Genomic DNA, 143,855 nt, shown 5'->3' with positions numbered 1-143,855 from the left:
CGCCTATTACCTAAACAGACTTATTCCACAGTCGCTGCACGCCTCCTCTCGACTACGTCGACTTTATTTTAGTCGCTGCGTCGGCACGGCCGAAGGCTACGAAGACATGAAAAACATCGTTTAACGGGGAATGCTGATGAACACAACGAAGACGCAAACTTATCGAAGTGATGTATTTAGTGACATCCCCTATTGAAAGGTCTTGCATCACTTGAAGCAATTTCCATCATGGTGGCCTAAAGGTGTTCGAATGCTCACCCGAAGGTTGCAGGATCGAATTTCGGTCGCAGCGACCGCATTTTCGACTGCGGCGAAATGCAACAGACTCGTATACTTATATTTAGGTGACCTTTGAAGAAACACCTGGTGGTCAAAATTTCCGAAACCCTGCGGCGTCGCTCATAGTCATGTCCCGGGTTCAGGGAGTGAAACCCTTAGAATGGAACTCGGAGAATTTACTCATCCTTGCACTAATGTCGGGTGCGGGACATTCAATGCATCTTATAATGCGTGATTTTACTTTCTTCGGTTGAATTTAGTGTGCAGGTCTGCGCACTGCGCCAATTCATGCCCCCCCCCCCTCCTCTGCTGATCATTTGACTGTATATGTACTAAATAATAATACACCAATTAACAGACGCGCGAAATAGAAAAAGTGAGCTGGGGTGCTATAGCCTATTCAATAGGCCACTACCACGCAAAAAGTTCAATAATTCCTTCACTGATTTTTTGTGCGAAGACAGATCATGTCGCCTTTCAAGCCCTGACTGTTCTGACAAGGGTCTGTTGTCAAGTCGAGCTAACGCAGCAGCTAGCTGCCGTCTTTGCACTCTGTAACGAGGGCAGTGAGAGAGAACGTGCTCTAATGTTTCATCACTGCCGTTTCATCGCTGTGCAGGGAGCAAGCTGAATGCTCCAATTTCTGGTTAACCTCCCGGCCTTTCCTTCATTTTATTCTCTCACACACACCAATGAATAACAAGTCAGGCTGATCACTGATCAAATTGATCAGAGACTAAAGCACAAACCTTTTTTTTTTTTGGGGGGGGGGGGGGGGCTCCTACAGTACGACAAAGCCGAACATTAAAAAGAATCAATTCCACTCATAATAAGCTCACAGTAGCTTCAACAGAACAGTGCTGATATTCTTTTTCAATGAAAGAAAATTATTTTGTTGGAGCACCAAGTGTTTTTACCAGTTCATATGAACTTTACTCATTCCCATCTGTAGCATGGATCGGCCGCAAGGCACTGCTGAATCAAAGCATGAAAAAGTGATGTAATGCTGTTGGGGTCCCCTGTTCAGCGCTAGCCTGCTCTGCAATTTTACAACACAAGCGGCGAAAATGTCGTTCAGCGGCCCGCACTGTAAAGATCATACAAAAAAATCTTCACAGAGAATTGTTGGGAATATTTCAATATATGTAACATTCCCACGTAATATTGTCATTTTCTCGTAACAATATAACAGGGTGATTATGTGGTCAAGGAAAACTTCTCCTTAGTTGTTGGTGTCCCCAGCATGCAGCCAATAGGGACCACTGTCAAAAGCCCCCCCTACCTCTTCTTAATGGAAGTCTGGGGCCCCCGTCGCGTCCCCTGGCTGATACGTCTATGGTTAGCTGCCATATACGCTGGATTTAGTTTTTGTAGCAGTGTCCAGGGCTACCATGCTCGTGAGCACCAGTGCTTCACATTAGCTTATTGCTACTAGTGTTGCTATAATACTTATGTCCCTGTTGACATCGTTATGAAAGTTCACGAAACTGCGTGTGCAAACATCTGCATCTGTTCAACATATGGCTGCGTGTGCAACATTTATAGGTATATTTAGCGTCATTTAATGACGTCGCTCAATAAAATAATTACAACATCACCATCTCCCGTCCAAATGCTTCACAGAACGTCGATTCCCAAGGTATATGTGTTGGCTAGTTGGTAACAACTTTATTGGTAGTCCACCAGAGCTTTCGCCGACCGGGCGTTAGGTCTCCCGCGTGGGGACGTCAAGACGTTGCCTGACCGCCACCTCGCGGGCCTACTGGACTGCCCGGAATCGGTCGCCGATTCCGGGCAGTCCAGTAGGCCCGCGGGCGCTGCATAAGGCAGCGGCCTACCGCGGCGGAAGGGTTCTGGATTATACACCTTGCGAATTTTCGGTACAATTCTGGAGCATGTGATTTCATTTGGCTACATCAATACGGCATATCTTGCATATCTCCGTCAGTTATATATTGAGGTATAGTTTGTTAAACAGAAAGGGGTTGGGATACATCCGTGCCTGCAGCTGTCGTCGGGCCGCCGCCTGCATCAGTTCACCTTCTCGCTGGGCCGAAGAAAGGTTCGGCGGGACACGTATAGAAGGCCTTGGTAATTTAATTATAGGTCGTCAAACGGTCTTTGGTGTTTCCCCGTAGAGGATGGTCACCGGCGTGGTTCACGAGTTCGTGCGTCTTGGCTGTGCCGTCTCATTTAGGTTACAGCGTGTTTACGATACCTCTCCCATGTGAGCCAGGAACCAGAGGAGTCTGGTTGGAAGCTCTACCTCCTGATGAATTTTTTTAATGTGTAAGACTTTGGCCGCTCTGTTGCGACGCCGTCAGTCGGGTGAACAACTTTATTGCAGTTGGGTTAGTGCTATATAAAGAGATAATAGGATATCGTTGCAAAGTCAAACGCATGCGCTGTAAGCGAAGCGGACATTGATAAAGTGGTTTGCTGAATATCGGCACCAAGGGGCGGTGATCGGTCTCAATGATCACAGTTTCTTGGCCGAAGATGTAATAGTGAAACTTGACGCAACCATGTACAATTGCCAATGTTTTCTTTTCAATTTGAGCGTTAGTGAACGTGACGAGAATGCGACAGGGCGGCCGTCTTGAATAAGCACAGCGGAAACTCCCTTTTGGCTGGCGTCAACCTAGAGGGTAACTGGCTTATTTGCGTTGAAGAAAGCAATAACTGGTGCTTTTGCCAAGCTTTCACGCAACATTTCATAACTTCGCTGCTGAGAGTCAGTCCAAACCCATGCAATGTTTTTGTGCAGCAATGTTCTTAGCGGGGCTGTCACGTCAGACATCTTCGGAATGAAGCGCTGTACATAATTCGTCATGCCTAAAAAGACTTGGAGTTCTTTACAATTCCTTGGCTTTTCCATTTCCAGTATGTCTTTCACTGGACCTGGGTCCAGGTGGAGGCCTTCAGTGCTAAGAATGTGCCCGAGGTAGTGGACTTCAGGCTGCAAAAAGTGCATTTCTTTAGGTTAAGCTTGTTTTCACGACAGCGTAACAACAAAAGTGACAGGTTGTTGTCGTGCTCCTCTTTTGCTCGGTTACCTTTGCGATGACGCCCTGGGCTTCCATGCGCTGCAGCTCAGACTTGACTTTGTCCTGAAGAGCTACGGCAACTCTTCTCACCGGAACGATGACTTCCACTGCGTCTGGCTTGAGCTTCATGTCATACTCGAAGTCTTTTAGCTTCCCGAGGCCTTCAAAGACGTCTGCGAAAAATTGTACTGGCGGGTACAGTTCATGCTGTAGGTCTCGCATACGGTAGAAGAAGCCAAGACTTTCAGCTGCTGCACCACTCAGAGTGGCAGGGATGTCTTGATCGACAATAAAAAATGTTTGTTCTTTGGTTCTGTCATTTGCTGAAAGCATCAACTGAACTTGCGCGTGCGCGGCTGTTGTGTGTCCAAAAAATGCTGCGAGATTAACGTTGCAAGCTTGCTGAGCTTTATATGGCAATTTTGAAACATCGCTTCTTGAAATTACACAACAGTTTGCACCGGTATCTAGCTTGCATGGGATGGGATAGCCCTTGATGTACACAGTTGCGCTCCATTCATCACTGGTGATCGCGCCGACAGTCAACGTTTGTACAAAAAAAATCGTTGTCCTCTGCTCGCAGATCTCGTATTTGTTGGCTGACGTTTTGCGGGTACTTGGATGACCTGCATACTCTAGCGAAATGGTTTCACCTTCCGCACTTTCGGCATGTTTTCCCTCTCGCTGGACACATGTCTCTGCGGTGCATTTGACCCCCACATTTGTAGCAACATTTTTTTCTTATTGCGACTGCATTTACTAGAGTGCCTTCACCTGATCCTGTGGCTCCACTTATTTCTCTGAAGTGCTCTTTGCTTTGTTCTTGCGCTCGGCACATGTCGACGGTCTTTTCGTACGTCGGATTTTCCGCTATCAATCTTTGATGGAGGCTCTTATCCGTTGCGGTCTTCAAGACTCCCGAATTCACAGTTCTTCGCTAACACACGCAGTTCTGTTAGCCACTCGTTAAATGGTTCACCTGTCTTTCGGTTTCTTGAACCGAAAAGAAATTATTGAAATGTCAAGTTGGTCGCGGGCCTGTAGTGCTCCTCGAATTTCTTAATCAGGACTTCCACATCATTTCTGTCTTCCGCTTCCTCGAACTTCAAGGTACTGTATGCCCTTCGAGCTTCTTCGCCTATGGTAACTAGCAAAGTGGCTGCTTGAACATCCTTTGGCTCTGTGTTCAACTTCGTAGCAGTGGAAAACAGCAGAAACTCACTTTTCCAAGTTTTCCAGGCAATCCAAGGGTCCTGTGACGCCTCCATGGGCTTCGGGGGTGGTAATAACGCTGACGCCATTGATGCATCAGGTGGGTTCCGCTGCTACCATGTAGCGACGCCGTCAGTCGGGTGAACAACTTTATTGCAGTTGAGTTAGTGCTATATAAAGAGATGCGTGACGTAACATGTCACGTGATTACGGGTGTTATCTGATGGCTGCACGTCCAGCCGGGTTACACTCATTGCGAGATCTATCTTTTAGCGAAGTTTCTGACCGTTTGTCTCGAGTCGCAGAGGACAGTAGTGCATGTCGGATTCACGAGAGCGAGCGCAAGTGCTACTTCCTCCGCTGCTTCTGCGTGCTCAGATCGAATACTTGTCGATATTCTAGTTTCGCCTTTCCAATCGACGACCGTGATTGTGAATCGCGAGTGGTCTGCGTATTCAGCGGCATCAAGAACTGCGTTCGCATTACGTTGGCGTAAGTGCTCAGGAGAGTTTTTGTCCCGGCCACTTTTCTGGCCCGGTTGTGTTCCGGGTGAACGTTCCGCGGAATCGGGTCAACCCTTTGCGTTTGTCGGGTCGCGTCTGCAGCAGCGACTTTCTGACTTTGTTTGGTGTGGTAACGCATGCCGAGACTTTTGATGATCTGGAGTTCTGCTGTCGTGCCTGATAGTCTTTCCAGTTTTGAAGTGCACTGCGCCTCGGCTGTTTTGATGGGCATGTTGTGAAGTCCAAGCTGAAGCAGCCGGTACTGACGAACTCGGGTAGACCCATTGCCACCTTGTACAATCTGCGGATGAGGACGTTGATCTTGGCTTGTTCTGCCTTGTACCATTTGTGGAATCCCACAACGTACGCAGTGTGACGCATGACGAAAGAGTGCATAAGTCGTATGAGACTATCGTATGAGACTTAGGCCTCGGATGTCGCTGCGTGGGTGATGGGGCTTATCCGACTGTAATGCAGCGTGCAGTCGTGTCACGTAGGGCTGAGTGATAGCAAGGCGGAGGCTGCGTGTAATTGTGCGCAGATTGCGTCACCACATATGTATGTGCAAGGGTGTGTGAGCGCATCCGCTCTCTATCGGTTGTCGGCTTACAAGGCCTCCCCTCCATTGAGTGAAAGCTTTAAGCCCTGTTTGTATAACGGACTTTGACCATGCGATATACCATATCGGTGTCTACCGTGCCATATATGGGATTACACGGGCGCCTTCAATCATTCCGATGGTAACAACACTGCGAACAACGGTACACTTCTATTCTGCCAGTCATTTGCTTCACAAAGAGGTCGTCCAAGTTGTAGCGAATGCGTCACATACTGTGTTTCGTTGGTAACCTTCAATGTTTGTAAAATTTCCAGCTATCGGGGTAAGTTACCGTGACGGCAATGTTTCATCCGTGAAGCAAGAAAACGCCGCCTTATGTGCTTGAATGGCTTTGTCACATGTATATAGGGTGCGAATTTCTTTATATGTCGGTGCGAACTACGGTATAGATTCTATGGCATCTGACTTGGTCGCGAGAGATTCATAGTTAGAAATCCGCCATGGTGTATCAAATGGCCACGGTGCTCGGATGCCGACCTGGACCTTGTGAAATCGATGCTGGATGCTGCGGTGACATGCCGGGGAAGGCTAAATGGCAGCCGGGCACTGTGCAATGTCGGTGTTTGTTAAGGAACACCAGATGGTCGAAATTTCTGGCGCCCTTAACTAGGGCGTCCCTCACAATCATAACGTCGTTCTAAAACGTAAAGCTCTAAGTATTATTAACGCAATAGCGTTAAAGAGCTCGTGTCGCACAAAACCTACCACCGAACTCGGCCCCGTTGGTTGTGAGCGAAAAATCGTCTGTGCGTCTGTGACTGAAAAATCAAGTTACTGAGATAGCCGCGGGAGGTTGCTACTTGTCCACGCGTGCGCACGCGATCACACTGAGAAAGCCGCGCATTCGAAAAAAAAGTGCTCAAGGTCACAAGCCGCGGTAGTTTCTTTGCCCTGCCACCCCTCCCTGCTTAGCTTCCAGCGCTTTCGTCGGGACGAGGGAAGAGATAATGCAATTGCAGCATGCGAGAAACCTTTGTAACTCCACTCGCACTGGTCGGATTCTTAATATTTTTGCGGTGTTGAATTCATGAGGCAATAAAATCTTCTAGTGAATTCATTCCATGGTTACTTTAAAGAGTGACGAAAACGAGTCCATTTGGCAATAATAGCGCACGCTGCTCCAATCTACTGTGTGCGTGTTTGTGTGCGTGCGTGTGTAACAAAACATGAATAAGTATGCACTTAGCAGTTGAAGGGTGCACTGGGGGCTGGATTTCGCTATCGCGTTCAACTCTTAAACGTGAAGCTTAGGAGCCCCCACTATTATTATTATTATTATTATTATTATTATTATTATTATTATTATTATTATTATTATTATTCATACATGGTTCGAACCTCATGCTGAAGCGAAATCAGCCGTTAGCCAGACTTCTATGTTCGCCCATGATACAGCACGCATGAGACAGGAGAAGGGCTGCCTGAAAACAGATTATTTACTGGAATTGAAACATGTCATGACGAAAACTATAGGAACACAATATAACATGAAATCGACGAGCATAATACATTGGTGGAGCCTGTGGTTTTCTAGCAGACTTGTACTCATCTTAGAGCAATTACTGTTTTTACTGCAGTACTGTCCCAAATTAAGATCGCTTTGTAGAAATTTGGCTCAAAGTATACATTTTTTTGTTCGAAGATTTCTCATTGCGTCGAGCGTCAGTCTGTCCTAGAACTTCTTTTTTGAAAAAAAAAATGACGCTCTGAATAGTTACACTGATGTAATGGACAGAAGACAACCACCTGTTTGTAGCACCAAGCCAAAAGGAAATCCATATAGATTTCTAAAAAAACCACTTAGTTGCCGAAAAATTCGTTCTGATCCGGTGTTCAAACCCGGGGTTGCAACCTTCGTGCTACAAATGGGTGGTTGTTTTCTTTCCCTTTCTTAACCCTTCCGAAACTTTCGATTCCGTATAACTCATTGGCAATGCTTGTGTCCATGTGCTTCAAATTGTCGATGAATTCGTCCTCGCGCTGTCAAGTGATACCTTCCTGGTTAGCTCAATTGACAGTGCGACCACCCCAGAAAAATTATTGGTTCCGGGTTCGAACCCCGGACTAGGACGACTTTTTCAGCAATTAAGAGGTTTTTTTTTTCTGAGAAAGCCGCATGGATTTCCTTGTGGCTTCGTGATACGAACGCGAAGTTGTCTTTTTTCCCTTTCTTAACCTTTGCGCCACCTTGCGGGTTTCTACAGAACTCATTTGCAGATATACTATTAATTGCAGAAACATCTTAAGAGTAGCCAAAGAGAACTAGTAAAGCTAGTTTTCTCGGCAACAGCTGCAGCTCTGTCTTTAATGAAGCTGACAGCTGAAGGAACGCAAGTGCAAGTGTTTCAATAAAATATCATTTCATGCGTCATTTCCAATTCGGGACGCTGTGACTGAAACACTACCGTTTTTATGCTTCCGTTGAAATCGTGATTATCTTAAATAACAGGGAGACTCTGAGCCTCGACTCCCCATTCCCCCGTATTTCTTTTTTTTTAAACTAAACTCTTAAACATTGAACGGTTGCAACTGAGGAACAGGATGAGGAGCGAGACAAGGACGGCGGCTGCGTGCACTACAACTACCTCCTGGGCATGCCGCTTTGGCATCTGACTATGGAGAGGAAAGACGACCTGCTCAAGAAGCGCGACGAGACGCGAGAGGAACTCGAAGTGCTGCGTCGCAAGTCACCCGAGAACCTCTGGGAAGAAGACCTGGACGCCTTCTCTGCCAAGCTGGACGAAGTGGAGCAGGTGCAGCGTGATGAAGAGAACTCTACTGGCGTCAAGACGACCAAAGGGTCCAATTTCGAAAAGGTAATTCGAGCGCGAAAACTTGACACGATCACTCACACACGCACACGCCGATGCATCGAACACACACAGCGCCCACTTCTAACTGATTTATTCATAGCTCCTATTATGTTTGACGAAAAGACCTTTCTTCAGCGGCAAGGAATCTACATTGGTTCCTGTGTCGCACCGGTCCTTTGCGATATTTTTTTAGCGGATGCAGATAGGGACTTGGACAATGCTTTAAAGGGGGGGAGGGGCGGTTTTAAAGGTTTTTAGGTACGTTGACGATTTTTTAATTCTTTTTGATGAGCAGGGTGACCTTACATCCCCTGATTTTATTTTAAACGTTTTTATAAGACTAGGACGAGGGCTTTCCTTTACTGTTGAATTGCCTCAAGAAGCTTGTCTGCAGTTTTTAGACTTTAGCCTCACGTGGAACGATAAGCATCTTTGCTGGTCTTATCACCCTCGTGTTGAGAAGCAGCTGGTGCAGTACGATTCTTCCCACTCAAAGATTGTGAAGAGGGGCGTTGCGTCTCTTTGCTTGGAATCAGCGCTAAAGAGGTTGTGCCCACACAGCATGAAACTTAGTTTCCTCAATCAGGTGAGCCCACTAGAGGCTGCTGGGTTCCCTAGATCGGTCATTACGGCCGTTGCTGAATCACTTCTGCAGAAGTTTAAACGTGGAACGCGGGAAGCGATTACTGCTACCCAGCCTTTAAGGATTAGGCAACAAGTTGTGTCATAAATCCTTAAGGTATCGCACAACCTCAAGAAAGTCGCGGCCAGGCACGGCGTACCAATGGTGTTTTCCGCACAAAAAAAAAAAAGAATTGGAAGACTTTCAACGTGTGTGCGATAGGAAGAAGCGCGGCTGCCAGAAGAAACATGAGAGGGCCTTTGTTAAGTGTTCCATGGGGGTTCTGTACTGCATACCCTTATCCCGCGGAAAAGTGAACATTGGCCAAACCGAACGGTGTATTAATGACCGATTAAGGGAACACGCCCGAAAATTAACAAAAAAAGATGACAAGTATGCGCACCTGGTTGCGCATGTCATCTCGTGTGGTTGTGACGCACAATTTTCTGAGACGAAGATTTTCGGCAGAAGCGCAAGTAAAACTGCACGTGAAGTGTTAGAGGCCTTTTTCATTGAAAAAAAAATAAAGATCACTGTGTAAGCGCCCCTTCAATTTCGTTGTTACCAAGCGAACTTCAGTTTATCGCTCTGAGGCTATGACATTGATTAACTATACGTTTGATAATATATGCTGTTGACCTTCTATGGTGTGTGCACGCACAATGTGTCCTATTTATATTCAAGCCTTCGATCTGTGAATAAATCAGTTGGAAGTGGGCGTTGTGTGTGTTTTATGCATGAGTGTGTGCGTGTGTGTGATCGTGTCAAGTTTCGCGTTCGAATTAACTTTTCGAAATGCTCTACCAACTAGCCAAACAACAAGTTCGTTTACAAGGGGTCCAAGGGCGGATGTTCTAAGGTACCTATACCCTTTAAAAGCGAAGCATCTTAAGGGCCAGGCTTGTCCAGTGTCTGTTGTCACGGATACGTTGGATGGGATAACGCTCGGGTAACGTACGGTATGGTCAAAACTCATGTGAGACCCGCAAATAGGTTCAGCAATAGACTAATATGAACGATACTTTCTACAGGAAAATATCACACCCACAAGCGCAAACCTGTAGTCGGTGCCGTCAACGTAGATACTATGGATTTTATGACCTAGCTTTGTCGTCAAGACTGTGTGACCTATGTCTCTTTGGATATCAATTTACATTGTATATTTGGATAGCGCTCGGGTAACGTAAGGTATAGTCCAAACATATTACACACACACTAATTTAACAAAAGACTGTTATAAATCATAATTGTGTTAAAATAATAAAAACACCTATACAAGCACAAACGCAAAACACTTGTCGGTGACTTCAGCGTAGACATTATGACCCTTAAGACCTAGCTTCGCCCACTCGACATCATTCACTTTGTGAAGCTGCGTAAATTTTGTTTCTGTAATAACTGGCCACTTGGTGACAGCTTGTACACAAAAGGTGTGGAAGTGTGCGATGTATGCGGTGACGTGTTTTGTTGTGTTAATGTCAGCAGACCACTAAAGTTCTTACCTTGTTCGGAAAGCGTTGCCGTGCCCCTTTATTACCGCACACGCTGGATCGACACCTGGGACTGCTCTCACGTATGCATTCATCTCGCAGGCCGTAGCGTCTAATAAGGCCGAAAGCGAGACGAAGCCCTCGGCGTTCGCGGAGCGCGTTGTGCCAAAGGTCGAGTGGGAAGCGAAGGCCAAGACCACCGGAGCGTGCCGCTGGGCCGCCAAGAAGGCGACCGGCGATGCTGCTGCCGATGGCCTCGGTGATGACGGGGACGGCAACCCTGCAACGTTGACCAGCACCACCAGTTCCGGCGTCCTTGAACGGGGAACAGATTCCGCACCCGCCATGGCACCACTGCGTAAACGAGGAAGCGCCACTAAGGACACGTCTTCTATGACTAAAACAAAGTCCAAGAAGAGAAAGAACTCTCAGTCGGGCTCCGATTCTTCGGGGAACGACGAGCCGCCCAACAGCGTGGGTTCAGACGACGACCTCGACCCGTGGCGGGCCCTTCGGTAAGCGCGACGCACTGGTTGTAAAGACGAATCACTGGTAACAATTATAACATATAGACACCAGGGAATAGATGGGAAAAAGCACGACGTTTTATTTATGTCGCGGAAGTCTCAACTTTTTCCATTCGCCTGGTTGTCTAAATGTAACAGGGGATGGAAAGAAACGCGAACAGTGCGGTGCACTGTTTTCCTCACACTCTGACCACAGTGGCGCACGCACACACGCCCACGCACGCACGCACGCACGCAAAATCCATAATGGTTCTTGATTGCATACTGGATGACAGTAGTGACATTTTATTAACAACCAGTCTAGAGCCGCTTGGAAAGTATTGCGAAACAGTGGATGATGTAGATCCCACACTGCTCGCGTTTCTTTCCATCCCCATTGTACATGCATCTTAGCTCCTGCTTAAGTAGGTATATCACTAAATTAGAAATGGAATTAGCATGACACCAGGAGGTGGAGAAGGTATGCATCATCGAGATAGTTGGTGAGGATTCAGAGCCTTAATGTCCAACGAGACGGAATGTCCAATGGGTCACGTGGCGGGTGAGCCTGAATGTCCAACGAGCCTGAATGTCCAACCGAGACTGTATGTCCAACGAGCCTGAATGTCCAACTGAGACTGAATGTTCATCGAGACGGAATGTCCAACGAGCCTGAATGTCCAACCGAGACTGAATGTCCATCGTGACGAAATGTCCATCGATACCATCGGCAGTTTCGTCCGTCGGCCCAGACACCATGCACCTGCGAAAAAAGCGCAGGGCAAAGTGTGCCAACTCCCATGCGCCGACCACCTCTTCGCACGTTGAAGAAACCATGAACTTCCATGAAGGAATGCGGCAGTACAAGAATAATCTCCGTCAAAGAAACAGCGTACAGAGCGCAATGGCGTAACACTGCGAGCAGTTTGACTACCATACCAGTCCCGATGGTGCGCTGTCGAGCTCTTTGCGTTGTTTTGCACACTTCCTGCATTCCTTGGGATGCATAAAGAGAGTGAAAACAGGTACGAGAAACATGAATCTCGGAAACGACTATGGCACGAAGCTTTTTGCAGTTTGGACTGCCTGAAGATAATTACAGGTGACGGGCCATTGAAAGTGCTTCGGCACTTCAAAGCTGACTATAAATGGAAAGGCGTCTGAAAAAAAGAAGAAAAAAAATACAAAAACGTGGGCGTTGCTTTGTTGTGTTGGTATGACTGAACTGCAGACGTGTTGGGAAATCAGTGAATATCTTATACCGTGACTCAAGAATTCGGAGAAGTCATTAAAGTTTAAAAACCCTTCTAATTGCCGAGACATAACACATTTTTTTTACCACATTGAAGCTTGATGAAATTCGTTTTTGCGAGTGATAAATCGTCACATACGGCATACCTCCTTCCTTCGTGAAACTTGGCCGCTGCAACTTCCAAGGTACCCTAAATAAAGCAACTGCTCTTTAATATGTAGCAAAGGGCATGACAAATTCTGATGGTCTCTGTCAATGCGACATTTAACAAAACAAAACTTGGCGATATGGTGCATAGCTATCAGAAATTTTCAGCGCACAACAATGCCCTCATAAGACGTTCACAATCGCCCGTTGTTATGCCTGCGAGTCCAGAGCGAACGTCCATGCCTCTGAAAAAGGCAATCTGTGTCAATGCCAGCAGGCGAGCCCGCCTGACGCGAACAACTCAACGGCGTCTTCACGTAGCGGCGCCTTGCTGTCGGGCAACGGACAGCGAGCTCCTCAACCCACGAGTGCGTCAAAGCTATCGGCGCCTTCCTGTCTGGCGAGTCTGACGCAATGCCTGGCCCCGTCACTCGTCCTTGTGTGCAGCCACGTGCAGCGCAGCGGCTCCGCATTCGATGAGAATGACGCGGCCCAGCGGTGACCCCATTGGAGGATTCTGACTTCACGACCAGCGGCGCTTCTGGTTGGACATTTGGTTACTCAAAGAATCCACTCGGTGCATATAAAAAAGCCCTGCGGCGCGTCGCGAGTAGACCTATGTGTTAGAGAGGAGAGCTGGGCTCTTCGTGTCTCTAAGCTGTCGGCCCCAGTGCCGAATTTGCAACGCCTCTGTATATATGCTGTACATTAACCTTGTTTAACTCACCGTCGTCTCGTCCGCTCGTCTATCAGCTCTGCGCAGAAGCAGTCAGGAGCTGAGAAACCTACGCTACCAAACGGCTGGTGACTGTGTCGGTGGTGATTGGAGCAGTGGCGCCTTCGGGACCGTGTTGGCGTCGTCGTCTTTCGCAACAGTGGAGGTCAGCGGTGAGATTTCGTGCGCCCTTCGTAACGTCGTCGGAGGTGCGTTTCGCAACAGTAGTTGGTAGCTGCGGGATCGGCCGGCGTCAGCGACATCGATGCGGTGAGTGCCTGATGTTTTCCTCTCAGTTCACCAGACTACTCTAGCTCAGGTTATAGCAGTTTAGAGAAGGGCTGTGTGAAGCATTAGAGTGAGCTTTGATCGTTTGAAGCCAAGTCGAAGCGCTTTGAAACCAAAGTTAATGCGGAGGGTGTAAACACGGGAGTGTTACAAATTGTTTGCGCGTCTTGCTAGTTGACTTATAGTGGGTGCGGCAATAAATTCTTAACAGGGGCAAACAGCAAGAGGCTAGTGTGAACGATGGAGAACCTTAAAGTGAAGAAACTCATCGAAATTTGTGAGGAACTCGGCATTACTTTGGGCCGTGCGAAACAAAAGCAAGCGATCCTTGATATCATGAGGGATGAAGGAGTGTCGGCTGAGGAAGTCGATGAGGCCTGCGAGGATATCAAAGCACGCCACGAGGAGGCTGAAAGGCGAGAAGTAGAAGCTCGCGAACGTGAAGAAACTGAAAGGCGAGAAGTTCGCGAACGTGAAGAAGCTGAAAGGCGAGAAGTCCGCGAACGTGAAGAAGCTGAAAGGCGAGAATGCCGTGAGGAGGCCGAGAGGCAGGAGCGCCTTGAGTTGAAACGAATAGAATTGGCAATCCTACAGTGTTCGCAGGCGCCTAGCGTAGCTTCTGCGACAGTTCAGGTCAGCGGTCAGAGAATTCACGACCAACTGCCACCGTTCGTAGTAGGCGAGGACATGGCGAAGTATCTCGTCAAGTTTGAACACGTCTGTGAGCGAAATGCTTTGGAGTGGTCGCTTCGGGTGCAGAACCTGTTAGCTCTTCTTCCCGGCGAAGTGCCCGACGCGATAACTTGCTTGTCGAGGGAAGCGTTTGAGAGCTATGACGAGGTTAAGGAAGTGCTCTTGAGACGTTATAAGTTGTCACCCGAGGCTTTCAGGCAAAGGTTCCGGTATGCTAAAAAGGGGTATGAGTCACACGTTGACTTTGTGTTTCGTCTTAAAGCCGATTCAATTGAATGGCTCAAGGGCGAAGGTGTTTATGACGACCGCGATAAAGTGGTACAATGCATTGCATTGGAGCAATTCTACCGTTGCATCGAGGAAGATGTCAAGTTTTGGCTGCAGGACAAACTTGGTGAAGTACAGCTAAACAGGGCAGCAGAGTTAGCTGAGGAGTATTATACTCGCCGAAAGTTGCATATCAGGGCAGTGCGCATAGAAAAGGATGAAAGGAAAGAGGGCTTTTCAAAGAAACCTGATCAACAAAAACCCGCTCCGCACCGTAATTTCAAGAAGGACCCGTCTCTTACGAAGGACACTGTAGGGGAAGGGCAAACGGAAGCGGAGAAATCGAGTGAGGTTCCTAAACAACGCACTGATACCACACGGGCGTTTGAATCACGGAAGCCGCTAATCTGCTATAACTGCAAAAAGGAAGGGCACATCGCGATAAACTGTAAGCAAAAGTTTGCTTTTGCAACAATCCCAGAATCGGAAAAGAACATGCGCTTGTTAGAGCCGTATATCCAAAAAATTAGTGTGAATGGGAAAACGTGTCGAGCACTTCGTGACTCAGCGGCAACCATGGACGTTGTCCATCCTTCATTGGTGTCTCCGGATGACTTTACAGGAGAATGCGCGTGGATCAGGCAAGTCGCCGAGGAGCAGAGTGCTTGCTTACCAATCGCTACGGTTGTCATTGAAGGCCCGTTCAGTAAGCTTCGCACCGAAGCGGCTGTTTCTGCCGCGCTTCTCGATTGTTTTGCTTATCTTTTCTCTAACAATTCAGAGCAGGTTCTCAAAGAGCAGGGTATATCGTTCTTCCCCAATTTAGCGTAAATGGCCCTCACGCGATCGCAAGCGCGGAAGCTTTCGCGGGAGCTTGATCTTGTTCAATGTGGGGAAACAAGTTCAAAAGCAGCAGATCTGTGTGACCTTGGCGGCGAGTCGACGGAACCTCAGACACGAAATTCTCCGTGTGATTCATTTGAGCAGTCACTCGAGCGGCCCGTCGCCGAAGCGGCTGGCGTGGTTTCCGTGGCAGGGGGAGACGACATGGTGCCATTGAGTCAGAGCGAGAGGGGTGCAACGCTCTCGCCTGTAGCGGAAAGTTGAAGTGAGCTGTCGAGGGTTGATCGAGAAACGCTCATTCGAGAGCAGCGTGAGGACCTCTCGATAAAAGCGCTAATGGAAAGCGTAAACTTGGGAAAAAAGAAAAAGAATGTTTCTTTTTTTTTTTTGAGAAAGCAGGGCTTTTGTATCAGAGCTACACAAATTCGCAAGGCCGCAAGTATGAGCAGCTCTTGGTGCCACAAAAGTATCGTCACCAACTATTGGAACTGGCGCATGAAAACGCATGGGCAGGGCATCTCGGCATAAAAAATACCAAGGCTAGAGTTTCCCTTGAGTTTTATTGGCCGAAATGCTGGAAGGATATCGATGACTTTGTACGCTCATGCGACACTTGTCAGAGAGCGGGGAAATCCACGGACAAGTGGAAGGCACCCATGAAGCTTGTGCCAATTATCACAGAACCTTTTCGGCGCCTAGTAATTGATATCGTCGGGCCACTGCCAGAGTCAAGGCAAGGTTGTCGGTACATCCTGACGGCTCTCTGTGTAGCCACGAAATTTCCGGAAGCGATACCACTTAAGGAGCTCAATTCTCCTCATGTCGTGGATGCACTGCTATCTATATTTGCCCGCGTCGGATTTCCTTCTGAAATCCAATGCGACAATGGTAGTGTCTTCACCAGCTGCCTTACCTCTACCTTTATGGATAAATGCGGAATAAAAGCAGTGCACAGCTTGATCCATCACCCGCAATCTAATCCGGCAGAGCGTACGCATTCCGTTCTGAAACGGATACTGAGAGCTCTTTGCTACGAGCACAAATGCGACTGGAAAGCGTGTATTCCTCCCGCTATGTTCGCTTTGAGATCAGCTCCTCATGAGAGCACTGATCTTAGCCCTGCAGAGCTTGTCTATGGCAGGAGTTTGAGAACACCATTGCGGATGCTGCGTGAGTCCTGGGAGGGTTTCGATGAGGACCCTAATGTAGTTGCGTATTTTCTAGACCTCCTTCAGAGACTTGGAAAAACGAAAGATCTAGTGGAAAGCCACATGAAGGCTGCACAAGTGTTGTCGAAGGAGTACTACGACAAATCGGCGAAGAAGCGTGCTTTTGAAGTTGGTAGTCAGGTAATGCTGCTGCGGCCGTCCAAAAAGAACAAGCCTGAGGTTCATTGGGAAGGGCCCGCCAAAGTAATATCGAAGCTTTCTGATACCAATTATGAAGTGAAATTAGGAAGGCAGCCGAACAAAATTTACCACTGTAACTTGATGAAACCATACGTTCAACGTCAAGTGGTCGTAAATCTGCTGTTGAATGCTTCAGAGGAAGAGGGAGCAGAAATTTTGAGTTCTAGTGATGTAATCGAAAGGGGATCGGAGGTAATCTTGAAGCAGTTGAACCTAGAGCCCAGGTTAAGTTAAGTCCAAAAGGAGGACCTGAGAAGGATCGTTTCCGAGTTTGAAGACGTGTTTTCGGACCGTCTCGGAAACACGACGGTGATCGAACACGATATCATCGTCTTAACGCCATAACTCGAGACCAATCTTAACCGATACCAAACCTAGAGAAGAGGGTGGAAACTGTGTCACAGTCCAGCTATATTTCCACGTTAGACTTCGTGCGAGGGTATTGGCATAGCCTCCTATATTTTTTCATGCCCGCCGAGTGGGGAGCGGAGCAAGGCGCCCCGCCCGTACCTGCTATTTCATGCGCTCGCCACCACACGGCGTTGTCACCCCATACCCACTCCCAGAGCAGACGACGCGACTATGCTGTTGCGCGCGTGCTTTTTGAGATAAACTTGCGTTCGTATTAGAGATGAAGCTGTAAAGTAAATGCGCAGGTTGCATTGGTGTTTCTTCATGATGCACAGGGGCTATAGAAAAAAAAAACGCGAACAGTGTGGCGCGATCTTTGCATCCCGCTGTGACCCTGGTGGGAATAAAAATAAAATATGCTAGAATAGTTTTATTCTAGTGGCTTTTAATTATCACGCAGGATACAACAACCCGAAAAGAAATTCGAAACAGCAGAGAATGTAGATGCCGCACTTTTCGCGTTTCTTTCAATCCCCACAGTATATTGAAAGCAAGCAACATGAGACATATTGTGAAAACTGGACCTTTCACTTAGGCCCCCAGCTGTGAGATCAACGTCACAGTTTCATGTTCTTTCGTGAAAGCGGCTTTATTTCGAACAATTTGGCGACGTAATGTTTGTCTGTCGCTTTCAGAGCGAAGTTGGTGAATATTGGGCGGAAGAACTTTGTCAGCAACAGTTTGAGCAAATTCTCCTGGTGTCCTGACAATCCATCAATGATAAATCTTGAGAGTCGACGTCGACGGACGGCATGTCATTGCGAGGAAGTGAAGGAGTCTCCAGTTGGCTCTCAACTGCTCTTCGTTTCCGCGGTGGTGTGTTCACTGGCGCAGCTGCCTTGCGTTTTCTCACAGACGCGTCGCTTCTCACTCTCTTTTTCGGAGGCTGCAGGTACGGAGGATACTCTTCGAAAATGCTGGGAACAGCGTCTTTCTTGAGTTTGCGAATTTTGCAGCCCTCCTTGAAGTCGGAGGAACCGAAGTGTCGGCTGCATACAGTCGAGTAGCACGACGTCGTATTCAGTGTCCAGTCGTCCCAAGAAATGACCTTTAGCCATTTCGCTCGAAGTTCCGGATCGCTTGGTATCTCGTGGAACGATATGCCCGGCGTCCGTTGTGTGCTCGAAGACAGCGTGGTACGCAGCAGTACGGTATCTTATCGGGTACAGAGCACCCTTACTGATTCCACACTGCAGATAGAAAACCGAATTGGTATGTGAAAAGTAATGCAGCATCAATATGCACCGTAAATCACAGTTTTTACAGTAGCAAACAATATAGATTGTGACGGCGCTAGCAACTCACACATAGAGCCGTAGAATAGTAAAGAAACGGGCGTTTCATTCAGTGGCACTGAACCTTAAGGATCAGAACGCTGTTAGAACAGTAAACGTTCATGTAAATAATTCAGTGTAAAATGCTCAAGGAATTAAAAGCGACATTTTAAAGCTATGTATTAAACGTACTTCCACTTGCAGCGTTCCGAATTTGTGCTACGATGGCGTAGGGCTGCCTCTTACACTTACACCAGAGACCGCGTTAACATTAGCGGTCAGATTTGCAGCGATATTGCGTTCTTATCACGTTAAATTGCATATACCATTTGTTGTTTTTCAATCTTTACAGGCCACGTTTTATTCCGCGAGCTCTGTACACATTGTCTGAGGGTTCTGTCATGCTTCCCTGATAGTCCAAACAAAAAAAACATAATTAAAACCGTTGCTTCCGCAAGACACACAAGCTTACCTGCGGCAAACACGACGGAAACAGAACAACTTTTGCTTGTAGAGCCACTTTTGTAGGTACTTCGAGGGCTTCGAGGTGCCTCAACACGTTGCAGCGTAGCGAACTATGCTGCTATGCTGACTATGCTTGGTACGCTCCAGAGCATGTACGGGCATGGATGGATGGATGGATGGATATGGCTGTACCCTTTAGATTGGGCGGTGGCTAGCGCCACCAAGCCGTAATACTTAATGAACCCAAAACTATATTTATTTTTTTCCTTAAAAAGTGAGTTTGAGGATTCGTACTTTGCAGTGGAGAGTTTAATTTTCACTCGTGCCTTTACTTTAGCCACCAATCAGATAACCTCCTTCTAGTTAAGTCTACTTGCTTAAAGTCTATTTTGCCCTCCCGGTATCTAAACCCCAGTGCTTTGAAAAACTCTGCGCCATCATCCTGAACTATAGGGTGAAGCCCTTTACAGAACATTATGAAGTGTTCGGCAGTTTCTTCTTCCTCTCCATACGCACTGCATACTATGTCTACCCCTTCGTATTTGGCCCGATATGTCTTGGTTCGCAGTACTCCCGTCCTTGCCTCAAACAGTAGAGAACTACCCCGAGTATTATCATAGATCCTTTCCTTGGCAATTTCCTGCTTAAAAGTTCGATATATCTCTAGTGCGGACTTCTTAATCATGCCCATTTTCCACATGTTAGTCTCCGTTTCCTTCACTTTCTTCTTAACCGATAGTTCTTTTTGGTTTGGCCACCTGCTGCTTTCTAAGTATTTACCAGTCAACTTCCTGGTTCGCTTCCTCCATTTTGTATCGACATTCTTCATGTACAAGTAGCTGAAAACCTTCCTAGCCCAACGCTCCTCCCCCATTTCTCTCAATCGCTTCTCAAATTTTATCTTGCTGCTAGCTTCCCTGCCCTCAAATGATGTCCATCCCATATCACCTTGTACTCCCTGATTTGGTGTATTCCCTTGAGCTCCTAAAGCAAGCCTACCTATTCCACGTTGCTTAATTTCTAATCTTGCTTGAACTTCTGATCTCATGCACAAGACCGCATTGCCGAACGTCAGCCCAGGAACCATGACCCCTTTCCATATTCCTCTCACAACATCATACCTATTGTAATTCCACAGTGCCCTATTTTGCATCATTGCTGCATTTCTGTTACCTTTAGTCGTCACGTATATTTCGTGTTCCCTCAGGTACTCGGTCCCATTGCTTATCCATACGCCCAGATATTTGTATTTATCTGTTATCTCTAGCGTGACCTCCTGTATCCTAAGCTCACTACCTTCGTTGTCATTGAAAATCATGACTGCTGATTTTTCCTAACTGAATCTAAAATCTAACCTATCTCCCTCATTACCGCAGATGTCCATCAATCCCTGCAAATCTTCCTTGTTGTTGGCCATTAGCACTATATCATCTGCGTACATTATGGGGCAAGTATGGGGTGCGAGCGCCACTTGCGGAGAAGGCAGGCGTAAATCAAGGAGGAAGAGAGAGGGCAGCGGACGGCCTCCGCCGCTTCACTGCGCGGGCATGAAAAAATATAGGAGGCTATGGTATTGGCAAGTCCCCCTTACAGAGCGTGCTAGCCGCTATGCCGAATTTGTTTCTCCATTTCGAACGTATCGTCCACTTAAGCTGAGCTTTGGATTGAAAAATGCGCCCTTTTGTTTTTCAGGCTTAATAGACCGCGTTCTTAAAGTCCTCTCTGAGTTCGCTCTGCCGTATCTTGACGATGTCGCCATCTTCTCGAACAACTGGGAAGAACATGTCGAGCATTTACGCATCGTGCTGAACAGGTTGAAAAAGGCTGGCCTTACCGTGAAACCTACTAAATGTCACCTAGGGTGCGGCGAGGTGTCTTACCTGGGGCACGTTGTGGGGCGTGGCCGACATAGACCTACAGAAATTAAGGTAGCCGCCGTCGTGAACTATCCACGACCAACCACAAAATCTGAGATAAGGGCATTCTTGGGCTTGGCTGGATACTATCAGCATTACGCGCAAAATTACTCTAGCCTGGCCAGCCCTCTAACTGACGCACTTCGAAAATCCGAGCCGGTTAAAGTAGTATGGGACTCAGAATAGGAGAATGCGTTTTGCCAGCTAAAACAGGCCCTAAGCGAAAAGCCCGTTCTCATGGCACCCGATTTCTCTAAGAGATTTGTGATTCAATGCGACGCGAGTGATCGCGGCATGGGAGCTGTATTATGCCAGAAAGACAGTGCTGGTAATGAATGGCCATTTGTATTTAAGTCGAAAACTCAGCGGCAGAAAAGAGGCATACAGTACCTCTGAAAAGGAATGCGCTTGCCTCGTGTGGGCCGTTCAAAAGCTAGCTTGTTATGTCTCCGGTTCGAGGTTTGTGGTTGAAACGGACCACTGTCCTCTAGCCTGGTTAAATAACATGTCGCCTGAAAGTGGCCGGTTACTGAGGTGGAGCATGATACTCCAACAGCACAACTTTGACGTTTGCTACAAAAAAGGAAGGCTAAACGCTAATGCAGACGCATTGAGCCGTGCGTTTAGTTAGTACCTTCTCCACCTTTTGGTTTCTCGCTGGCGATTCGGGGCAAAATTTTGTCCTTATCACGGCCTTAGCTGAGCGCTCTCGTCCAGAATGAGCTCAAGGAGGCAACTTTATGTTCTATTCTATTTCGCTAAGTTATTGTACGTGTAAAAATTTGAATTGTCATTTTAAGAGTCTTGTGTCCCACATGTGCCTTTTGATGTTGAGGGAACGAAATTCCTATAGACACGTAGCTAGGTATAAGTTGTACTATACTTTGTCTGGTGTTCTGTCTAGTGACCGAGGGCACTTGCTTGTGTCGTGTGTTGTCTGTTGTCGAACCTTTCTTGAGAAGTTGCAGAACCATCGACAAGTGCTGAGACCAAAGATGGTCAGAAGAGACGAGCGAAGCTGGCCGACAAGTTGTGGCGACAAGCCAGTGGAGCTGGGGTCCGTCCTCAAGAATGGGATGTATTCCCGGAACGGAGTCTGGAGCTGCATTCTCCCCATGGCCCTGGAGGCGAACCTGGAGGGACTTCGCGAATGAGCGCGCCTGACATCCGAGCCACGTGGAAGCAGCTCGTCTTTCCGGCGCTTTGTCTGGCGGCGGGGGTGCTGTTATGCCTGCGAGTCCACAGAGAACGTTCATGCCTCTGAAAAAGGCAATCTGTGTCAAGGCCAGCAGGCGAGCCCACCTGACGCGAACAACTCAACGGCGTCTTCACGTGGCGGCACCTTTCTGTCGGGCAACGGACAGCGAGCTCCTCAACCCACGAGTGCGTCGAAGCTATCGGCGCCTTCCTGTCTGGCGAGTCTGACGCAATACCTGGCGACGTCACTCGTCCTTGGGCGCAGCCACGTGCAGCGCAGTGGCTCCGCATTCGATGAGAATGACGCGGCCCAGGGCGACCCCATTGGAGGATTCTGACATCACGACCAGCGGCGCTTCTGGTTGGACATTTGGTTACTCAAAGAATCTACCCGGTGCGTATAAAAAAGCCCTGCGGCGCGTCGCGAGGAGTAGACCTATGTGTTAGAGAGGAGAGCTCGGCTCTTCGGGTCTCCAAGCTGTCGGCCCCAGTGCCGAATTTGTAACGCCTCTGTATATATGCTGTACATAAACCTTGTTTAACTCACCATCATCTCGTCCGCTCGTCTATCAGCTCTGCGCAGAAGCAGTCGCGAGCTGAGAAACCTACGCTACCAAACGGCTGGTGACTGTGTCGGCGGAGATCGGAGCAGCGGCGCCTTCGGGACCGTGTTGACGTCGCCGTTTTTCGCAACAGTGGAGGTCAGCGGTGGGATTTCGTGGCGCCCTTCGTAACGTCATCGGAGGCACGTTTCGCAACACCGTCCTCTCCTCTCGTTCTTGTGAATAACTTGTTTAGCGTTTTTCACTTCCCCACTAACCACATTTATTCATGTAAACAGACAGACAGACAGAGAGCATTATTGGGTCCTGAGAAACGCTACTCCTTTAGAGCAACGTCGCGGGCCGTTCCCACGTAGGAACGGGGAGGCCTAACCTCACCGCCGCATCGTGGCCTCTCGAGAGACGCGGGCGCTTCGCGAAGTGATCGGACGCGACGCTCATCGGCTCCGTCGATTTTCGGCTGGAACCGTGCTCTCTTCAATGTGGCTGCTCTAAAACTTGTGTGACTGCATCTGCCAAGTCAGCAAGATTCTGGGGACACCGATCTCACCCAGGTACGCCCAATTTTCGGCCACTTCGAGCAACTTTGCATCACAACGTAGCGAACGAGCTAAGCCTCACGGCGGCGGCTCCGCCGCTGCTGGATGCGGAGACGCCGCTCGGTCAACTCCTCAACATGGCGTTGCCTGAACAACGTGGCTACGACCCTACGACTCTGTCGTGGTCGTATATCCCGACAAATCCATCAGACGACGGCCCATCCACCATTTCGGCGGAGCAAGCCGACACTTTTCAACTCGTCGAGGGTCGGCGTCGCCGCCGAAGAAACGCGGAAGGAGCGTCTGCACTGAAAACTCCTCTCAACAATTCAGCCACTGGAGACGCTCGCGCTCCATCTCCTAAAGCTCCACAAAAGACTTCACCAGTCTCCAAGTGGACGCCGAAACCAACGGTCAGGATGAATCCTGGCGACTACGTGATCGTGCTCAAGCCACGCATCACAGTAGCCCTCAAGGCAGCGTTTCAACAAGGTGAGCTCGGCGCTGCCATTTCCCAACTCATCGGAAGGCAGCACATGAATGACATCAGCATTTCTCCCAATTGGGAGCAAAACAGCATCATCTGTGGCACGCAGAATAACGAGGTGGTTCAGAAACTGCTGTCGGACTTTCAAATCAACACCAGCAAAGGACCGCTGCCGCTTCGCGGTCACCTCAAGCTCACCGGTGATGTGTGTCGCGGCGTGATTTCTGTGCACAACCTCGAAACCAGTGCGTCTCTGAAACATAGTGTGCAGTGGCGTGGCGGTGAACTAGTCTATGCGCGCAAGCTGGGGAACTCCAACGTAGCTGTGCTGACTTTCGCGGGAAGGAAGGTTCCGCGTTTCGTCCACTATAACGCAGAACTGACTCCCGTCAGGGAGTACAAGAAGACAGTGCCAGCGTGCTACCGCTGTGGTGCACTGGGGCACCGGGCGGATATCTGTCCCAACCCGGTCACCGAAAGATGCAGCCTTTGTGGCCAAAACGTGGGCGCTGGTCCTGAGGGGATGGCCCCCCACGAATGCAACCCAACGTGCATAGTTTGCGGGGGTCCGCACCTCACCAGCTCCCGCGAATGCACTGAAAAATTCATCAGGCTTCAGCAACCAGGGTCCAGGACATCGGGGACCCCAACAAAACCAAAGCACCGGTCAACTGGCAAAGTGCCAATTCCTGGCAAAGCAGCAACGGCAATGCTACCACCTGGCGCGGCGGAATCTCCAGCTCTCGGCGCTCCATCTGGCAACGCTGCACGCAACCAACCCAAGGTGGGCAGTTGGGTGGAGGTCGCCTCCTCTCCCTCCTCTCTCTCCTCTCCGCTCCACCTTCTTCTGCCACAAGCACTACCGAAACACAAAAACTCAGGCATGAGCTCGCCCTTTTGCGATCTCAGAATGAAAAACTAGCCAGCGAACTTGACTCGCTCAAAACCAATCTCACTACTAAGCCCTCGTTGAGCGACGAAGAGGAAAATATAACAGACAGGGAGATTCCTACTACTGTAGAGAGTCGCGTCGCGGCCCTGGAGACCCAGGTGAATGCAATAGAAACACAATTGGCCGACCTCCCCAAAATTATCCACGACACCATCGCGCGTCATATGGAGACTGTCATCGCACAGGTGACACAAACAGTAACTCACATTATCCAAAAGTGGATACAAGACAATCCACGCGTCCTCAAGCGCGTAGGGCCAATTAGGGACGTTAATCGCCCCTCAAAATTTAACAGAGTGACTCCAGATGAGTCGGACTTTTCTGAAGACTCCAGTACGTCAGCACAGGGTGCTGGTGAACTGAGTAATCTTAACAACACAACCCCACCCTCTATCTCCGAACATGGCCTCCAACCCTAGGTCGCGAGCCAGAGCAACTCAGCCGTTGTTACTAACACAGTGGAACTGCAGAGGTCTCAAGAACCACAAGAAGCGGGCTCATTTCCGCCTCTATCTTGAGACCTTTGAGTTCCTTGTTGCCGTGGTTGCCCTTCAGGAACCCGGCTCGGACGTCAAACTCACAAATTACACTACATTTCAACACAACCCGGAGACATGTATACTTGTTCACAAGCAATATACCGCCCAGGAAGTCACACTCCCCACAACACCGCCTTTCTCATACACAATGGTGTCGGTGCTGCCTATAAGGCGATCTGACCCACCTGTTCATATTTTAAACATTTACTGTCCCCCAAAGCTTAAGAACGTCACGTTCAGCGAAACTTTCACACAAGCTATGCAGGTGGCAGGACGGGACCCCCTCCTGATCGTCGGCGACTTCAATGCCCCAAGCAGGTTATGGGGTTACCCACGAGAGGACACGCGTGGAAGGAAGCTTGCGGAACTTCTTTCTACACTTGGACTCACCCTCCACACTGATCCCGCCAGCCCAACACGTGTAGGCAACTCTGTTCAACGAGATACTTGCCCGGACCTCACAATTACACGCAACATACGCCATGCCGACTGGCTGAACACACAGGACACTCTCGGTAGTGATCATTGTGTATTAAACACAACTGTGTACATGCGTCCCTTAAAACGCCCACTTACACAAGCTCGTATCCCAGACTGGACAACTTTCCGCACCACTCTACCTATTGTAGACCCTCTCCAGTCGGGATACGACACCTGGTCTAAATCACTGACGTCTACACTGAAACAACACGAACAGCTGATACAGCTCACGGAAACTCAAACGGACGTGGACAACCACCTCCTCCATCTTTGGCAGGCCCGCCGCAGCCTCACCAAACGATGGAAAAAACAGAAACATAACAGACGCCTCAAGAAACGCATCCTAGAACTCACGGAGCAAGCTGCGGAATATGCTGCTCAGCTAGCCGACACTAACTGGGTGGACAGGTGCAACACGGCTGCACGCCAGATGTCTGGTCGCAACACGTGGCGCCTGTTTCGCGCTCTCATCGATCCAACACAAACACGCACGGAAACTCAACGTCACTTACATAAGGTCATGCACAACTTTACAGGAACGACAACACAGCTGGCAAACACGCTCAGGGACCGATACCTGTGCACCACCAAGGACCCCCGGACGGCCGCATACTCCTACGCAGGCAAAAAGAACACGCAGTTGGACACCCCGTTCCAGCTCCACGACCTCCAGGCGGCCTTACGCAAGATGAAGCGTGGCACTGCACCAGGGCGTGACCAGGTTACGGTCAAACTGTTGGCCAATCTTCCCGACGCAGCCTACGCCACGCTCCTCAAATACATCAATAGCATTTGGGACGGAGAAACTCCTCTCCCTCTTGAATGGAAATCAGCTCTCGTGACCTTCATCCCGAAGGCAGGTAAACCTATTGACGTGGAGAGTCTTCGCCCCATCTCCCTCACGTCTTGTGTCGGCAAGCTGATGGAAACGATGGTGCGCGACAGACTCTCCGAGTTTCTAGAAACACAGCACACTTTTGCGGACACCATGTTTGGATTCCGCCCTCAGAAGTCAGCCCAGGATATACTTCTACAGCTCCATCATGACATATTAGATCCTGTTGAATGCCCCCACAATGACAAGGTAGTCCTGGCCTTGGATCTTAAAGGAGCATTCGACAACGTGAAGCATGAGGTAATCCTTGACCACCTCAGTCAGACCAACTGTGGTTATAAAACATTCAATTATGTTAGACAGTTTCTTACAGACCGTCGAGCCTACATACGCATACAAGATGAGGAACATGGGCCTTACGTCATCGGCTAGAGGGGAACTCCTCAAGGCGCGGTCCTCTCTCCCCTCCTATTTAATGTAGCCATGCTTCATCTTCCCCCCAAATTGGCTTCTTTACCAGGGATACATCACGCTCTTTACGCGGATGATATCACGATCTGGGCCACGCAAGGTAACCTGGGTCACATGGAGTCATGCCTGCAAGCAGCAGCGACTGTAGTCGACGACTACGCAACCTACTGCGGACTCCAGTGTGCCCCGGCTAAGTCAGAATTTGTGCACGTACGTCCCTCCCTTCAGGACACAACTCAGCTCCATATCAGTCTTCCCTCGGGACCGATCCGTGAGGCCAAGGAGATCCGCGTCCTTGGCCTCTTCATACACCACCAACGCAAGGCCGACACCACAATAGCCAAACTTCGCACGGTGGGAGACCAGGTGGGCCGTATGGTCCGCCGGGTCTCCAACAAGCGGGGCGGATTACGAAGCAGGGATGCAATGCGGCTTGCCCATGCTTTCGTAACGAGTAGAATACTCTACTCGACTCCCTACTTGCACCTACGCAAACACGAGGATGATCAACTCGAGGTCATCCACCGTAAAGTTATCAAGCGGGCTCTCGACCTCCCTATCACCACGTCCAACCAGAGACTTCTGGCCCTAGGCGTGGTGAATACCTACCGGGAACTTCGAGAAGCCCACCTCGTTAACCAATACACGCGCCTTGCACAGACCCATTCCGGTCGCCGCCTCTTGGACCGAATACACATCAAACACGATTACTATATTGAGGAAAGGGTGAGAGTGCCAGAACCTTGGAGACGCGCCCTCCGGGTCCGACCCCTTCCCCGCAACATGTCCAAAGAAAACCACAGTGGTCGCCGCCAGGCGCGCGCGGAAGCGTTGCAGCGACACTTTGGTCAAGAGGAACACGTGTGCTACGTGGACGTTGCCGGCCCGCACCATGGGGGGTGGTATACTGCCGCAGTCATACACAACGCAAACACCGTAAACGGGCTCACTTTCAAAGCCTACAGCGCAACACACGCGGAGGAGGTTGCCATCGCTCTAGCTCTCACCTATCCCTCTTCTAAACATATCATCACCGACTCACGAGGGGCCTGTCGGAACTATCAGCTAGGGTGGGCTTCACCGCTTGCTCAGCGCATACTGGAACCTAGCTGCCGATACGTTAATCCAACTCCGCGAAATCTGGTTTGGGCACCCGGTCACCAAGGACTCAGGGGTAACGAACAGGCCGATCAGGCCGCCCGCGCACTCTCTTCCCGGGCTATCTCCCTGTCTTCGGAAGCCTACTCGCAATCAGACAATTCGGCCCTTTCATTCAAAGATATTACCAATTACTACAAGGAGGAGCACCGGCGCTATCCAGACCCTTGTAAGGGACTGCATCGCGCTGACGAGCGCCTCCTTTTAAAACTGTTTACCAATACTGTACTGTGCCCGGCGGTGCTAAAACATTTCAATTCATCCTTTGATGGCACGTGCCAGTTCTGTGGTGAGGTGGCTGACACCTTTCACATCGTCTGGGCGTGCCAGTCTAATCCATCTATCCCCCCAACCCCAATCCCACGAGAGAGGACTGGGAGGCGGCCCTGCTCGGCTGTCAAGACCTGAAGGCCCAAGAGGCTCTGGTTCAACGTGCGCGGGCGGCGTTGCTTGCCAATGGAGCCCCGGAATAGGGGTTCCACCTAGTGCTGTGAGGGTAGGAGGCCAATAAGGCCCCAACCCAATCACCTCTCTGTAACCATTTAATGGTTATTAAATGTTTTCACCACCACCACCCGTGGCCTCTCTAGGCAGCCCATAGTTGTGGTAGAAACTCTGAACTTCGTAAGGCCGAGTCCCAATTTGCTTCTGTGAGCCGACTTGGGCCCCGTAACGAGGGGCACTGCCAGAGCATATGTGCTAAGTCACTAATTGATTGATTTATTGATATGTGGGATTTAACTTCCCAAAACCACCATATGATTATGAGAGACACCGTAGTGGAGGGCTCCGGAAATTTCGACCACCTGGGGTTCTTCAACGTGCGCCCAAATCTGAGTACACGGGCCTACAACATTTCCGCCTCCATCGGAAATGCAGCCACCGCAGCCGGGATTCGATCCCGTGACCTGTAGTCAGCAGCTGAGTACCTTAGCCACTAGACCACCGCGGTGGGGCTGCTAAGTCACTAACCCCACCCCAATTAGGACAAGTAGACTCAGAAGCCTCTGAGGAGAATATGCTGAGGAAAAATAGGCTTGAATAGCACCTGATTTGGAGCATTCTAAACTTTGTGGCCTGAGGTCTAGAACTCTTGTTGTGCAGAGGAGCAAATGACTGCCTACTCAACTGGTAGTGTTAAGCCACTTCATTGAATGTAAGTAAAGCGTCCCTGAACATCTCACTGCCAACCCGCGGGCCTACGTCCTCCACAGCGCGGGGGGTTAGTGCGCGCGCCCGGGAGTGAGCAGTGTCATTCAGGTTTACTAGAGCCCAGTAGGGTTTCTAGATGTGCAGGAAACAAGGTAACGGTATGTGGAAAAAGTGTCCTATATTCAAGTAGTTTATATTGTTACGGGGTCAGTGACTTCTGTATAAACGCGATTACAGAGGAACAACCTCAGGCGAGAATCACAATGGCTGATTCTCGCCTGAGGTTGTTCCTCTGTAATTGCGTTTATACAGAAGTCACTGACCCCGTAACAAATTGGTGGAGGTGCGGGGTATCCTTCTTCAGCGAATCTGTGAGTGGCCTGGCAACGTCGGTGAAGTTTAACAAAACGATGATAGTAGGAACATAAGCCGATGAAGCTCCGGACGTCGGATGTAGAACAGGGCACCGGAAAGCTACGGACGGCGCGGATCTTTTCAGGATCTGGTTCGACGCCATCGGCGTTTACAAGATGGCCTAGAATGGTAATCTGACGGCGGCCAAATTGACATTGCTTGGAGTTTAGTTGTAGCCCAGCTGTTCTGAAGACCGCGAGAATTGCAGCGAGACGGGTCAGATGGCTATCAAAAATAGATGAAAAGAATATCACATCTTCTAGGTAACAATATACTTCTGTACAGACGGAACCAGAGGCGAAATCCTTGACCGCTGACCTTGAGTCGGTGAAGATTTGCGATCTCCTGTTATCCAAAAGGGCAAGGCCTACAGCCAACTGTTCGGCTCTTGAGGGAGTTGACTCCCTAACTGACGCAGAATTGATAATAGAACCCATATGATTCACGGAAATAACAGCAAACCTAGCTGATTGACCGTACTGAGCGGCATCGACCAAACACACTGAATGAGGATCGTCCCTGATGTTCTTCAGAAGTGTGATGGCCCTAGCCGGGTGCCTTCCTACGTTGTGCTGAGGATGGACGTTTCGGATGGACGGAGTACGCTGTTCATCCGGCAGTTGAAGACGGTGATCCTCCATGAGCGCCGAGCTGAGGCCTAGGACGGCCAGAATTTTTCTACCAGCCGGCGTAAAAGACAGGTGCATTAGCTGTGCAGTCTCTTGGACTTCGATGATCTCATCTAAGGTGTTATGAACTCCTAGCTGCATAAGCCGTTGATGATTTGTGGGGTTTAACGTCCCAAAACCACAGCTGCATAAGCCGTTCAGTGCTTGTTCGCACGGGGATGCCCAACACCCTCTTTACGCTTTTTCTGATCAGAGTTTCCAGTTTATTCATGGAAAACACGAATCGGCATTTGAGGACAGAAACAGTTAAATGCAACAGATAGAGAAGGGGCTCTGCTCGCGAATCGTGCTGCTCTGTAGTCTTTTAAACTACATCAACGATGAAGCCACGACATTGCACTCATTCTTCATTAATTTGGTACATAACTGTAGACCAAGCTCATTGTGAATCACGAAGTCCCATGATGAAGTTGGCCTGGAGCGGCACATGTGCCAGAACATGCTGCACAGCTTTCTTCTATGCCCTCGTATACAGCCATGTTCGTATATTTGGAACGTTTGAGACACACAATACTGCAATCATCAAGAATTATTCATTTTTTCCACTTGTTAGTATCTTGCTTAGCTACACGTTCTTCTCCCCTATAGAAAAAAATTACGCGAGTTTCGTAGCATGCATGAACATAAGTTGCTGTTTCTACTTCGTCGAAGACTGTCATGCTTTCTAAACACATCACCTACTAACATTAAAGTCCGAGCCAGTGCAATGCATAAAAATCACTCTTACATCACGAAAACTTATGGGTTTCCCGGAAAGAAACTCCTAATGCCTAGATATTAAAACTGAAATTTTGAAATCGTCCCGCCGCGAACGCGATTAGCTCCCGGACCAAATACACTGTGAAATGTGCTACAATTAGCAGTGCACTATAGTTGTATAATAATAATAAAATAATAATTTGAATAATAATAATAATATCAATAATAATAATTATAACTGTGATTATCGTTGTTGTTGTTCTGAAGCAGGTCATCGTGTTTAACCTCGCGTTTATAGTTACTATATAACCTCCCTGAAGGTAGCACATACACCTTTAACCATTCTCTGTCATCCGGTTACCTAAAGTTACCTAAAGACGAAGATTGGCAAGGTAGTCCCTGTATTCCAGGGCGGACGGGCGCTCAACCCGCAATTATCGACCCATTTCACTAACATGCAAATCTGGTGTTCCCCAAGGCAGTGTACTGGGTCCATTACTGGTTTCAATTTTTCCACGCGTGTTTCTTATTTTCACTTTTGTTTCTTTCGGTTGTCGCCCACAAGGCCTGTCATTAATGCTCAGTGCAAACTGTGCCCGATTGTTCGAGAAGGTTCTCAACCATTGTAGATTGTTCTACAATGGTCGCGCGCAAGAAGCGAACACTCGAGATTATTCCAGAGCTTGCGCGACGACCAGTGATAGTGCTATGGTATTTGGCAGCACATTTATAAATGCCGACGCGCGTCATCACTTGTAGTTGATCGACAACCGATGCTCTGTTCGCCGCTATCAGTGCCAGCGTCTTGCTGTAATCTGACATTTCTTTTACGTGGCCACAAGTTCAGCCCAATAAACAGTTTATTTTGACCACTCTGTCTGCTTCTTTCGTCCAGATCACGACACCATGACAATATACATTAAAGACTTACCCGCTAACCCTTAAACCTCAGTTAGGTTGTGCATGGATGACTGCGTCATCCACCTCAAAAATCAATCTGTTGACTATCATTTTGCTCTTTAAAATGACCTTAATCTAACCTTCAGCTGGTGTGAAGATTGAAAAATGTCCCTTACGCCTCTAAATGTAAGTTAATCTCGTTCACTAGAAAGCGTACTAACTCACCCTTTCTCTATACTATTAAGAGTACTGTTGTTTCAGTCACACCATCGTACAAATAACTCGGCGTTCACCTTTCATGAGATTTATCTTGGACTACGCACATAGCAGCTGTCCCTTCAAAAGCCTCCCAGTCTCTCGGCTATCTTCGTAGAAACTTGCGAAGCGCTCATTCTAACGTACGCGCATTATCATTTCTAACTTATGTTCACCCACGATTGCAGTATGCATGCATCATCGACATGTCACCATAACAAGATTATCTTGTGCGTATGTTGGAAGCCGTCCAGAATAGGACAGCGAGATTCATTGCTGGTAACTACGACTACCGTTCAAGCATCACCCAAATGAAACAAGACTTTGCATATATGTCACTGAATCAACGCTGCGTCAATTCCATTTTACGGTCATTTCATAGGTACATAACAAGTAATAAATCCCGCTGTTCGCCCCTTCATCTTCCTCTGCGCACATTTCGACGCATTCACAACGCTCGTTGTTTCATGCACGTTCGTTGTCAAACACAGGAATTCACCTTATCACCATTACCTCGAGCCATAGCACATTAGAACGGCCTTCCAGAATGCATTGTTTTCATCTCTAATCGTGAAACTTTTTGTGATAACCTGACTTCGTTGCATTTTACTATTATATAACTTTGTTGCACCTTGCTGTTTAGTGTTTGTTTTCTTTGTTTTTTGTTCTTTTTTACTTTTTGTCTGTATTTTTTGCAGTGCATTTACTGATGCTCGCCTTACTCAACGCCCTTTAATGGGCATGTAAGGCATTTTGAATAAATAATTAAGCACTACTGGCGTTGAGTATACGCGAACGTAAACTCATCTTGTCTGACCCCATTTCGGCCTCTATTTTCGCATTCAGGTCATTGAAAGCGCCGTGTTCGAGCACCAGCACCTGTGGCTGCAACGTTCGCGTTCACAAATGCTGAGGTCACTCATACTCGGCTGCATTCCTTGCTAGTCGCGTAGGCAATGTTTCACGCAAATCTTACTTTTGCGAGAGCGACATGTGCTGGCACGTGTTGTGGACTACAATAGAGGTGTCACGTGTTGTGGACTACAATAAAATAACAGCCCGGCCCCCTTAAGTGATTTGCAATAAAGAAATACAAATGAAATTTTCATTCCTGATACTGCGGAGCCTCGTTTTCCGAACGAGACCGATTGTCTAACGAGACGGAATGTCCAATGGGTCACGTGACGGGCGAGACTGAATGTGCAATGAGCCTGAATGTCTAACCGAGCCTGAATGTCCAACCGAGACAATATCCAACGAGCCGGAATTTCCAACCGTGACGGAATGTCCAACGAGACGGAATGTCCACTATTGGACATTCCGTCTCGTTGGACATTCAGGCCGCAAGCGGTTGGCGAGCAAGCGTCAGCCTCAAACGATAAAGCCTGTTGAAAAGCAAACAGTGGCGTGGGCTTCAATTAAAGATATGCTGAACGGCACATCTACTTGTGCATGACACTAGAAACACGGGGAAGAGTATATTGTAAGAAATGACTGCCGAATGGGGCTATCTGATTAAAAAAAAAAAAAAATGAGTTAAGAGACTTGCATTAGATGCACTTTTACCTGCGACTAATATTTATTTCTGGTCATAGAAGTACTTTCACAGCGCCAACACAGAACAAGCGCTGGGGCCGCTTGCAGACATGTGTATACGATTGAGCGCCCTGTCCAGCAGCGCCTCTTCTATTTTTAGAGGAGGCGCTGGCAATGTCACACTGAGCAACAAGTTTGTCATAACGGTCCACAAGCAACATTTGATCACAAGAGCAGTGAAATCACGAGCACAGCGTCAGTTTCTTTGAATGTGTATTGCCTCAAGATACGTCTGGGTATGCGCAAATGACGGGATGAACTAGCTGTACAGAGACGCAGAAAATTCGCACTTGCTTTGTACTTCTCTTGTTGTGTGCATTTCATATCTGTTTGCCCAGTGGACATAATCGATGTGAGCCAAGGTTTCAGCTAGACGACACCAAACTGTTTTATTTTCGGACAAGGTCGTTGTTTATGTGCACTGCGGTTGACGTCATAGCATAGACTAAAGAGAGCTCACAGAAAAGACATGAAATGTAGCAGGGAATATATGTTAGTCCTTTCAGGCTTGCGCGTTTCATAGCTTAAACGTGATAAGGTATGTCATACTAGAATCATTGCTGTATAAGCTTATTATCTCGTGGGTTATTTTCAAAGCACCTTTCTACTTACCAGATTCTTTCTTGTCGAATGCACATAGTACACATGCAGTTTCTTAATGTTTTTTAAAAAAGAACTGCTATGACAGTCCACTGCTGTCATTTTCGCACAGGTCCTCTATACTTAGGCGGAAGTATTTTCCTGAAGCTGAATGGCATTGACGCGACTAATTAACAAATTAATAATTACCAGGTCAATTAACGAATTTAGTGTCCTTGCTGTATTGGGACGTTGTCATAACCACCATCATCAGCCTGACTACGTCCACTGCACGTCAAAAGCCTCTCTAACGATCCACCAATGAACCTGGTCTTGTGCTTTCTGCTGCCCCGCTATACCTGCGAACTTTGTAAATGCAAAGCATTTATTTGCAAACATCGGCGACTTTGACTCTATCTATCTATCTATCTATCTGTCTATCTATCGATCTATCTATTGATCGATCTATCTATGTAACTATGTATCTATGTATGTATGTATTTATATATCTATCTATATATATATTATCTATATATGTACTGTCAGTGTGTGTGTCGCTGTGGAATAGTATTTGCGAAAACGACAGGGGCCAAATGCTATTAGATTTTGTCGAGACATCTTTAACGTGTAAAAAAAAGCTGGTATACAGAGTGTTCAAATTTAAGTGGGAGATTCTTGCTGACCAAGTCTTCTTTTTGATTCTTTCCCACAACTGCTTTGATGCAACTCTGCGTAATTTGGACCATCCCACCTTACCAACTTTCAATCTCCCCGCACGCTACGCAGCATCGCCAGCAACGCGAGGCTTTACAACGAGCACACCCTCGGAAGAAGCTCGGAGCCGCGGCTAAGACAAAGCAGCACGACGCCACCGGTGACGTAGGTGACACGGACTTCGTCAAGCCACCCTCCAAGAAACCCGGCGCAGTTCTTCGGGCACACAAGAAGGCTCCGGCAGACGACTCCGAGTCCGACCCATGTCAGCTCCAAAGAAGGCAACCAAGAAAATGAGGGTCCTGGCGTCCTGCTCCTCTTCGGGGCCGTAGGACCAGAGAACACCAGGATGGAATGTATTAATGTGGCTGTACCCTTTAGATCGGGCGTCGGCTAACGCCACCTAGCCGTAATACTTGGTGAATTAACCACTAGATTCCCCCCCCCCCCCCCCTTAAACAGTGAAGTTGAGGACCAGAACAGCATAGAGGTTTGCGTTGTGTTGCTTAGGTACAACCGAGAAAGACTATATTTCGTGCATTTATCCATAGATTTGTAGGCGCTGGCGTGTTGCTGTCTCAAGCTCGCGCCCTGCTGTTCTCTGGCCTTGCTCGAGCGAAGTTTTTCTTACACCGTGCTTTGTCTCCGCGAATCGTACAGCTCTCTAGTAGACAACGTAGCACGCAAATCGCTGCCCCGCAGCCATTTTGTCAACACCGGGGTGACTGTACTACTTGCTCGATCGACATACTTAGCGAGCTGCAGCGCACTGCCTTGCCACAAAAGGTAAACAGTAAATTGTTTAGTTGTCCTCTGCGCAGTTGATCGCTATCCAATACGTAATGGCCAGAAATACCTTTCATATCACACAGCGTGACATAATAAAGAGCTATGCTGCCGGGATTTGATAACTTTCCCAGAGGCTTCCAATGTAGATAAGCATTAAATTGCTGAATTCTTTGGCGCCTGTTATAGCATCCTGAAAAATTGTGTAACTTGCTCCGAGCCATCCTCTAATCACGCTAATATGCGAGAATGGCGAAATCAAACTGTGTTTTGCGTCGGCCATTTAGCATTAGAGAATAACGCTGGTGTAATTGTAATGGCCCCAAATAATTAAATTGAAATATACATATGCATTGCTTTTGTAGAACTGTACTGCGCTTAGTTTCATAGAAAACTAAAATCATTGCTTCAAGCACGCTAAAAGAACAAACACCTTTGTTCTCCGTAGCTCACGTACAAAGGCAGTGAGGCCGAAATTGTGCATTTCAGTTTAGTAAACTTGTATTCGTATTTACTGTGTGCTTCCCCGCAGTGCACGTGCACGACTGTGAAGCCGAACGTGTGAATGCCAGTTAGCTCATTTTGTAATTAACTTTACCTCGTGCTTCTCTGCAGCGCACGTGCATAACAGTGAAACCAAACTTGTTAATGCATTGCATTGTTTGCTTTTCTTGCAGGCATAGAAGTGAGCATTCCTAGTTAAAGACAGCGCGTATTTTCCTTTGCGTTGATGGAACGACTTAAATTTTTTTTGAATTATGTGGAGGCATTTGTCATTGACTTACCACCCAAATCCTAAACTGTCATATTACGGAAGAACACGTCATCTTTTGATGCTCTCTACACACTGCTGTACCAGGAAATCGACATGGAGGCTGCCCCACATGCGAATACATACTGGGCGATAGAAGCGCCATGAGATGAATCTGTAAGATACTATTCAGCCGAGCTGACATCCTCAAAGCCCAGAGATTGGGATCACGCATTGACCCAAATTTACTGACACATTCACTGCTACGCTCCAATGTGTACCTAGACAAGTACCCCTGGAGTGCAGTGGTGCCAACACTTACACATATTATGTACGAGTGTACTTGATGTCCCAGTGAAGTTGAACCTAATATAGACCAACACAATACCACATCGGTCGTTAGAATCGCAACTTTCTGAGAAGGCCTTGAAGAGCCTAGTGGTTGCCTTGGACTAGGCCCCATTAAGCAGGTAGTCTATGAAGCCCCAAGAGCCCTTCGCTCTAAAGAACGCTTCAGCTATATAAATGTTCACTCTATTCTACTCTATTCTTGCTACAGCCCAACATATGCAAGCTTGTTTGGACAACTTGCTTTGCTAACATCTGTACCTTCTGCCTGCGTGGTGCAATGGCTTCTCAACTTTACGGGTGGTGGTGTACCTTATTAAGCAGGCTGTCTGCAACTGAAATGAGGAGTAGCTTGAGATGGCCAGCACCAGTCAGCCTTTCAGCTTGACGCTGTGGGCAAGGTTTGCTCACAGCGTCAATGTTTGCCCAGAGTGTCTGAGGCACGATGTGGCAATAGCTAGTTTAACAAGGCGGACTTCAAAGGCAGTAGTGGTATGTTAGTGCATGGTTCATTGCGCCAGCAGATGCTAACACCTACAAAACAAAACCGGATATCTAAACATCTTATTTGGCCATTTACAGGGAGTTCATGGGTTAGGCTAAATGGGTTCATCACATTAGAAAACACATCAAGTAGCACTTTGCTTTCTAGTTCTGTCACGCAGGTCACGATTTAAAACAATTAGGTACACATGAGATACATATTGCAATATGCTAAGAACATTTTTATCGGTGATCAAGCCATTGAGTTTATAATTGAATTGAGCAAGTGGGTTTCTAAGAACCGAGCAATGCAGGAACTAGTGCATACGCCTTGCTTCTGTAGGTGTGGGATCCCTTCAAACATTTCATACATAGATTGCTAATAAAAGCTTAGAATTTCTAAGAAACCGCTAGCAGAAATCCCTGCAGAGCTTTGGAAAGCAATGAAACCGTGTTTCTCAGTAGAAAGCTCAACACACTCATGGATTGGGTTATGAGGCAGGGTATGAAGAAGATCTTTGATGCCAATCGATAAAGCCTGATAGCACTTGTCAGTGAAAGTGTTAAAGACGTCCAAAACCTGGTTAGATTAAGTCACGATAAAAAGGTCATTTATTACAAAAGCTTGAGATTACGCTGATTCAGATTAATTGACAATGGTTCAAAAAGGTACGTTTACCTTGTGCATTTTTGCACTAAGAAAGAAATTTAAAAATTGTTTTTGCTGTTATCGATTGCCTTAACCAAATTTGTAAGGTTAAGCTTGTCACACAGTCTTTTTGCATTAAAATTATGTTTACTCAATGAAACATTGGAGTGAGAATCGACTGCAGAAATCGCTTCTCTTGACTTTGATTCAAATATTTTTGCTCGGTAAAACCGTAAACCACCTTCCTTATCGGCCAGGAGAATGTGGATAGAGTGGTCGCATAGAAGAGAAGCCGCTCATCAAATGGTTGGGTCGGGCTTAAAGTTCTTGCAGCTGTTAAGAATGTTTACACCATCTGAAAGACAACGTGCACTATCATCGACAGAGGCTTCATGCGAAACCTTACGCAGAAAAGAACACTGTGCTGGCCTTAACTCCCTGAGTGCCGCAGCAAACTTCGGTCCAAGGGAAGAAGCACAGGTTACGACGGCTGACAAAGTTACTTCACCGACGATGTGCGCATTGCATTGTGACTTTTACCTGTGTGGGGTAAAATAGGTCCTCAGTCTTCTCAGAACGGTATCAATATACGTGCTATTTCCCAATAAACACTGTAGAAAATGCAGCACTCATTGTCGCCAATTATGCTCGGTCCATTGTGTTTTTCAACACTGTAGTGCACCAAAACTCTTATTTCACGAGTACATTCAAAGACCAAAACCATCGCCAAAGTCTTTGAGTCTCCCCGTTTATGTTATGAAGGTGCGTAATCATCTCTTTCGAGTGCATGTTTGGTAAAACAAATACCTTTAACTCTCATATGCCCTTGTTAGCTGAAACGTAACAAGGAAAACTTTTATCAGCACCTTTTACTTTTAAATAATTGGTCTGCATTTACTAGTCAGATTTTTTTTCTTGTTTATAAAAAGGGTGTGCTCATTATCACTTCTTCATATGAGTGGTGTAGTTGATGACTCAAGGACATTCACAGTAATACCATGAAAGAACTTGCGTGGTATAGTCTGTGTTTTTTTTCTGAGAGCTTTTTCTGAGAGTTTTTAAGCTATGTTCTCTCTTCTCCAGGTAGCAGTAGTACATTTGATATTTACAAATAAGCACAAGTAATTTGTCTTCTTTTCTCTTTTGTGCCCTTTAATTGAATCCATGACTTAACCATGTTATCAGCTGTAGATAGAACTTTGCTACGTAAAGGTTTTTGTTGTTGAAAATGCAAGAGGGAGTTTTTCCTCCATCATCGCAGTTTTAATTGTGATACAATGAGGGATTACACGCACTTTAATTCCAGATTTACTGTGCTGCACTTCATGTGCTTTTAGGAAGAATGCATATAGTCGAATCTCAAAGGGTGGTATGAAGCCACGGTCTTACTAAGCTTGACGGTAAACATCTCCTTGAAAGACCTGTGTGTCTGACATTTACACCCAATTTATTCCAATACTTCAAGTGTAACATGCGTTGGTGGACCCATATGCACATAGTGCTAGAATCAGCAGCAAGCCTTGTTATGACAACTGGCATCTCTTTTTGATAAAGTCTACTGTGCTTCCACCTCAAAATACATGCCACATTTCAACTATAGACCATTTTTATTTATGGTAAAAGAATCCTTACCAACGCGAGGAAATGGACCGATGAAGGGAGTTTGAAAATCTTATATTTGAAACTTGTCCAATTTCACCATGAGCATGCACACCTTCGGTAAATAAGTTGTCCAACAAAATATTTAGGGCTGAGAAATAAACTTTGAAAATGAACACTATATCTGCACAAAACATAGAACGTAAATGCGGTTAACATGGGGGTTATGGTAGCAATCAGTCACATACAGCCATTACAAGATTGTTATCGTCATTATTCTCTTGGGGTCCTTGTTCATGGGAGACATCATTTAAGGGGGGACGTGGGTTCTAATTTTTTTAAAAAATTTTTTGCTCAAGCTTAACCAAACTTCACTATCTAGGCTAGTTTTTCATGCTGATTTCAAATCTCTAATTTGTTTCTTAATATTTGAAGTGGTTTAGAAAATATGAATGTCTGAATCTTAATTGCGTACTTATTACGAGACTTCTTGGCAATTTATTCTTTTTAAATCCAAAAAGTGAATGCATAATCTAAATGCTGGAGACTTGCTGTAGGGGGTGATGCTATTTTTATCCATTTGAAGGCATTTTATAAGCAAGAAAACGGAGGAACACTTATGGTCCCTATATTACAATAAATTTCTCTCACTAAAATCTTCAATGGTAATTTTTGGAGTGATGCTAGAGAAATAGAAATAGCATCACCTCCAGATCAGGTCAAGACGAATAAAATGATACCAACTTTGTCGCATTCACTCAAGTTTAACAGGAAAAACCCCCGTAAGACCGAGTGCAATGTGCAAAAACATCGAACTGAGAAAAACGCGTTTGAAGTTTCTAGCAACTTTAACTTTTGATAAAGTGAAGCTACAGCGATATTAATGACATCATTCTGAAGCTCTATATTATAGAATAAATGGCCCTGCTAAAGTTCACTGTACCCACCCAGAATACTGCTCACAGCTTGTTCTAGAACTATAAAAAAGTCATTGACTCAGCATGAGAATTATTATTTTTTTACTTTGTGGTCGTTCCAGTGCCTTGCAAGTGAAAGGAACACAAAAAAATCATGTAACAATGTTGTCCTTGGATAGACAATAGATTTACACAATGTTTAGGTCTAAAACCAACAATATTTATTTTTGCAAAAATTCTCACTATTTGCCATCATGACTGTTTACAGCAGACCAGGGCTGTAAGCAGAGTCCCCTGCTGGCTTGTGACGCTTTGAAGGTCTTTCCTTTATTGAACTGCTGTCGATATGCTCTCTTCGCGATTTTTGCAGCCTGCCCTTGTCCTTCTCAAGGCTGCGACGCACCAAGTTATTGCCAGCGCTGTAGCCCAGCTTCTCGGCAATTTCCACATTGCTCTTGGTTGTGCCTTGGTTGAAGCGGCTGATGGCTTCGGCAATTGCCCTTTCAATGCTCCGCAAGGATGCATGCTGAGTTTTGGGGGCCTGCTGCCAAATCATAGCGTGCAGGCTCTCATTTGGGTTCTGGGTGATCCCATCGCTGCACCTTTCCAAGAGGGCATTGTCGCTCAGCCGCCTAAACACAGGCTCCAATGCCTCAGTTACGAAATCAGGCAGGCTGTACTTGTGTGGTGGCGGCTTCTCATTTTTCGCAAGAGCTCTCTGAAATTTGCACCAGGATTTAGGGCCTTCAGGGCAAAGGTCATGCTTTGGTGCCTCGTCAGTTGAAGACATGTGGTTCAAAGTTGCTAGAACAGCCTTCTGCATACCTGGAACATTGTTCCTGTGGCTTCTTAATTGATTTTGTGGGGTTTAACGCCCTAAAACCACTATTTGATTATGAGCGACGCCGTAGTGTAGGGCTCCGGAAATTTTGACCACCTGGGGTTCTTTAACGTGCACCCAAATCTGAGTACACGGGCCTACAACATTTCCGCCTCCATCGGAAATGCAGTCGCCAGAGCCGGGATTTGATCCCGCGACCTGCGGGTCAGCAGCCGAGTACCTTAGCCACTAGACCACCGTGGCGGGGCCTGTGGCTTCTCAATGCGTAACCACAGTACGAGGTGATCTTCATCTTTTGTTGCGTAAGTCTGCCCTTTCCACCAAGTGAGCCACCTTGAGCTTTTTTTTTTTCTATACATGGGTACGTAAGGCAGCTCCCATACGCTTGTGTACATGATTTATGCAGTCCTTTTTGGCCACCTTTATGAAGCCGTACACCTTTTTTTCTGTGAGTGCATGGAATGTCCTGCTGTCGCCATCCGACAGCATTGTCGTATAACGAAGCTTGTGCTTTTTAAGTGACCGCTCAAACAAGCGTAGTGCTGCCTCCACTTTCATCTGGGCAGCATTACAATCAACATTCCTCTAGCACAGAGGGGCATCCTGAATGAGCCAGGCAGAATGTCCTGCTTCTCTTTCCTTGGGTCCTGTGGTGCAAGCCAGGCAAAAGTTCGATAGCACGATATGGTCCATTACAAGGCCACTATACATCTCAACAATGCAGCCAACACATATATGTGAGCTATGTCCACGCGAAAGCCAGGTGCCGTCATAAATGACGTCCACATTTCCGGGCGCGTTGCCGAACTCCGCATAGAGCTCCTTGACGCGAGCATCGCTCGCCGCTTCGCATTCGGCAGCAGTCGCACAGCAGGCTTCTTTCATTGTATTCATGTTGCTTGGGTAACTCTAGTGGTGAAGGCCTCGATGCGAAATATTCATCCCGGCCAAGAAGTCCGATAGAGTCGTTGCCCCCTTGCCGATACTGTTGATGGCCTTCATGGCACGCCTATTAACTTCAAACGGCCTTATTTTGGCGTCGGTCTCGTCGGCTATTCGTGGGGACAAAAAACACTCTTCGCGTAAGTCACAACTGCCGCACGTGACTATGAGCTTCGAAAACAGCCCGTACTCTTTCTTGGCCTTTGGAATAGTGACGCTTCTGTCACCGCATTCTGGGCACGTGACAAGTCCAAATAACGAGAGTATCGCTGCCAGATCAACAATAACAAATTCTGTCCCAATTTCTTTGCCACCATATTCCAGATCAATATCTAGTAACTCGAACTTACGTTCCGTCGCGCACTGCGATGCGAGTGATGCCTTCAAGCCCGCTGCATTTCTCGCACACTCAGCAAACTCGTCTGCCGAATAAAATGTCATATCAATGCGGTCTAGGATGCTGCTGGAAGTGCAAGATGATGACCCGACGACGACAAAATCCAATGAGGTGCTGCTGCAAGGCACAGGAGAGTGCACCGCTTCGGACACAAGCGGCCGCGGCTGCGCGTCGTCGTCGAAATGCGCCACTTCGGCGGTATCGGGCGAAATCGGCTGCACGTTGTCGGCTGCTTTCTTCTGGCGGGCGTTCCACGGGCGCCTCCGTTTCTTGCCGTACGTTTGGCGCGTCTTCTTCTTTAGACGAGCATCTCCAATCATGCCGGCAAAAGACGGAAAGTCAGTGTGTCGGTCGCGTAGCGCAAGAAGGCATGTGAGGGAAGCAGACAAACAACGTGCGCGAACGGAAACCGGCGGCCGACGAACAATATACAAAAAAAAGCGCGGGCAACTTTGGTTGCATGAGCTAATGGGAAGCGAGGAACAGGGGGCTCACCTGGTGCGCGCGCGCTCCGGCCAATCAGCGGCTCGGAAGGGGGCTCCGGAAAAGGGGCGAGGGCAGCTGTTCTGTTTAAGCGACGCCATTTTGAAGGGTGGAAAAATGCGCACAGAGGAATCAGCTTCAAAACAAGCCCAAGATGGCGGCGATCAGCCGACTGCCTCGCCGGCGGCGCGGGCAGGAGGTTTGAACGAATTTGACATGCCGTGGGTTGTTTTGCGGCTCCCGTGGCAACTTCATAATCAATTTTAATCTATTTGCTGATCGAATTCAGCGTTCACAATTTGAGGACACGTGCTTATAGGTCTAAAAATTTCAAATATCGCATTTTCTCAAAATCGACTTTTTGGCCATTTTTCACCAGTCTAAGACCCGCGTCCCCCCTTAAAGGGGTAAATGAATGTAGCAAGTACTGGGAAGACTATTTTGACAAAGTGATTGTATATTTTATTTCTGTAGCACGTATTTACATTTTTCAGATGGCTTTCCGTAGGTAGTCCGGAGGTGCTATTGTGTAGTCATTCAGGCTGAACAGCTGGGAGTTCCTAGCCATGTACCTAGAACATAAACAAACAATGCGTTTCTTTTTTTGCATACATAGAGTAGATGTCGAAAATGAAGGCAGTGCTCCCACGGTGAAATACTACTTCAGTGAACAGTATAAAGTAACTCACGGTTTTTTCTCTGTCAATATAAAGTAACGCACAAAAATACTTTCACACACAACTGTGTCATGCAACCATTACACACAGAGACATTTGATAACCTCCTTAGGACAGTTTTTTACAGCGAGAGGCAATGCTAAGCAAGAGACAATGCCAAGGTAAATGTGAGAAGCCATAATGATTTAAAAAGGAGAGCACACATTTTCAACCTACACCTGCACTATAGATCTCGAAGCAAAGTAACTAGTGAAATTAACCAAACGCATTCATGTAGCGATGTATGCTTCACTATTGCAAGGCATTATATGTTTACAGTGGTGACCCAATAGCACCATTTACATCAATTCTATATTCCTGCGCCTTGCTGCGCACACTCGAGTACTAACTGCGTCAAAGTTCACTAGTTCACCTGTTTACACCACATCAGATCGTTTAATTCCCAAAATTATTCTTGGTCGTCGCAACAAACACCATTACAGCTTTTCATAATGCCGCCAATTCGCTTTGCTTGCTCCTAACCGAAGTATCTGTGCTGCTGTGGGTGTCTCCGTTGTTGAAAGTTTAGCATGCGGTTGACAGCCTCTCATATTTGTTATAAAACTGGCGATAACACGTAGAAAAGTGACTTTTGTTTTTCGTTCGCAAGTTATGTGGGGTACCATAACGTATCCACAATGCCAATAGGCAACAGGTATCGGCACTGTGTGCTATCAACAGCCTATTTACGCAAATTAAGATTCGGCATGAAACATCTTGTTAGATTTTGACAAAGAAAAAACAAATTGAGGCCGCTATTGTCGTGCTGAGCAACGTTCTTCGGTATGCCTCTTGTAAAGTTAAGCCTAAATATCCACGTAGGGTGCGTCTGGCTCGATGTGGTGCAGCTGCCGCTCGCATAAGTCCAAGCGCTTGTTGCACGTCTTAATTGCAAAACCGCCGAAATGCGACGGTTAGCCAGTGCACATTGAAATTAACTGAGCCGCGAAGTTAGCCACCTATAAAAAACAAGTGCTCTCATGCATCCTTAACGCCGTTTGAACAATAAAATGTTTTGTCGTCAGTTGGCAAAAAAAAAAAAGGCAGTTACACTGCAAGGTCTGGCTCGTTTGATATCCTATGCAACCGCGCTCATCGCCCCAGCTTGCGCAGGGGGATCTTCTCAATTTGGACTTTATAAGCTACATGACGGCTGCTGCAAAACCTGTTGAGACTCTCTATATATCGCTGTCACAATAAAAGGTCAAATAAGTCTCCCCAGCTTGTAAATTTTTCCCAGTGATTTCCTCACACTTGACAACTACGCTTGCAAGCGGGCTCAGCTTGGCCGCCGTTAGTACGCGAATCCAACGTTGATTTCCTTCTCCCCGCTCTCTCCCAAATAAAAGAAAAAAAATGGTAGCACTCCTAGCTAACAAGTTTGTTGTCATCTCGCCTGTTCGCAGACACCATAGTTATTCCCCAATCATGTGAGTAGCATGGGCTCACACCCACCCATCGAACCTTGACAGCATATTTAGGTGTAAAATTCGTGAACACGTGGCGTTGCTAAAGCCAACATTTCAACAAACGAATTTGTCTCCTTCATGACTGCCTCGCAGAAATAAACCCTGCCCCCTTCATGTTTAGATGAATCTCTCACTCTGCCCCCTTCGTATCGGCTGTTTACATTGTGCCAGTTTCATTTTTTGAGTACTTTCTTTTTCTTAATCTGGAAAGTGGAAGTGCTAGGGCTGAAGTTCTTTAAGGGGGCACACGGATCTTTCGGGACGAAAAATTGCCCAAAAACGCATTTTTTTAGATGTCATTTTTGAAATCTACAGGTATTTTTCTATTAGTTTGCTCAGTTTTTCCTCCGAAAAGTTGGTACTTGAACAGTAACAGCTACTTATAAAAGCCGTACGGGCCCGATTTGGCGAGATTCTGACGCCAAAATGGCAATTTTTCAATAATTCCCCGCCGCTGCGCCACGGGCAGTGTCGCAGTGATCTAGGTCTCATTTGAAAGCGCGGTCTTCGGTCTTCAATTTCCCGCCACTCTGGCTCCTGTCCACTCATTGGTAGAGTAGAAAACACGCGCCAAAAAAAGCAAAAATACGCGTTCCTAATCGCCGGCGAGCGCACGTGACTAAACAGCGCAACGCGATTGGCCGCAAGCGGCGTGTGTCGTCTGCTTCGCGCCGTCGGCGGCGCAGTCAGGCGCCATATTGCTCGGACTGAGAACGACGGATTAGCCAAGGATCGCGCGCGATGTGGAAAGCCGGAAGGAAATTCCACACAAGGAATCATTACGGCAAAAAAAGAAAGAAGTCGCTCCTCGAGAACTTCAAAGGCCGTTCCGCGTCAGCGAGGAGCGCTGAACGAGCAAGCGACCCACCTTCCGTGGCCAGCGGCGAGGCCCCTGATAACATAGGCCTAGCACCTCCGCCGCCGCCCGCTCAAGATAACGCATCCGGCAGCGGCCGCGTTCGTCTTGACACAGCAGTGCTGCACCCGTTAGAAGTGGCAGAGGTGCGTCGCAACGCCGAAAACAAGCTGCAAGAGCTCGCTTCAACTGGAGCAACACAACGCAAGTGCGGCCTGTTAGCCGATATCGACGATGCCGCAGCCACGCCGCTGGACGAAACACGATTTTTGATCGTGAGTTTGGACCAGGTGAACGAACTGATGCGTGCAGTGAAGTGCAACTTGTGCTCCGGTGATGTAAACATCGGCAAAGAGGACAGGGAGTACGGCCTTGCCGTAAAGCTAGTGCTTATGTGCGCGACCTGCGGCGATGTGTCGGTGGCATGGAGCTCGCCGCGCGTTGACGGCGAGAGCAAGGCAAAGCCGTTTGCCATCAATGTTTTGGGCGCGCGCGCTATGCAGTCTACTGGCAATCGGCAAACGGCATTCAACATCATCGATGAACATTTCTTCGTGCGGCCTGCACAACAAAACGTGGCAGAGCTACGTGAAGACGAAACTGACGCCCGCAGCTGTTCGTGCGTCGGAAAAGCTGACCGCGGAGTGCGCGCGATCGGTTCGGGAACTGTACGCGGAACTGGACCTCGTCAACCCGGGCAACATCGCTGTGTCGTACGACGGTTCCTGGTAGACGAGGGGACACTCGTCGCACATCGGAGTTGGCACAGTATATCGAGTTGTTTACGGGGCTTGCGCTCGATTATGTCGTGCTCTGCAATTTTTGTGCCGGCTGCGAGTGGGCGCCTAAAGAAAGTGACCCGTCCTAAGACGAGTGGAAAGCGAACCACCATTGCCAGAAAAACAGCACAAAAAAAGCTGGAGAGATGGAAGTGGAAGCTGCCTTCAATCTGTTTCAGAGGTCGTGGGAGCGTCATAAGCTGAGATACACTACAGTTCTTTCTGATGGCGACTGCCGCACCTACCCTGCTTTGAAGGAAGCAGATGTGTATGGTTTTATAAAGGTAACCAAAGAGGAATGTGTGAACCACGTCCAGAAGAGGATGGACACGCAACTGCGCAATCTCCCCAAGCAGAGGCCAGCTGGCTCTGAGAGCCTCAGTGGTAGGGGGCGGCTGACTGGTGACCTGGTTAACAAATTGACCTCTTACTATGGCTGGGCCATCAAATCTCATAAAGGGGACGTGCCAGCCATGCACAATGCTGTGATGGCCACATACCACCATGTGACGTCCAACGATGCCGTGTCCAACCACAGCTTGTGCCCTACAGGTCCTGACTCGTGGTGCCGCCAGAAAGCTGCCAAGGCCAGGGGTGAGCCGGCCCCCAAACACCGCTACAACCTGCCGCCGCATGTCTGTGAGGCCTTGCTTCCAGTGTACGAACGCTTGGCGGACAAGAAGCTGCCGGAGCGCTGCCAGCGAGGCAAGACTCAGAACAGTTATGAAGGTCTCCACTCTGTGATTTGGTCGCTGGCCCCGAAGGAGTGCCATGCATCACTGCACAGTGTAGAAGCTGCGGCTGCCGAGGCAGTGATGAGGTTTAATGCCGGAAGTCAAGTAACATCATCCAAGATCCTCAAAGAGCTGTGCTTGAACCCCGGCCTACTGAGTAGCAAACGCATGGCTGAAAAAGACCGCCGCAGAACCAGGGACTCTACCCTCAGGCGTGCGTCTGCAGAAAATGTGCAGCGGACGCTCAAGAAGCGGCACCTGGATGCCAGCAGTCAAGGGGACTATGCTTCTGGGGCCTACTAGTCATTTCGCTACAAAAATGTACAGAATGTTTTACCCTTTACATTAAACATGGCACCGTTGTGTTTTTTGCCATTTTCTCAAAATGCATATTTTTGACGTTTAGGAAATTCTTGAGAGGTACATCTCGGCATGCGGTGCAGCTAGAAAGATAATTTCTTTTGCATTGTCAAGCTGAATGTTTAAACCTTGAAGTAAGGGAAACAGATTTTGCATTTCACGTTTAAATAAATGTTTAATTAGCATTGTTTATAACTGGTTAGCAGGCATACTTAAACCGAGAAATTAGAATTGATGTAAACTTGCATGTGTGATTGCCAGACAAAAAAACTGCTTCCGTCATTTCATTCTCCACAACTTCTAGTATCTATTCATGCCATGCTCGTAATTTTTTGTTGACTAGTTTTTTTTCTATTGTTCTCAAGAACAATCACGAAAGGTTTTTAATTATCTCGGGAACTAATTAGCTTACATCAAAACTAATTGGATATTTGAAATCAGCTAAAAAACTGAACAAGCCCATGGAGTTTCATTAAAATTGGTTGGAAAGCAAAAAAAAAAAAGTTTCTAACACCAGTGTGCCCCCTTAAATTAAAAAGAAAATGTCACTCTGTGCTCACACCTCTAACAATAATTGAGTACGATGGAGCATCATTCAGGAAAAGTAGTGGTGATTATTTGATGCACTGTCTATGCAATCAATTTCGAACAGTATATTCTTACTTGATCGCGTTTACTTCATTTTCATTCTTTGTTAGACCGCTGGTTTTCTGATTACAAACTTCTTTTTTTCGGAATGACCTCCTGACACCTGTCACATTGCAAAAGCAGTATGTGGCATGCTTGCCTTGTCACTAACACATGTAACCGTCCTTGTCGCTTTTGCACGTCACGCACGACTTGTGCAGTGCCCATAATGTGACACTTTGGTGTAAAGAACCTGATTGTGGGGGCAGACTGGTCTTTGGAACCGAAAAGTAACAAAAAAATTCATTTTTTACAATTGGCAAGCATTTTTCTCTCTGCCAATTTTGACACACCAGGAAGTGGCAATGTTTTTGTAATGTCATTCTAACTGTCCAGATTCTCGGTGCTGTTAACATGCAGAACCTGCGAAAAAAATGGGGAACCTACTTTAACGCTTTTTTATGATTTTCCGGGACCTATGTTAGAAGCTCTGCAATGAATTCATGAGCACCCTTATGAGGATTGCAAAACATGCGCCCCATGATAGTTACTTTTTGAAGAAGCTGTGCATTTTCAGTTTTTTCCGTTTCTTTTTTACGACTTTTCAATTTTGAGGCCTCAATGTCTCTGCAGCTAGGAGAGGTACAACAATAATGATTATTGCAATAGAAACTTGTGTGTGGAATGCGAGTATGGGAGCAGAATTTAGAGCACAAGCCTTTTTAATTAATTACTCATCAAAATTGTAACACAATTCCAACTGCTTTTGAAAATGGAAAGTTTATTTTGCTTTGAAAACACCAAGGCCCAAAAACAAAAACAACTCTTGCGTACTTTCAATCTATAGTCATTAGTCTATGTTGGCATATCTTAAATATCACTTATAATTAAGCACTTTTTTATCTATGGCCCTTTAACAATAGGGGGTGAACTTAAGTTATCTCAGGAACAAGATGAATGACAGGAAAACTACTTAAATATTTGAAATCAGCAGAAAAAAGTGCATAATCCTGTGCAGTTTGATCAAGATCACTGAATAAATAAACAAAAAATGTTTTAGACCAGTCTGCCCCCTTAATGGCTGCTCTCTATATGTCGCCTGTCTCGGGGCTTACATTGCGAGAGCATTTCCAGTTTGTACACTAATAAGAATATTCACTGAAGATTATTTTTTTTTACACTGAATGATTATAAATTACACCTTGTTTGCTCCAAACCTGCTCCGACACACATTTCCTCTTACTCCCGTAAACTGGCTGGATCACCACCGTGACCAATATGACAAGACAGAATGAAACTCACTTGAGAAAATCGTGAATATGATGTAGCAGAAGCTGGACACTCGTCTCGTCCAGCGGGGTATAAGCCAACATGCTGCCAAGCCTGACTGAAATATAGGATAAGCTTCCTCCATAAGTTAATATTCCTGCAGCAATAACCACTTGTACAATAAATACAGAACCTGAACTTTTAATTTGTGAGAGTTGCGAGGAATGTCCAAACTTTTAAGCAAGTTTGTGTGAGTGTATACATATATATATGATTCAAAAAAGAAGTTCTGTGGGTCCGCTGCAAATATAGTTAAGAAATAAAGGAGCACACTTACGAAAATTTCATAGTTGTTTACTCTACGTTTTGGCCGCGCCACGGCCGAAACATAGACAATATATATATATTGTTGACAAGAAAATTTTCAATGGCACTGCCAACAACTGCACAAAAGAAAAAAAAAATGCACAAGTTCATCACACTTCCAGAGGAGTCACTTTTATCTGACATCCCCTATGAGCTAGTATTAGGCCTCCTTTGAGAGATGGTTCGACAATGCCTGTAGACGCTTTTGCCTGCATTGCAACATGGCTGCATACATTAGGCAGTGCCCATGGTTTGTCCTACAAAGAGAAACAATGGTGCCCATGCAGAGCAGTGCATAGTGTGGCGTGTCGTAGTGAGATGGGATGCGTCCTTGCGAACATGCAATACTACTATATGCATTTGAAGATGGTTGCTTCTATTATAATTTCCAACCAATACGCTTTATGAGTAGTGATTTTATGATTTGTGTCTATATTGGAGAGCCAGCCACACTTGTGTTACTACCTCAGACAACATGCGACTGTTGATGCACTGTTTGGCTGCTTTGTCCGCAAACAGCTCTATTTGCAACAGTTATTCACATAAAAATGCAACTGCTCAGCTAAAAGCAATAAAGGTAACAATTACTTTCAGGCACAGACAAGCGAAAAGTATTAATTGACTGACTTTATGCAATGGAGCAGTTCCAATTACGTGACATCAAAATAATGAGCACATAGCAGGCTAACCTAAAATAAAAAGTAAATTAGGACAAAATTGCATAAAGTTTCACACTATAATACCCAGAAGAGAATCTGATGCTAGTGTCCATGCAGGCTTTTTGTGTGGCGCTTGCGCCACCATGGGAATGATAAAAAGTACAGGCTTCAGATGGATTTCGTTTGCAATGCAACGCTTGTTAAGATTTTCAAAACAAAAGGTTATTACATTATTTTCACTTAAAACTTACTTAAACTAAAACGTATTGCAGAACATTAAGTATAGCCTGAACAATTTTAACCATCAGGGTATGCATTGCTCTGTAACTGCGCTCCGGATATGGCATCAGCAAATAATGAATTATTTTATTAAATCTCAACACAATTGTTTTTCACTCCGAAGCATCATCTATTTATATAAATAAAAAATACTGCAGTGGGCGAGAAACAGGTAACTTATTATCTGCTGCAATGAGAGATGCATTTGCATTGGTAATCTGCTTCCAACACATAAACAGAGGCTGAGGAGCGTGACGATGAGTCCATGTCAATTTGCAGCCGATTTGAATGACCTTCAACAAGATGCACTTATCAAAAAACATGAACTGTATGCAATTTACTGCACTGGCATGAGACGCTACATCTATGCACAGCAGTGAGTGCAAAAGACTTTAGTACAGCTGTTGAGTACAACCCGTAAAGCTGCAACGTCACAGCAAACCGAGAAACCTAGTGGTCTTCAGCCTGTTTCAACAACAAAAGCACCATTATTGAGTGCCTTGCACTGCACCCCGCTACGAAAAAAACAAAACAAACTGCAGAAAAAAAAGTGTAGACAGTTTGCTAGCTAATTGATTGATATGTGGGGTTTAACATCCCAAAACCACTATATAATTATGAGAGATGACGTAGTGAAGGGCTTCGAAAATTTCGACCACCTCGGGTTCACCCAAATGCACCCAAATCTGAGCACACGGGCCTAAAACATTTCCGCCTCCATCGGAAATGCAGCTGCCGCAGCCGGCATTTGATCCCGCAACGTGCAGGTCAGCAGTCGAGTACCTTAGCCACTAGACCATTGCGGCGGAGCTTGCTAGCTAATTCAATCCAATTTGAAGCCTGTAAGCCTGCACTTCCCATCAATACCATGGTGGCTGAATAAGTGCAGCGCCAGTTTCAGCTCAAGGTTATTGTACGAAACTTTATGTGACCTCGAGTCTACTGCTCAGGCATTGCAGAGTAATGCCTCTCAAAAGGGCAACTCACCGAATAGCCTCAGCAGGTGAATGGCACCATATATTTGTGACATAGGAGTGTCCGGCCTTTCATTTAAAACCTGCGTGTACAATAGAACATTAACTCGGATCACAATCTACAATACCTACTGGGCACATGATTATGGAGCCCAAGCTAGCATCACTAAAGAAGTTTATGACATCCAATGTGACACAGTTAAACTCTTATTAAAAGCAATTAGCAATATAAAAGTCATCATTACTCATTTAGCTGCTTTAGCGGCAGTGGTATATTGCTGCAAAGTACTAAATGGTTGCAGGTTCAATTCCCAACCAGTGTGAACAGGTACTTCCCGAGGGGGCGGAATGCAAAATAAATGCATTTGTGAATCTCAGCGCTACATACAGAGTTTTAGTGCAGCTTTGGGAAGTTTAACAGCCAAATGGAATTAGCTTCCTGCAGTTACTACAGTTTAAACTACTTGTTGTATGATGCAAAAACCATTACAAATATGAATATATGTGAACAAAAGTTACACAATTTGCACAGAAAAAAAATTGGGGCACTTTTTTTTCAAATGTAACATACACAGTGAAATATGAAAGTTGTGGAATAACGGCAATATTTTGTGTGCAAGAGCACATGTTAAATGGCATTTGTGATCCCTGCCTTCCTGTATATGTTAATGTACTTAATCTTTTTTTGCTTGGTAGTGTTTAAGGTATGCACATACAAATGGATACCCACACGTACTGAAAAACGTCTGATATAAGCATTCAGTTTTCTTTAAAAATATGTGCACCGGTGTAGGCCATTTCTAAAAGGATGGAAATCCTGCAGACTCAATGGGGTCATAGCGTGGTTGCCCACCAAATTGTGCTCTTCAGTGAAATACAGAAGTAGAAAATCTATTGTGCCTATATGTGTATGAAAAATGGCCTGTAGAAACATACTTCATTGCAAAATGAGCCATTGAAGTCACTGGCTATAAACCCAGCCCACCATCGGCGACCGCCATTTTGCCATAGCGTGAGTGATGTCAAGTGACACACGGAGGGTAGCTATCGTGTTCTACCCAAGTTTCAGCAGCTGCAAACCGTTCAATTTTTAATGCCAAAATGAAGATAGCTCTAATATTGCCACTGCATGCACAGCTGACCATGAAGCAATATCATTGGCCAAATACAGACGTTTAAAAAAGAAGTGGCTTGTTACGTCATGGCTCGCAAAAACACCACTATTGTCATACTCTTGGGTTACTCGAATGTTTATAAAAATGCTCATTATAAATTAAGTTCTTGACCTACTGCACTGAAATTTTGCCAGCTTGTTTGTGAACACCCAAGTATTGACCTATATGACACAGATTATGAGCGAAAATTCGGTGTCAGGGCCCCTTTAACTAAAGTCAAATCCCCCTACAACGAAATTGATAGGACGTGTGAAAAAATTCATAGTCGCAAAATTTCGTTGTAGCAAAATTCATCCACAAAGCACAAAATTTGGTAAGATCTGACGATGACTTGTCCTTTGGTCCCTTCAAGCGCATGCATTGAACTCTTGCCGACTCAGACGTGCCTGGCCGAGCACTAAGTGAACGTATTTTCTCGCGCATACCATAGTAAAAAAAAAAATATATAAAATTTTGAGCTGAAGTTGGGGTGCGAATTTCACGAGAATTTCGACACGCAAGTGGGCCTCACAGCACGGCTCACAGCAATGTAATGAAGGCAACCTCGCGTCAATACGCGAGTATTTTTTTCTTCCTCCGGTGGTTTGCGGCCGGGGATGCAAGTTATATGCAGGGGAAGGTTGTATAGAAGAAAATATGATATTCAGACGAGGCGTGCTGAGTGCACATCACTGCGAACGAGCGTGCCAAAGCTTTGCTAGAGACCAACTGATAACTGCAATTAACTGTGATGAAGCTCCGCACTACCGTGGCCATAAGTGAATAACAGGAAAGCCACAACGCTTCTTGTTGTCTTATGGCTTTATTGCCTTTAATCTATGGCTGTTTTAACTGCGCACCTTTAGGTCATATTCGTTATCTATCAAGAAGACGATAGCAACCAACCATGCACGGTTTCCTGCGCTGCGGTTCCGGCAAACAATACGAGCTCCGTTTTCAATCTGTGCGCACTGTGCTGGCTGTGCACGTGACTTAAGAACTGCATCATTGCTATCTTTGTTCGCATCGTTACAGAAAGAATATTGGGTTGAGTCGGTGCGTGTTGACTGCCCGCGTACTTTCGTGGACGGCCATGATCGCGTTCGACACCACAGCATTTGTGTTTACAGCCATTGCAGCAGAATGCAGTCACGCTGGACTAAGTGCGCGCTGCTCGCGTGTGCGCCTTCATGCGGTGTGGTTATTATTCACGATCGCAGGGCTGGTGACGAGAAGCAGTAGTTTAGTTTTTAGCACGACGTCAAAATATACGGGTTTCTTGGAGATTGTGATTATGCCGCAGCCCATGTACTTGCATCAGATCTACCGGCAGCATCATGGTGGGTGGGCGAGCTGTCGCAGAGAATCTCAATGACGATAAATTTAGCAGGATGTGCGTGTGGTGGCAAAAAGTGCGTATCTGTTGAAAACACAGTTGTTGCGATACTGCCTTGCACTCTGGGTGTCAGACGTCGAGAAATGGTCGAGTGGAATTTCGTGGCAATCGAGGCAAGCTTCATTTTATTATGGGGTTGTACTCGGAAAACTTCGTTAAAACAGAAATATCCAGGAAAGGCATTCGTTAGATGAGCCATTTTTAACTTTGCTTTCTATGGGTGGCTGATGGGGAATCGACAAATCATTCATTATGGCGGAAATTTCTTAGTAGCGGAATTCATTATAGAGAGATTGGTTCTTAAATGCGCATTCTAGCATCCAGAGTCGTCCCTCACCAAACTCAAACACAGCACAAGAATAAAGATGTCAGTAATAACAATTAGGGTTTCAGCCGTAATTGAACCCAGGAATCCAGCATAGTCAAGCATTCTATCACAGTGTGCTGTTCCAAAGTGCTTTTCATTAGAAAAACCAAACAGAGGCGTCATTTCAGAAGTCTTGCTAGCAGCTTGACAGGTCTATAAATATTTAATGTCCGCAAAACAAATACATCCTGGTAATGAAGATGTCTATATCTAGTGCACACCATTCAGGCACTTCTGATTGTGTGGAAATGTGTTGAACTACTACAGTAACTCAACCCTGCCTTTTTCAGCAGCTTTCTTGCTTCGGTGCCTCAATGATAACAATTTGTTCTATGCCGTAATATCACTGATTGTGCATTTCGCTGACAAAGAAATTCAGATTTTCTACAAAGCGGCAGTTGCTATGGTAATGCACTTTGTTTTGAAGTTGCATCATCCCGCCACCAGCTGACAGGTGCACACAAAGCATTGTCACTTTATCTGATCAATTGCATCCCGCAAGGGTCCCCACTTAAAGTACTATATATCTTACAGCGTGGGCAAACATATTCCACCTAATAAACCTTGATCCTTCAGGGTAAGATAGCCGAGTAGCACTATTTTAAGACAAGCCATCTACAAATTCTATTATTGGTGACCAAACTTACATCAGCATACTGAGGACGTTCAAACTTGTACAAAAGTTGGCTTCCTAGTATCACATTAAAGTATTCCTTGAGTCCATTTGTCACCTCGATGACGGTACTCTCCCTGTGTAAAGAGAAATAAGGGCTTTTTTACCTTTTTTTTTGCAGTTTTCTACAGAAGAAATCTTAAGTAGAGCAATACAGTCTGTAATGGAAGTTTTTCTGTAACGATGCTTCAAGCAACAGTAAACACAAGAAAGTGCCACTAAATGTAACTTTCTTAAAAAAAAAAAAGAGAGAAAGAAAGAAATCCAGGTGCGCTCGCTCTGTCAGGACAAAGGGGGGCTAGCGAAGCTTAGTGTGTGTGTGTGTATCAAAAGTACTACTTTTCTTCACTTCTTTTCATCACATTGCGCAATGGTTCCTCCCAACTGTTTCCTTCCTTCATGCTGGGAATCGGACTTCCATCCACATACTTAGCAGCACAGCACTTTAGTTGTCACAGGCAACAAAAACGATTATGCGCGCGCGCCCACGCAACAATGAAATTTAACAATGTGAAATGACAAGTCATCTCACCAAAGACTTTCAGATTGCTATATGAGAAATGGCTGGTCACTGACAAGCCGGTGTAACTTCAAAGGCCTCATTTCTTTGCCCTCATGGATGCCTGGTTACTTGCATAAAACCCAAAAATCTATGAGTTATCAAAGCTTCACTTTGAATTTTTAAAAAATGTTCCAATAGTGCAGCTATATTTCATTTATTGAAGCCCTCCTCATGCATAGACAAGCTGCATAAATACCAGCACCAGTGTAAAAAGCCCCTAATTATTCAAGCAGCGATGGCCTGAGCTGCCACTAAGCATGAAAAAAAGTTTAAAAACACATAAGGACGCAGTGCTTGTGCGAGTTAAAAGAAGTATGAAGGCGATATAGAGGTTTCATTTCAATGTGAACATTTTGTGTAATCCACGTGGCATGCATGCCAACCAAACCCACGATAATGCTCATGCACAATGGTAACCATTGGTTGCTTCCTGCACATATGTACTGATGGCACTGCAAATGGATTCTTTTTTGCAACTCGTCTATTTCACTGCGGATCTAGAAACGGGCACCTTGAAGTTCACAAGTTTCATTGAACAGAATAGGGACGTGCCTGTAAGCTGGCTAGCTTCTATTTCAAGATTACAGTATGTATGCATAGTAAAACATCAGTGTTACAATCACAGCTTGTACCATTTTCGGTGTGGTACGAATTTTCCTGTGGTCCCGGTTACGGCTTATTAACCTGCAATGTAATGAAGTAGGGTTGTTGTTAACTGATTTTTACCCTGCGAAGTTTGATTCGAACATATGCTAGCATGCAGGTACAAAGGGGTGCTGCCCACGTGGTCGAGAAATATATGCGGCAATCACAGTGTGAGTGTGTGGGAAACGGAAGTGCGGGCTTGTGCAGCACGTTGTAGTCTCCAAGATCACGAGTGCGAATCTTGGAGGAGTACCGTAATTACTCGAATCTAACGCGCACCTTTTTTCCGGTTAAGTGAGTTCATAAATCGCATGCGCGTTAGAATCGAGTACGAACAAAAAAATTACGGCCAATCTATTGCCATCGCCAAATCTAAAATGGCCGCCCCCTACGTGCGTTGGCATGGCGCGTCGTCCATTTCTGCCTATGTGTTTCTCATGTGCGGCACTTCGTACGTGTGCTGAGGAGTTCGTCATCTAGTAGTGCATTAGCATCGACGGCGTGGAATGGCAGACTCCAAAAACTCGAGTGCACCACGATGCCGCTTTTAAAAGAAAAGTCATCGCGTGTGCAGAAACGGACGGAAATCGGGCCGCATCGCGGTCGTTCGGAGTTCCCGAAACGTGCGTGCGGGACCGGCTGAAACAAAAGCAGAAGAATTTCGACAGCAAAGCTTTACGCAAAGGCTTCAGTGGACCACAGCAGGGTCGGTTTCCGCAAATTAAAGAGCTGCTCAGCGAGTATGTGCTTTAGCAGGGAGCAGCACAGCGGCCCGTGACGGCAGAACTGCTCCAAGTGCGGGCTATGCGATTAGTCTTAGAAAAAGGTCTAATGCGAAGCCAGTTTAAAGCGAGCAGGTGCTGGCTAACTAACTTTATGAAGAGGAAAGGCTTTTTCCTCAGAAGGGGAACATGCATATGCAAAAAGTTTTGCGGAGGAGTACGATGAAAAGCTTCACAGTTTTCAGAGGTTCGTCCTAAACTTGCGGCGCAAGAACGACTACCTGCTGGGCAAATCGGGAATGCCGATCAGACGCCTCTTTACTTCGACATGCCTGGCACCACAACCGTCGAGAAGAAGGGGGCGAAGCAAGTTCGCGTGCTGACATCGGTCCACGGTAAAACTACAGTGACGGCAATGCTCTGTTACACGTCAGATGGGCACAAGCTTCGCCCGTACCTCATATTTAAATGGAAGACGCTCCCGAAAGGAGTCGTTTTTTCAAGTGGTGTGATCATGCGGGCCAGCGAGAAAAAATGGGTGCGCGTTGCAATCGATGTCTTACGTTTTTTTTTTCTTTTTCGCGGTGGAAATCGGGTGCGCGTTACAATCGAGGGCGCGGTAGAATCGAGTAAATACGGTAAATGTGCCTTCATGTGCCTTTGCGTTAGATTACAGATTGCACTTGCATTGTTTTTTTTTTCCCTTTTTCTTTTTTTCAATTTGTCAATGAGGGCTGCTGTGCTCGATGCAACGTCATTGTACTACTGCGTTCACACACGCCTGTCGATGCAAGGCATGACCTTAAAATTAGACATCCTACGAAAGGTGAACAAGAACAGAAAGAAAAAGTTGATTTGCTTGGCGAAGTAGTTAGGCCTTGAAACATCAACGTGCTTCATTGTTGGGAACGCGCACACCTGCCAGCTTTCCGATTTGCACGGGACACTCTTGACAAACCTTCCGATTGTGTAGGCACAGCCGCAAATCTCCCGAAAAATATCTTCAATACCACCATAAGAAGTAGGGGTATTTTGTGAAAAATCCTTCCGACATGTGCTCATAAATAACACGGTACGCCATGACTATTCGCATTCATATTGTTGCTTTCAAGGCCCACTGGCATTTCTCAATTTCAACCTGTTGCAGCAATGTAGTTTTCTGTCACTGAATGAACACTTGCGAAACCACTTTAGCACGTAACCAATGATAACACACCCCACGGTAAAATGTAACGCCTTTGCGGGTCAGTATTTTTTTCTTTTTAGTTTCAAACGAATAGTAGTGCTACATACAGGCACGTGTTAACCTTTCATGGCACACACGGGTGGATACAAGTTTTTGCGAAAAGGAATCAGCTTCTGGGAGAACCTGTTATGTACTCTTATTTGAGCGTACACTGAAAGAAAAATTTTAGGACCCTTAAGCGTCGCCTTCAAGAGTTGAACGCAATAGCGTTATCCTGTACCGAGTGCATACTTCAACCACTTGATGTATACTTCTTATTGCATGATGTTACTACAAAAGTTTCAATTGTGGATGAATACAATGTAATTGATAAGGATAAAAGTGGCTTGAGTCAGTGAAGCTTTTGCATATGGCTGCATTCTGTGTAATGGGTGGCACACTTCAAACCACAAGCAATTATGCATGTCAAATGTTTTCGAACTTGCTGTGCACCACAACGTGTACTTAAGAGAAATCGCAGACTAACTTGTGTGCCTTTTGTAATGGGTGGCCGGCTTTAAACCACGAAGCCGTTAAAATAATCACATGTTCTGATGCCCAATGGCAATGTATGCTTGTATCATGCAATATTACTGCAATATTATCTCTTGTATTGTGAAGGCCGTATACAGACCTCCCGTGTTTGTGAACAATTGAAGTTATTTTCATTGCATTATCAAGCAGCGGAAGTTGTTTTCAATGTATTTCCAAGCAGATGCGTATCTGTGATGTAGAACACCTGCTTGCCATACAAACAGCCAGACTTCGATCCTTACTCAGACCCGATAATTTCTTTCTTGATTTTGCAGTCATGGACAAGATTATTATTTTTCACTCACAAGCAATGATACCGGCACGGACACAGGAATTTTCACAAAACGAGCTCTTGAACTCAATCTTGTTAAAAGTAAGGGGAGGGCAGTCCAGGCCGCCCCTATGAACTTGGTAGTTATAGCACATGAATGCTTGAAAAATATGCAGTTATTGATAAGCAACTACCTTGTTAAACTCCACAATAAAAAAATGGACCACGAACAATACGCTTAATCACTCGGTTCACTGAGAATCGATGATGTGCATGAGCTACCTGACAAACATCTATAATTGTTATCACAATATAATAAAACACAGTAATGTTGTCAAAAGCAGTGGAAGCATGTGCAAGTAGCCCTGATGCAGCTTTGAAGCTCGTACACAAAGCCAGTTTGTCAGTGCCTGCAAGCACACAGCCCGAACACCGTCCAGTTTCGGCATGACACAAAAGAGTGTTCTCTTACGAGTGCTAATGCTTTCACATACCACATCTATTACGAACAGCGAACGTAAACACCATGTTAGCCGTAAGCAGTGGCTGGAACAATGGAATAATCTGGCGCTTCTCGTCCCCGCGAAGAAATGACATGGAGGTTATTTGCGAGCAAACCGTATTTCAAGCATCCCAGTATTATCTATCTGAACAAGATGGCACACGAAAATATGTTGGCATTGCAGGTTTTTACAGCCGCCACATGTCGATGCGTATGCTCTGTATGTGTTCGTGCGAAGTGCGAGCACATATGGAGTGGAAATGCGCATGGCAGCTACTAGATGGCAGCAAATTTTGCATAATGTCTTCACAGGGCAGTCAATAGAGAAACGAGCTACAGGCAAATAGAGTTATACACCACAGATAAGCTAAAGTAAGGTTACTCACTCCTTAGATGAAATTTCTTGTACTGACGTCGTCTGTTTCACATAATCCGTGAGAATATGGTGGACAGTGACATTGCAGGGAAGCTGTACAAGCTGCATGCAAACACAGCAATCGCACATTTAACATCAGAACACCAATTACAAAAAAAAATTGCCCGCAGCTTCCCTCGGGGGAACACTGAGGAGGATGCGGAGCATATAATTGGTTAACGGGGTGTTAAAGTGCGACTTACTTGGGTCGATGGCTAAATTGGTTAACGTGGTTGTGAAATGGGGTGTTAAATTGCGACTTACTTGGGTCGATGGCTAAATTGGTTAACGTGGTTGTAGGAGGGGGTGTTAAATGAGTGAACACGTACACACGTATGCGAAAGGGCGGCGCTGGTCGAAGGGACGTCGATCATTGTGTTTGTGGATTCGTTGGAATTCATTTCACCGCGACCTTGGACGTCGACGCGCCGTACAAACCAACCGACGAGCGGCAACTGAGCGAGCGAGCGCCGACCTTGAGTATATATACAGCTCGACGGCGCATGCACTGTCAGCTGTTGAATGTTCTCGAAGCGCGACGCCACATGCGCGTCCACTGGAGAATCAGGAGAATTGTAGATGTCGAACGCGGTGTGTAGAGGAGGAAGGGTGCACAGATGGTGGAGGAGTGAAGCACGCGCGGTGTGTAGAGGAGGAAGGGATGCACAGATGGTGGAAGAGTGGGCGACGGCGCGACGGCGCATGCGAGCGCGTCAGCTGTCGAATGTTCGAGAAGCGGTGCGGACGGCGCACTACAAGGCGCGAGTATAAGATGCTCCGCATCTAAAAAAAAGCATAGTTCATCAATTATTGATATTCATATGTGGGGTTTACTGTCCCAAAACAACCATATGATTATAAGAGACGTCGTAAAGGAGAGCTTCTGAAAATTCCACCACCTGGGGTTCCTTAATGTTCGCCCAAATCTGAGCACACGGGCCTACAGCATTTTTGCCTCTATCGAAAATGGAGCTGCTGCAGCCGGGATTCAATCCCGCGACCTGCAGGTCAGCAGCCGAGTACCTTAGCCACTAGACTACCGTGGCAGGGCACGGCATTATTATTAATCAAGAAAATTTTAAAAGGAACACTAATGACAGAACCTGGTATTCCAGACTAATTCTATTCATGTCACAGGCCTCTATAATATGCAAGCCTATATAGGCTACACAACACCCACATTCCACATTAATTACGGATTCAAATGAGTAATTTTTAGCCATTAGTATGAGCAGTGAAATACTATATCTTTTTATTCTTCTTTATGTGATTGACACTGAGTATCAGGCTTTCAATGGAAGCTGTTTGATGCAGTAAAGTAATAAGCTAATACCTTTTTTTGTTTTGTGATGAGGTCCCAGTCGTCTAGAAGCCATGGCTTCAGTTCCTCTGGTATTTGCACCTTGATCTCTACTCCGGGCAAGAATGCTTTCTCCTTTAAAGGAAAAATTCTTTAGCACAGCTATCATGAAACTAGACATGCATTATAGTAATTATACACTTATGGCTCCATCAAAAATGTAGGCTAATGCTGCAAAAACTTATCACAATGCAAAACACTACACATCCAAAATTAAATTTCACAATTGAGCTTCTTTCGAGATTTAAGGAGCAGTTCTATCCATGACTGCTTGGACTTGAATGGCTAGGTGACGTCGAAGTTTTCCCACACCTCAAAGTTTAAAGAGAGTGTGGTTAGAATATCTCACCGACTCAAGATGGGTGTCCAGACGCCTTCGTTTCTTTCTCCATCTTTTGCCACCAGACTCTGAAGCCTGACTAGAAGTTGGCTGGTGGGAAGCAGCTGCCGCCGTCGCTGCAGCACAAGTTCACATGACAAGTGAAGCACTTTGACGTGGAAACTGAAGCCTCCTCATGCGCAGATTAAGCCAAAATGCTACCATAGCAAACAACTTGTAAAAAATAACAAAAACTGTCATCTACCCATTTGTAGCACAAACATACAAAAAAAATCAACACGGATTTCTCAGCGAATGGGTTAATCAATAATGAAAGATTGACAAAATCAGGAAGTTTGCACTAAGCCGCGCAAAGCCTGGCTGAGCGAAGCATGGGTGCAGCTTGTACTTCCAGTCAGTCGTCTCATCTAGCTTCGAGATGCGAGTCATCTGCCTTGAGAGTACGCAGTATTTTAAGGCATCCCATGGCTGTCTTTGCATAATCGGGCACAGCCAGGCAATGCACTGTAGAGTGGAGCTGTCACACGTCTGCATCAATGGCCGTGGCTGGCTAACGTGCATGTGCGGCTTGGTCAGACGGTGCAGTATCTGGTCTCATTGCTTGCTTCCTCTTTCTATCTAGTTTTCTCTCTTCGTGTCCATGGCTTTAAACTGCTATGGGACGCTATGCAAGTTGGGCTCCATCACAAACACAACTTTGCATGGCGTCACTCGAGCTACGCTCTGCCTCCCATGGCTTCAGATTGCCATAAGACGCCATGCAGCAGTCTCCATCACAGAGCGTGTGCCGTGCTCAGTCGTTGCTAGGCAACAAAGTGACAGTTTTTGTTTTTTTTTTAGCACAACTGCCATCGTTATGGTTCGACAGTCGGTAGGGCACGTGCTAAGCTCGGCAGTTGCTAGCCAACGGCGCAGCAACTTTTTTGGCAACACCACTGCCATCTCTGCGATTTGATTTACAGCTTTGCTGTAACAATTCATCCTGGTTTAGAATTTAGCCCCCTAGGCCAACGCATTACTAAGACGCTTGCCTTACCACCTGAGCCAACAAGGTAAGCATATCACAGCATGATGGCATATTGACAACTTCCAGCACATGAACATGAAACATCAAAAGAACAGCTCTGCAGTGGCCTGCTAGGCCAAGGAACATTTATGAAAAAGTTACTTTTTACCTCCACGAACCTCCTTTCCCCGTCATGCTTTCTCACAACTGATTTTTTCAAACAAGGCATTCTACGAGCAGAATAACCAAGTTACAAATATCCACGGTGTGTGGAGGAAATTTCACGCAATCCAAAAAAAAAGGAAAAAAAGGAGCAAAGTGAATAGCCTACGTATAACGCTCACAATATGACATGTGACATCATAACTAAATGCAACAAGTGGTATGTGGAACCGTTTGAGACAACCATGTTGTATTGCTGCGAACCTAGCCACAAAAAGTGATGTAGACACTGATATAAGTGTATGAGCCAATAGTGTTCCCGACACAAGTAAACACAGGTATAGGCGTGCACCCGACTATAGGTGCTACTTAAACCTAAATTGGTGTTTCTATTCCATGAGAACTGTGCAAAGAAGACAAAAGAGCCTTAACACATACCTTTCCGTTTCTGGGGCTTTTTTCTGCATTTCTTCTCTACCTCTTTTTCTGGTTTAGTAGCTTTTTTATTTTTCCTCTTTCTGGAAAGCAATGCAGAACATTGGTAAACATGAACCTTCACTTTTCTTTTCTTTTTGGCAGTCCTCGTTGTTATTCACTGTCGACGAGATCTGAAAGTTTTATCTGTATTGAAGCCCCCATACCTCCAAGAGTTGTGAAGTGTAGCTGTGTTGAGATTTAGCTTAGCAAAAGTATGCACATTAATAAAAACTACACAATACTGTTTAGCTCGTTGGAGGGTACACCTTACTAACAAAGGTTTTGTCGAAGGGTATAGGTTGCATAAGAACGACACATCATCTTCATTCCATTGTCGTGTGTAACTCAGATAATTGCCACATGTGCTAAATTAAACTCTTGCATCTACTACTTTCAAGTCTTGGAAAATGTTTTGCAGATCGGTGTTAGCAGCAAGGTGTCACTCATCCTCGTCTTGTCATCCTCGCTAATAACACTGATCTGGAAAAAAATTTCCAGGTCCTGAAAGTAGTGGACGTACGAGTTTTAGTTAGCACTCATGCCAATTTTCTGAGTCAGCAGAGCGATGAATTGGGCTAATTGATTTCTTGTTGCACTTCGAATGACAAGACTAGGGTAAAAAAGTGAATGCAAAATAGGTGGTGCGCAAACTCGCAACTGGTTAATTCACATCTTGCAAAGTGTTAAATATAGGTTAACAATCTGATATGATGGATGGGGTCATCACGAAAAGACTAAATAAAGGTAAACAAAGATAATGCATGCATATTGCATATGCCATCATAAGCCCAGACAAACTTTTTGCATATGTCACTTTCTACAAATTTTATTTCTGCTAGTTTTAAGTGTAATAAGGGTGTACTGATACATTGCTGTTTTGCAGCTATGATAAAAAGGGCTTTTCTTTATTTCCCTAACGTTTTCACCACCACCATGGGCTAACTATGTGGTGACCCAGAAATTGTGAAAAAATTTCAAGAATGTGACATACACAATGGCATTTGCCATATGCATGAATTATCTTTGTTTACATTTAGTCTTTTTGTGATGTCCTGCCCTTCACCTCATCCATCCTATCCGACACTTTGCAAGATGTGAATAAACCACTTGTGGGTTCGCGCACCACCTGTCCTGTAGTCCCTTTCTCATCCTCATCTGCAGCGCAACACTAAATCATGAAGTAGCGAGGTGTATGCAAAAATTTTAAATTCTGCTTTTTCTTGTATGCAATATGTTGGCTGCCACAGCTCGTTTCTATAGAGATGAGTGACACAGATGCTACATTTTCGTGATGAAATTAACATGTTCTTATTTCTAATACAGCACTTGTGTCATATTAGGGAGAAAGTGCTCACATATGGAACAAGGGGCCTGAGCAATTAGTTACTGTAGGTACATAACAGTTTAAGTAAACTCAGGGATTGAAATAGAGAGCAACTACCTCCCCCTGATGGTTGATGCTTAGTAAAGCATATGGTTTGTAATTGTTACTGTTGTCTTAACATTCAGCATTGTTCTGCCACTTGACAGAATGCACATACATGGCAAAGCTTATATTGGCTTTTACTGCAAACTTGTGCAAGTTATGCTGAACAAGACATAAATTGGAAAAAGCTGAAGCAAGAAAAAAAATAAAACACTAAGAAAGAGGAGGGCAAGAAAAGTACGGCCTTGGTGGGAATGCACAGTGCTTGGAACATTGTAACGAGAGCACCCTATGGCACAACATGACTCCGCATCACCGAGTGAATCGCAATGCACAGCTGTGGACAGATTAAATGCAAAGCAGAAAAAATTACACAGTAGAATGCCTTTTGTGAGCGATACGCTGAGGGCATAATCATGCACTGCTGCTTGTCCAGCTGCCAATGATAATATACGAGTCAGACTAAGCATACAAGCCGAGCCATACTGAATGCTCCACAGAAATGCGTGCAAGAAAAAGACACCAAAAATCCTCGTCTCTTGTTCCACACTCATCATGAACAAGCACCAATTCGCCTAACTGTCAGTACTCCCAACACAAGCTGGACTCCACACCTATTGGAGTGCGGCCATGACTGCTGGTGTCCAATGTCCACAGCACTGCTCTGTAATGCAATGCCACTGGGGTCGTAACAAACTAGTTCTCACATTTAACATGTCTACAACTGCACATCTGCCCTCTACAATTATGAGAGTGTGAGTTTTTGCAGGCACAACTGAACTTGTCACTTTGGTATCTAATTCTTTTAAAGAAGGGCCCAAGCCGAATTCTGTCAGTATGTCTGTATTACTATGACAAGCAGACGAAAGTTACCATAAAATTTTACAATACCTCAAGACATCGCTTAAGTAATTCATTCTAACATGCACAATCTTTCAGAATGCACTCTTAACTTTAGGAACTTTTTACAAGTGTCTGCCAATACAAGCTCTAAATCAACCGAACTCGATTGCTAAATTATGTGAGCTGGCAACCTAATATTTTCCCTGTGCCCTCCTAGGTTTTCATGTAAGAGAGACAATGAGATACAATTGACAGTTGAAGCCTTTCATGAAAAATTGATTTTCCCAGGTAAAAGGTTGGGGGACGAGAGAGACTAGAATGATTTCGACCACCTGGGGTCTTTTAATGTGCAGCCAATCCAGTGCAATGATACATGCGCATCGCAACACATTCAATGCCGTGGAAATGCAACTGCTGTGGCCACACTATATGAATAATTTGCTAGGAGAGCAAGCACCTGCAGATGCAATTACTTTTAAAAACCATTAAATTACTGGACACCACCTCAGACCTTGTTGCAGACACGTCTAATGGCGTGATGTATCTATGTGGGTGCATCTCATTAGGCCTTCAGATAGCAAAACCTCCAAATGGCCTCAGAAATAAGTGATGTATCTATGTGGGTGCATCTCATTAGGCCTTCAGATAGCAAAACCTCCAAATGGCCTCAGAAATAAGTGGTGTTACTTGCCAGCTTCGAGGAAGTGAAAACTCATAACACCTCCAAGAGACCAACAATAGTGAGAACACAGCAGGTTCGAGAATCAGCGCTGAAGCTAAAGTTTTTATCATGTGCCATGTGACGTTATTTTTCAGCATCAATAAACATTACGCATGTTAAACTCCCCATGCGGCACAAAGGAAACAGAAAAGCCAAATGACATACAAAGAATGCTCAGAGAAGTGCACAATGTTCTTGGTTGTGGAAAACACAACTTGAAAACTGTGTGTTAACTTAATCAATTTGGAAAATCTCTTTATCACCTTGATCTTCACATTCTGTTTTGTTTGCACTACAGAATAAATATTGCTCCCACAGTCAAAACATCTACACCTCCAGGCAAGTAGCTAAAGTTGAAGACTGGGCTTGTTAGTGGAGCATGACAGCATATTGTAGAGCGCAACTGATTATAGGGACACAAGAAAGATGCACATACAACAAAGTGCTTCATTCAGTGCTTTGTTATGCATCTTTATTGTGTCATGTCGATCAGTTGTGCTATGCAATCTACAGGCAAGTGCACAAGACAGCCCCTGCAGCTCTCCTGCTCACACCCATGGCTTTCGGTAAATATTGATGCTAATATCTTCATTGCGGTAGGTGTGCCTGACACTGAAATTTAGAGCTTGTATTGGCGTCTTAGAAGCAGACTATAGCAAGGCAAAGTGGGCAGCCAGCTAGCAAAGGTGACGGCGAATGGAGTGAGGGGGAAGGTGGTACTTACAGAGCAGAGTGCGAATGAGAGGCTGAGGACCTGAGCGACCCGAGAAACAAAAAACACGCACACATACATACAATGATGGGGTGAAAAGCCCTATGAGCAAAAAAAAACAAAAGCAACAAAACACACAACAATGCACATTTAAGCTCAGTGATAACACTAACGCTGAGCCAGAATGGGTGTGCAAGTGTCTGGGCTATTTTAAGTAAGCTGCCACTTGCAACTTTGTCAATTTTCCAAGCTTGTGAAGTGCACTACCAGCCAGTAGTCACAGAAGTGCACAGAAGACAGAGTGAGCAATTTATTGACGTGTTAGTTGCAGACAAATGCTAACCGCAGCCAAACCATAGTTACCCCGCAACCATAGTTGCACAAGAAAACTGAGCACCAGTTTTTAAATTGACACACTTATGAAGTTCCCAATGATCTAGCCCCCACAGCTAAGTCCAGGAACCTAGTCAACTTTTTTTTCCAGTTTCAATAAAGAGGAAACAATGTTGGTTTTACAAATATACAGCAAAGTATTCAACTCTGTGCTGTTTATTTTATTGATAATAATCCTCAGCACAAACTGAGCCTTTTATTGACTAGTAAATGTCGCCATATTCCACTGACTAAATACTGAATTTATTAGCAAGGTGGCAAGTTGGGCTAGTTGGATAACGTTCATGATTGAAAATTTTTGTTGAAGCGCACTGAAGACAGACGGATAATTTTCAATCATAAATTTATCACAATTGCTTAGTGTGCAAGTGCATGAACAAGTAAAATTAGTAAATGCTGAGGAGCCATGTATGCTATAATGTGTTCTCATGTACGGTCTCTTTCACACTTAGGGGAAATCTCGGTGCGCATTGCATTGTGATGCGACCAGCACTACAGACGCGTGCCATCAGCAGCTCGTGCAAGCTCAGACACTTGAGGGGCGTGCCATTGAACCGCATTGTCTGTGACAGCGGTGCGCGCTGGCCACGATGTCGGGCAGCCTGCCAATTTCATCACTGCTGTGGGAACTAGGCCGATATTCTGTACTTAACGCTGTGCGATGCCAACCTCTCAGCCTTCATTGGCAATAATGGGGTTCCAGAAACAGGGCTCCACAGCATATGCTGCATGCTTTTTCAAAACGCCATGGTACCGAGTGCATTCACGAATATTTTTTTCTTTGTGTGTGAACCACAGTATGCTGCAACGGGGAATACCATGATAAGCACATACCACGCGTGGCATTTATTTAATGTCAAAAAAGAAAACGAAGCACTCGACAGTAACTGCCGTGCAGCTATGCACGTTCAACACAATAAAACAAATGAGAACGAGTTTAGGAATGCTGCAGGTTGAAGAAACCAACTGAATGTGCTTCTACTAACATTACTTGAAGCAGCACTCACTCGCCGGCGCCAGAACGTACGCATGAAGCTTCCAACTTCCCTCAATACCCCAACATGACCCCAACGGAAGTGATGTCAGCGCTCATTTTGGACAGCAGTGAGGGGTACTGTGACATGATAAGAAATATCAGCCCAGTACCTGACAATGCAGCCAGCAACGCGGTTCAGATGTTCAACACAATGTCCCCCAAGCGTCTGTGCACGCGTGAGCTGCTTACGGCGCACGACTTCCATCGGGATGCCACGCACAACGAGATTTCCCCTAAGTGTGAAACAGACTATACACTTGATCACATGCACACTAGATCAAACTGAATTTATAGCCTAAATTTAGTGAAGGTGTCAATACAATCCGAATAAAATATTGGTGTACGTATGATTCTTCTACAACTTTTCTACGTACCTGCACACCAGGATGTGCTTCATGTTGTATGAAAGGACATCATAGAAGGCATTTATGCGTTTCCCACAAGTATTTACTGGCTGCTAGCATGGCACATGCAGGCATAAAACTGCACAATTCTAAGTTCCTTTGCTTAATGTTAAACTGAGCTGTGGTCATCAGAAAGCATTTCTGCAGTGTGTCTTCGATTATGTGCCACAATACTGTGAGTTTGCTATGAAAGAGCATTGCTGGGAAAAGCCTACTATTTGCAAATCTACCCCAAAAGTACCACTATTCGCAAAGCCCCACAAAAAAAAGTGCAATATTTATAGAGAAGAATGCAAGAGTCTACACTAGTCATGCTAATACATGCCAATAACAGTCCGACATGTGAGCAAGATTAGCATGGCATGGACTTACAGTGTGACGCCACTAATATGACATAAGATGCAAATAGCCATTAGGACAAAATTCTAACAGATGGTAATTTTACGAGTGCACAAGAGCACCCATGTACTTAAACAAGCCAACACAAAAATTTTGAACCTTGTTCTTCTTTTATTAGTATTATTATCATTTTTTGCAATAGACAGCTTACAGCGCACTTATCACGGTTGGAAACCTCGTTTTGATGAGTGTGAGCATTTATTTAAAGATAGTTTTTAGAGTGCCCAGTCGCAGAGCACCGAGCTAGGCAGTAGCTGTTCCAGCAGCAAGGTAAACACAGCTGGTCATGTGACCCCGCAAGACAGTGACGTGGGCGCAGCACTGACAGCTAGCCCACGCAAAGATGCAGGCACGGAGGAAGAAAATCGTAGGTAGCGCAAGCAACCATCCAATACAAACTCGTGACATAGGTTTGTATACATTGCTGCCGCATTGATGTTGGCATCATGAGGGGATCAGCATTACACTCAGTCATGCAGCATGCAATTTAGGATTGATTTTAAGGGGAGATGCGAGCCGAAAAATCGCGTTTTTAGCGAAATTTCTTGTATTTCTGATTTTTATTGCATTGTAATCTTCAAACCTTCTTCTTTCATTTGTGAAAATTTCAAAACTAAATTCGAACCGCAAAATGCAAAAAAAAATGTGTATGAAGGCATCGCGGTGGCTCAAAATTTTGTGAATTTGCGCCGATATTGGCCATTTTTGACTGCGCGCTGCTCCCCGTCGCAGTGCCGCCCGCCATCGCGAACGGTTGGGAAAGTTGCGTCCGGCCTTCTTCTTACAGCTCCGACGACCGCCAGTGTCATACGTGGGCAAAAAAAAAAATATGAAAAAACGAGACCTTTTTATCACGTGGTTTGAGCGGTTTGAAACGCGCGGCACCCTAAGCCGCATCGCCATTGCCTACCGAGTCATTGTCAGCTGTGCTGGTGGCGGCACTCGGCATTTGGTCCGTTTGCTTTTCTGCGCGTCTACGCATATTTCCGCGATGACAAGCCCGAAAAAGTGCAACGTGAGGCCGCAGAAGTTTCGAACGAAGCACAAGTTCAAGGGAAGGCGGCGTAAAGCGCCCCGAACGACGGCGACGAACGAGAACGCGCCTACGTGTGCTAGGCCTGACGGCGGCATCGACGAGTGCGCGAGCGACAGTGGCTGCGATGAAGGGATTGACGCTGCGCTTTCTTTCGTCAGTGCTTCGGAAAAGAAGCTCGGCTTCTTCGAAAAAGACGAAAGACAGCGCGATGAGGTTTGTGCAACGACAGTTTTGTGCGACACCCTCTTGCTGACGGCACTTGTGGCAGGTGCGGCATGCCCTGCTTGCGGTATTCAAAAACTTGCCGTTCGGGAGCCGGCAGAAAAGCGCAAGGGACTTTCGTCGCTCCTCGAACTTCATTGCGAAAACAGCGAATGCTCAGCGACTGTTCTTTCGTGCTCCTATACGTCACTGCGTGTTACGGCGGACGGCAGCAGCCGAGTGAGCCAACGGTACGACAGTGGGAGCTCCCGAGATAGTTTCGCTGTAAATGTGAAGGCGGTGGTGGCTGCACGCGCTGTCGGCATTGGGCATGAGCAATTGTCAAGATTTTGCTTCATTATTGGACTCCCAAAGCCAATGCACCACCGAGGATTTTTTTTTCGATAGCAAAGAAGGTGCACACCGCTGCCATGGCAGCTGTGAGTGAAAACTTGCGCCGATCCAGAGAGTTGACGAAAGAAGTAGCAGGCGAAACTGATCTGGCTGTTATGTTCGACGGCACTTCGCAGAAGAGGGGCCACAAAAGCCACAACGGGATTGGCGCAGTTATCTCCTTAGATACTGGCCACTGCTTAGACTTCGAGGTCATATCAAATTACTGCCTGACATGCAGTAGGCACAAGGATATGGGCCCAGACGAGGAAGTGTGGCAGGCATTCCATGGCCCAGTCTGTGAAAAAAATGCAGACTGTTCCTCCCATGCCATGGAAACGGAGGCTGCAATGCACATTTGGCAGAGAACATTGACTTATGACACCCCACTGCATTTCATGACATTCTTGAGTGACGGTGACAGCAAAGAATATAGTGCAGTTGCAGTGTCAAAAGTCCATGGTGCTGTCAATATAGGAAAAGAAGACTGCACTAATCATGTGGCCAAGAGACTTGGCACCGCATTACGGAAGCTGCATGTGCCATTACCACGAGGGCAAAAAATGAAAGAGCCAGCCATTCAGAAGCTCCAAACATACTATCAGATTGCCATAACAAGCAACAGGGGGAGTGTATGGGATATGTACACTGCAGTATGGGCTTCGTACTTCCACTCATGCTCTACTGACAATGCTGGCAGCCACAAGTTTTGCCCTGCAGGAACAGAGTCATGGTGCAAACATCAACGCGCAGAAGCACTTGGTGGACCTGCACCACGCCACACACCTCTCCTGACAAAAGCACAGGGATTGGCTGTTTTGCCCATTTATAAGCGGCTAACGGATGAGAAGCTCCTTGCTCGATGCATCAAAGGGAAAACCCAGAACGGATCGGAATCTCTGAACAGCAAAATTTGGCTACTTTGCCCCAAGACTAAGTTCTTCTCCCGAACGGTTGTCGAGACTGCCACAGCTATGGCAATCCTGTGGTTCAACAAGGGTCATGCTACTTTCGAGCACATCCTGGAAGAGCTCAACATACTGCCATCTAGAGATCTAGTTACTTTCAGTGATTCCCGCGATGCGAGGTGCATCAAGAGAATGTCCGAACGTCTGACAGCAGAAGCAAGGGCCCACCGTCGTCGTGGAGTGAAAAGGGCACGGCTAGAAGATAGTGCTCGCAAGGACCGTGAGAGCACAACCTATGCTGCAGGACAGTTCTAGTAACTGGCAGTGCTTTTCAAAGTTCTGTTGAACATTATGGCCAAACATTATGCATTTCTAACAACTCTGTGATAAAAAAAAAACGTTTCAAACTTTCAAATGCGTTTTTCTCCTTTTGCAGTTTTGTGTGATCTGTGCTTCTTATACACGCTAGTTCGTATACTTACAATTGTCATGCCTCTATGAAATTTTGCACATAGCATGATGACGGCCAATAGAGTGCAAGTATTTATTAAGATTGTCAGTGCTGCTTGATTATGTTTCTCAAAAATTACAAAACATTGAAAGCCCTTGGCAACTAGAGCCATAGTAAATTTGTCTATTTTATTATTGTATTTCACCTTTTTACACACAAAATTTATATAGTTTTTTGCACTCTACAGTTTGAAAGGATCATAGTCAGCTATATCTGCATGCTTTATCTCAAATTTTTATAGATCAGAATTGTTGCATAACAATGGCCATAATTTTGCAGTATCTGACCTGCAGAAAGAAAACCAAGCAATCTACATGAAAATAAATGACATATTCGAAAAGAGGATAAAAAACTCTATTAGCATGCCAATTTGTGTTAAATTCAGACTCTTATTAAAGAAAATCGTTTTTCGAGTAGCATCTCCCCTTAAATATGTTCTAAACTGTAGTTGTCCTTGTTATTGCATAGATATTGTGAATGTCTCCCCCAAAATCTATATCACTCATTATCTTGCCTTCAAAATTTTGTGTCTGTGCTCTTTTAAAAGATTGCTGGTTTCACGATAACTGGAAATGAGATACTCAACCGTTTGCGATACAAGTGGTGAAAGCTTACTATAAGCACCATTTCATAAAGCCTTTTAACTCTGAACATAATCACAGAAGTTCTTGGAATGTAGAAACAGAAGAGGAGGACAAGCACTTTGCATTGAATGCACGAAGACCACAGTTCTGTACCACATTTAGCACTTTTGCCGTGGACTGATGTAATGCTTCCACATTTTGTGGTATGCAGTAGTCCTGACAAAATATTTTGCAGCTTCTGCGTACTACAAAGTTCTGCCACTGGCTGTACATACTCGAGCAATGTTTCAAGAACTGTAAATTCACTAATTATGAAAGCATGATTACAAAAGTCCTGATGATGCTAGTCCCTATAAATGCCCCTTAGAGGGATGCTGAATCCATGTATTAAACCACTTCAGACCACTAAATTACTTTTTTGGAAAATCTGCGGTTAATCTTTTCATAGCGGTTTCTGTACAAGAAAAGAAAATGAAAGTCAAAGCTTCACTTTTTGAAGCAAAGTGTCGGTATGGTCCAGTTGGTATTCCGTTCCGAGAGTGATTACAGTGCAAGGGAAGACACAGGAAAACGACCAACGAAGACTCTTAAAATTGGGGCCTATGCTTCGGCACATTAATTACACATGCACTACTCCTTGAAAAAGATCGTTCGCATTATAACACTACAAAATAATCGAGAGCACTCAGAGTTAATGAAAGCTGAAGTCACGAAGCAGGGTATCGGTATGTCGAATTCTATTATATATAAATGTATTCAGTGGACATTTGTGTGAAACAAAAAACTGCCAGAACTAAATCTTGCTGCCATTAAATCTGGCCCTGAAATTTTGGCCCTTAGTAGATACTCAATGAGGTGTAACAGACATACAACTGTACGTACTAGTCAGCACAAGCACAGTGATCTGAAGGGATGCGCAGGTGCACATATCGGAACCACTATATAACCGATCAAATGCAGCTGGAAAACAAAAGTGGTGTGTATTGCAGCTTTCAGTGTATGTGATTTTTACAGGGAGTTCAGATGTTCAGCCGAATACGGCACGCATGCACAAACATCTGCAAGCACACTGCAAAATATGCAGAACATGCTTCCTGTACGTAAGGCAACACAATATAGAAGCAAAAAAACAACGCAATGCTTACAGGTGTGCCTTCTGGAGTTCCCTTTGCTTTTCGAGATTAACATCGTTGAACTCAAGTACGCGGCTTTCAGGAACCCACTCGTCCCAACTGAAATTGTGATAGAGTCAGGTAAATGCTGGTGAATGATTTGATGTGTTTTATGCCGGAAATATTCTGATGGTTTTATGAAAAAAAAAAGAGGATTATCAAGATATAGGGCAACCAAGAAAAATGATACATAAAATATAGCAAAGGTGCCTTAGAGATGTTCTGCTTTCACACATGCTGCAAGAGCCAGTTTGTTGTGTTACTGACACTCCAATGTCCGTTTGAGACTGCAAATGCTTCACAATGAGCAGTGGAAGTGTTTATCTACATGCATGTCTATTCATATGCTTCAGTATATCCGAGCGTTCGACTTCCAACATTCTAAGTTACATCCGACACAAGTTTTTTGTATGCAGGGCCGCCGTCTACTAACTCTTCTGGATGGCCTCGTAAGGCTGCATTGCTGAGTGTTCGCGGTGATGGCTTATCGAAGATTACAGCATGTGACAGCATGTTCTCATTGACACCCTTGTCACACAACCGCTTTGGAGTCTCGTCGCAGACTGCATTGATGGCTTTTTTTTAAATTTTAGATTTGATAAACCAAACCGCCCCTCTTCAAGTAAACTACAATGTAGAACGTTCCTGTTTTCCCGACTGCTTCAGAGTAAATGTGGAGGCTATTTACAACGTCGGGATCACCTGGATGGCGCAAGCCACGTGAATGAGTGACTACAACTTTACAAAAGTCGAATTTTCTTTTGTGGCTGCTGCCTGAGAACGCACAGTCTAGCGGATAAAAAAAAAAGCAATATCGAGGCAGGGTCGGTCCGAATGGAATGCGATGCGCGCGTCTCTCTCCCTGCATAAGTAGGCTGATTGTGACCGTACTACACGAAAACGCGCGCTGGCATCTGTTTTCTGCGTTACGGCCACTGTTAGCGAACTAGGGACAGCGCAGTGCAACAAACGCAGCTCCATCTCCAGTGTAGGCGCTGAGGTTGCACTGGACCATTGTAAATTTGTACTCACTCACGTGGCTTGCGCAAGAGGCTGGTCCTATGTTATCGATCGTGAGTGTTCTTACTTTTTGTTCCAGCCCCTGTAGTGGATAAAGTACATGGTTTGCTCGTCTTTAACCTGGGCCTTGATGCACTGTAACAGAAATCAAACGAAAGGCGTTGCTTCCCTATGATGTGGATCGAAAGGCCAGCAGACGTCAAAAGCACTCACCTTTGCTTCGTACAACAGAGGCCCTTGAAAGCACAGAACCTTCTCACCTAGAAAAGAAAGAAAAAAAGGACAGCAAGTATTAAAGCCCACTGCTGCGCTCAACAACTAAGAGGTACGACACAATAAAAAAAAAAGTAACGCGGCGATCTTGCGGGAATGTCACATATAACAGTGCCACTAAAAAAAACCAGCTAAAAATTCACATCAGAGCGTGAACTACTTATACGGAGACCAAGTCATCCTCAGTATGACAAAGGTAGCTCGCCACAGCTCTGCGTAAGACTGAAAACGGTTCCATGCCGACAAATATCGACAACTTAAGAAATAACTGATTCTCTTACCATCTTGAAACCTAGCTTTCGACGCCATGTTGTTCACCGACAGAATTGTATAATATTCTAGTACACTATAAGAATAGAGACGAGACCTTCGAACCTAGACAATAACGTCAATCTCGGCGGCAAAAAATTGATGCACAATGTTGCCCACTAATAAGTAGCGCTCGTTTTGCGCATGCGCAAGAAATCTGGGGACGTTTGCGTCATAGCAAGATGGATGGATGGATATGGCTGTCCTCTTTAGTTCGGGCGGCGGCTACCGCTACCTAGCCCTAATACTTAGTAAACTAACCATTAGATTTATCTTTTTTTCCTTTAAATAGTGAGGTTGAGGATTTGTACTTTGCAGTGAAAGGTTTATTTTCAGAACAGAAGGTAGGGCACCATAGTAGCCGTTACCGACCCTAAGTCGCAAGACAATCCAAGATCGATTGTTGGCAGTGTGGCAGCTTGGGCTCGTTGGTATGGCAGGACGATATTTATAGCGCGAAAACAAAACGACTACACAGGGACGAGAAGCTCGTGTCTTTCGTGTCCTTTTTGTCTCTGTGTCGTCGTTTTGTTTTCGCGCTATAAATATCGATTGTTGGCGTTGTGCCAGTTGCGCGCTTTCATACGTATGTTAGTTACGCGCACTTAAATCGCGTTCTGAACCAGTTGTTTAGAGACAGCAGAAAGACTTACTGAGTAAAGCAGTTTTTGAAATTTCAGAATGTCCACTTTTGACTCGACGAAGCCAGCCGATAGCTCTGAAAGTGAAGATGACGACTACGTTCCATCGGGTACGTGCTGCCGAGCTCGAGACTCATTCTCTCGTATCTTGGCCAATTCCCCGTAGAGGGTAGGAACCACTTTTAAGGAACAAGCAAGCTAGCAGGATGCGGCGAAATCGTCGCAAGCGCAGTCTGTAGATCATATACGTCTTATGTTATCTTTGTAGGCAATCGATGCTTACACTGTTTTGTACTACTGCTCTGCTATAGCGCGGCGGCTGGTTTCTGTCATTGTTGCTCTAGATTCTACATTCTGTTGTGTTGCCCCGTGAAACTTATCGTCATATAATGTCACAGCTTAAACATTAGTGTGCGTACTGATGTCACGCGGTTTACTAGAGTGACAGATTGTATGTTTACCTTTGCGTATCGTAATTTGAGTACTTTTCAACCGAGGAGAGCGAAGGCGATGAGTCGGATGCCGAAAACGACGCTGGGAGTGACGCCAAGGTGCCAGCTGGAAAGAAGCCTAAGAGGACAAAGAAAAAAACATTTGTCGAGGTGAGAATGTAGCCGTATGAAAATAGTGGCTTCCGAATTTGTGTCATTAACGAAATACCCACTAAAAATAATCATAATAGGCTAGTACCGCCCAAAAGGCATGACAGTTAAAAAGACACAGAAATCTCTGCACTTAACTGTGTCCACTCGTGAACCATTGTTCAGACAGAGGCTTAAATGGCCCTAGACCTCCCCAAGGACACAAGCCTACAGTGAACGTGAAGCTCCGAAAGCTTTAGACGTGGATAACGTTAGGCCAGTTGGTGGGGCATTGTACAAAAACTGAGCTTTCTGACACAGGCACGAAAGGTAGACACACACAGCATTGTGTGTCTACCTTTCTTGTTCATTTCATAAAACACTGTTTTTTCACTTAGTACAATGCAAGAACCTTTCAGGACGATGTTACAGTCGCAGTGTTACGGGCATTTAATGACCAACAATGCGGCTGCCACTCGTTTGGCGACTTATTTTGCTACTCTCGCACCATGTTCTCTCTCTCTCCTACTTACAGTGTTCTCTGTTGTCCTTTATGAAAGGGAGCACGTGACTGGCGCTTTGCGGTGGCCGCTAAAGCGATAAAAAGCATGTTCACTTTCACAGTCTTCTATCGACGAACAAAATGGCCAGCCTCAAGGCGCACGCTTGCCTTCGGACTGGCTGTGGCTGGCAGAAGTGCTGCTTGATACGCTCCCACTCTGATAGCGCAATCGGCGATACCTACAGCGCGTCGTCTGCTGCAAACAAATCAAGTGTGGTGCACGAATACAGTATATTCGTAGAAGCACTGTCACTCGCAACTCGCTAGAAGTGCAATTCGCTTATGCCAGTTGCACATGCCTAGGCAAGAGGGATGCATTTGGGCTGAGGCGTGGTTATAGTTTTCATATTGTGAAGTGTATCGGTGTACCCTGTGAAAACTGTCTTTCGATATTGAATCTCACTTCGAATGTGCCCATCTGTCAGCGAAAAAAAAAAGTACTTTGGCATTTCGTATATGTGCGCTTGCTGCTGTGACGCCAAGAATAAAGCACCCTTACCATGGTGACAGCAAGCTATATGTTCCGGGGTAAAGAAAACTTGAAGAAAAAAAAGTTTTATATGTTAGCAATTATCAGAGAAAAGTTGTGATCACAAAACGCCATGACACATATTATTATGCTTACATAAAAATAGCAAATATTTTTTTCTGTCTTAAACACCAAGGAAGTACAACTGCATTGTGATGTTACGAGACACCTCTGAATACCTGGTGGCATCCCCATTTGTTGCGACAACAGCTGCCATTCCTGAGAGCAGCGAGTTGTACAAGGCAGCCGTCGGTGACCTATCGCTTCTCAGCCACTGCCACTCCTCCTTTATGGCACCCCAGAGGTTGTCGGCAAAGGCCCGGCCGCATTTGTCTAGTGGCTAAGGAACTCAGCTGCTGACCCGCAGGTCGCGGGATCGAATCCCGGCAGCGGTGGCTGCATTTCTGATGGAGGCGGAAATGGTGCATGCCTGTGTGCTCAGATTTGGGTGCCCGTTAAAGAACCCCAGGTGGTCAAAATTTCTGGAGCCCTCCACTACGCCATCTCTCATAATCATATGGTGGTTTTCGGATGTTAAACCCCACATATCGTCGTCAGGTTGTCAGCAAAGCCTTCATGCAGAGACTGACTCGCTAGCACTGTTTTGAAGAGGCCCCACACATTCTCTATGATGTTAAGGTCTGGAGACTGGAGTGGCCAGTTGAGAGTGTTGATGCCACGACCCTCGAAAAAGTTTGTTACCTTTTGGGATGTGTGAACAGGCGAGTTGTCTTGCTGTAATACCCTTGTCACACGTAACAACTCAATTGCACTTTGTGCGAGTCTACTTACGCTCACAAAGTGTCATTTTGGCGGTTTGCTGCTATGTGAGAAAGCGAAGTGTACTTTGGAAATGATGATAGTGGTAATTGACGGGTTCGTAGCGCAACATATATTTATTTTTGCGCCAATGTCTCATAGTCTGAACACGTCTTCATGGAAGAAGCACCAGTTACATACGCCATCGTAAACGACTGCAGAACGACTCGCCTACACATGTGCAAGTGTGCCTAGAAGTAAACAGCATAACACATGCAGCTATCGCACAGCATTTGCTGCTGCATCCCCCTAGCGGGCGTTGCTGCAACCGGCTCGATCGTTAGAGTAGCGTGGATTTTTTTTATTTATGACTTGTTTTAATACATAGCATTATCCTTTGTAAAGGAAACAGTAGTTTAAAAATAGTATGAGCGCGGCTTTAGGCAACAGCGTATTTATGTGTAAGCCATTGGTACCAAGGCTACACACTTCGTCACAGTGAAGTAAGGTTGGGGAACACACTTGCCGGCTAAGTGCAGCGAGTGACACTAAACTTGCTCTTGTGACAGTGCACTAATGGCACTCGTAGCTAAGTGTACTCGCTCAAAGTGCATTTAAGATGCCACGTCTCACAGGGGAATAAGACGAAATCGCCCTCTGGGAAAGGACCATTCAGGAACTAGAACACCATCATGTCGTCCAGGATCAAGCAGTAGCACTCGGACTGTGTACTATGTGGACTAGTGGACAAAGCCCTTCTTTGGTAACAAGACTCCAAACGCACACTGCTGAATGGCTATTTGCCACCACTTGCTGGAGGTATTCTGATCTGTAACTGTATAAAAGCATCATTATATTGCCCATTCGCTGCTGATCAACAGTCACTTTACTTATCTTGAGTACACTTCATTTACGCCAACAATGTGTAACTCTATTGGGTTACATAGTACGCATACTTATAAAATCTATCCATGTCTACCTAAAGTACTACTTTATGTTTTTAATCGTGTTCCTATACCATTAAACTAACTGTTGTTTGTATTATCTCATCTTGAGACAGCACTTGGGCTGGCGGTGTGCCTCTGTCTGTGGCAGCAGTCAGCCTACTGCCACCTTTTCAGTGTCTATACTTTCAGGATATGCCAAACATGCTTTAAATATGAACTAATACGAATGACGATAATAATGTTAGTGATAAGACCAAACACAGCCATATAATAACACAAGTGAACATAATCATACCGCACCCTAAATGTGAAATTCTTTATTTTATATATGTGATATGAAACACTACAATACCGTAAAATGCATAAAAATGGCAATTGTCTAGTAGAGGTTTTTAAACATTTTTAGTTAATATTTTTACACAATAAACCTCACCTACCGACTGTTTCCTGGGGGCCACACTCTATGCCTCTGGTCCCACCGGGTCGTGAACAAGTTCTCATCAGTGAAAACATTCTCCCAGTCAGAAATAGTCCAAGGTTCGTGGTCCATTGCAAATCGCAGCTGTTTTGCTTGGTTTGTTTTTCGCATCAGAGGTTTCCTGCATGCAACCCTCTATCTTAGGCCAGCTTCTGCGAGGCGATGCTTCGCAGTTATCGTGCATGCCCTAATACTCAGTTCCTATAGCATTTTACGAGATGTTATCAGTGGTCTCGCTGCTCTTGCAGCTACAAATTCATGGTCTTCATCCGCAGTCCTTGCCCGTGGTCTCCGTCTGTGTGGAGCGTCCTTCACACGGTGTTCTTTTTTTAAAGGCTTACACTATACTAATTACTGTTCTAGGGGCCTTTTCATAATAGAGGCAATATGTCGCTAACTGCAGCCAGCAATGCAGAGCTTAAGTTTTTCTCGTTCCTCAAGTGGAACACGTGTGCCATCTTGATGGTTCTCTTCCTCGTGGCTCACAAAAAAAAAACTGAACTAAGCACGTGCATATTGCTTCTTATCAAGTCATCAAGCAATGGATTGAGCTGGGCGAGTTGGTAAATCATAACTACAAAAATGCGCGAAAAAGTGACAAGAAATGTTGACCTGGTTGTTTCATTCAGGAATAAGTTGGGCAAAGTCTGCACAGCGGTGGATAAGAAAATTGAAGGCATAGAAAAAAAGTGGTGTGATTGTGAGGTCAACCACCGGGAAACGTTTGTTGAATGTGGAATGGGTGCGGTGTATCTTATCCCCTTGTCATGTGGTAAGTGCTATATTGGACAAACTAGACGGTGTTTGAATAACAGACTAATGGATCGCGAGGAATCGCTGAAGACCCACCCTTTGTCGAATCTGCGCCTACATTGCAGGGATTGCAAGTGTTACCCATTACTTCGCAAAACAAGGGTGTCGTCCCGGTGCAGGGATAAAACAGCGAGAGAAGTTGCTGAGGCTTTTTACATACTAAAGTATGGCGACACATGTGTTGCGAGGCGTTCAGTGACTTTGAACCAACGAGAGATAGATTATTTCACTGCCAACCTCTAATCTTTCACGTCATTTTTTTTGTGCTAGTTATATATGTGTATCCTTCAATAAACTTTCAGTTGCTAGTCTGCGCTTGTGTGCATTCCTGCTCTGTTTCTGGTCACTTTTTCGCGCAGTTTTATAGTCGCAATGGATTGAGTATGCGAAAGTTTTCTCCCGCAGCATCGGCAAGCCCCCATGTTACTCGTGTAAACTAGCGCAGTCAGTGCTTTCTTTGTCTCTGTATTCCTAGATGTTCCTCGACATGAACTTGGTCCACCAACTCAACTTATAACAATGCTGCCGCTCGCCTGAAAACTGTGCAGCAGTTTTCAGGGAATTGGGGGCTGCACATAGTTTTGTATATACGTAGTGACAATGTGGAATCGCCACCATCGTTTACTTGATGTCCACTCATGCCCTTGGACGAACATGCTCGAATTCTGAGATTAGTACCAGGCAAGGAGGTCTCAGTCTTTTCCTTCAGGGACTTTCACGAGAAAATATCATTTCTGTATTTATTTACAACCCAGGGAAGATGACAGCGGAAGCTAAAGGATGATCACATGAACATTCTCATCTTTGTTCACTGGAGAACTATAATGCTGCGAATCAGCTTCTTAGAAACGTATTGATTGGTGGCTTATGGAAGTATACAATCTCCAAGGAGAAGCCATGGAGCTTGGATGATACAGGATATGACTGAATGACACTCTGTATCATTCATTCATAAACAACCACCACACCTCCACCTGCGTGCATCCCTCTCACCTGTACATCTCTGTTTTTGTCAAAGCGCAACTCACGTAAGCCGAGAGACAGTGCAAAAACATGTAGCAAGTGCTGGCACACCACCCTGTATTTGTTCGCAGCAGACGATGCATTGCAGGCATCGCTGGTTGCATGGTAGAAGTGGGAGCGTAATTCAGCAGTGCTTGTTTACGTGCCCTGACTGGTTATTTGGTTCACCAATAGGTGACGGCAAAAATCAAACATGTTTTCTTTTGCTGTCTGTTGATGGCGCTGAAGGCGGCGGCCGCAGAGTGCCGGCCATGTGCTCATGTGTTTCCTTTCATAAAAGACGACAAAGTACATCTCAAGGTCTTGTGTGGGAACGTCTTTGTTCAGGCTGTTGCTGTTATAAAACGTTGTCCATTATTGATTAACATGCCTGTGATCTTTGCTGTTACCCACCGTCGCTGTGTTCTTGCTCTGGCTCTAGGTTTAAACTTGCCGTGGTAGTGCACCAGCTTTTAATGTCATGAAACATGTACTATGTGAGAGATGCCTGAAGTACACTTTGCCAGCATGAGCTAATTATCTGTTCAGTGTCCATTCAGAGCTCCAGCGCATCTCCACAAGTGGCCACAAAAACATTTATTACAGTTTCTGCTCCAGACAAAGTACTACCCACTATAATCATCATCCTTTGCCTGTCCGATGGCCACTGCTGGAGTAAAGCCTCTCTCAATGATATCTAATTTACCGCATCTTTTGCGATTTTATTCTTGTGAATTTCTTGATTTCATCACCTCACCCTATTCATCGCTTCCCTCAGCTATGTAACTCACCCCTCCCTTAGTATCCATTCTGGCTTTAACTTACTACTAATTGTGCGTCCTACGAATTACGTTTCCCACCCTTTGCATTTACTTTTCCCTCCTTAATCTCACTATGAATATTGGCTATGCCTGTTTACTTTCTTATCTATCATAATGTGACGAGCCAGCGCCCCCACTCCTTTTTTCAGATCTGAAGTAAGTGTTAATGGGACCCCTTCCAAATCTAGTTGGATTATCTTTCACCATGGGGGGGCGGTGCTCAGTATTTTTCGGTATTCTCTTTTCCTTTCCATTCCATCGCTCACTGCTTGGTCCTTTGCTTTTACAGCGTAGCTGTATGTAACTAAGCCATTCGTAACTCTGCCAACAGTCACCTACGTCGCAGCTACCTATTCAACAGAAAAATATCGTCGTCATAAATGGCCCCAACCTTCAGTTAAAAAAAAAATTGATTGTGGCCATGCAGACTAAGCTAAACATCAGCTGGCTAACTGTGCAAATTGGTTGGCATTACTGCGAGCCTGAGAGTAATATCAAGTATGAACGTATCTTAAGTCCATAGTTACCTACCACAAAACCCCTAGCAGGTGTGTGCCACAGAAATTGTGGACCCCACCACTCACCACTGGTCCTCTCAACAAGAAAGTTATAAAAATGAAATTAACAAAACATATCTAAATACACAAGTAAACCTACGTTCTGCTCTTCTGGCCCTGTGAATTGAAGTGGAATTGCTTTAAAAGAGCATACGCTAAAGTAGAAAATTATAAATCAATTTATATATAAATGAAAAATAAGTTGCTACACAGCAGCTATGCTGGTCATCCACTTTCACAGAGTGCAATGGCTCATTAATTTTTTCAAGATTAATTTTTTCGCCGATTTTGATCAGCTCATTTTGAACGCTCGCTGATGTGTACTTTGCGTTCTTGGCGCTCTTGTTGAGATGTGCTTGCAGCGCGTGGTCCCTAGCGTTGACGCGAAACCTGAGGAGGTCCTGAGAAATCCCTCGTTGCGATTGTTTACCTTGCAGAGGCAAATAATGCATGCCACAGAAAAGCACAGCCGCTGTAATGGAGACCAGTTTCGGCTTATTGCATTCTGTTTCTTCCTTTACGGCTGTGTCCAGCTGCAGTACGACATCGGTTGCCTTGTTGAAGAGGCGAAGAAAGTTGTATCTTCTTTCGGTTGCATCCTTGTGCTATTCGCACTTTTCTTGCTCCTTGGCGGACTTGTGACAGATTTTGTACTCAGTGAACTGATGATCAAAGCTCCTTGTCGCCCTTTCCCCGTCACTGGCTTGAAAACGACACATTGGTGGCAGAGTGCAGCCTTAAGCACACCGAAACACGCAAACCACGGATACTGTGATAGCCACGCCGGTCGAAATGCCCTAGCTTGATCCAGCTCTGCAGCATCCGCTTTATAAATGCCCGGCGTATCTGGAGGCGTCCAAGGGCTAATTCGAAGTTTCTGTTTACGTTTAAGTCATTGTCTGCAACTAAAAAAACGGGAACAATAAGTGTTACATTAGCTAGCGTCGGTGTGGAATCACCGTATTGTTCTTCGCGATTTACATTTCTTACAAGTTTGCCCCGCCGCGGTGGTCTAGTATCTAAGGTACTCAGATGCTGACACGCAGGTCGCGGGATTGAATCCCAGCTGCGGCGGCTGCATTTCTATTGGAGGCGGAAATGTTGTAGGCCCGTGTGCTCAGATTTGGGTGCACGTTAAAGAACCCCAGGTGGTGGAAGTTTCCGGAGCCCTCCGCTACGGCGTCTCTCATAATCATATGGTGGTTTTGGGACGTTAAACCCCACATATCAATCAATACATTTCTTCTAAGTTTTACTTGAAATTGTTACTGGACCCATACATGCCGGAAATTCGCACATGGCGCCACTTTTCAGGAGTCATTTCAAAACATATATTTGGTACACGTTTACTGCAAGGCTAGCGATGCTGGATGTGGGTAAAAATAATTCGGTACCATCGGACAATTTAGCGACCATTATTTAACTGAAGTTGTGAAAATATCTCAACCTTTTCTATGTGATCTTTAATATAAAACTCAATGCTAGATATGGCTTGGTGAAACCGATAGTCAAATATTGATAGCAACGGGGCCGTCAACAGCCTTGCAAACAAGTAAAATATACAAAATTGTACGTTCCTTTTTTGATAACTGCCACAAAAACTTCCATTCATTTTTGTCTTCGGCGCAATCTTGGGTGTGGGACAGAAACCGGAGTTCGGTTGGCCTTATTTGAGAACTGTCGGTATATTTTGGTCCCAGAGCTTATCAATAAATTTGTCGTTAGTCTTAACATCACGAAAGGCGTTATCTTTGCAGACTAGAACAAAAAGCGTAGTCAATTGAAAAGTTCTTGGATAGCATCTACTTATGAGAAATTGTGTGCATATTTTCGAAACTAAGTAAAGCGGTAATTGTCGTACCCTTTTGAGTTAACTGATCGTTTAATGAAGGTGCAGTACTGTGCATCGTGATGATGAGCCTTCCTACATGAACAAGGATGTGATACTCCTATGGAACTTTTATTTTAAACTAATACGGTGCATGTTGCAGTTTCCTTCGGACGATTACATCGTCACGAGTGCAGGTTGCAGCATCTGGCTCCCCGGTACGAGACCGACAGGACCATCTGCTACGCAATGTTAAACTTAAATTGCTAGCTTTTTATGAAGCTAGCCCAAATCTGGTTTACCACATTAAGGGCCAAAACAAGGAGCACACTAAGTAATTAACACAAGAGGCATGCATGTTGCCGGTTAGCTGACCCCTATAGTGGGGCATGCTAAGGCCGGGACCACGCTGAGTGCTTGTCCTCAAAGAGTAAGGAAAAAAAAAGCAATGAATTGAATTCCAATAGCCTTTTTTCGTTAGAACTGCCGGTGTGATCAAACATTTTCTGTGGCAAAGACTGTATACTGTTTGCTGTGTGAAGCTTACCTGCGGGAGTTGATTTGAGGGCACAGCCGATGTCGAGATGGTGCCTCGATGTTAGAGGCTCTTCAAGTTTGGTGGAGGTGCTATAGAAGTATCTTTGGATTGAAAATCGTGGTACCGCTCGGAAAGTTATATCTTCTTCGTCAAACGTGGCGCAGTGTCAGTATCGGTTTTCCGTTTAAAGGAGCCTCTGGTGTCCATTTTCGCTTTACCGTGGCACAGTACAACAGCTCTGCAATGCTCATGGGCGAGCGTTTACTATAGTGCTGGGACGCTGCGCCCTTCCCCAGTGAAACTTTTTCTTGTTCTGTCGGGTGCGAGCTATTCTGTTCACCATGGCGGTTACATATTGGAGCAGTGAGTAGTGAGGTTATTAGAGAAGGGGTTCCGAGAGCAGACACTTCGCAGAAGTTGGCTTTTTTAAATGTTTTTCGCACGAATTTTTTCACAGACTGGTTTCCTAGTTCTAGGCACGTTCACCCCTCCAAGTATTCCAGCGAAGGTGCGCGAAACGTCTTAAAAAACTACTGTGCAAATTTCATGCCTCACAAGCCGCGTTTATTGCATGCAACAGAACGAGAGGCGTTGTTTCTGTCAAGCTTACCCCGTTTTCTGCCCCCTATCTGCCACGCGGGGTCGGAGGGTGTGCTCGCAGATAAGAACTTACTGTGCTATGGGAGTTCTTATCGGTAATTTGATGATGGTGAGATTTCTGAATGCTAGAAAAAGTTCATTTTATTTTTCACAAATGGGTTAGGTGGCTGAGCATGTTTTGTCCTTCAATGTTGAACTGTCTCTCTTCTGTCGTTTTTGCTATCGGCTCTGTCCGGTTCAGCAAGGGGCAGTACGAGCTTGGCCGTCATCCCTTTCACGGGAACATCACGCATGTGTCCAAATAGCCCCACCTCTCGCTTCACAAGGCAAGTGTCGGCAAGAGAGACTATGACAATTCGGACAAAATGATAGATCTTCAACATAATCGAAGCAGCTATGACAAAGGGCCGTCGTTACTCTCCCTTTGATTTAGGGTCTGTGAGTTCAATTACCCCTCGAAATCCATTCCGCCTGGTGCGTTAGTACAATACACCTTCTTTAAACTTTTTCCTTGGTGAGTTGGTTCAGCAAACTCATGTAAATAGATGCGATGCACCAGTAGTTGCATTCATGTAAACAAGTAATAGTACAGAAAGTTGGACGAATTGGTTTGAGGACTGCTGACCCCGCAGGTCGCGGGATTGGATCCTGGATGCGGCGGCTGCATTTTCGATGGAGGCGAAAATTCTGTAAGCCCATGTGCTCAGATTTGGGTGCACGTCAAAGAAATCTAGGTGGTCAAAATTTCCGGAGCCCTCCACTACGGCGTCTCTCATAATCGTATGGTGGTTTTGCAACGTTAAATCCCACATACCAATCAATCAATCGGTTGGTTTGAGGACATTCTTGGAAACATTTTGGCACGCACAGAACAGACGAAAAAATTGCCCGTTTGTCTTCTTGTCTTTAGTTTTTATTTGTTGTGTGCACGCCGAAATGTTTCTAAAAATGTCAAGTAAACAAGGTTATGGTAGAGTTTTCGTCCCAGGGACCCCTAGCCGTTGGGGTCCCGCATACTTTTGTGCTCCTCCCGTGTTTCTGCTGTTCAGCAGCTGCACCCAAGCAGAGTGGCAACTCTCTGCTAAGCTTCATGGTGAAAGAGTAAGGGAGAACCCCCTCTCCCCCCCAAAAAGGAAAGGTAGGATCGACTGCTAAATGGTAAAAATACTTTGTATTTCTGGTCTCTGGTTGAGGCTCTTCGTTAGGCTAATTTAAAGTCTCTCCCCGCGTTTTCCTTCTCTCTCTTTACACCAGCGTAAGCTGAGGTGCCGCCATGGTGTTTCTGCTGCTTTTCTGGTTCATGGGCCCACCTCGTATGCTACGCAGTCCATGAATAAGATGGAATAAATAAAGCTCGCACCACCTGACGCGCCCACCCCGCCTCATGCACGCTGTCCCACCACTCGGCGGTCGACTCTGTCGGCAGCCCGGAGCGCAGCAGCGAGCTGCCATTCCTCGCGAACTTAGGACAAAGCTCAAGACAACACTTGTGGCACGAAGAAGAAAAGATTTAATTTCTTGCGGGTGCAAAAACAACATAGAAGGAAAAAGCAAAAGGAGGTGGCTCGATAACTTCCTCTCAGAAGTTCTGAAATCGGAACTAGGCGGCGGTGGCGGAACAATGGTTGGCACTGCATAAGAAGGCGGCAGTAGACGTGATGGAGGCGCTTTACCTCATCCAGGTTAAAATATTTTAAGCGGGAAAGCGCTGTGTATCAAAGAACACAGGCATAGCTCATGCAAGGTCAAAGAAGGTCGTCTGAAGAGAACATTTTGGTTTCCAATCAAAAATATGCCAGGGGCAGAATTTGCAGGGAAAAAGGCTTTCACAGGTGGATAGCGTGAATTTAAATTTGCTGGTGCCTGGATATTCGCGCTCTCAGAGAAGAAAGATCAGTAGAAAGGTTTCTCGACTGTCTTTTTTTTACATCATGATGGAAAGGACCATTCTGGGAAGTCTCTGGTCACTGATGTCCGCAGCAAAATAAAGAATGGACTTCGGGAGAGTGAGCGAGAGTGGTGGTGGTGGGGGGGTCTGGTGCCACTTGGGGGGGGGGGGGGAAAGCAACTGCCTATTTTCCACTAGGCGTTGCACCGTGCTCCGTGCCGGGCTGTAGAATTTAGACGCCATCTTCTTCTAACCACTACCACCACCACCTTTTGCAGCCTCGCCGCGGTGGTCTAGTGGCTAAGGTACTCAACTGCTGACCCGCAGGTCGCGGGATTGAATCCTGGCTGTGGCAGCTGCATTTTCGATAGAGGCGAAAATGCTGTAGGCCCGTGTGCTCAGATATGGGTGTACGTTAAAGAAGCCCAGGTAGTCGAAATTTCTGGAGCCCTCCACCATGGTGTCTCTCATAATCATATAATGGTTTTGGGACGTTAAACCCCACATATCAATCGATAAATCAATCAATCACCACATTTCGCACTCCCTTGTCGACCCCCCTACATCGCAGCATTCTGAAAGCCTTTTGGGTGCTCCTGTTCAACACGAGTACTTTAAAAAGCGTACTTCTCAGAACATGCAGTGTTGATGTTACCGGCATTGTCAATGAGCGAAAATTCTCACGAATGCAAAAATTGAAAATTCAGATGCCCCACTGGAACCGAGCGCAAGCAGTTTCAAGTATTGAGGCAGTTTTAATAAATGAAGTGTGATAAGGTAGAACATTTGAGAACGCAACAGTCAAATATTCTCAGTAAAATAGCGCCGCAGAAAACAGACCAGATGAGGAGGACACGCACACAAGGCGCTTGCGTGTAGGTGTCCTTCTCCTCGTCTATTGTTTCATCTGATGGTGTTTTACTGCAAGTATGAACAAACTAGCCTAAAAGCACACCTTGTCTAATATTGTACCACTTCACGCTTCAATGCTTCTCAGTGTAGAATATTTGAATTTGTACGTAGCAGTCAAATATTGAACCACTTCACTCTGCAATGCTTGAAACTGCTTCGGAAAAAAACGCCAAAGGAGTTTCAAGCTTCTGCAATACGGGCGTCATGTCAGGCAAGTGTGCCACGTACTTTGAAAATCAGCGCAAGAACAGCAGACACAAGACGAGAAGGACACGGTACGAACACTGTGTCCTTATTGTCTTGCGTTTATATACTACTCACGCTGATTTTCCAAGTATGCATACTTTTAAACTCGCCCATCTTTCTACCTTACTGCAAGTATGTGACGTTAACAGATTTAATATTGCGTGACAAATGTATCATTGAAACAAGCTTAACACCGTGTGAATACTGCAACAAGTGGGTAATTTATAGCTGTCCAACCATTACAAAACCCTTGCCTAGGAAAAGAATAGAAATGAATTGTACTCGCAGCAGCTGCCATTGACAATGGGCTCGCGAAATAGATGGAATGACTTAGGGATAGTATTGTTTTACTAAGTGACGCCATAAAGCATAGACAAACATGTAACTACACATAATGGATAGCCAATGCTTTCAGTTGGTCTTGAAGTTGTGGTATGAAAAGAAACTCCCTACTTACACTTAATACCATGCAAATACACTGCGTGAGAACCGAAGACATACGAAGCACACTAGGTGTTTAGGGTCTAAACGAATGCTCAGCAGTAAGGAGTTGTATAGTGATTGCATTATGCATATTCGTTCCAAGTGAATCGGGTTCTTGCTAGTCGGCCATCTAAGAACCCCTGTTACACACAATCTCCATTAATGTTTTTGATTTAGATCCGCTGACAATGTTATTGGCTATTTTAAATTTCAAAACTGCATCGCTCTTGTATTTCTCACGAGTTTTTTTTTTCAATATCGCAAAGGCAGTCTAAAAACTAGTTCAAGCGAAAACTGAATCGAAAAAAAATGCTGAGTCGTAGTATGAGTTTTGAGGTCTCCTCAAAGACTAAAAAATGCATTCAGATGTTCTAGTGGAGGGCGTCGACAAGCAGGTTTTAGAGTATTTAAAGCTAAGCTGTGATGAATGCTCACAGTGGGGGAGATGCTTTGTAAGGCAGTAAAACCTGCCGTGCATATTACGTCAGTTGACATTCTTTCGGCTCACTCCGAACCTTTTTCTTTTCTGTGTGATGGTGTTCAAGCTTTTTTTCACCCAGGTCTACCTGAACGGTAAGCGGCTGCCAGTGAAGAGCTTCAGGGAGTACGTGCAGCTGTTCCTAAAAGACCAGGAAGACGAAACGGGCAATCCGCTCGTTGTAGCCCACGAGCTCGTCACCGACCGTTGGGAGGTGGCCGTGACCTTGAGTGCCTCGGGCGAGTTCCGGCAGATAGGTTTCGTTTACGGCATCGGCACCACCAAGGGAAGCAGTCACGTTGACTACGTCTCCGACCACGTAGTCAAAAAGGCAAGTATCACAGGCATCTTTGTCTCTTTCAGCACAATGACATCTGCAGCATAAAAGAGTACTGAACATTGGCAAGTCTGTACCACTTTTGTACAGATTGTAACACAATCTGTCCTCAGTCTTTCAGCAGATATGAGGTTACGCGAATCCGATCCTCACCAGCAGCTTTGCCTCTTTGCATTCCCTCCAATAGCTCTTCTCAGTTCTCTCATTACTGGTGGGATGTCATAAGGATTACTGCTAGGTTTTACATTATGGTCATGGTTGTCCCGGCCACTGTACATATCTCTGTAAAACTCCTCCGCTACTTTAACTATCCTATTCTTATTGATAGTTACTTGTTTATTTGTTTATTTATACCTCTGGTTTTTTTGTTTGACTGTAGTGATGCTTTATTTGCTTTATGATAGACTCGCGTGGTTGCTATTTGTGTTCACATATACGGGCACTAATTATACTTGACGTATCGCAGGTTTTGGAAAACCTCAAGAAGAAAAACAAAGCAGGTGTGAAGATACAGAGCAAGCAAGTCAAGGACTACTTGTGAATGTTCATGAATTGTCTCACTGAAAATCCAACATTCGATTCCCAGACCAAGGAGAACATGACGCTGCCTGCGAAGAAGTTGGGCTCGAAGTGCGAGCTCAGCGACAAGTTCTACAGTCAGGTTTGTTAGTCATTTATTCTTCATCAGCCGGATATGTGTATGCAGTTCCAAAGCAGCAGTGTTGACAAGCAGCAAAAACGACGATGTACTGAGCAGAGCAGAATATTGATGATCGTTTTGGATAGTTCAATCAACTTTAAAAAGCCACCATTTTTACTCTAGCATTATGCATATAGCACTATGAATATATCTAGGTTTAGTGGTCCTAATGAATAATATTGACAGGGTATTATTGGAGTTTATAATACATTGGCACATTTCAGAGCTTCATTGAGCAATGTTTGGCTGAAAACTCGAGCAGTGCTACATTGTATTAGGCGCGCAATAAAGCCATATCCTGAATGTCATGTGGAGACCATTGCGCTTGTTCGCCTAAATGTAGTGTGTCACTATTTGACTGGATTCCCCGCAGCCGTTTTGATGCATCGCACGCATTTGTGTGTCCCCGTGACGCAACCTTTTTTCAAGGTTGTCTGAGAAAAATGCGAAGGTGCAAAAACTCGCTTACAAAATTTTAGTGCAACTGTGTCGTACGTATTTGCGGTGTAGTCCTATCACTTCAGAAGTTCTATAAAATGTAGTTTTGTAATACAGTAATCAATCAAGTGTATGATAAATATTACCAACAAAACCAAGTGTAAATGATATAGAGCAGAAAGGATGAGCTCAATATTTTCCTTCTCGACCTCACTGATTGTTCTCACAACACTGCTTCGACCTGATTGATTTTTCATGCGGCATTCGAGTGCACGTTAAAGCACCCCAGTTGGTAGAAATTTCTGGAGCCTTCTACTATGGCGTCTCTCGTAATCATATGATGGTTTTGGGACGGTAAACCCCACATATCGATCAATCATTTTCACATGTCTATGTTGTTTAATGAATTTGTTTTTTTTGTTGACGTAATGGACGTTACCTAAAGCGTAGTTCGTTTCACACTGCAGATGCTCAAGCGCGACGTCGTGGAGTCCGTTGTGTCATGGGTAACTTTCAAGGCCGAAAAACAACTAGGCCGGAAGTATTCATCCAAAAAACACTCCAAGCTTAAGGGCATTCCAAAGCTGGAGGATGCCAACGACGCTGGTACCAAGAACTCGGTTGACTGCATGCTCATCCTGACCGAGGGAGACTCGGCCAAAAGCCTGGTCGTGTCGGGCCTGTCAGTGGTGGGCCGTGACAAGTTCAGCGTGTTTACACTGAAGGGAAAGATGCTGAATGAGCGGGAGGCCACCCACAAGCAGATCTTGGAAAATGCCGAGATCAACAATGTTATCAAGATCATGGGCCCTCCAGGTCAGTAATTTTGCCTTCGACGACTAACATACAGTGGTAACGACAACGGAAAACACCTGATCTTACTGTTTTAATTAGTTTCTTTCACTATGAAAGATGACTTGAAATCGCCAAACAATGCACTAAAGTCGCCCACATAAATGCTCAGAGCATCGCTAGATGCTACTTTTGTATACTAGATGTACACTTACGCAGCAAAAATGTTTCATCTTATTTCAAAATGCGCAGCATGTTCGACACGATGAATGGTCCAGATGCTCCACTTTACGCATTTTTTATGGGCTGAAACCTTCTTCCCTGGGATAGGTAACGGCAAAGGCTAAAGCGGTCATTACAGCCTGAAGTGTGTAGTAAAACATCCTTACTTAATCATGTTCCTCCAGGAGTGTTAATAAAAGCTGTTTTGTAAAGTGCGTCATGTCAATTGCATCCCTGCAAAGGCGTACGAGCTTCACCTGCTCCCTGAAGTTACTTTGGAAGGTATATAATACAAGGCAAAGTAGATTTCTGAATGAGTATATGTCTCGTTTAGAGTTAGTGTTTCTGTTTGTTCCGTAGACCAAAAGCGATTATTTGATTTAACCTTTACCAGCAAGCGCTTTGTAAATACTCAGCTCGGGTAACACTAGATGATACAAGTATGCAATGAATGACAAAAATCGACACATCACTCCTTTCTGATCTGCAGTACAAGAAAAAGTACGAGACATTGGACGATCTGAAGACTCTTCGGTATGGTCACCTTATGATGATGACAGATCAAGACCAAGACGACTCACACATCAATTGCCTTCTCATCAACTTCATCCACCACAACTGGCCGTCGCTTCTCAAGCTTCCGTTCCTCGAGGAGTTCATCACACCCATCGTGAAGGCGAGTCGCGGTAGCAACGAGCTGTCTTTTTACTCACTGCCAGAGTTCGAAGAATGGAAGACCATCACCGACGACTGGCTGCGCTGGAAGGTCAAGTACCACAAAGGTCTCAGCACTAGCACCTCCAAGGAGGCCAACGAGTATTTCACTGACATGCTGGGGCACCGAATCACTTTCCGGTACCAAGGCAACGAAGACGACCACGCCATAGAGTTGGCCTTCAGCAAGAAGATGATCGAACAGCGCAAAGACTGGCTCCACAGTGGCATGGAGGAGCGCAAGCAGCGTTGCGAGATGGGTCTGCCTGAGCTCTACCTGTATGGCAAAGACAAGAGGAATGTGACGTACCTTGATTTCGTTAACAAGGAGCTCTTCCTGTTCAGCAATATGGACAATGAGCGTTCGATCCCGTCTCTGGTGGACGGGCTTAAGCCGGGACAGCGCAAAGTTCTCTTCACTTGTTTCAAGGCCATCAACAAGCGCGAAATTAAGGTCGCCCAGATGGCGGAGTCCGTGGCCGAGCATTCTGCTTATCATCACGGCGAGGCCTCCCTAATGTCGACCATCATAAACTTGACGCAGAATTTTGTCGGCTCCAACAACGTCATTCTGCTACAGCCCATCGGTCAGTTTAGCACAAGGCTGCAGGGTGGCAAGGACATGGCCAGCCCTCTATATATCTTTACCATGCTATCACTCGTGGCACGTCTCATCATTCCCACTTTGGACAACCCAGTCTTGGAGTACTTGTACGATGAGAACCAGCGTATAGAGCCAGAGTACTACATCCCGGTGCTCCCCATGGTTCTCGTGAATGGTGCAGAAAGAATCGGCACCGGCTGGAGCACAAAGATGCCCAACCATAATCCTCGTGATATAGTTGCCAATCTGCGGAGGATGACCTCCGGTGATGAGCCGAATATACTTAAGCCATGGTTCAAATACTTTTGTGGATCCATAGACCAGGTGAGGCGGCTTGCTTTAACACTGTACACACACAAATGCGCACACACATATACATACATACACATACACACACACACACACACACACACACACACACACACACACACACACACACACACACACACACACACACATATATATATATATATATATATATATATATATTGCCGCAACAGGTTGGCCACGTTCAAGTAGCCCGCCGCAATCATCGTGGCAAGAGCACAAGCAAGACCCGGCTGGCATGCGCCACGCGTTCGTGCGCTCCGGCAACGAGGAAGAGGAAGATAGTTGTATCCTGTCCACTCGGCTACTCGGACTTGAACACCCCAGTTTTTAGAATTGTGGGCACAAGTTCGCCCTAATAAATACGCTTGTTTTTTAACCTGTCTGCCTCAGCATCGCTACATTTCTGGTGGAGATGCTGGGTATGAATCAAAGCCCCGCGATCTCAAGACAGCGTAGCCCTGACGACTAGCGTATCAATCCTGTAGAAGTGACTCCTGTACACCAGAGGGCAAGTCGCCGTCTTTGAGGTGACTCACCTGAGTTCGGTCCTCTTCACTTTACACCAAGGGGAATTAAAACGATGGATGCCACCACTATGACTACCCAGGTAACACCGGCACAAGTGTTCATTAGCCAACCGCACCAGCCGCCAGTATTCCACGGCCACTCGTACGAGGATGTTGAAGATTGGTTGGACCTGTTCGAGAGAGTGGCGAGCTTGAATGGATGGGACGAAACAGAGAAGCTCCGTCGCGTACACTTCGCCCTGGAAGACTTCGCAAAGACATGGTTTGAGAACCATGAAACCTCGTTGTCTACCGGGGAGGTATTTCGTCGACAAGGGGTGGCTACGTTCGCGAACATAGACTGGAAAGAAAAGGCAGAGGCTGCTATTCAATCGAGGAACCAACTCACGAACGAGAATGCTGCTATGTACATTGAGGACATGGTCCGTCTGTTCAAGCGGGCGGATTACAACATGGCAGAGGATAAAAAGGTGCGCCATCTAATGCGCGGAGTGAAGCAAGAGCTGTTCGCCGTTCTCGTCCGCAACCCTCCAAGCACAGTTGCTGAGTTTTACTCGGAAGCGACAGGCATCGAAAAAACACTGGAACAGCGGGCTCGGCAGTACAACCGGAATCTTACCTGCGCATCTGCACAGGTATTCTCCGGAGGCGTGCGAAACGACGTTGAAGTCCTGCGAGAGCTCATTAGATAAGTTATTAGAGAAGAACTGAGCAGACTGCAAATGCCCCAGACTCCAACTGCACTATCCATTACGGACGTTGTTCGTGACGAACTGAGGCAGGTGATACGAGAGCCAGAGCGTGAGCTGCAGCCGGTTCGACCTATCCGAACATACTTTGAGGTTGTCAGACAACTCACCGTACACAGGAATGCAGCAGTTGCGATGGCGACGACTCTTCTTCCACCTGCGGCACGCAGCGCACCTCGTCCGCGGGAACCAACAGCTACCTATCTGCCCCCAGGAGCACGTAGCACACATCACTATGTGGAGCGTAGGCCCAGGAAAAGTGACGTCTGGCGGGATCACGAGCGCAGGCCACTGTGTTTTCATTGTGGAAAAGCGGGTCATCTGTACAGATTCTGTCCTTACTGACAGGCTGGATTAAGAGGCTTCCCGTCGTATGCACCGTGCCCACGAAATGGTGAATGACCAGCGGAGATTGAGGAGTACTTGTCCCCGCACCAGAACTCGCCAACTACGTCAACACCGGTCACGGTCACCATCGCCTATGCGCTACCGGTCCTCCAGCCCGCGTAGACCTTCAAGGCAGCCTGGTCATCGCCCTCCAAGTCCACTCCCGGAAAATTGAAGCAGGCGACCTGTGGAGGTGAGGCCGCTGATAACGTCAGTTACGAAGATCCTCCAATATGGTTTGAGGGTGATGACGGTGTATTTCCGGTAGATGGGTGCAGCAACGAAAACGTTACTTCAGATTTGCGGTTGAGAATGGAAGGATGGGAGTTGAATGCCTTAGTCGACACCGGTGCTGATTATTCAGTGATAAGTCACAAGATGGTGAAAAAGCTAAACAAAGTTGTGACACAGTGGAGTGGATCGCAGATACGCACGGCAGGCGGTCACATTATTACGCCCCTTGGCAGATGCACTGCAAGACTTGAAATACGGGGCTTTATTTACGTGGCTGATTTCATTGTGCTGCCAGAATGTTCAAGGGAACTCATTATAGGAATGGATTTTTTGCGAGCTAATGGCGCCGTAATTAACCTGCATAGATCCAGCGTGTCGTTTTCGACTGAACCAGCTATACCTGTGGAGGAATCTGAGGAACGACGCCTAACTGCTCTACGCGTTGTTCATGACGACGTAACTGTGCCGCCACGCTGCAGTATAATGGTGCTCGTAGAAAATGACACATTGTACAACCGCGAAGGCATAGCGGATACAAATGTAGGGCTGTTTTTGAACAAAGGTGTCTGCGTAGCTAGGGGTCTTGTTCACTTGACGAAAGGCCGTGCAGATGTCCTACTCACAAATTTCTCCAATGAACTTCAACACATTGCTCAAGGCACGGCTATTGCCTATTTTCACGACTTCTGTATGGCGACTGAACTATGCAGCTTAACGACATCAACCACTCGACCAGTGGCCTGCAACATCGACACATCCGTGAATGTCAATCAGGGCCTTCCGGACAGTCAAAAGAAACAGATTTACGCCTTGGTAAAAGAATTCTCTGATTGCTTTTCAAGTGCCTCGAAGGTCCAGCGCACGTCAATCACGAAACACAGAATTATAACGCAAGATGACACGAGGCCTATATGCCAGCATCCACATCGGGTGTCACAGAAAGAACGGGAAATTATCAAAAAGCAAGTGGGGGAGATGCTTTCGGATGATGTCATCCAGCTTTCGAATAGTCCATCGGCGTCCCCCGTAGTGCTCGTTAAGAAGAACGACAACACACCTAGATTCTGTGTCGACTACAGAAAACTGAACAGTGTAACTAAACGAGATGTCTATCCCTTGCCACGTATCGACAATACACTAGATCGGTTGCGATCCGCAAAGTTTTTCTCCTCCTTAGATCTGAAAAGCGGATATTGGCAAATAGAGGTCGACGAGCGGGACCGCGAAAAAACGGCATTCGTAACACCAGATGGCCTCTACGAATTTAAAGCGCTTCCATTCGGCCTCTGTTCCGCACCAGCAACGTTCCAGCGAATGATGGACAGTGTCCTTGCTGTATTGAAATGGCAGTCATGCCTAGTGTATTTGGATGACGTGGTGGTATTCTCTGCAACGTTTGACAAACATCTAGAGCGACTACGCACAGTATTGGAAGCCATCCGGTCAGCAAAATTGACAATCAAACCCGAAAAATGCCACTTCGGCTTCGAAGAGCTGCGATTCCTTGGACATGTCATTAGTTCCGATGGTGTTCCTTCTTATCCCGAAAAGACAGTCGCTGTTCAGAGGTTCCCCACACCCAGAGACAAAAAGTCAGTACGTCGATTTTCGGGCTTATGTGCCTACTATAGGCGATTTGTTGAAAATTTCTCAAAGATTGCGGATCCTCTTACAAAACTGACGAAAGACGACGTGCCCTTCAGATGGGAAAGCGAACAACAGAAAGCTTTTGACGAATTAAGAAAACGACTACAGTGTTCACCAATACTTGCCCATTTTGATGAGACAGCCGACAGTGAAGTCCATACCGATGCCAGCAATATCGGCCTCGGCGCCATCCTTGTCCAATGGCGAAATGGTCAAGAGAAAGTGTTATCCTATGCCAGCCACAAACTATCAAAAGCTGAGGCTAACTACTCTGCAACTGAAAAAGAGTGTCTCGCAGTCATCTGGGCAATAAACAAGTTTCGACCATACTTTTATGGTAGACCGTTCAGAGCTGTCAGTGACCACCATGCTCTATGCTGGCTGGCAAATCTCAAGGACCCGTCAGGTCGACTAGCAAGATGGAGCCTCAGGCTGCAGGAGTATGACATTACGGTCGTGTACAAATCTGGAAGGAAACACAGCGATGCCGACTGCCTGTCACGCTCTCCCGTCGATCCAAGTGTACCTGAAGAGGAAGACTTCCCGTTTCTAGGCGTTGTCGACGCATCTGAAACCGCTCAACTACAACGAGATGACCCGGATTTGCTGACACTTATACAACACCTGCAGGGTCTCGACGTTCAAGTCCCTCGCATATTCTCCAGAGGGCTCTCCGCGTTCTGCCTTCGAGGAAGTGTCCTTTACAGGAGGAACTTTGAACCTAATGGCGAAACGTTTTTACTAGTCGTGCCCACAGCCATGCGACAGGAAATTCTGCATGCACGCCATGACGAGCCAACATCTGGCCACATGGTGTGAGCCGAACATTCGCCAGGATTCGTCTGAAGTACTATTGGCCTAAGTTGCTCGCATCAGTGCAGCGCTACGTGAAAACTTGTCGTCAATGTCAACAGCGCAAAACTCCAGCCGTAAAACCAGCCGGCCTTCTCCATCCAATAGAGCCTCCGGATGCCCCATTCCAACAATTCGGCATGGACTTCCTAGGACCTTTCCCGACATCATGTGCAGGCAAGAAATGGATTGTCGTTGCTACAGACTATCTGACCCGTTATGCTGAGACTGACTTTCTGTACAGTGCGACAGCTGCCGAAGTTGCCAAGTTCTTTGTGAACAACATAGTGCTCAGACATGGTACACCCATCGTCATTATTACGGATCGGGGCACCGCATTTACTGCAGACCTAATGCAATGCCTGATGCGCATGACAAATACCGATCACAGAAGAACAACGGCGTATCACCCTCAGTCAAATGGCTTAACCGAACGCCTCAACCGAACTCTGACCGACATGCTATCAATGTATGTCGATGTTGAACATAAACAGTGGGATGAAATATTACTCTACGTAACATTCGCATATAATACAGCCGTTCCAGAAACAACCCACGTTGCTCCTTTCAAACTAGTATTCGGCCAAAGAGTGACCACCCCGCTAGATGCCATGTTACCACTACAGGACGAAAGCAGCTATCCACCTGACTTAGATGACTTCTTGCAAAGAGCCGAAGAAGCACGGGAAATGGCAAGATACCGAATACGCCACCAACAGCACGTCGATTCTAGTCGGTACAACAAGCGATGCAGTGACGCACTTTATCATCCCGGTGACAAAGTGTGGATATGGATACCAGTGCGCTGCCGCGGACTCTCTGAAAAGCTTCTTTGCCGATACTTCGGCCCTTATGAAGTACTCAACCGTATCAGCAACGTCACTTATGAAGTCAGAACCGCTGGACACGTGACTTCAAGACGCCGCAATCCCACGGAAGTGGTACACGTAGTCTGCATGAAACCCTATCATGACAGATCGTCGAAAAACGAGTGAGAGAGCGCATGTATCTTTTCACTGTCTTGAGCATCGGGACGATGCGTCTGAGGAGGGGGATAATGCCGCGACAGGTTGGCCACGTTGAAGTAGCCCGCCGCAATCATCGTGGCAAGAGCACAAGCAAGACCCGGCTGGCATGCGCCACGCGTTCGTGCGCTCCGGCAACAAGGAAGAGGAAGATAGTTGTATCTGTGCCACTCGGCTACTCGGACTTGAACACCCCAGTCTTTAGAATTGTGGGCACAAGTTTGCCCTTATACATACGCTTGTTTTTTAACCTGTCTGCCTCAGCATCGCTACAATATATATACACACATAAATATATATATATATATATATATATATATATATATATATATATATATATATATATATATATATATATATATACACACTGTTTTAATCTACTAAAGATATTTATTTTTCCATCGTTTCAGCCACAGAGCAGCCTTCTTCAAGGAAAACATGTGACTGAAATGCACTTTTATTAAGTAGACATGGAATATAAGGAAAGCCTAATACATGATCTGTAAGTATCGCACAATATTCACTGCAGTAAGTTACTGTAGTAATGCCGTGACAGGAGCATGGCGTAAAGACATCACTGGCGTATTCATGGAACATCACGAGAATAGCATACAGTTGAGCAGCTAAGATAGACAAAGAAAGAAAATAATTTCAACAAGCAAATATAGCAAACAAAAAAGCCAAATGTCTGATTAAATAACACAGGATGCGTTAATTTGAAGGGGTACGAAGATCCAGCACAAAAGAAACGCAAAGAAGAACGATTGAATGAAAACGTGTAGCCGAAATCTGCGTATACAGCGATTATGAGTAGACTGTGATATGCTGCTTTGATTTAATGCTGTGCTGAATGAAACGCCAGCTTACTTGAATTTTCTTTATGCTAGATGAGAGAGCTCTGAACTTCCGTATGAGGAATGACTCGCGAACTTGATTCTAGTATAGTAGCTCCTAATTCACCGTAATAATGACCGGGAATATTAACGGGCCTGAACAGAGGTAGATTGGGCAGGCTTGTGGCATGCGTCTTACGGTTAGTAAAACGAACTCAAAAAGTGGTTTCAATTTGGCGGACATATTGAAATTATCAGAGTATTCAAACATGTACAAATGAATGTATGCTACGCTGGAATTTCTCAAAATGCACGTCCTCTACTTTGTAGTATATATTATCAGCCTGACTACGCCCACTGCAGGGCAAATGCGTCTCCAATGTTGCGCCAATCAACCCGAACCGGTATTTTGCGGCCCCGTTATACCTGCAAACTGCTTAATCTTGTCTGCCCACCAAATTTTTCCTCCCACGCGTTTGACTTTTCTTGGAATCCCATCAGTTATCCTTAATGCCGTGCAGTTATTTAGCGTATGTGCTGCATGGCCCATGTTCATTTATTCTTGATTCTAGCTGTGATGTCCTTAATCACTGTTTGTTCCTTGATACACACTGCTCTCTTCCTGTCTATTAAGTTTACACCTGTCATTTTCCTTTCCATCGCTGTCTGCGTCCTCCTCAATTTCAGCTGAACCCTCTTTGTATAGTCCTCCAGGTTTCTGTCTCATAGGTACATATACCGGAAGTATGCAGCTGTTACATACTTTCTTCGTGAGGCATAGTGCTCCATGCCATCCTTGTTATTTTAGTTATTTTACTTTCATGCTTCGGCTCCGCAGTTACTACCTGTTCTAAGTAGACATATTCATTTACAACTTTCAGTGTCTCGCCACCTATCGCTAAACGCTGTTCTTTGCCGAGACTGTTGCACATTACTTTTGTTTTATGCATGTTATTTTTAGACTGCTCTTCGATTTCTGTGTCCGGTAATCACGAGCGGCAATGCGTCCCATAAGTTACTCATCAATGCAATGCCATAAGCGAATCGCAAGTTAATAAAATACTCTCAACTCTTATCCTTACGTTTCTAATCTGGGGCCCTAACAATCTCCTGTAAATGCACGGTGAATAGCATTAAGGAGATCAGGTATTGGGTTTCTGTCACTTTCTTGATAGACTGTGGTAGCGGTGAATCCGCTGTTGATTCCTTCCGGTATGTTAGTTTAGGCTTCGTTGATTCCCTGATTTCGCAGTACCTCTTATTAGATTAATTACGATACTTGCCATGCTCTCACTAAGGCGATATTACTCTTTTGTTGCCCACTTTTTATGGATAAACAACCTGGCTCCTATTTCGATTCTGTCAGCTAAGCCACGATAGCATAGGACGTGTTCGTTATTCATCAATGCATAAACCTCATGTGTCCTAACTTTGTTGAGACTTATGACATCTCATTTAACACCCCCTAATTAGTCGAATATCGCAGCTACGCTCTCCAAAATAGATTACGTTCTAGCGTTCAACGTAGCCAAGTTTAGATTCCTATCACCGCCTGTCGGGACACAGAGATTTTTAGCACCCTTCGCTGCAGTGCACGTCTGACCGCCACCTTGGTCAGTTGCTTCGCAGCCGCTGGGGACTGAGAGCCAAGGGTTAATTGGTACTTTCACAAGGGAGGTAGTGGCGAAGCACTGCACCAGGGTGACCAATCCTGCTGTGGTGAGGGAATGAATTACTTGCTGTGGTTGCCAGTGAGGCCACACTCCAAGCCGTTTTTGTATGTGCAATTTCATCATTAGGCTTTTTTCGATCCGGCTGGGAATTGTACGGCACCGGGATTCAAACCATGGACCTCTTGCATGCGAGGCTGATGCTTTACCTCTATATAGGGGTTGTGCCGCACGTTTTTAGCACTCTTGCATTTTACATTGACTACGGATCAGTTCTCAACTCGACAGTCCTCATAGTTCGCGTGGCCTTCCCTAACTCTATGAAACTCAATACTTCTCCTTGGAAGAAAGTTTTCTTCGCTTCTAAGAACATCTGAAATTTTGGAGGCTAAAATTTTCAGTGTCTGATTTTTCAGACTATCTGCCTGAATTCCAGGTCCAAAACAGCATAAATTTTGCTCACACCTCTGCCACATCTGTGATCTTCATATTGGAACCCATATTTTCTTGAGTCAATACATTTGTGAGTGTAGTGAAGCATGAAACGCAGCCTTGCCACAATAAGAGTGTAATAAGTTTAAGCATATTAAAATTTTGAAGGGTCCATATCTGATCGGACATTGACTGTGACAAATTCGACCATAGTGGTGCTTGAAAGGCAGCTCCGCATTCCAGCTTTCACACCCATTTTTATTACAGAATTTTTAGTTGTGGTATTAGCCTTCCGTAATTTGACCACATCAATATATTCCGCCATTACAAAAACAGACTCTATCAGTGTGCTGTGCGCTCACGGCCTTCGGTGATTCGAAAGCATTGAAAGAGTTCAATTCCCTAGTACCTAATCACTTACCTCATGTTCAATTAGTATGGATACCTGGGCATAAGGGCTTGTTTGTAAATTAAACAGCCGATGCACAACGAAATATGTGTAAGATAGACCAGCTATATTACTCCAACAGCTTTCATAGTAGCGGCGATATCTCTGAGGCAAATGATGATGCCAGAATTCTCGACACCATCTCTAAGAAATTCCCCATATTTTAATAATCTATTGACACTGTGGAAAACATAATGTCATGACAGAGGTATTTAAGTGACAATCACTAGGTTACGCTGTCGTGTTCCACCATTAAATTTTGATTCATACACATCCGACGACACACTCTCCACTGTTTTTTTTGTAGGAGAGAGGCAACTATAGAACACTTTCTGATCTCTTGTCAAGAAAGTTTTCTGCACTAAGAAATATATCTAGAAACGCCGTTACACATCATTAAATTAGATTTAACTTCAAATTTGCTATCTATAGATACACTTACCCTTGGGCACAGCAACAGGAAAGTATCCGAGGCCGTGCTAGATTTCATTAGACAGATTCGCACAATAAATTCAATTCCCTAGGTCCTTAGTTAATCAATATAGGCTACAGGGAATTTTCTGATATAGTAATAGTTTATTTTCATTCCGGTATGAATTCATTTGCGTATTGTTTTTTGCCTCAAGAATGATTAAAAATCATTTTGTGGTTACAAAACGAAATATTATACTCGTTTATAGGATATAAATATTTTTTCTAAGTTGCCCGATTAGTCGTGGATCCCCAAGGGTGGGTGTGGACCAGACCTGTAGGAATTACGTCTTGTGACGCAACTTTCCGCTTTGCCAGCCCTCCTTGAATTACTTCCAGCGCGCTCGTGGGTACGAGAAGAAAGCGACGAATTCCCAACTCTGGTCGTACTCGATGGCTTCCAAGCATTTTTGCAGCAGTGCATTCGTGAGGCAACGAACTCTTTGAATGAAGCCATTCTATAGTAACCTGGAAAAGTGCTGCAGGGCCCCTTTAATTCATTTGATTGTTCTGTGTGGTAATAAATTTGTCTGCGCTGCTGTCGCTCGGGTCGAAGAGCAGAGGTTCATCGTGAGTGGCGAGGTGGCCGTGCTCAACTCCACCAGCATCGAAATCACGGAGCTTCCGGTCCGGGTGTGGACTCAGGCGTACAAGGAGATGGTGCTGGAGACCATGCTGCACAGCTTATACATGATAGGTGCGGAAGTGTGCGAATGAAGTTTTATGTGAGACTGCAGGTGCTTTGTTGATGTATGCGGCGACCTGTTTGGTTGTGTTAATGTCAGCAGACCACTAAAGTCCTTACCGTGTTCGGAAAACGTTGCCGTGCCCCTTTATTACCCCATACGCTAGATCGACACCTAGGACTGCTCTCACATATGCATTTATCTCGCAGGCAGTGGCGTCTAATAAGGCCGAAAGTGAGACGAAGCCCACGGCGTTTGCGGAGCGCGTTGTGCAAAAGGTCGAGTGGGAAGCGAAGGCAAAAACCACCGGAGCGCGCCGCGGGGCCGCCAAGAAGGCGACCAGCGATGCTGCTGTCGATGGCCACGGGGATGTTGGGGACGGCAACGCTGCAACGTTGACCAGCTTCACCAGTCCTGGCGGCCTTGAACAGGGAACAGAATCCGCACCCACCAAGGCACCACTGCGTAAACAAGGAGGCGCCACTAAGGACACGTCCTCTATGACTAAAACAAAGTCCAAGAAGGGAAAGAAGTCACCGTCGGGCTCCGATTCTTCGGGAAACGACGAGCCGCCCAACAGCGTGGGTTCAGAAGACGACCTCGAGCCTGTGGCGGGCCCTTCAGTAAGTGCAACGCACTGGTTGTAAATACGAAGCACTGGTAACAATTATAACGTATAGACACCAGGAAATAGATGGGAAAAAGCACGACGTTTTATTTGTGTCGCCGAAGTCTCAGCTTTTTCCGTTCCTCTGGATGTCTAAATGTAACAGTGGATGAAAAGAAACGCGAACAGTGCGGCACACTGTTTTCATCACACTCTGACCACAGTGGCGCACGCACACACGCCCACGCACGCACGCACGCAAAATCCATAATGGTTCTTGATTGCATACTGGATGACAGTAGTGACATTTTATTAACAACCAGTCTAGAGCCGCTTGGAAAGTATTGCGAAACAGTGGATGATGTAGATCCCACACTGCTTGCGTTTCTTCCCATTGCCATTGCACATGTATCTTAGCTCCTGCTTAAGTAGGTATATCACTAAATTAGAAATGGAATTTGCATGAAACTAGAAGGCGGAGAAGGTATGCATCATCGAGATAGTTGGCGAGCGGGGGTCCGCCTCAAACGACAAAGCCTGTTGAAAAGCAAAGGCGTGGGCTTCAATTAAAGGTATGTTGAACGGCACTTGTGCATGGCATTAGATACACAGGAAGAGTATAATTAAGAGACTTGCAGTAGGTGCACTTTTACCTGCGACTAATGTTTATTTCTGGTCATACAAGTACTTTGACAGCGCCAACACAGAACAAGCCCTGGGGACGCTTGCAGACATGTGTATACGATTGAGCGCCCTGTCCACCGCCTCTTCTATTTTTAGAGGAGGCGCTGGCACTGTCACGCCGTGCAACACGTTTGCCATAACGGTCCGTAAGCAACATTTGATCACAACAGCAGTGAAATCACGAGCACAGCGTCAGTTTTTTTTAATGTGTATTGCCTCAAGATACGTCTGGGCATGCGTAAATGACGGGATGGACTAGCTGTACAGAGACGCAGAAAAATCGCACTTGCTTTGTACTTCTCTTGTTGTGTGTATTTCATATGTTTTCCCAGTGGACATAATCGATGTGAGCCAAGGTTGGAGCTAGACGCCAGCAAACTGTTTTATTTTCAGTCAAGGTCGTTGTTTATGTGCTCTGTGGTTGACGCCCACTAAAGACTAAAAAGAGCTCACAGAAAAGACATGAAATGTAGCAGGAATCTGTCTGTCTGTCTCTCTGTCTGTCTGTCTGTGTGTGTCTTTGTGTGTGTCTGTGTGTGTGTCTGTCTGTGTGTGTGTCTGTCTCTGTGTGTTTCTGTCTGTGTGTCTGTCTGTCTGTGTGTGTGTCAGTCTGTCTGTGTGTCTGTCTGTCTGTGCGTCTGTCTCTGTGTGTGTGTCACTGCGGAATAGTATCCCCACTTCGACGTAGTGTATGCGCGAAAATGACAGGAGCCAAATGCTATTGGATTCTGTCGAGAGATCTTCAACGTGTAAAAAAACGCCTGTATACACAGTGTTTAAATTTAAGTGGGAGATTCTTTCTGACCAAATCGTCTTTTTCATTCTTTCCCACAACTTCTTTGGTGTATCTCTGCGCAACTTGGACCATCCCACCTTACCAACTTTCAATCTCCCCGCACGCTACGCAGCATCGCCAGCAATGTGAGGCTCCACAACGAGCACATTCTCGGAAGAAGCTCGGAGCCGCGGCTAAGACAAAGCAGCGCGACACCATCGGTGACGAAGGTGACACGGACTTCGTCAAGCCACCCGCCAAGAAACTCGGCGCAGTTTCTCGGGCACACAAGAAGGCTCCAGCGGACGACTCCGAGTCCGACCCTATGTCAGCTCTGAAGAAGGCAACCAATAAAATGAGGGTCCTGTCGTCCTCCTCCTCTGCGGACGATGACGACGTGCCTGCCGTGCCGTGTTCAAGTCCCGCCAACGGAGGGCGCTCCAGGGCAGTGCCGGTAAAGTACTATTTAAAAAGCGAGAGCAGTGACGGATTATGAAACACCTCATGTGCTGAGTTACCTGTGGTATACTGCGTTCTGATGCTCGCGCCTCCACCTATGCATAGAAGAGACATGTGCGAGCTTCGTGGTGTGTACATCACATTGAATGGCGGTGTGACCGACTGACATTTTTTGCCGCTTTCATCATTGTGACTCTATAATGTTCTGGAATTCTGCACGCGAGTGCAGTGGCCCACTTGGTGACAAGTGTTCCTTATCCTGCAGACTGTCTCAGTGTGCATGTTTGCGCTCCTTTTTTTTGTGTCCGGCAGTGACATGTTCTTATGGTTTCACCTGGCAGAGGACCCTTTGTAGGAGACGTGCAGTAGCGGTTTTGCTGACGGGCTTTCGTCACCGAAGGAAGAAGCAGAGGGAAATTACCGAAGATTTGCCGATTTTGCATGTGCATTCTTTTTTTGGCTCTGTAGGTTCATGCACCAGGTCGATGACATTGTCACTGTCGAGCAGGTTACAGGGCGCCTTATCGCGCTAGGTACCCAAGTGTTGCAATTTTAAAATTTTTAACCAGTTTTATATGCATGTTGAACCATGTTTACTTCTCCACAATGGAGGAAGCGAGAATAAATGGGCTGCTTTTTTTTCCTGCAGTGATTTTAAATTAGTTCCAGGAAGTGCCTCACATAGCTACTGCGCTGGCAACCTCTCCTGCTTCTTTATAATACCTTGCAGTTAAAATCAAGTCAAGTGTTTTAGCTTTGACAGTACTGGCTTGCGATCAGTCGTAATATGTTTGCAACATATTTAAGGATCCACCTCTTTACTTGTTCTGTTTGTTGTTATTTGCATTGTAGTGAAAAAGGACCCCGTTCAGTTCTCGCTGCTGCTGTCTTGACGCCGCTGCCGCTTTTAGTCCAGTGTTCACATTAGAGCATTTATTTTTATTTGGACAAATATATGGTCGGTGTACGAATTTCTCGGGCAAGACATGCTCCAAAGTGTCCACTGGTGGCGCAGTGTATGGGCGCGTCGACTGGTTCGCCCGCGAGGACTGTGCGTTGCGCACTTCAAAGGCTTATTCACAATACCAATCGACACTCGCTAAATGTGCTAAAAAACGCAGGCGTAATTTTACAGTAGAAAACTATAGACTGCAACGCAGAATGCCTGGGTTCCGCTCCGACATCGGCGAAGTCTGTAAAGGTTTATTCTGAATTTCATTCACGGCTATCAACGTGATCTTTCATTGACATTATATCTATGCTGAAAACGACTTTCTTTAATTCATGATGAAACAGGTTTAATAGGCTTGCTCAGTGAAACAAAGCACCACTAAAAAACAAAAAAAAAACTGGCGGGGAGAAGTGAGTTCTAAAAAAATACAAAAAAATACGGAATATGCACAGTGAGAAGGTAAAAAAAAAGTTAGCCGAAATTGATTCACGTTAGGCATTGCCCTGCACTTCCGTGAGGCACAGCAACAGCAATTGCAAAAAAAAAAAATCAACTCATCGCGATGTCTTATTTTACGCGGCCGCGTCTGCGCTGGGATCTGAGTGCCAACAAACGCCATTAGATATTAAAGCAATAGGTTCTATGTCCTTTGATCAATATGGTACGTTCCAAGGGATGATAGTGTCCAGAGAAAAATAGTCATGCCAACGTAGGAATCACTGTGCTTGAGTGGCCATACAATAGGCTCGTGAAAGTAGACGTTCCGGTGTAGCACGTTGCTGCTATTGATAGCTCTGTCACTGCTTATGTATTTGAGCGCAGGAAAGAATAATGTAAAAATGGGTACATCAATAGATTTTCAAACTTCTTTGATTCCTTTGCAGCAGTATACGGAAGTTAACATACCTTGATAGAAATGACTACAAAGCACTCTTAGAAAAGCTATAGACTAATTCCACTGGACTCGCATCACGAAAATGCGGTGGCGCTGTTGTCAGGCATTTCGTGGGAGTATTGTAATAGAACAGAAGGCAGCAGAAAGGGGGGTGGTATTGGGGCATTCATTCATAAAAGTACAGACTGGCAAAAGGTCAAGCAGGAGTGCAAGGAACATTTATGGCTATAAGGGAAAGTGGCAGGTCAAATGACACTCCTTGGTTTTGTGTACTTGTGGACGGGAGCAAAGGCCAGAGAGGAAAACCAGGCAATGGTAGAGTATATATCAAAGGACATTCAGGAGTTAGGAAGAGAGTGCGAGATAATTATACTAGGAGACATGAATGCGCACATAGAAGATATAGATGGGTATACCGACCCGACAGGCAAAATGATCATGGATATGTGTGAAAGGCTTGATTTGATCATTTGCAACAGTACCGAGAAGTGTGAAGGGCAAATAACATGGGAGGTAGGAAGGCTTCAGTCGACGATAGATTATGCACTGATGTCACATAGGATGTATGATAAGCTCAGGGAAATGCACATAGATGAAGGTGGCTACAGAAGTCTGGGTAGCGATCAAAAACGTATCAACCTAAGTTTTGGAAGAGCAGTGAAAGTGGGAAGGAGACAAGATGAGCAACTACAGGAAAATTTTTATCCAGAAAGGCAAATTGAAATAGCCACTAAACAAATTGAGAAAGTAATCACGGAGGATAATAAGACAGTGTGGACATACACGAATCTAATTAGACTCTTTGAGATAGAGCTTGCTAAGACGCGTGACAAGTCACCCTGGAAAAGAAGACACAAACCCAAAAGTTGGTGGGATGAGGAAGTTAAGAGAGCCATAGCAAAACGTCAGGAAGCCTCTAGGGAACACAGGCATGCTAAGCAGCGGGGTGAACCGACAGATGATGTGGAAAAAAAATGGGCAACCTTTCTAAGCTGTAGAAGGGATGCATCCCTTCTGATCAATGAAAAGATTAGAAGGAAGGGAGCTCAGTGGCTGGCAGAAGTACATAAAAAAGATAGAAAGGCAGCTGCGAAATTTTGGAACCATCTAAACTCCCTAAGAAATGAGACGAGCCTAGAGCAGAACTTTATAACTACAGCCCAAGGTGCTAGGCTAGAAGGGGACGAAGCTATTGAATATATAAGAACAAGGGTGACAGAAAAATTTCAACAAAGAAGTACTTTATGCACCACAATAGACAAAGACGAATCAAGTGGTGCAATGGCTCCATTTTCACAACAAGAGTGGGAAAGGGCTGAGAAAAGGGTTCCTAGTAGTACATCAACAGGCCCAGATGGCATTCCAATTAGGCTGATAAAAACATTAGGTCCGAAGTCTAAGCAGGCTTTGAGAGAGGCAGTGAGTACAATAATAATCGATGGTGAAGTTCCCGATGGATGGAAACTTAGCAGGATAAGCATGATCTATAAAGGAAAGGGGGACAAAGCTGACATAAACAACTACCGTCCTATTACAGTGACATCAGTGGTCTACAGGCTGGCGATGCAGATTATAAAGGAAAGACTGCAGGCGTGGATAGAGAATGAGGGGGTGCTGGGGGAACTGCAGAATGGGTTTCGGAAACACAGGAGGTTGGAAGACATTCTGTTCTCACTGACGCAGTGCATCGAAATAGCAGAAAAAGAACACAGGCCCCTGTGGCTAGCATTTTTGGATATAAAGGGAGCGTACGATAGCGTTGTTCAAGAGGAATTGTGGGGAATACTGGACACACTAGGCGTGGAACATGTAGTCACTAATCTTTTAAAGGGTGTCTATAAAGGTAACAAGGTAGTTATAAAGTGGGAAAAACGGGTATCCAAGCCGGCAGAGGTAAAACGGGGGCTTAGGCAGGGGTGCCCCCTGTCACCCTTATTATTCATGATGTACCTACAAGGATTAGAGGCAAAATTAGAGGGAAGTGGACTGGGCTTCAACCTCTCTTTAGTCAAACTAGGAAAACTTATTGATCAGGCACTACCAGCATTAATGTACGCAGATGATATAGTGCTAATGGCCAACAACAAGGTAGATTTGCAGAGATTGATGGACATCTGCGGTAATGAGGGAGATAGGTTAGATTTTAGATTCAGTAGGGAAAAATCAGCAGTCATGATTTTCAATGACAACGAAGGTAGTGAGCTTAGAATACAGGAGGTCACGCTAAAGATAACAGATAAATACAAATATCTGGGCGTATGGATAAGCAATGGGGCCGAGTATCTGAGGGAACACGAAATATATGTGACGACTAAAGGTAACAGGAATGCAGCAGTCATGAAAAATAGGGCACTGTGGAATTACAATAGGTATGATGTTGTGAGAGGAATATGGAAAGGGGTCATGGTTCCTGGGCTGACGTTCAGCAATGCGGTCTTGTGTATGAGATCAGAAGTTCAAGCAAGATTAGAAATTAAGCAACGTGGAATAGGTAGGCTTGCTTTAGGAGCTCACGGGAATACACCAAATCAGGGAGTACAAGGTGATATGGGATGGACATCATTTGAGGGCAGGGAAGCTAGCAGCAAGATCAAATTTGAGAAGCGATTGAGAGAAATGGGGGAAGAGCGTTGGGCTAGGAAGGTTTTCAGCTACTTGTACATGAAGAATGTCGATACAAAATGAAGGAAGCGAACCAGGAAGTTGACTGGTAAATACTTAGAAAACAGCAGGTGGCCAAACCAAAAAGAACTATCGGTTAAGAAAAAAGTGAAGGAAACGGAGACTGACATGTGGAGAATGGGCATGATTAAGAAGTCCGCACTAGAGATCTATCGAACTTTTAAGCAGGAAATTGCCAAGGAAAGGATCTATAATAATACTCGGGGTAGTTCTCTACTGTTTGAGGCCAGGACGGGAGTACTGCGAACCAAGACATATCGGGCCAAATACGAAGGGGTCGACACAGTATGCAGTGCGTGTGGAGAGGAAGAAGAAACTGCCGAACACTTGATAATGTTCTGTAAAGGGCTTCACCCTATAGTTCAGGATGATGGCGCAGAGTTTTTCAAAGCACTGGGATTTAGGGACAGCGAGGGCAAAATAGACTTTAAGCGGGTAGACTTAACTAGAAGGAGGTTATCTGATTGGTGGCTAAAGTCAAGGCACGAGTGAAAATTAAACCCTTCACTGCAAAGTACGAATCCTCAATTTCATTATTTAAAGGAAAAAAAAAGATAAATGTAATGGTTAGTTCACTATGTATTACGGCTAGGTGGCGTTAGCCGCCGCCCGATCTAAAGGGTACAGCCACATCCATCCATCCATCCATCCATCCATCGTTTCGTTTGGCAGGCAAAAGCCGCTGCGCCTACCGCAGTTTCTGGTGTGGTTTCGCTGATGCGTGCGCTGTTTGTGGCCGTGCTAAAAAAATTGTGTACTGACGAGCTTTCACGGGGATTTATGTGGGAAGGCACAAGAAATATGGGGCGTCTTTTTTTTTTCAGTATTTGTTGACGAAAACCGTCGCAGATCAGCTGGAGCTGTGAAACGCGAGAATTGACTCGCCTTCGACGCCGTTTCATCGGTTGTTTTGGCGCGGAAACTAGCTCTTTCAGGCATTCGAATAAGCCATCGAATTACACGTTTTTTAATAAGCTGGGGAGGTGTATCGAGCACATTTACCTCAAAACACATTAACGTTCTAAAAAGCATTGCCATAAGCGAAGCATATTTCACGGTTGCCATTGTTGATATAACTGCTAAAGTCTTGAACACGTCAAAATCATATCGTCATGCTCGTGTGACGGTGTCGCTCGCTCATCGAGACAATGATTGATCATGTGTTTCTTTCTGAGTGGGTGCGGCTCATTAAAGTAGCAGCGAATGAAGGGATAACTTAGACTGTGTTTTTTCGGATTATATGCGGCTGCGATGACACACCTGACACAGGTCTATCGGGCAGGGCTGTTCTAGCTGTGGTACGCTTCTATAGATTTTCATGTCTGTGCAATTTTACAGAATAACTTCACTCGGGAAACTTGCAGAGTCTGTCTACGACGCATTTCACGGCGTCGACTTGAGCGTACGAATTGAGCCGGAGATATCACAGGTACGTAACCGTATCGTCCACAGCATGATGTTGAAGCATTATCGCAAGCGTATTGTGGATGAAAGTGTCGCCGAGGTCACCCTTGTCGTTTGCAAAAATAACTTTGGCACATCTGTTGTATGCGAGGATTTACCATAGTGATTCGGGGCGTTGTATCTCTAAACCACGTATTTGAATATTGTAGCCTGTAGAGCCTCTTGCTGAACTGGGTCTGTCCTTGCATTAGTACAAATTAAAATGTGCACGTGGGACGTAGGCTGCAACACCGATGATGCCACTTCGCAAATGAGCTACATTTACGCGCTTAAGATACTTCATACGTTTTGATGAAGTTCTCAAAGCTGGAGCTGCACGTCAACATAGCTCATATGTTCATTTCAGAACCCTCCTACAGCCCCTGCAACTTCCTCTGTTGCGGCCTCCGCTTGTGAATATGCAAGAGGCGTCCCGACGCGCTGTTCTCAAAGACAGCTTGTGCACCTGCTGCGCTCGTCATCACGTGATCATAGATGGTGGTGGCGCACTTTAAGCTGGGACATAGCCACCTATTTTTTTGGTACCCGGGCGAACGCTCTTTTCAGGCTCTTCAAAAATAGAAGAGGCGCTGGCTGGGACGACTGTGCGGAGCCAACGCGCCGTTACCATAGACCAACCACGTTTTCGCTAGATTCACAAGAGTCTCGGGCATCTGTATTCTTGTTTGTCTGAACTGCAGCATTAGAAGCAGTAATGCAACCAAGGACTTTGATCGCCAAAACTTCTAATGTACCTTTTTTAGGTTCTTCCATTGAGTAATTTATGCTGGAATAATGGAACATGAACAAATCGTACCGCAAGCCAGGAGCCCGTGTTTTGTACGATTCTCGTGAAATTATCTTACTGCGTGTACAAGTGCATTAGCTACCAGCTCAGTGAATGGAATGCATTGCTGCAGATACTATTTATATAGCACTGCAACAGCAGGCCCCGCTGCGGTGGTCTAGGGGCTAAGGTACTCGGCTGCTGACCCGCAGGTCGCGGGCTCGAATCCCGGCTGTGGCGGCTGCATTTCCGATGCAGGCAGAAATGTTGTAGGCCCGTGTGCTCAGATTTGGGTGCACGTTAAAGAACCACAGGTGGTCGAAATTTCCGGAGCCCTCTACTACGGCGTCTCTCATAATCATATGGTGGTTTTGGGACGTTAAACCCCACATATCAATCAAACAACTGCAACAGCAGCAACTAATGACCCTGACATAGTCGTCAATGGGTAGTCCAACTATGGTCCCTAGAAAACTGGCTAGTCTGCCGCTCTCCGCTGCGTCCGCGCCGATGAACCAGCGGCACGGCCGTTTCCTAGCCGCTGGTTCGTGCACTGGGGGCCAGGGGTCGCCACAATCTATCGAAGCACCGTGATCGCGGAGCATGCACCATCAGCGCGGACGCGGTCTTCCACGGGGACAGCGCGGAGACGGCAGACTATCCAGTATATTTTAAAGACCGTAGTCCAACGTGGGACCCTCAGAGTTGCCACTTCCGTCTATGGGAGAAGAGCGCTGGATAGGTCGTGCGCCGAAAAATAGCACCTGGTGGAGAGTGGCGACACAACTCAGCCGCACGCAGCCAGACCATCGGCCGCCGTGTACAGCTGTGAGAGCAGGCACGTGCGCCGCTTCATTTTGGAATGAACAGCTCGAAAACTCATTGCGCCAGTTATAATGCACCACGGTTCAGAAAAATAGCTCTGTCCGAAGGCTACTCTCACATGAAAAACGAATAAAAGCCCTCCAAAGCGGACTGTGTCTATGCATACTGGCATCGTAGGGTCGGTGCTTTGCAGTGATGCCATCTCTTTCGTCCTCATTTTCTGGTTACGTGTCGGGTTTTGTGATAAGCTAGTGCGGCTGACATGCCCACATTGATAAATCCGTGCTGTCATGATTATCACGCTGCCCCCATCTGCAGTAAAACAAAACAGAGGGAGTCGTAGCTGCTTTATTTTTTTTGTGGCATCGTACGTACGCCCTCTCCGCAGTGTGTATGCGCGGGGACGTTGATAAAGCAAACCGCCATGGCAACATAGCACGTGTGGTGTCGCGCTGTTATGCATTAAGGTGCGGGTTAGATTCCCGACCACTACGGCTGCTCTTCAATTGGGGTGAACAACACAGAACACCCATAAACCAACATATATGTGCACAACATATATGTGCGCATATATAGTAGTGATGTTTTCCAATACGTAAGAACTCTGGGGGTCGGAACTTTTGAGTTTATTTACATTGCGAAATACGAGACGATGCCAGAGCTAGTGCAATGCCTTTCAATACATAGGTTGAATGTACGCTTTAAGGCCACTGTGTGCGCCCTGGATAGCAGCCGGTAGGTGTGACAGCTCGTAATGGTGCATGAAGTATACACGTAACATCGTGTCCCATACACAGTATACTAGAGTGTACAAGTTGTCCTTGACACAGTACCTATACATATCACTCTTGACACAACAAGTGTACGTGCACGCGCGAAACGACAGCAGAAGGAACAAACCGAACGAACATCATGCAAAATTTTCCGTTCAGAGAGGTTGCGTAGCGCAATCTCCAAGCTGGACAAAACCCATCGCAACCTGTGCCCAAATTCAGTATTCTGGGACGGTAGCATTATCGAGATTGATGCAATTTCAATATTGATTGAAATAACTTTATTGTTGCAGGTTGGGATACAGCTTTATTATTACTCAAATAACTTTACCCTAGTGAGAAAACAGCCCCGGACATATTCGCCCATCTACAGGCCACAACGGTTTGTAGCTTGTGCTTAGCCGGTTAAAGATGGTGAGTACCAAATGCTTGTCACACGTCAAGGCCAATTGATTTTCTCACCAAAGTGACGTATTTTTGTGGCTCATACCCATTTCTTGGGCTGTGTCCTCCTTGATAGATTGATATGTGGGGTTTAACGTCTCAAAACCACCATATGTATATGAGAGACGCCGTAGTGAAGGGCTCCGAAAATTTCAACCACCCGGTGTTCTTTAACGTGCACCCAAATCTGAGCACACGGGCCTAAAACATTTCCGCCTCCATCGGAAATGCAGTCGCCGCAGCCGGGATTTGATCCCGCGAACTGCGTGTCGGCAACGGAGTACCTTAGCCACTAGACCACCGCGGCGGGGCGGCTGTGTCCTCCTTTATTTTCAGTAGACCAGTGGTAGGCAGTTGAACTTACCCAATATATGTAGTGTATACCGTTTATGATGATGATGGTTATTTGATATAGGCCGCACATAATTCTGTTGCACATACCTGTTTCTTAAGCTGTGTTATTTTATTGTGATAGCAATTAAATGGCCACTCTCGACAGGATTTTGCCGCCAGCGTCAACGGGGGCGTCGCCGTCACTCCCCGTATACGTACACGTATCTATATATATGAAAATGCAAGAAAGAAAAAAATGCAGAAAAAGACTCCGGCCCGTGGTACCGACATTGGGTCCTCTGAATTGTTCGTGCGAGGCGTCAACCACTGAGCCACCGTCCTCGGTGGCTCAGTGGCACGTCCTTCAACATTCAAACGGCAAGCTTTTTAAATCTACCACCTAATGCAGCTGGCGGACACCTTGGGAGGGGGGCGTGGCACCATGATCACGCGTAGCAACATTGTCTCGATGCGGTGGCCACGTGTTCATCTCCCGCGCACACTTTGCACCGTAAAGAGCAGGAGGTATACGCTCACTAGCGCCCTTATTTCTCGTGTAGGAAGCATCGTACGTCTTTGCTAGCGTTCGCATTTTACCGGAACGATTATGTTTTAGTTACAGAGCGCAAAAAGGCCACTGCAATTTTTGCACAGTGTATACGTTTGCGGAAAGCGCGCGCTTTTCAGACACAGCAAAGTAACAACTGAGACACTTTTTCTTGTTCATGTGTACCTGAAAGTTCATTTACTGCGTCATTTGTGCGTGAGTAACGCAGGGCACGTTTTTATCTGCTGGCCATTCTGCACGTGACCTTCCAATTTGTTGCTATCGCTTTCATTGTTTCGCCTTTGTGGCAATGCTGTGATTTTTTGTATCAAAATGGTGAAACAGGAGAGGTTGGTGCCATTATAGTTGCACCGGCTACTCGTTTTCTCTTAGTACACAAGATATGCCATAAGATAAACAATAACGGCACAAAATGTGAGACTGTACAACATACGATGTGAAAATACGCAATAGCCAAATGTCACAGGTCAGGTCACATACGGCTAATAGGTTCATATCTTCTACACACAAGGTCGGTTTTCATCACATGACAGTGCAGATACGCCTCATATGTACAAAACTTTCACACAGAGTCAGTTCACACGGAGACAAACGATTAGACACATCAAACACGCTATCTAAATATTACCCATTTCCTTTATCATGAAGGCGACATCATATATGGTAGGTCAATATCTCAATAAAATATCTCTATAAAAGAAACTTCTTGAAGGCGTCGAGCGCTTTTTTCTGAAGACTTGCAGTTGGCCATGGACCTAGTATTTTGGTCCCTGTGAAAGGCCTCCTATCTAAAAGTTGCAAACTTGCGCGTAGTACTTTACTTTGTGTCTCATATTTCGGGCACTCCAGAAGCAGGTGACGTACATCTTAGTCAGGTAGCCGCTAGAGCACTCTGTACTAGGCGGACATTTTATCCTGTGTAGGAAGTGTCGCATCAATGCTGTACCAAGCCGTAGGTAGTGGACTAATGTTTCAAATCTCCTATTTACTCTTAACTCTGAATAAACGCTTACTTTTATGCAAGGGTATATTATATATAATTCTGAACTTTTAGATTTTTGTTGAACCATATGTATTTGGTGACGCTACAGGTCATCCGTCTAAAGAATAGATGCGTTTCTGTGCGTGAAATCGGCAGAGCGATTCTCCTCTCGTTTTGTTGGGCCCTAATTGCCGTGGTGTGCGCTGCAGTGTTTTCGGGAATGCTGAAGTGACCTGGTATATATTGAAATGCAATCACTTGATTCATTTCTCTTGCTTTTGCGTGTTCTTTTAACATCTCATATAACAAAGAAGCGTTTAGAAAGAGTTTTCTATTACTTTGCAGCGACGCTACAGAGCAGCCTGCTAATCACTAAATATGACCCATTTTGGTGCCTCTTTTCTGAATGTTATGAAGCGTAGCGCAGATAGAATTGCAAACAGTTCCGCAACAGAATATAGAAGACATCACACGACATAATTTTAATGTCTGCTCTATTGCCAAGTATGGAATGACAAAAGCTGAAGAGGACGAATTTGCATGACAAGAACCGTCTGTATAAATGCTAGTATGCTGTGGATACAAGGAATAAATATGAAATAGTGCCACTTACTACGCGACTGTGACGAACATGTCGTTTTTAGATATTATTTTATCGACCGAAAACCGTATTTTTGGTCTTAGCAGCATCCAAGAATGGAAATTGATATCTAGTTTTTTCATCTCATGGCCTTGTGATAAACCTTTATGTTCCTGAACAATATTGTGTAGCTCACATTTCTTTCTTTCTGCAAGTGAGAGCTTCAATGGATGTGTCTCATGCTGAGTTGAAATACGGAAAACATGGTGACAAGTTTCGACCATTAGAATTACGGAGAATGGCGGATGGTGAGCTTTGGCGATTACGAGAGAACTCGATATTGCCTGCGGGACTCCCATGTCTTTACCCCCTTGCCAGTGATTTCTGAAGACGATCCTCTGTAGTTTTCTATAAATCCTGGAGAATCAATGCTGAATATGCAATATTTTGCTTTATTAGTGTGTTATGCACTTGCAGTAGCGAAGAGACTAATCCCTTCCATGTTGTGCCAGCGATTCAATGTAGTACGTTTATAACTATGTTGACCCGTTTTCTAGTGCGCAAATGTGCGTCTATCAAGGGTAACACCAAGAAATTCTTGCTCTTTCACCAACGTTGACGTCTCTCCGTCCAGTGTAAGTTTGAAATTGCTCATGTATCGTCTAGTGAAAGGTAACACCGCTGTTTTCGCGTACGAGAAACTCGTGCCCCCGTCATTCAAAAACTTGTTTACGATCTCAAGACCACGTTGCAGCACTACTTGATGTTTGCACATTTATGGTCCTGAGGCCCTTATGCAGATGTCATCTGCGTAGAGTGAATACCTAAATACAGTTGGCTAATTTCCCGGTGACGGCGCCTTAACACAGTTGAAGAGGAGTATGCTTAGAACACTTCCTTGTGGAACGCCCTGTGTGACGGAATGATATTTACTTTGTCCTTCCATTGTTTCCATGTATATTATCCTGTCGCTCAAAAATTTGAAATACATCGCAGTGATCGACCACATAGTCCAAGTTCTAACTAACATCTTCGCCAGGACATGAATGTGAGTAATGGAGTCGAAAGCCTTCTGAATGTCGATAAATACCGCAGTTGTGATGTTTCCGCACATGTGTCCTTGCTCAACGCATGTCAGAATATTTACTATCGCATCTATTGTGCAACGTCTTTCACGAAAACCTGTCATACAGGGTGTGTCAAGAAATGTGTCCAATATTGTGTTTAAGAATCAGCAAAAGACGCTATTTGCTCGCTGTCTTCACAGTTGCTTTTTCTGTAGCGGCGGACATTTTAAGAGGGCTGAAGACATCATTTGGAACAGTAATTTGGAAAGTTAAATAAATAACTTTTTATTAGTAGAGGCAGGCAGTTAAGTCAATTGAGAGAATTGAAAACCTTGATGCGAAGGATCCATAGCCACTTTAGTATTTCGGAAAAGCGGCCTCTAGTAATAACTACCAAATATCTAAATTCCCCAAAGTTGTGCAGTGAAACAGAAATCAAAGGACCGATGAGTGCAACAAGCAGACGACTACAGTGACGTCACTGTTCAAAACTGCGGTTACAGGGCTGCAGTTTTTCCCCGTTCGTTAACGAATGTGCGTTGTGCGTGCTGTAATTGCGAGCGCAGCCCACACACCCATACAGCTAAATCGGCTGATGGTTTATGTAACAACGCTTTGTCTTTTCAGTTGTGCTCATTCGCGTTTCGGTTTCGGTTTCACCCCAAAACTGGGGAGAATTTCATTAATTCGCAGTTATCACTAGAAGTCACTTTTTCAAAACCTCAAAGCACTAATCGGTTTTTCGCATGAAATACTTCAATTTTCCCATTTTCCTTAGCGGCCTAATTCAACTAACTAAGAGGCTAAGTTAGCTTCAATATTTACTCTTTCTAATGATGTATTAACCCCTTCTAAAGATGCCTGCTGCTAGAGCAAAAGCAATTGTAATGACAGTGGGCGAATAGCGTCTTTTGCTTGCTTTTAAACAAATTTTTGGATCAATTTTTTAAAACACCCTGTAGTCTAAAAACACTTTTGTATGTTCACACCACCATTGAAGTCTACTGTGTACCATTCTCTCCATCGACATACAAAGACAGCTCGTGAGATGGACTGGGTAGAATGATTAGAGACATAAAGGAGGTTTCTTGGTTTTATGACAAGAATTACTCGACCTAATTTTCTTGAATCTGGGAGAATCTCTGATATCCAGATATCAATAAATAGCTCTAGCAGTGTCGTTTTACCTGCAGGTCCGAGTTTCTTCAGCATCTTATACGTAACGTCATCTGGTGCCGCAGCTATTTTTGTACGGCATTACTCAAGGGCACAGTAAAGTTCATCTAAGCTAAATTTGCGATCCAGTAGAAGGTGTTCTGACATAAAACAGCTTTTAAGCCAAAATGCTGTGGAACTTGAAAATTGTGGACATGTGTGATGCCTGGTCTGGTTATTAGCCGACAGAATTCGTCTGCAACATTTATTCGTGGAGGGCTCTGGTTCATGGCAAGAACTCTGAAAGGCTGGCTCTGGGTAACAGGACCACCAAAGGATCGGACGATCACCTGTATTTTAGTAACAGGAGTGAAAGGACTCAACGACTATCAGTATTCTCGCCATCGTCTGCTACCTAATTTCTGTGAGTGACGGTGTGATGTTGTGTGAGTTCTTTGTGCCATCTTTTAGTCCTCGAGTTTTCCGCTGCATTGATAAGCCCGTTTGGCTCGTCTTCTGATTGCTCTTAAGCGTTCTTATTTCCCGTCAACTGCAGTACACTAGTATGACACTATGACTTGCTTGGTGCAAATGTTGTGAGAGTCACTCATAATAGTTATAAAAGTTTCTAAGTTTGGTTTTTCACCTATTGCACCCTTTATGCGATGACAAAAATGCTGCGAGTTAGTATATATTGAGTAGTGTTGAGTCCTTGTACTCCTCATAAGTCTATGTCCTACTAGAATCGGAAAGTGATTACTGCCACGCGTTTTTATAACTGTTGACCATTCAGAACCCTTAAGAAGGTCATGTGACAGAATAGAAAGTTGGGCGAGTTGGTGTATATTCATATTAAAAGAAAAGCGGCGTACAAAAAGACAGAGACATATAAGAGAACCACACACAGCGCTGGTTGTGGTTTTCTTCTTTGTCTCTGTCTTTTTGTGCGCCGCTTTTCTTTTAATATGAAGGTCATGTGAGCATAGCATAACATCTATTCTATAGAACTGGAGTAGCGATATTCTCTTGTAAACGGTGGATAGGTATCATTTATCACTGTCCAATAGCATTTCTCAGCAGCACACAACGTTTCCGCGAGAATAAGTATGTTCACTGCCCCAGATTACATTATGAGCGTTAAAGTCCCCACGAACCAGCACCCATGAGTTCACAATATAAAGACATTAACTTGGCTGTCTACATATACTTTGCTAGAATCTTGTAGATAAAGGCTTATCACAGTGACACTCATATTTCTAAAGGATATTTTGCAGGCTACAAACTCGGGTATATCTGAGTCACTTGACTGTATTAAATAGGATGGCAGGTATTTTTTAACACAAAACATCGCTCTGCTTTTTCCAACTCTGCGTGATGGCTTATATATTACGCAGGTGGACAATCAAAAATCATCTCACACACCTGCTTCCTGTAGGCATAATACAGGGAATCCATGTTTAGCAAGACGCTTACAAAAATCGGCTGATTTATTACAAATGCTGTTAGCATTCCACTGAAATATGAAGAAATTGTTATAGCAGCTATCCATAGTAAGCCTGCTGTGAAGCTGACTGAGTTATTGGGAGCACTAGCGGCTTCATTGAAAGTAGTGCTTTTACGTCCGGTAGGTTGCTTGCTTGTGGAAGGGCACCGGGAATCGCACGAAAAGCTGTGAACGGAATCGGTACGTTCACATAAGCCAGATACAGACGAATAATTACTAACCGTCGCTGACACTGCATCCGTAGTCAGAGCTGACCGTCGAGGAGGAGTATCTGATGACCGCTGAGATGGTTTCTGCGGCAGGAGTGGATGATGAGGTAGTCGCTGAGATGATTTTTGATAAAGTGTCTGCAGTGATGTCTGCGGGAGATGAGCCCGATTCTCTGAGGGCGGATTTTGTCGTTCGCTGACTGGAGGTTGTCGGCTCGGTTTCATTAGATCTGCAGAATAACTCAATTTATCCACTTGGTCCTGCTCGTTGTGGGAAATTTAAGCCACATGTCTTACAGTGTAAAGGGTTACGTGAGGGCGCATTATGTGGTGGTGACCTTCCATGTATCCACTTGTGCTTGCGTAATCTTGAGGAAGTTCTGTTTTAAGGGTATCAAGAGTATAGGAAGCCGTATGATTTCCTTCACAGCTGGCGGACCTTGGCTGCCGTACAGACTTGAACTCTGAGTGGTCATTGTCACAGGTCCCGTTAATTCGGGAGGCGATCGCCGGGCTAATTCCAAGGGCCGAAGTATCGGTCCCCCGAACCGCACCACGAAAGCGTGGACAATTTAGAAGTGGTCCTTTTTGGCGCGCCAGCGGAAGCCGGCTGTGGCCCAAAGAACAAGTCAGAGCCGAGAGCTGATAAACAAAACAAAATTATATTCTCAATAATGGCAGATCAAAAACAATACACAAGTATGCACCCTCCACAATAGTTGAGTACAATATGTCACCAATCAAACAACGTTATACACAGTACAATCAGCCACACTCGAAACAACGGACACAGACAACAATACGCACTACAATGCAGTCGCATGCATTGGACAACCAAGACACTTAAAGACTAAAGAGATAGGAAACCTATTCAGTCCAAAGTTCTTGGAACAAAAGTCTGGATGATACTCTTCCGAGAATCACTCACTCAAAGTCCAGCGTTGTTGTCGTTCCGCTGCCCCCGAAGGTTCTCTTCCAGGAAACCTCGACTGCCCCCGAAGTTTCTCTTCTAGGAAACCTCGCGTCTTCTCTTGGCCACTCTCCAAGCTTCAACCTTCTTCGCCGGAAACACGTCGGCTTCACAAACGCAGCTGCTGCCACGCGTCTTCGCTCGATAGTGGTAGACACACGCTCTTGCCTGTAGCTCGAGTCTTGACCCCTCAGGTGGAAATCCTCTTCTTCTCCTGCTTTGTCACTACGGACAAAACCTTCGCCGACTACATGGCGGGATACCCTACGCGCTCTGGTGCTAACTTCCGTCTTCTCCTGATCTCCCATCTCGGCTGCTCGATTAAACACCTTCCGCGCGAGATTCCAGAAAGTTCTCATCATTTCGTCGGCGCAATACGCAGCGAAGGCTGGGGAGAGGGCGAGATGGTTCAAAGGCCGTCCGCGACAGATGACGCAACCCGGCATTACCCCGCCCCTTTCCATCTAGAACATTCGACGGCTTGCTCGGGCACTGATAAAAGGAGGTTTCGTTGGCGAACCTACACTTCCGAGGGAGAGAGACGCGCTCCCGGGGAGTCTTTGAATGCTTGTTTTCTTTTTTTTTTCGTTGACCTCTTGGCGCTTCCTCGTGAGAATCCGGCGGCGCGCCCTTTTTGAGCGCTCGTTTTGTGAAACTGCCCCCCACTTTAAGAATATTATCTCATAATATTCAAAACCAAACAAACGAGCGCGAACAGTCCCCACACTCTAAAAGACTGTAACCTAGTCCGTCGCTCATGACACTTCACATTCACAATATATCACTCAGTACAACTGTACATTGTAATTCAATCTCACAACACATGAAATATAACCACAGGTACATGACTACAACACTTCATGACATATTCCAAACAATACAATTGTACAAAGTTCTGTCTGTACAACAATTATACAATACAATACATCACATCACCGTAACAAACATTTTGACTCGCTGACATACAGTTGTGGCACAGGAAAACAACCACATTAACTTAGCATATAGCACTGTCAAACACATTCCGAATCGACTTTGACACCTATCCTGTGCATTTCGAGTTGCGCTTGCGCCCTTTCTTGCGGTGCTCTCTCGATCTCTTCTTCTTGTTTTTCCTCGTTTTTTTCCGGCGAGCCCCTTCCAATGACGGTATCTGCGGCGGCGTCTCAGTCATCGTTGTGTTGTCACTTCCGACATTCTTAACGTGTCATGACGCTCAACCGACCCTGTCCGGTTATTCACCCGCTTGTTCATGTCACGACATTTGGCCTGGCTGGCCGCTCCATCAGCTTTACATTGTCGCTCGGTTGAGGTTGTGCCGACGTGAGTCCAGCTGCCCAGCATGTGAACTCATTCAACACGATCATCTTCTCATTCACTGTCTCTTGCACCGCGGCTTCACCTTGGGCTCGAGTGAGATCCGTCACGGGATGCTCCTCCACTGTATCTCGTGGTCGCTGGGTTGGCGAGGGCTCTATCTTCGGGTCTTCCTCCAAACGTTCTGGATCATTCGGCCCTCGCGCCCCGTCGATGTTTCCGATGACGAGGTCGTACAGGGGGGTCGTCATGCATAGAGCGGTAACCTTCCCGCTGAAGTACGGCGTTTCAACCTCAATCTCTGCTTCGGGAAGCATCCGAACCGTACTGTCAATTAGGCAAACCGGTTTCGTTTTGCCTGTCAACTCACTTTCCCGTACCAAATTTCTCCGCACGATAACAGTGGAGCTACCAGTATCTCTTAACACCGTAACCTTCTTGCCCGCAACTTTTCCAGGCAGCGTTGGAATTCCCTTCGTAACACCGGTTGGCTGTTTTGTCATTACAGCACCCACAATAGGGATTTTGTCCCCATTTTTCAACTCTACGAATCCGTTGGTGACGGCATCACCATCGAATTTCGGTGCTGCTAGCACACAAGATACCTGGTGGGTTTGACTTACTCGGTTACGACAAGCGTCTGCTTTGTGCCCAGTCTGACCACACTTGAAACATTTTACGACCGTGGGACTCGTAATGTTAGTACGACAGTTGTTCGCGTGATGACCTACTCGGTTACACAGGAAACATCGCAGAACACTCCCCGGTGCACGCTTCTTTTGTTCGGGTGCCAAATTTTTCGAATCTTCGGGACACTCCTTCTTGACTTTGGCCAAATTAGTGCCACCTTGCGCTTCCAAGAATTGATCAGCTAATTCAAACATGCCTTCAAGTGACTTAGCTCTCCTCTCAAGTACAGCGACAGGCTTGGGTGGCCACTATAAGAAATTGTTCTCTAATTAGGAGTTCTTTAAGCTCATCGTACTCCTGCGCTGTCCCTGAAAGTTCAATCCATCTGTCGAAATAATGGCAAAGTCGGGCGGCATACTGCGTAGCCGTCTCACCATCAGCTGGCTTTCTTGACCGAAATCTGTCCCGGAATCCTTCCACAGTAGATGTAAATCGCTTCAGCAAAGCAGTTTTCACCTTTGCATAGTTAGCTGCATCGGTCGGCGTCAGCCTACCGTACACACTGAGCGCTTCACCACTCAAGCAAGTACTCAAAGCAGTTGCCCATTGATGTTCCGGCCAATTCTGGCTCCTCGCAATCGTCTCAAGTCTGTGAAGGTACGCGTCAAGGTCGTCCTTCCTTTCATCAAACGCTACGAGCAGCTTGCTTGGGTTCAAGCGGAAGCCATGATCTTCCCGTTCGCTGCTTTCAACTCTAGCTTGAACGGGAGTTTCACTTCGCTGTTGCAAACGGAGCTGCTCGAGTTCCATTTCGTGCTGCCGCTGCCGTTCCCTTTCCTCTCTTTCTTCTTTTAGCTGTCGCTCTTTTGCCTCTCTTTCTTCCTTCAGCTGTCACTCCTTAGCTTCTCTTTCTTCTCTCGCCCTTTCAGCTGCCAACTTTTCTCTCTCCAGCTCCAACTTCAATTGCTGCTCTCTTTCTTCCTTCGCCCTTTCAGCGGCCAGCCTTTCTCTCTCCAACACAGCTGCTTTTTCTTCCTTGGCCCTCTCAGCTGCCAACCTCTCTCGTTCCAAATCAGCTGCTTTTTCTTCCTTGACTCTCTCAGCTGCCAACCTCTCTCTCTCCACCGCCTCTTTCTCCTTCTGGCTTACCCATTTCCGTAGTTCGGCGCCAGAAAGACCCATCTTCTCACCAAGAGCAACTAACTTTTCGAGATCCATGGTGTCTCGCAAATAAAGTCTTGCCGCGTGTAAAAAGTATCTGCCTAAATCAGTCTATTGGAACACTCCCCCGCACTCGTTAACGAGAACACTGAACAACACACAAAATCGTTCCGATAGCACTATCAACAACTCGAGGCTCTTTCTCACTACTTTGGACACACTGTGCACCAAAAGGTCCTGTCGCGGACGCCAGATTAATTGTCACAGGTCCCGTTAATCCGGGAGGCGATCGCCGGGCTAATTCCAAGGGCCCAAGTATCGGCCCCCGAACCGCACCACGAAAGCGTGGACATTTTAGAAGTGGTCCTTTTTGGCGCGCCAGCGGACACCGGCTGTGGCTCAAAGAACAAGTCAGAGCCGAGGGCTGATAAACAAAACAAAATTATATTCTCACTAATGGCAGATCAAAAACAATACACAAGTATGCACACTCCACAATAGTTGAGTACAATATGTCACCAATCAAACAACGTACTACACAGTACAATCAGCCACACTCGAAACAACGGACACAGACAACAATATGCACTACAATGCAGTCGCATGCATTGGACAATCAAGACACTTAAAGACTAAAGAGATAGAAAACCTATTCAGTCCAAAGTTCTTGGAACAAAAGTCTGGATGATACTCTTCCGAGAATCACTCACTCAAAGTCCAGCGTTGTCGTTCCGCTGCCCCAGAAGTTTCTCTTCCAGGAAACCTCGACTGCCCCCGAAGTTTCTCTTCTAGAAATCCTCGCGTCTTCACTTGGCCACTCTCCAAGCTTCAACCTTCTTCGCCGGAAACACGTCGGCTTCACACACGCAGCTGTTGCCACGCGTCTTCGCTCGATAGCGGTAGACACACGCTCTTGCCTGTAGCTCGAGCCTTCACCCCTCAGGTGGAAATCCTCTTCTTCTCCTGCTTTGTCACTACGGACAAAACCTTCGCCGACTACACGGCGGGATACCCTGCGTGCTCTGGCGCTACTTTCCGTCTTCTCCGGATCTCCCATCTCGGCTGCTCGATTAAATACCTTCCGCGGGAGATTCCAGAGAGTTTTCATCATTTCGTCGGCGTGATACGCAGCGAAGGCTGGGGAGAGGGCGAGACGGTTCGAAGGCCGTCCACGACGGATGACGCAACCCGTCATCACCCCGCTCCTTTCCATCTAGAACATTCGACGGCTTGCTCGGGCGCCGATGAGAGGCGGTCTCGTCGGCAAACCTACATTTCCGAGGGAGAGAGACGCGTGCCCGGAGAGTCTTTGGATGCTTGTTTTCTTTTTTTTTTCGTTGACCTCTCGGCGCTTCGTTGAGAGAATCCGGCGGCGCGCCCTTTTTGAGCGCTCATTTTGTGACGGTCATGGTTTTCTTAGCATATATTTCAGCGACGTTGACTGTGACGGTTCCTCGCTGAATGGCCAAATCTTTGGCAGTTGTAGCACCTAAGGGCAGGAGCCAGGCATCCTTCAACAGGGTGACTTGTGAAGCCCAAATGCACCCTTTCCGGTATGGGTTTGTCTTCTCCGAAGGTCAGTATACCAACTCTCAGAGCGTGAGATTCTATCGCACCATCTACTTGTCGTTTGAAGCGTGCCTGACGGCGGGCAGATGTCAAACCAAAATCTTTCAAGACATCAACCAGTTGCTCCTCGGTGAATTGAAGTCCTTACCAACATTTCTCGAGCAAGATGCTGGGATATAAGGCTTGACTCCTAAACAAGCCACTTCACTCATCGATAGTAGATGTTTTGCCGACGAAACAGAAGAAACGCAGACAGAATAGCTCCCATATCTGTTAACTCAGAACGACTGCACCTTTTTTCTTTTCCACTGAGATAAATCTGACGTAGCGCGGTTTGAAGACACGTGCCAGAAGCTGTCGCCTTTCTCTTACAGTCGACAGACCACTGGAATTCTTTCTGGTCGTTTCTTTTTGTAGGTCACGAAGGTGAACGGCGTGTTATCACAGTCGATTTCCTCATCGCTTAAGTCATAGGCCGGTTTAAGTCATAGGCCGATGTCCCATCATTGTCAACGCGAGGTTTCTGCGTCTCGCTTTCTCCTGTCCCAGTCCCAGTCGTGGTTTCTGATGGTACACTGGCATGAGCTGCAGCGTTTAATACTAGCGTCATTGGAATGATAGCATGGTTCGCATGCTGTGACATTCCCGAATGCTGGGCCAGTTTTGTGGCACCTGTTCTGCTTTACGCGCTCAGCAAAGACACAACCACACGAGACGCTAGCTAGCAAGGGACTGTTTATTGATGGCTGCCGCGCCGCGCGCGCGCCCTCTCTCAAGGTGGCCAGGTGAGGTGGGATCATCCCGATTTATTAAGCGGTGGCCCGCCTGGTACATCCTCCTTTTTCTTTAGGTGATGTAGTCGGCAAAGCGCGTCGGTGCTCTACGTGGCCTAGTTGATCTTCTGAGACTCGAGTCGGCTGCTTCTTGTGCCTGGCAAGTGACCTTATGCTGGGACGGGACCACGTCGGGGTCCCTTGATGGTTGACTTGCAATGGGTGGTGCACGTGCAGCTGACTGGTTCAGTAGAGCATCCGATGCAGGCGCCTGTTGTGACGGATGTCGTTCCTTTCGTGATGCGGATGCTGTTGTCAAATCGGGCGCTGTATCTGATGTTGAATGTTGTCTATGCTGTATAGGCGACGGGATTATCGGTGCGACATCCTTGTCATCCAGTGGGTCTAAGTGTTCGGGCGTCCTTTTTAGATGCTGACGATTCCTTCGATAACGCCGGCCTTCATCTGTACAGACTATGTAAGATCTAGGGCCAGCAAGTTTCTCTACTCGGGCTTTCGGAAACCACCCCTTGTCGTTTCTTATTCTGACGACGTCCCCTTCGGAGAGAGGTGTGAGAGGTATGCCTTTGCCGTGATCCTGTGGATGTTTCCGCACTGACGATGTCGAAGCCGATGAGAAGTCTGGAAGTCGTCCCCGAAGCATCCGTCCCATAAGGAGCTGACTTGGTGTGCGTCCGTCTATCAGGGGCGAGATTCGATAATTGAGCAGTGCAACCCAGAACTCCTCGCCAGCGTACTCACTTTTCTTCAAGAGGCGCTTTACGACCTGTACCCCTTTCTCAGCTAGACCATTGGCCCTGGGGAAGTGTGGACTGGATATGGTATGAGTAAAATCGTATTTTACTGCAAACTGTCTAAACTCTCGCGATGTGAACTGTGGTCCTCCATCGGTACAGACTTCAATGGGTATACCGTGGCGAGCAAACATGGTCCCTAGTGTGTCCACTACGACCTGACTTGTTGACTGAGGCAACTGTTCCACTTCTGGGTAGTTGGAGTAGGCACAGTACGCAACCAGGTAACGCTTGCCCCCATGGTCAAATAGGTCGACACCAATTCGCTGCCACGGCCGCGTTGGGATTTCCCTCGATAACAGTGGCTCTGAAGGTTGCCGGTAGGCAAAGTGCTGACATGTGGCACACTTGCTAATGAGTGACTTGATGTCAGCATTCATCCCAGGCCAGTACATCAGAAGGCGTGCTCTGGCTTTGCACTTGCTCATTCCCAAATGGCCTTCATGAAGACGTTGCAGCATGGATCGCCTCAGACTCTTTGGGATTACCACCCTGCTGCCCCGCAAAAGCACTCCATCAACATATGACAGTTCTGACAAACATGGAGCTAGTTCGCCTGAGACTGGTCGTCCTTCCTGGAGTGCCTCCACCACTTGCTTGAGGTATGGGTCCGCCAGGATTGCAGAGGTCAGTTCAGTCTTCGTGTTCTCACTTACGATGCTGGCTAGCACGCGAGTCGCATGGATGCATACGTCTTGTTCGCTTTCTCCGTCACTCGGTTGGGTTCCTGGAATTCGGGACAGTGTGTCCGCCACTAGCAGATGCTTCCCAGGAACATATTGCAATTTGATATCAAAAGGCATTAGCCTCAAGAAATAGCGCTGCAATCGTGGCGGCATTTCACTCAGGTTCTTTTGTGAAATAGCAAGCAAAGGTCGGTGGTCTGTTTCGACTGTCACTGATAACCCCAGTACGAACTCCCGGAAACGCTCACAAGCAAACGTCACGGCCAGCGCTTCCTTTTCAATTTGGGCATATTTTGTTTCAGCCTTTGAGAGCACCCTTGAAGCATAACCCACTGGGCGCCAATCTTGGTCATGGAGTTGAAGAAGAGCAGCACCTACTGCAAAGCTTGATGCATCAGCTGAGAGTTTCGTTTGCTTCAATGGGTCAAAAACTGCGATCACTGGAGCCGATGTCAAAGCCTTAATAAGATCTTTCCATTCTTTGTCATGGTGAACTTCCCATATGAATTCAACATCATTCTTTATCAATGACCTAAGGGCGTCAGTTCTTTTTGAGAGATTAGGTATGAATTTGCCAAAGTAATTCATAATACCTAAAAACCTTTGAACTTCCTGTTTACTCGACGGCTTTTGCATGTTGGCAACGCATTCAATGAGACTAGCATCGGGTTTTATTCCTTCTTTGCTGATACAATCTCCCAGGAATTTAACTTCGGCCTTCGCGAACAGACACTTTTCTTTGTTCAGTGTCAGGCCAGCCTTTCTCGCTGCCATCAGTGCTGCACGCAGGCGTTGATCATGCTGCTCTTTTGATGCACCCCAAATTAAAATATCATCGACATATACGCGTGTGCCCGGCAGGTTTTCAAACACTTCCGTCATTGCCTTCTGAAATACTTCGGGGGCGGACGCGATACCAAATGGCAGGCGCAAAAATCGGTATCTTCCGAACGGCGTGCTAAAGGTGCAGATCTTTGAAGTGTCTTCGTCTAGGGGGATCTGGTGAAACCCGCTATTGGCATCAAGCTTGGTGAACATCACCGCTCCTGCCAGCTCTGCTTCTATTTCTTCACGTGAGGGTAGCTGATAATGCTCGCGTTTAAGGCTTCGATTAATGTACCGCGGGTCTAGGCATATTCGCATGCGGCCATTCTTCTTCATAATAAGAACAAGTGGACTCACCCAGTCTGACGGCTCTTCCATTTTGCATATGATGCCCTGCGAGACCATCCGGGCCAACTCCTGCTTAAGTGGCGCTCGCAGTGCGTGTGGCACTTTCCTCGGCGGCATGATCGTGGGGCGCGCATCATCCTTCATTGCCAGCGAATATGGTCTACGGATGCAGCCCAGACCGTGGAATAACTCCGGGAACTCGGTGACCCAGTCGGTGCTAACGTCACTTCTTGAAGATACATCGTGAACGCGGGAAATCAGCCCGAAACGTTCTGCTGCATTCAATCCGAGTAGGACTTGCTTGCCTCTCTTGACCACAAAAAAACTGATATTCTCTTGCTGCTCTCCTAGACGTAGTGGCAGACTGATAACGCCCAAATGATGTATTTTGCTTCCTTCGTAGTTAGTAAGTACTGTGGTCGATGGCCGCACCATGGTCGGCAAACGCATCCTGCGAAAGTACGAGTACGGCAATATGTTCGCTTGCGCTCCTGTATCCACTTTCAGTTCTGTCGGGTGCCCGGCAAGGTCCCCTGCCACCGTCCAATCCTGATTTTTGGACACGTTTCTGATTTGTACCGTGAGAACTTGAATGTCTTCATCGGTAGCGTCCGAGGACTCCTCCAGTGCATCTTCTGTTGCAGCGACGCCTAACTCATGAACGCCGCGTCTACTCCTGCAGCAAGCTGCAAAATGGTTTCTTTTGTTGCACAGCGTGCACGTTTTTCCAAACGCTGGGCAGCGTCTTGGTCCGTGAATCTTGCCACAGTAGCCACAGCGTCGACGTTGTCCGCTCGTACGAGACTGTCCGGCAGCGTTTGCAATTTTTTCGACTCTCTGCACTTTCGCTTCGCTTTCAAGAGCCCGGTTCTGCGTTGCTGCCAGTTCCGCGGCTTTGCAGATTTCTACAGCTGATTCTAGGGTTAAGTCCTTCTCCTGAAGCAGGCGTGCACGTAGCTTCTTGTCGACGATACCGCACACTATCTGGTCCCTCACCATCGAGTCCCTAAGTTCGCCAAAATTACAAGTCTGTGCTTTCAACTGAATGTCGCGCAAAAACTGTTCGAAAGGTTCACCATCCTGTTGTTGCCGACTGCGCAGAACGTACCTCTCGAATGTCTCGTTGCACCGAGGCGTGCAGTAGTCTTCGAAGGCTTTGACGATCAAGTCATAGTCCTCTCGTTGTTCTGCTGATAGAGGTAGGGTGTTAAACACTTCAATTGCCTCTGGGCCCGCGACGTGTAGAAAGATGGCAGCCTTCTGTGCTGGCGTCCGTTTCTTGTTGGTCTCAGTAGCTTTGAAGTAGAGTTCGATTCGTTGGCGGAACTTTTTCCAGTTGTCGGCCGGAGTATTTGTCAGTACAAGTGGCTCGGGTGGTGGTAGGCAGTCCATCTTCAGCGCAGGGTTCGACTGTTACACTTCTGACACCACGTTCTGCTTTACGCGCTCAGCAAAGACACAACCACACGAGACGCTAGCTAGCAAGGGACTGTTTATTGATGGCTGCCGCGCCGCGCGCGCGCCCTCTCTCAAGGTGGCCAGGTGAGGTGGGATCATCCCGATTTATTAAGCGGTGGCCCGCCTGGTACAGCACCTACGTGTCTTAGAACGCGCTGCCAGTCATATGGCTGGTGCCGTCGTTCTTTGTTGCCTACTGCCGTAGTTAACAGAGACGCCCTGGAGAGCGCAGTGAAACCACGCAATGGTGCGCAGGATGTACACCGCATATGTATCCTTCAGATTGTCTCATCCCTCGAGCCAGCAGAGGAAAGTCTCAAACCAACACTAGTCCATCAGAATCAGAAAAAAGAATGGCTCACCAAAGAGGTGGCAGCCGCTCGGCGGAACTTCTTCTTTCCAACTGTGCCCTTCTTCATTTTCATTTTCAGTGGACCAGTGGTGAGCAGCTGAACTTACCTAACTTGTTGTTGTTCACCTATTGATTGTGGCGCATACCCACTATAGGGGTTGGCCAAGAATCAAGTGGTTTTAAGATTTACTGTTCAGATTTGAAATAATGAAGATACCTAACTTCTTTGGGGCATAACCGTTTATGGTGATGATAGTTTTTTTTACAGGCTGCACATATTTCTGTGGCACGCACCCGTTCCTAGGTCTAAGGTGTCCATTTTCAGTGGAGTAGTGGGATGTACTCAAATTCTTTGGCACATACCTGTTCGCGATGATGGTTATCTTGGCGAGTTCCATTGCTCACCGTAGACGGCTAAATAGACAGATAAATAGAATGCAGCCATCTTAAGTCCCATTCCGATTCTCGCGTAGCCAGCAAAATAGACAGCTCCGAGAAGACCGCATCGTAGACAAACAGGATGCAGGCTACTTCGTTGTCCAAAGAAGATGGCGGCTCAGCGAATCGTTCAGATAGATCGGATCTCGCCACAATGGTCGTTTGCACACAAGCAGATGCATCTACAGATGCTCAATGTGAGCAACGTTTAATTTTAAAAAGAGTTTTAACACGTAATGAGCCAGAAAATACAATAGTTAGGTTTGTTAATTTCAGCTTTCATTTCTAGACGCGAACTGGCGCCTCGTCACGCATAAGCCGTCCAAACTTGTTCTATTTCTTTGGACAGCATGGGCTCGGTGCTTTTTCTAAGCTGTCTGCGTAGACTGTCTACGATGCTGTCTAAGAATTAGAACACAGTCATAGTCGGTCGGTCGGTCTGCGAATTTTATTAGTCTGCGAACTTTATTCTGGTCCATGACGAACTTCAGAGTAGTATAGTTTTGGACTGCACCCACGTTCGGGTCAGATGACTATGGTCCTCCACCCGTTCGTGGGGTTTTGTGCAGCCATTAGTTGTTGCTGGAGATCACCACTTTTGAAATATTCCTCCTAGTCCTCTTGCTTAAAGAGGCAATGTTTAATGCTGAACATTGTCAGAGCATGCGCGCTAATTAGCAATACTCTATCTTCAAGGCATTCAGGCCGGTCTGGATCGATGTCCGGAGCAAAGTGACTAAACCTTCCTCTCGACGGGAAAGATACCGTTTGTAACATTCTCAGGGTGGAAGATGGAGGTGTAGTCAGATTTAGGGATGAGGGTGGCACTTTCCTGCGCCCGAGCCTATAGTGTTGCACTGTTTCATGAAAACAGAGTAATGGGTCGGAGGTATGCCCCCAACGCGGACTTTCCAGCTTATGTGGACAATCGCAGAATGTCATACCTCACGCTTGGTCATAAACTAGACCGTTCGGGTTGGGCTTACTGGGATGTACTATCAATCTCAAATGAAACCCGAACAGCGGCAAGCCTTCGCGATGTTATAGAGCGCGCCTTCAAGTTATCACAACTGACAGGCGCGCGCATCCTTTTCGGCAGGTTTGCGCATATATGCGTGTCTGTCCAATGCCGCCTAGAACAAATATATTCAGGCCTGCTCACTGCCGCCGTGACGTCACTCGTTTTTCCCGAATGAGTGCGCGTACGGGAAGCTGTGAATCAATTGCCACCATCGTCTACCATAAAAAGATAAAATGTTCGCTGCGAGCTTTACATGCTTAACATCTTCATTGTGCTTTTTGCGCCAAAACGGCGCTGGATTAATGTATAGTGCTTGAAAGCGTTCAGAGATTTGTCTGTGGGCCATGTTTTCCAGGAAAAAGTCAAAGAATGTGCGCTATTGAACTTGTGGTCGATCTATAGGAGCGAAATTTGATGGACCATTAAGTGATGAAATAAATAAGGTAAGCTTTATTCATTTTTTTTTCAGGTCGCGGGATCGAATCCCGGCTGTGGCGCCGGCATTTCCGAAGAAGGCGGAAATGTTGTAGGCCCGCTTACTCAGATTTGGGTGCAGTTTAAAGAACCCCAGGTGGTCTGAATTTCCGGAGCCCTTCACTACGGCGTCTCTCATAATCATATAGTGGTTCTGGGACGTTAAACCCCACATATTGTCACGATGAGTCACAAGTACTGGGGGATATATTGAACGACCGGGTAGCTAGCTCTAGGACGATGCGTCAGTCGTGGCTGGCTCTCGAGCCGAGAAGAGACACGCAAATCTTCTTTCTTTTCTCCAGATGGTAGAACCGCTCTTGGAGTCGACCCACTACGTGTGGGTGGCATTATCCCCCCTTTCGAAAAGAAAAAAAAGTCCCAAAAGGGGGAAAGAAAACTACATAGCACCACCACGATGTTACGACATAGGCACGTGGAAAAAAAGAAATTGGAAATTCGGATAAAGTAAAAATAGAAATGAACGAGCGTGCCAATATAAAAAAAATCAGTGAACGAAGAAGCAAGTTCACAAAAATAAATAAATAACACAAGGAACGCTGTACGGCAAGAAAAAAGTTATGAACAACGCGCAATAAATGGTTTCATGCACAACACATGAACGACATCCGACCTCGGTCGTGTCCTACTCCGTGCCTGCGATGTTGAGTCCGGAACCACTTCGTAGTTCACGTCACTGACGCGACGTAACACTTTATAAGGGCCAAAGTACCGGCTCAGTAACTTTTCACTAAGGCCACGGTGGCGGACGGGCGTCCACACCCAAACTTGGTCTCCGGGGTTGTAAAATACTTCACTGTGGCGGATGTTATAGCGCCGTGCGTCTGCCTGTTGTTGCTGGCCGATGTGTAGTCGCGCGAGCTGCCGGGCTTCCTCAGCACGCTCTGCGAATTCATCGACGTCAGTTGCCAACTCGTCTTCGTCTTGACACGGTAGCATAGAGTCCAGCATGGTCTGCACTTCGCGGCCGTAGAGAGGCCGAAATGGCGTGAATCGCGTGGTCTCTTGCACGGCAGTATTATACGCGAAGGTCACGTAAGGTAAGATACGGTCCCATGTTTTGTGCTGTACGTCGATGTACATTGAGATCATGTCTGCGATGGTCTTATTCAGTCGCTCGGTAAGTCCGTTGGTTTGCGGGTGGTACGCAGTTGTCTTTCGGTGTCTGGTGTTGCTCAGTTTGAAAACCTCGTCCATAAGCTGTGCCGTGAATGCCGTCCCTCTGTCCGTTATTATACTGGAAGGAGCACCGTGTCGTAACACGTTGTGGCGCATGAAAAATTGTGCTACCTCAGAAGCCGTGGCTCGTGGGATCGCCTGCGTCTCAGCATAGCGTGTCAAATAGTCGGTCGCGACGATCACCCATTTGTTGCTGTCCGCAGATAGGGGGAATGGCCCGAGAATGTCCATGCCGACTTGGTCGAACGGCGTGCAGGGTGCTTCAATGGGCTGAAGCAAACCAGCTGGCTTAACAGATGGTTGCTTTCGACGCTGACATTCTCGACAGCTCTTGACGTACTTCTTGACGCTTGCCGAAAGTCCTGGCCAATAGTACCTCTCGCTCACTCTGGCAAGTGTCCCTGAGTAGCCCAGATGACCGGATGTGGGTTCGTCATGGCAAGCGAAGAGGACGTCGTCTCGCATGTCTCGAGGAACCACCAGGAGGTAGGTGCGGTTGTTCGAATGAGCGTTCTTCTTGTACAGCACACCCTCTCGAATGCAGAACGATGGCAACGAGCGGGATAAATGACGTGGTATGATTGTGCCCTGGCCCTCTAAATGATCGATGATCGGACGAATCTCTGCGTCATCCCGCTGCAGTTTACTCAAGTCTGATGAGCTAATGGCGCCCAGGAAGCCTTCGTCTTCCTCTGCTTCCTGACTGACGACATGAAGGGGTGCGCGTGACAGTGTGTCAGCATCTTCATGCTTACGGCCGGACTTATGGACGATGGTGACGTCAAATTCCTGCAGCCGCAAGCTCCACCGTGCTAGCCGTCCTGAAGGGTCGCGCAGGCTTGCCAACCAGCAGAGGGCATGTGGTTTGTCACTACCTTGAAGGGACGACCATAAAGGTACGGGCGAAACTTGGTGATTGCCCACACGACTGCGAGGCACTCTTTCTCCGTAGTGGAATAATTCGCCCCGGCACGGGATAGAGAGCGGCTGGCGTAGGCTATCACCCTTTCGATGTCGTCTTGACGCTGAACGAGCACTGCACCAAGCCCAACGTTACAAGCGTCAGTATGGACCTCCGCGTCAGCATCATCGTCGAAATGAGCAAGAACGGGTGCTGATTGCATGCGCTGTCGCAGTTCATCAAAAGCTGCTTGTTGCTCATTTTCCCAGACAAACGGCGTGTCGTCCCTTGTGAGACGAGTCAGAGGTTCTGCTATCTGTGAAAAGCCATGAATGAACCGGCGATAGTAGGCGCACAAACCAAGGAAGCGCTGGACGGCTTTCTTATCGACAGGAGCTGGTGATTCGGCAACAGCGGCAAGCTTGTCTGGATCGGGCCGGACTCCTTCAGCGCTAACTACATGTGCAAGAAATTTCAGTTCTTCATAGCCGAAGTGGCACTTCTGTGGCTTTAGAGTGAGGTCCGCCGATCGGATAGCCTCCAGCACGCTGCGCACGCGCTGTAGGTGCTGCTCGAACGTGGCAGAGAAGACCACCAAATCATCAAGGTAGACAAGACAAGTCTGCCACTTGAGCCCTGTGAGGACAGTGTTCATCATTCGCTGGAAAGTTGCCGGCGCTGAACACAAGCCGAAAGGGAGTACTCGAAATTGGTATAGGCCGTCTGGAGTCACGAAGGCTGTCTTTTCGCGGTCTCGCTGATCTACCTCGATTTGCCAGTACCCGCTTTTGAGATCGAGAGAAGTGAAATAATGGGCATGACGAAGTCTATCCAGCGAATCGTCGATACGCGGTAGCGGGTACACATCCTTTTTGGTCACGTTGTTGAGCTTTCGGTAATCGACGCAGAAGCGTAGCGATCCGTCCTTCTTTTTGACAAGCACGACTGGAGATGACCACGGGCTGTTGGATGGTTCGATAACGCCATCGTCAAGCATCTCGCGAACTTGCGTACGTATCGCTTCACGTTCTTTAGCCGACACGCGGTAGGGGTGCTGGTGTATTGGGCGTGCGTCCTCGTACGTGATGATCCTGTGCTGAGTGATGGACGTCTGGCGGATCTTTGAGCAACTTGCGAAGCAACACCTGTACTCGAACAAGAGCGCTCGCAGCGCAGTCTGGTTATCGGTGGACAGATCAGGATTGATGTCAATGTTGCTCATTGATGTGTCTGCGTTATCCACTATTTCTGACGTGGGACAGTTGGTTACGTTTGCTACTTCGTGGGCAAACGCTACCGAAGTGCCACGGAAAAGGTGTCGATGCTCGTTGCTAAAGTTGGTAACGAGCAATTCAGATCGGCCGTCGCGGAGGTGTATTACACTTCTCGCTACACATATGCCTTGCTGCAGGAGGTGTTCTAAATTTGTCTCGGCCACCACATCGCCATCGCTCAAACCACAGCATGTTACGTCGACTAGAACACTGGCTCGGGGAGGAAGCGTCACGCTTTGTTCAGAAATACGGAGTACGTCGACACGCATTCCGTCATCCTGCACGTTGATTGCTCACTGGGCCGAGAACGTGACGCGGCGCTCTTGCAGATCAATGATAGCTCCATTTTCCTGTAGAAAATCAACTCCCAGAATGACGTCACGGGAGCATTCACGTAGAACAAGGCAGCTTGCTACGAATGTGTACCCTTGAATCTGTACTCTAGTTGTGCAGGCACCCAGTGGAGTTACGACATGGCCACCAGCTGTCCGAATCTGCGAGTTATGCCAGGGCGTGATTACTTTCTTCAGCTGCGTTGTCAGTTTCCCGCTCAGTATGGAATAGCCTGCGCCGGTGTCCACTAACGCATTAACTACACAACCATCAATTGTTACTGCTATGTCGAGTGAAAGCCGGCTATCCTTTGCAGCAGCAGGTGATGCCAGACCAGTTTCTGTACGTTTCTGCGTCAATAGGAGGTCTTCAGCGCTTCGACGTTCAGCGACCCCGCCCCCTGAGGTCGCTTCGGCTAGTTTTCCCGGCGTGGGCTGGGAGATCGTGCGGTAGAATACCGCTGGGGCATTGATGAAAATCGCCTCGGTGATGGCGAGCGCGACTGGCGCCCGGCAGACGGTGGTTCATGCTGCTGGGAGAGGTAGTTTTGGATGTCGCGTGGTCTGTGACCGTAACGGGGGGGGGGGCGGCGAGTACGCAGAGAAGCCGCGAAGCCCAAGGCGGCGATAAGGACACTGGCGGTACAAGTGACCAGCTTCTCCGCAATGAGAGCATAGAAACCGGTGATCGGGTGTGCGCCAGACATCAGACTTCCGAGGATACGAGTGCCGATCGTCGATGTACTGGACCGGTTGCACCAAACGATGGGCAACAGAAGCACCACGGCCAAAGGGCAGGGGCGGTGGCATGTACGTGCCTTCTGTTGCGAAGCGGGCCTCCGTGATCCCGCCGCTGACCTCCACTGTTGAGAAACGGCGGACCGATCCCGCCGAAGCCACCACTGTTGCGAAAGACGGCGACGCCGACGCGGTCCCGGAGGCGCCACTGCTTTCGACCCCGCCGGGAAGGTCACCAGCCGTTTGGTAGCGTATGTTTCTCAGCTCGCGACTGCTTCTGCGCAGAGCTGAGGAGACGAGCGGACGAGACGACGGTGAGTTAAACAAGGTTTATGTACAGCATATATACAGAGGCGTTACAATTTCGGCACTGGGGCCGGCAGAGACTCGAAGAGCCGAGCTCCTCTCTCTAATACATAGGTCAGCCTTTCGCCTAAAACCGCTGATCGCGACACGCCGCAGGGCTTCTTTTATTTACACCGGGCCCAACTAAAATGTCCAATCAGAAGCGCCGCTGGTCTTCAGAGCAGGCTCCTCCAATGGGGTTCGCCGCGCGATGCGTCAGGCCACCAGACATGAGGACGCCGGCTCGCTGTCACGTGCGACGCTGACTCAATGCACGTGGGCCACAGATGCGCCGCGCGTGTTCACGCCGTGGAGTTGTTCGCGCCCGGCGGGCTGCGGGCTGGCCTTGACCCAGATTGCCTGTTTCAGAGGCACGGACGTTTGACGAGGACTCGCTGGCATAACAGCACCCCCGCCGCCAGACAATGCACCGGAAAGACGAGCTGCTTCCACGGGGCTCGGATGTCAGGTGCGCTCGTTCGCCAGGTCCCTCCAGGTTCGCCTCCAGGGCCATGGGGAGAATACAGCTCCAGACTGTTCCGGGAACACATCCCATCATTGACGACGGATCCCCGCTCCACTGGCTTGTCGCCACAACTTGCTGGCCAACTTCGCTCGTCTCTTCTGACCATTTTCGGTTTCAGCACTTGTCGATGGTTCTGCAACTTGCTAAGAACGGTTCGACAACAGACAACACACGACACAAGCAAGTGCCCTCGGTCACCCGACAGAACACCAGACAAAGTATAGTACAACATATACCTATCTACGTGTTTATCGGAATTTTGTTCCCTCTACATCAAGAGGCACATGTGGGACAAAAGACCCTTAAAATGACAACTCAATTTTTTTTTGTTTCCACGTACAACAACGTAACGAATCAGAATACCACAAAGTTGGCCCCTTGAGATCACTCTGAACGAGAGCGCTCAGCCCAGGTCGTGATGAGGTCAAAATTTTGCCCCGAATCGCCAACGAGAAACCGAAAGGTTGAGAAGTTACTAGCTGGAACGCACTGCTCAATGCACCTGCATTAGCGTTTACCTTTTTTTTTTCTTTAGCGAACGTCAAAGTTGCGCTGTGGAGCAACATGCTCCACTTCAGTAACCGGCCACTTTTAGGCGACGATACCTATGCGGCACCAAGAGCGGCTCACACTTTCGACGTTGCACAGGGGAACAACGATACGGCTTGCTACGTATTGACTCCTCACCGCTTAGCTCGATATCGTGTTCGATCACCCTCATGTTTCCGGGGCAGTCCGAAAACACGTCTTCAAACTCGGAACCAATCTTTCTCAGGTCCTCTTTCTCAGGTCCTCCTTCACTTAAGCTAGGCTCTAGGTTTATCTGCTCCCGGATTACTTTCGATCCCCCTTCGATTACCTCACTAGAACTCAAACTTTCTGCTTCCTCTTCCTCTGAAGCATTCAACAACAGATTTACGATCGCTTGATGTTGAACGTATGGTTTCATCAAGTTGTAAATTTTGTCCGGCCGCCTTCCTAATTTCACTTCATAATTTGTATCGCAAGGCTTCGATAATACTTTGACGGGCCCTTCCCAATCAACCTCAAGCTTGTTCCTTTTGGGTGGCTGCAGCCGCATTACCTGATTATCAACTTCAAAAGCGCGCTTCTTCCCCGATTTCTCGTAGTGCTCCTTCGACAGCACTTTTGCCGCGTTTTTCTGGCTTTCCACGAGCGCTTCAATTTGGCTTTCCACTAGCGCTTCAATCGAGAGATCCTCACGCTGCTCTCGAATGAGCGTCTCTCGATCAACTCTCGGCAGCTCGCTCCAACTTTCCGCTACAGGCGAGAGCGTTGCATCCCTCTCGCTCTGACTCAAAGGCGCCACGTCGTCTCCCCCAGAGCATACCGCGCCGGCCGCTCCCGCGACGGGCCGCTCGCGTGACTGCTCACATGACTCATGCGGAAAATTTCCTTTTTGGGGTTCCGTCGACCCGCCGACAAGGTCACTTGAGAGTTCACCGCATGGAACCAAGTCCAGCTTCCGCGAAAGCTTTCGCGCTTGCGATCGCGTGAGAGCCATGCACGCTAAGTTGGGGAGGAACGATTTGCCCTGCTCTTTGAGGAGCTGCTCCGAGTTGTTGGAGAAAAGATAAGGAAAACGATCGTTCAGCGCGGCAGACACAGCTGCTTCGGTGCGAAGCTTACCGAACGGGCCTTCAATGACAACCGTGGCGATTGGTAAGCGAACACTCTGCACCTCGGCGACTTGCCTGATCCACGCGCATTCTCCTGTGAAGTCATCCGGAGACACCAATGAAGGATGGACAACGTCCATGGTTGCCGCTGAGTCTCTAAGTGCTCGGCACGTTTTCTCATTGACCCTAATTTCTTGGAGATACGGCTCCAGCAACCGCATGTTTTTTTCTGATTCTCGGATCGTTGCGAAGGCAAACTTTTCCTGACAGTTTCTCGCGATGTGCCCTTCCTTTTTACAGTTGTAGCAGATTAGTGGCTTCCGTGATTCAAACGCCCGTGTGGTATCAGTGCGTTGTTTAGAGACCTCACTCGATTTTTCCGCTTCTGTTTTCTCTTCCTCTACAGTGTCCTTCGTAAGAGACGGGTCCTTTTTGAAATTACGGTGCGGAGCGGGTTTCCGTGTTTCTTTGAAAAGCCCTCTTTTCTTTCATCCTTTTCAACGCGCACTGCCCTGCTATGCAACTTTCGGCGAGTATAATACTCCTCAGCTAACTCTGCTGCCTTGTTTAACTGTACTTCACCAAGTTTGTCCTGCAGCCAAAGTTTAACATCCTCCTCGATGCAGCGGTAGAATTGCTCCAATGCAACGCATTCCACCACTTTATCGCGGTCGTCATAAACACCTTCGCCCTTGAGCCATTCGATCAAATCGGCTTTAAGACGAAACGCGAAGTCAACGTGTGACTCATTCCCCTTTTTAGCATACCGGAACCTTTGCCTGAAAGCCTCGGGTGACAACTTATAACGTCTCAAGAGCACTTCCTTAACCTCGTCATAGCTCTCAAACGCTTCCCTCGACAAGCAAGTTATCGCGTCGGACACTTCGCCGGGAAGAAGAGCTAGCAGGTTCCGCGCCCAAAGAGACTGATCCAAAGCATTTCGCTCACAGACGTGTTCAAACTTGACGAGATACTTCGCCATGTCCTCGCCTACTACGAACGGTGGCAGTTGGTCCCGAATTCTGAAACCGCTGACCTGAATCGTCGGAGAAGCTACGCTAGGCGCCTGCGAACACTGTAGGATTGCCAATTCTAGTCGTTTCAACTCTAGGCGCTCTTGTCTCTCGGCCTCCTCGCGCTCGCGAGCTTCT

The 143,855-nt window shown here is 46.4% G+C and overlaps 1 protein-coding gene and 1 pseudogene across 8 annotated transcripts; one reads left to right on the top strand and one right to left on the bottom strand.

The window, feature by feature from the left end:
- Positions 1 to 43,625: 43,625 nt before the first annotated feature.
- On the bottom strand, positions 43,626 to 76,553 carry LOC119185733 (mortality factor 4-like protein 1). 7 transcript variants are annotated; one of them, XM_075876181.1, is made up of 13 exons: positions 76,399 to 76,553; positions 76,058 to 76,104; positions 75,912 to 75,979; positions 74,798 to 74,884; positions 67,800 to 67,829; positions 64,047 to 64,126; positions 62,450 to 62,556; positions 62,074 to 62,175; positions 60,712 to 60,803; positions 55,839 to 55,941; positions 52,288 to 52,357; positions 50,030 to 50,114; positions 43,626 to 43,758 (listed from the first exon to the last, which is right to left on the bottom strand). In XM_075876181.1, the coding sequence occupies exons 1-13, from the start codon at positions 76,424 to 76,426 to the stop codon at positions 43,677 to 43,679; spliced, it is 981 nt and encodes a 326-aa protein (XP_075732296.1). In that variant the 5' UTR covers positions 76,427 to 76,553; the 3' UTR covers positions 43,626 to 43,676. The 7 variants fall into 7 exon arrangements, with proteins under 7 accessions (XP_075732296.1, XP_075732298.1, XP_075732299.1 ...); XM_075876183.1 differs by having other exon boundaries at positions 50,030 to 50,110; XM_075876184.1 differs by lacking the exon at positions 76,399 to 76,553 and adding an exon at positions 76,261 to 76,333.
- Positions 76,554 to 76,863: 310 nt separating this feature from the next.
- LOC119185732 (DNA topoisomerase 2-alpha-like) lies at positions 76,864 to 108,360 on the top strand (annotated as a pseudogene). Its single transcript, XR_012886614.1, has 8 exons — positions 76,864 to 77,177; positions 77,565 to 77,669; positions 91,157 to 91,420; positions 91,893 to 92,087; positions 93,032 to 93,372; positions 94,062 to 95,220; positions 105,397 to 105,810; positions 107,387 to 108,360. The product of XR_012886614.1 is annotated as a DNA topoisomerase 2-alpha-like (transcript).
- The last annotated feature ends 35,495 nt before the right edge of the window (positions 108,361 to 143,855 follow it).

This window comes from Rhipicephalus microplus, chromosome X (genome assembly GCF_043290135.1).
Source record: "Rhipicephalus microplus isolate Deutch F79 chromosome X, USDA_Rmic, whole genome shotgun sequence".
Taxonomy (NCBI): domain Eukaryota; kingdom Metazoa; phylum Arthropoda; class Arachnida; order Ixodida; family Ixodidae; genus Rhipicephalus; species Rhipicephalus microplus.
The sequence above is the reverse complement of the archived record's forward strand: the minus strand, read 5'-3'. Positions and strand labels throughout refer to the sequence as shown.

Bases quoted from the DNA above. Each gene is read 5' to 3' on its own strand.
- LOC119185733 (XM_075876181.1), bottom strand. From the start codon at position 76,426: ATGGCGTCGAAAGCTAGGTTTCAAGATG. The intron at 74,885-75,911 runs GTAAGAACACTC...TCACAATTTCAG, and splicing joins TACAGGGGCTGGAACAAAAA to TTGGGACGAGTGGGTTCCTG. The intron at 62,557-64,046 runs GTATGTGTTAAG...CTTGTGCTGCAG, and splicing joins AAAGCCCCAGAAACGGAAAG to CGACGGCGGCAGCTGCTTCC.